The 104,139-nt window shown below is 50.5% G+C and overlaps 1 protein-coding gene across 1 annotated transcript; it reads right to left on the minus strand.

Annotated features, from left to right (window-relative positions):
* Positions 1-13,907: 13,907 nt before the first annotated feature.
* On the minus strand, positions 13,908-79,176 carry hspa12a (heat shock protein 12A; the record flags this gene model as incomplete). The annotated part of the gene is made up of 12 exons (XM_080493906.1): positions 79,063-79,176; positions 51,137-51,213; positions 47,660-47,784; positions 45,109-45,295; positions 41,377-41,481; positions 39,497-39,613; positions 35,549-35,720; positions 30,543-30,629; positions 24,245-24,349; positions 23,916-24,174; positions 19,903-20,006; positions 13,908-14,539 (listed from the first exon to the last, which is right to left on the minus strand). The coding sequence occupies exons 1-12, from the start codon at positions 79,100-79,102 to the stop codon at positions 13,908-13,910; spliced, it is 2,010 nt and encodes a 669-aa protein (XP_080350032.1). The 5' UTR covers positions 79,103-79,176.
* Between the last annotated feature and the right edge of the window lie 24,963 nt (positions 79,177-104,139).

Below are 104,139 nucleotides of genomic sequence, written 5' to 3' on the forward strand. Positions count from 1 at the left end.
ACTTTAATGTGTCGGGTCTGACAGAGGCACGGGTCCAGGCCCACACTGCTGCTCCGCTCAGAACCCTCCCACCGGGTCATTTCTGTTCTAATAATCATTAAGAGTGTCAACATTTGGTGGGAGAGACCAGAGGGTCGGCTAAGACCCAACGACAGACCTCGTCCTCTAGATTCCAGCTCAGTTTAACCGCAGACGGCTGCTCACTCATGTTTACATGCTGCTCTATCAGGAACAGTGCTGAGCTCTTCATATGACTTCTATCACACAGCGCCCCCCACTGGACACACCATGAACTACTGTTCTATAAAATCTTAATGTCTCAGTTATTTCATCCCTTGGGTCGGATGAAAAACCTCGTGTGGGTTGTTTTGGGTCCAGAGGCCAATGAGAGCACGTCCTGATGTTCTATGTTCTGTGTTCACAGTCCTGACCACAAGGTTCCACTTGAGTTCCTCACAGAGAGCTTGGACTGTTCTGAAGAGCCTGGAAGTTCTACGTGTGTGTGTGTGTGTGTGTGTGTGTGTGTGTGAGTGAAGAGTTCCGGGGTACCTTTACACCTGAACACTTCAGAGGTTAAACAAATATTCAATTCAAACAAACAACTTGTAATGAGCTTCATTCAGTGTGTTTGCAGCTTCAGCAGCAGGGAGTGTGTCACGCTCCCTGTTACCACGCCATGATTTGATTGGCTGGCCGTGGCGCTCTGAACCCTGCCATGAAGAGGAAGAGAGCGAGCTGTGGGAGGGCGGCCGAGCTGGAGCCTGAAGGACCACTCCGCCAGTTTGCTTCCCTCCAGATCACCGTGGCAACGATTCTACTTCACATCTATTTGAGGGAAATGGGCCACACATATCTGACCCCCTCACCCCGTCTCCACCGCAGCCATCCCCTGACCCCACACACACACACACACACACACACACACACACACACACACACACACACACACACACACACACACACACACACACACACACACACACACACACACACACACACACACACACACACACACACACACACACACACACACACACACACACACACACACACACACACTCCCTTGGCCTGTGCGGGTGGAGTGGCTCTCTGCCTCCACTCCTGGAGGAATAATACACTCACTGTATAAATGTATTCTGGTGACTGAATGAGTGGCTGTTTAGTTTCATGTCCCACTTGGTGAATCAGTGGCGGGGGTGTTCAGCGGCGGGGTGTTCAGCGGCGGGGTGTTCAGCGGCGGGGGTGTTCAGCGGCGGGGTGTTCAGCGGCGGGGGTGTTCAGCGGCGGGGGTGTTCAGCGGCGGGGGTGTTCAGCGGCGGGGGTGTTCAGCGGCGGGGGTGTTCAGCGGCGGGGGTCTTCAGCGGCGGGGGTGTTCAGCGGCGGGGTGTTCAGCGGCGGGGGTCTTCAGCGGCGGGGGTGTTCAGCGGCGGGGGTGTTCGAGGGGAACCACAAAGAAGAAAGTCTATTTTCTGTCTCTAACTGATTCCGTTAGAAGAGCTCAGATCACAGACGGAGCTGCAGACCCCTCTGACACGGAGACACTGAGGACACAATGCAGACTCACCACACACAGTGACTCATCATTAACACCTTCACACTGCTTCACACACAAACGTCCACACGTCTCCCGCTGAGGGACACATCAGGACACTGGACCTCCTGCTTCACTGGGGATCCTCTGGGTTCTCAGCAGCAGCGAGAACCCAGAGGATTAACCCTGGTTAATCCAGCTTCTGCTCCACAGTTGGACCGAGAGTCTCAGGTTGGACGTCCCGAGATGAAGTCAGTTTATACACATTGTACTGCATTACTTCAAACACAACACGTCTGCTGAAGTTTTTATTCAGAGAATTACTGACGCTTCTTTAAAGGTGGAATTTCATGAAAGAGTAAGACTTCATCCAGAACGACCACTTCACCTTGAGAGGACAGGAAACCGTCCTCTAGACAGAGGACAGGAAACCGTCCTCCAGACAGAGGACAGGAAACCGTCCTCCAGACAGAGGACAGGAAACCGTCCTCCAGACAGAGGACAGGAAACCGTCCTCTAGACAGAGGACAGGAAACCGTCCTCTAGACAGAGGACAGGAAACCGTCCTCCAGACAGAGGACAGGAAACCGTCCTCCAGACAGAGGACAGGAAACCGTCCTCCAGACAGAGGACAGGAAACCGTCCTCCAGACAGAGGACAGGAAACCGTCCTCCAGACAGAGGACAGGAAACCGTCCTCCAGACAGAGGACAGGAAACCGTCCTCTAGACAGACGACAGGAAACCGTCCTCTGTCTTTACAACATTATTATTTTATATAAAGTCTAGATCTACAGCCTGGGGACAATAAAGGATCAGAGCAGTGGGATACAGAGGACACATAGAATGTAAATATTGGGGTGTGATTGCTCTGTCTGTTTATTGTCCGTCGCTCTGTCGCTCTGCCGCTCTGTCGCTCTGTTTTCAGACCAAATGCTGCAGGAGCTTTTCTTGTCCTCGTCCTCACACCGGAGTCCTCGCACCACAGGAGGTCTCCGGGTTGAGAGCTGAGGATTCTCACTGTTCTTCCCCTCCTCTGTTGGCAGGATGTTTCTATTCTTCACAGCCGCTCTGGTTTTAACACTCACAATCATCTCACCATCATCTCACAACCATCTCACAATCATCTCACAATCATCTCACAATCATCTCACAATCATCTCACCATCATCTCACAACCATCTCACAATCATCTCACAACCATCTCACAACCATCTCACAATCATCTCACAATCATCTCACCATGTATACTTAAATATCCTCTCAATGAACACTTTAAAGATTGTATAAATATTCTTAAGAACTGTTGTAGTGAAAAGCAAACTAAACGTGAGTCAATATGACTTGTGGGTATATTTAAAGATAAATACTAGTACTCACTAAGCTTGGCTGCTTGGTAAGATTATCCTGTAAATGATAATCCCAGTGAGATTGTTAGTCTTAATGAGATCAAATAAAAGAGCATCAGTTCGCTGCTCTATCTGGTGCTTTGCTAAAGGAGGGAGGCTTTTACACTTTTATTTCAAATACCACAAAAAGTTACTTTTGCTTTTCGACTGTCCCAGAGCGCCTCACATAATCCATTCACTCACACATCAGTGGAGGCCGCTGCCTTGAGGAGCTCCGTTAATCCAGTGTCTTGCTCAATGACACTTCAGCATTGAGGAGATGAGAATCAAACCTGCAACCTTCCTTTTGGGAGAAAACCACTCGCCCAACCGAGCCACAGCTGCAGTTTGGGAAGAAATATGAAGAACCACAGTGAAGTACTATTCTATTCTATTCTATTCACACACACACACACACACACACACACACACACACACACACACACACACACACACACACACACACACACACACACACACACACACACACACACACACACACACACACACACACACACACACACACACACACACTGGTCTGATGAACTTGCAGGGTGAGTGTCAGTGTGAGTTGCGGCCACTGGGTGGCAGTGTTGCCTCATAGAGATTGAAAGTTATTCTCTACTCATGCTGTGTATTTTCTCGGGAGTTATATTTGAGTGTGCAGTGACGACCTTTGACCTCAGGAAGCGTCCCTGGTGATGTGTGCTGCTCTCCTGGTGACCCTGGTTGTGTAAATGTTGTGGAATGAGACGTGTTGAACAGGTTTGTTTGTTTGTTTTTAAACTTTATATTCATTAGAATTTACTAGTTTTTCATGATCACAGTCAAACACAAATACATGTACCTCCAAAACAACAGGGACAATACTTTTTGCTGGTATTGTTTATATTTTCTAGAGTGGGGGAGCGCTCTTCCTGTCATTGTGAAGCAGAGGTGAAGCACTAGTGTTGGCTTGTTCACCACTAGTAGGGAGCGTGAACTGGGTTAGACGGTGGTGAGGCGGTGGTGAGACGGTGGTGAGACAGTGGTGAGACGGTGGTGAGACAGTGGTGAGACGTTGGTGAGACGGTGGTTAGACGGTGGTGAGACAGTAGTGAGACAGTGGTGAGACGGTAGTGAGGCGGTGGAGAGACAGTGGTGAGACAGTGGTGACATGGTGGTGAGACGGTGGTGAGACAGTGGTGAGACAGTGGTGAGACAGTGGTGAGACGGTGGTGAGACGGTGGTGAGACGGTGGTTAGACGGTGGTGAGACCGTGGTGAGACATTGGTGACACGGTAGTGAGACGGTGGTGAGACAGTGGTGAGACGGTGGTGAGACAGTGGTGAGACAGTATTGAGGCGGTGGTGAGACAGTGGTGAGACGATAGTGAGACGGTGGTGAGACAGTGGTGAGACGGTAGTGAGGCAGTTGTGAGACAGTGGTGACATGGTGGTGAGACGGTGGTGAGACAGTGGTGAGACGGTGGTGAGGCGGTGGTGAGGCGGTGGTGAGACAGTGGTGAGACAGTGGTGAAACGGTGGTGAGACAGTGGTGACACGGTAGTGAGACGGTGTTTAGACGGTGGTGAGGCGGTGGTGAGACAGTATTGAGGCGGTGGTGAGACAGTGGTGAGACAGTGGTGAGACGGTGGTGAGACAGTGGTGAGACAGTGGTGAGACGGTGGTGAGACGATGGTGAGACGGTGGTGAGACAGTGGTGAGACGGTAGTGAGGCGGTGGTGAGACAGTGGTGAGACGGTGGTGAGACGGTGGTTAGACGGTGGTGAGACAGTAGTGAGACAGTGGTGAGACGGTGGAGAGACAATGGTGAGACAGTGGTGACATGGTGGTGAGACGGTGGTGAGACGGTGGTGAGACAGTGGTGAGACGGTGGTGAGACGGTGGTGAGACAGTGGTGAGACGGTAGTGAGGCGGTGGTGAGACGGTGGTGAGACAGTGTTGACATGTGGTGAGACGGTGGTGAGACGGTGGTGAGACGGTGGTGAGGCGGTGGTGAGACAGTGGTGAGACAGTGGTGAGACGGTAGTGAGGCGGTGGTGAGACAGTGTTGACATGTGGTGAGACGGTGGTGAGACGGTAGTGAGGCGGTGGTGAGACAGTGTTGACATGTGGTGAGACGGTGGTGAGACAGTGGTGAGACAGTGGTGAGAGGGTAGTGAGACGGTGGTGAGGCGGTGGTGAGACAGTGGTGAGGCGGTGGTGAGACAGTGGTGAGACGGTGGTGAGACGTGGTGAGACAGTGGTGAGACGGTGGTGAGACGGTGGTGAGACAGGTTAGTTTTACCCTCCTGATGAGGGGTTGTTGCTCTAGTCCTCCTGCTCTAACGTTCTGCTCTCCAGCGTCGGACGGTTCTTCATCCTATGTTCTGTCTTCATGGTTGTAATGCAACAGAAGATATTCTGTTATTAGTGGAACCGTCGGTCCAGAAGCATCAATCCAGTGTTCCTGGAACACGTATACACGCTAAAGTACTGTGTGTATACGTGTTCCTGGAACATGTATACATGCTAAAGTACTGTGTGTATTTATGCAGACATAACAGACATTCTTTATCTGATCGTGTTTTTTTCCGGAGGTTGGTTCAAGGGAAGTCCTCCATTCATGCCAGTGTGAGAACGTTCCCTGTTCCCTGTTCTGTATTCCTGCCACGGTTCTGATCCACTGATCCATTGCTGGGTTCCTGTCGGCGCTCTCCTTCTTATACTTTGGATTTTAGCTGCCAACGCTTTAATGGTGGATGGCATGTGTCTGGGTATCCACTCTGAGCACTACTGGGAGCACTATCGTCAGGTGTGAACGCAGTGGCTGCTCACCTGGATCACACCTGTTCAGAAGGTCACATGGCTTATAAAGGAATCGAACTACAGCAGCTTTTCCATGAGTTCACTACCCAAAGACCAAACTGCTGCTGTTCATGAGATATGAGAGTCAGGGGACGGTGAGACCAGTTGTGGTTGGTTGGTTGGTTGATGGTGGGAGGGTAGGACACACCTGGACAGGAGAGGACCGGACACACCTGGACAGGAGAGGACCGGACACACCTGGACAGGAGAGGATAGGACACACCTGGACAGGAGAGGACCGGACACACCTGGACAGGAGAGGATAGGACACACCTGGACAGGAGAGGACCGGACACACCTGGACCAGAGGGCAGGACACACCTGGACAGGAGAGGATAGGACACACCTGGACGGGAGAGAGCAGGACACACCTGGACGTGAGAGGACAGGACACACCTGGACAGGAGAGGACCGGACACACCTGGACAGGAGAGAGCAGGACACACCTGGACGGGAGAGAACAGGACACACCTGGACGGGAGAGAGCAGGACACACCTGGACAGGAGAGGATAGGACACACCTGGACAGGAGAGAGCAGGACACACCTGGACAGGAGAGAGCAGGACACACCTGGACAGGAGAAGGCAGGACACACCTGGACGGGAGAGAGCAGGACACACCTGGACAGGAGAGGACCGGACACACCTGGACGGGAGAGAGCAGGACCCACCTGGACGTGAGAGGACAGGACACACCTGGACAGGTCGCCAGTCCATCAGCAGTCCTTCACACCTCAGGGCAGTTTAGCACCACCAACTCAGCTGACGTGTTTTTGAACACTGGAGTCCCTGCAGGAAAGCCGGGGGACACGGGGACAACATGCATCCCAGGTGGTGTATGAACTCTTGCTGTGAGGTGAGAGCAGGAAGCACAGCGCCACACTGTGGCCCCACACAGTATGTGCATGCAGATATTAGAGTTAGTTAGTTTGATCTCGTGATGATGAGTCAGCTGACTGAACATCTTCATCATCTGAAGCTGGATGAAGGTTTCTGCCCTATGGAGCTTTCTGTCCCTAAAGTCCTCATGAGTATGAAACTGTTGGTACAGATAGTAATCCCTGAGTCTTTACTAGTTAACTGTACTGATTAATACACATAATCCTTCAAAATAAAATAACATCTCAGATAATCCAACTGTTAATGCTGAAGAATCCTCTTCATCCTGTGTGGCTGCTCAGCACAGGTGAATCCTCCCTGTTACAGTAATGTGATTACTGAGAGGGTTGTCCTCAGTGTTACAGTAATGTGATTACTGAGAGGGTTGTCCTCCCTGTTACAGTAATGTGATTACAGAGAGGGTTGTCCTCCCTGTTACAGTAATGTGATTACTGAGAGGGTTGTCCTCCCTGTTACAGTAATGTGATTACTGAGAGGGTTGTCCTCACTGTTACAGTAATGTGATTACTGAGAGGGTTGTCCTCCCTGTTACAGTAATGTGATTACTGAGAGGGTTGTCCTCAGTGTTACAGTAATGTGATTACTGAGAGGGTTGTCCTCACTGTTACAGTAATGTGATTACTGAGAGGGTTGTCCTCCCTGTTACAGTAATGTGATTACTGAGAGGGTTGTCCTCCCTGTTACAGTAATGTGATTACTGAGAGGGTTGTCCTCAGTGTTACAGTAATGTGATTACTGAGAGGGTTGTCCTCAGTGTTACAGTAATGTGATTACTGAGAGGGTTGTCCTCCCTGTTACAGTAATGTGATTACAGAGAGGGTTGTCCTCACTGTTACAGTAATGTGAGAGAGTTGTCCTCACTGTTACAGTAATGTGATTACTGAGAGGGTTGTCCTCACAGTAATGTGATTACTGAGAGGGTTGTCCTCACAGTTATGTGATTACTGAGAGGGTTGTCCTCCCTGTTACAGTAATGTGATTACAGAGAGGGTTGTCCTCCCTGTTACAGTAATGTGATTACTGAGAGGGTTGTCCTCACTGTTACAGTAATGTGATTACTGAGAGAGTTGTCCTCAGTGTTACAGTAATGTGATTACTGAGAGAGTTGTCCTCAGTGTTACAGTAATGTGATTACTGAGAGGGTTGTCCTCAGTGTTACAGTAATGTGATTACTGAGAGGGTTGTCCTCACTGTTACAGTAATGTGAGAGGGTTGTCCTCAGTGTTACAGTAATGTGATTACTGAGAGGGTTGTCCTCACAGTAATGTGATTACTGAGAGGGTTGTCCTCCCTGTTACAGTAATGTGATTACTGAGAGGGTTGTCCTCAGTGTTACAGTAATGTGATTACTGAGAGAGTTGTCCTCAGTGTTACAGTAATGTGATTACTGAGAGAGTTGTCCTCAGTGTTACAGTAATGTGATTACTGAGAGGGTTGTCCTCAGTGTTACAGTAATGTGATTACTGAGAGGGTTGTCCTCACTGTTACAGTAATGTGAGAGGGTTGTCCTCAGTGTTACAGTAATGTGATTACTGAGAGGGTTGTCCTCACAGTAATGTGATTACTGAGAGGGTTGTCCTCCCTGTTACAGTAATGTGATTACTGAGAGGGTTGTCCTCACAGTAATGTGATTACTGAGAGGGTTGTCCTCACTGTTACAGTAATGTGAGAGGGTTGTCCTCCCTGTTACAGTAATGTGATTACTGAGAGGGTTGTCCTCACTGTTACAGTAATGTGATTACTGAGAGGGTTGTCCTCCCTGTTACAGTAATGTGATTAATGAGAGGGTTGTCCTCAGTGTTACAGTAATGTGATTACTGAGAGGGTTGTCCTCCCTGTTACAGTAATGTGATTACTGAGAGGGTTGTCCTCCCTGTTACAGTAATGTGATTACTGAGAGGGTTGTCCTCACTGTTACAGTAATGTGAGAGGGTTGTCCTCCCTGCCTGTTAGAGAAGAGAGACAGGAGAGACAGGAGAGACAGGAGAGACATCCTGACTCACATGTCTGCAGCTGAATGAACCTTAGAAACACATGGTGGAGACAGAAGGTCAAAGGGAGGACAAAGGGCGCAAAAGACTATTTGAAATACACAGAGTTTTTTTTATTGTGACAGTCTGACAGTGAATACCTGGCATTGATCAAAGTACATCCAGTACTGTGAGAAAACTGCAGTAAAGTAACTAGATATGAAACAAAAAGGCATCAACAATCCAGAACTCATAAGAAGGAGGTGTCCACCGGGTGTCCACCGGGTGTCCACCGGGTGTCCACCGGGGCTGAGGTGAGTAACTACAAGCTCAGTCAGAGTAACTGCTAAATCTTCTGCATTACAGTATTAGATAGTATTAATCAGAAGCTTGTACATGAAGCGAGCTGGCTAGACTGCTGAGTGACTCCAGAGAAACACTCCACATGTCTTCATATTGTTCCTCCAACGCTGGAGATAAGAAGCTGCTACATAACGGCACCCGCTGCATCGTATAATACTGCACAAAATACTTTACAGGTGTCTAACTGAGGACACCAGGAAGTCCCTCCACCCATCGTCCACAGAGCTCAGAGGGTGTGAAAGCAGTCACGAGGCTATTCCTCGGGGCGGAGCGCAGCCCGCCTGTAGCACCACCGATGACCACCGGGGGCTCCCCTCCAAGCTGGTGTTAGTAGCCGTCATCTTGTTTAGTCATTCCTATGTGACACATGCGAGACGTGCATTGCAGAGCGTGCTGAAGACAGACAGAAGCTGTCCAGCTTTGTACAGAGGCGCTGGGACACCAGGACCAAAGTCCACATCAGAGAAAATGTCTTGAAAAGTTTCTTCAACCACACTGCAGCAGAACTGTGACTCATGTTCACTATGGTTCTGACCTGTGGGGGCTGTTCACTATGGTTCTGACCTGTGGGGGCTGTTCACCATGGCTCTGACCTGTGGGGGCTTTTCATCATGGTTCTGGCCTGTGGGGGCTGTTCACCATGGATCTGACCTGTGGGGGCTTTTCATCATGGCTCTGACCTGTGGGGGCTTTTTATCATGGATCTGACCTGTGGGGGCTGTTCACCATGGCTCTGGCCTGTGGGGGCTGTTCACCATGGCTCTGACCTGTGGGAGCTTTTTATCATGGATCTGACCTGTGGGGGCTGTTCACCATGGCTCTGACCTGTGGGGGCTTTTTATCATGGCTCTGGCCTGTGGGGGCTGTTCACCATGGCTCTGACCTGTGGGAGCTTTTTATCATGGCTCTGGCCTGTGGGGGCTGTTCACCATGGCTCTGGCCTGTGGGGGCTGTTCATCATGGATCTGACCTGTGGGGGCTTTTCACCATAGCTCTGACCTGTGGGGGCTTTTCACCATCGCTCTGACCTGTGGGGGCTGTTGACCATGGCTCTGGCCTGTGGGGGCTTTTCATCATGGTTCTGACCTGTGGGGGCTGTTCACCATGGATCTGACCTGTGGGGGCTTTTCATCATGGCTCTGACCTGTGGGGGCTTTTTATCATGGATCTGACCTGTGGGGGCTGTTCACCATGGCTCTGGCCTGTGGGGGCTGTTCACCATGGCTCTGACCTGTGGGGGCTTTTCATCATGGTTCTGGCCTGTGGGGGCTGTTCACCATGGATCTGACCTGTGGGGGCTTTTCATCATGGCTCTGACCTGTGGGGGCTTTTTATCATGGATCTGACCTGTGGGGGCTGTTCACCATGGCTCTGGCCTGTGGGGGCTGTTCACCATGGCTCTGACCTGTGGGAGCTTTTTATCATGGATCTGACCTGTGGGGGCTGTTCACCATGGCTCTGACCTGTGGGGGCTTTTTATCATGGCTCTGGCCTGTGGGGGCTGTTCACCATGGCTCTGACCTGTGGGAGCTTTTTATCATGGCTCTGGCCTGTGGGGGCTGTTCACCATGGCTCTGGCCTGTGGGGGCTGTTCATCATGGATCTGACCTGTGGGGGCTTTTCACCATAGCTCTGACCTGTGGGGGCTTTTCACCATCGCTCTGACCTGTGGGGGCTGTTGACCATGGCTCTGGCCTGTGGGGGCTTTTCATCATGGTTCTGACCTGTGGGGGCTGTTCACCATGGATCTGGCCTGTGGGGGCTTTTCATCATGGTTCTGACCTGTGGGGGCTGTTCACCATGGATCTGGCCTGTGGGGGCTTTTCATCATGTTTCTGACCTGTGGGGGCTGTTCATCATGGCTCTGGCCTGTGGGAGCTTTTTATCATGTTTCTGACCTGTGGGGGCTGTTCACCATGTTTCTGGCCTGTGGGGGCTGTTCATCATGAATCTGACCTGTGGGGGCTGTTCATCATGGTTCTGGCCTGTGGGGGCTGTTCATCATGGATCTGGCCTGTGGGGGCTGTTCATCATGGCTCATGGAAGTGGGGGCACATTGACACTGTGCAGGAATGCAGCCCCCCAGGACCAGGACCAGGACGGCCCAGCCCTGCTTCCCAGAGCAGAGCCACCTCCCCCCTCCCAGCCTAGGGGGACGTACGTCTTTATGTGGGTTTACTTTGCAAACAAAGAGCAGTTCTCCTGGTGGAGCTCCAACAGGAGAACTGCTCTTTGTTTACTGAGGAACCCTGGACTGTGTGATGCCCCTGGTCCAGACCATAGAGGGAGATCTTCATCAGAGCCATAACATTAGGACCACGTGCTTCTCTTCTTCAGCACCAACAGAGACCTGGAGGTCTGCTCTGGGGTGTGACAGATTGTGTTCCTTCCCTGGAGGTGTAGAGGTGGAGCCACCAAGCCCTCATGAGTTCACCACCTTCTGTTCCGAGGACACTGACCACTGCAGAGCGGCAACACCCTAGAGGAGCTGCGGTTTGATCCACGTTGAACTCATTCAAGCCCTGAAACTTCTGCTTCTAACCCACGTTAGAGAAGCCGTCACCTGGTCCTAATGTTATGGCTGACAGGGGCTACTCTGCATTTCTTCATGTGTTGCTGAACGTTGTGTTAAATGGCAGCAGAGGCTGGTGAGTGGGGGTCACTATTAACCCTTCACACACGGGCTTAAAGCTCCGGGTCTCCAAGGTGTTTGACATCAGCTTTAATCCACACGGGGCAGACTGCAGATTATCTCCTGGATTATTATTGCTGATTGGGCCTCATTTCTTCAAGAAACTTCTTTCTTCAGTGGCTCAGGAAGGGAAGGGATGAGGAATGAATAAAAGAAGGGAGACATTCAGGGTCTGCTTCAGTGAAATGCTTCTCAAGGGCGGAGGAAGCAGAGGAAGAGGAGGAAGAGGAGGAAGAGGAGGAAGAGGAGGAAGAGGAGGAAGAGTGAGGCCACGCAGCAGCTGCTGCTCATGCTACAGCTGAAGAAAGATGCAGGAGATGATCTGTGAGGGTCATGTTCGCACACACACACACACACACACACACACACACACACACACACACACACACACACACACACACACACACACACACACACACACACACACACACACACACACACACACACACACACACACACACACACACACACACACACTCTTGGCTAAAGCTGCTGAAACGATACTAAAAATCTGTACAATATTTAAATAGTGTATTTACAGAAACACACACCTCCACTGTATCGAGCACTTTCTCAGACTCCGCCCTCCGCCCCCCCCCCCCCCCCCCCCCCCACCGCTGGACAGGATAAAGCAAAAGGCTAAGAGCAGCCCACTTCATGCCTCTTCTCACTTCTCTGGTTAAGCTTGCAGCATATTTCACATTGGTGGATTGAGAAGTGACTGGATGACATTGAGAGGACCATACCGGGGTTTCACCATCACCCCCCCTCCTCCCCCCCCCCACCACCACCACCACGTATCCCAGAGCTCCAACATCAGCAGTACAAAGTCAACCCGTAGATCAACATGTAGAACAGATCCCCTTCAGATCCTGTTTGTTGCATGCTGAGCTGCGCTGACTGACGTGGGCAGGATTCCAGGGAAGAAAGAAGTGACTGATGAGTCATGATAGAGTCACAACGATGGTGATTAAGTGATTAAATAAAGTGATCGACAGCCTGAATTATTTCATTTGTGATCACTAGACCGAAGTCAGACACAAAAATCAAGAAAGTTCCTTAAACACAACAAACCCTGCTGGAGGAGGAGCAGGAAGAAAAGTCCTGATGGAACTTAGAGGAAGAGGAACTGTTCATCTTCATTTAGTTGATCTCATAAGACCGAGAGCCAAAGAGAAGCCTTGTTACTGATCACAAATCATATTGTTATTAAAACTCCACATTACTGCATGCTTATCTAATGAGTGCAGCCTTAGTTACTTCCTGTTCTCACAGTGAGATTAATGTAGAAACTGTCTAGAACATAAAGTTCCACTCGAGGAGAACAAACTCTCAGAGCTGCAAAGCCAATCAAGAATTCAACCTCATCTATCAGGTCATTCCTGGAATGAAGAGCCCAGCTGGTTAGGGTTAGGTTAGGTTAGGGTTAGGGTTACCCTAACCCAAGCAGAAGTCAGTAAAGGAGGAGTGATGGTCAGGGATGGTCCTCCAGCCGGAGACATGCTGAGCTGGGATGGAGGAACCATGTAACCCTCTCTTCAGACATGTGGGACCCACAACGCCGTGCAGAGCACACCAAGAGTGAATGAAGTGAAACCTGGACGGCCCACGGCGGCCTGCTGCTGAAACATGAAGCCACCAGCGGAGCATGTCTGTCCTGAACTCTGACAGGACCAGACTGAAGCTTTTCCCTTCATAGAGACACGATAGAAGCTGAGGAGTGATGAAGCATGAAGCTGCCAGGAGCTCTGAGCAGAGAGGAACCTTCCTAAGGGGGACTTGGGTTTGAGCTGGGGTCCTGGGGTCCTGGGGTCCTGGAGGTCTGTCCCTGCTGCAACACGCCTGATGACAAGGATGAGGTCCCGGGGGACGTTCCCAGGACATATTGATGACTGATCATCAGATTCAGGTGTGTTGGAGCAGCGAAGAGACATTGGGGACAGGAGACCAGAGGGAGAGCTACAGGACCAGGTCTTTAAAGCACTGGTCTGGACTGAAGACAGGGAGAAGAGACATCAAACTCTCTGAAGGACATTCCTCTTCGTCCTCCCAGAACCTGGTTCTACTGTCAAATGTCTGTTTTCAATGTGAACCGTCACCTTCAATGTCTCCCACCAAATTCTACTAATGTGAAGATTCACTCTCATGTGTGTGTGTGTGTGTGTGTGTGTGTGTGTGTGTGTGTGTGTGTGTGTGTGAGAGACTCTCTCCTCTGTTTAATGGCTCAGGAAGTCGATGCTGGCTTTGACGGTGCGTCCGGTGGACACGTCCACGGCCATGGCGCGGATCTCAGTGTCCCCGAACTGCATGAGCGTCTGGATCTCGCGGCGCGGCGCCGTGCTCTCCGTCCCGCTCACGTCCAGGCGGAGAGTCCCACACTTCCTGACGCTGGCCTCGCTGATGAAGCTGACGCTCTCCTTCTCCGAGCAGTACACGTGGATGACGATGACCTGTTGGGACGGCTTGGCCGGGGTGTAGCTCCGCTTCACCAGCTCGCCCAGCGCCACCGACTTGTCCGCCGCGATGAACACATCGAAGACGTCGGTGCACCAGCGCGTGCCGTCTTTCACCAGCAGCTTGTCAGGGGGGTGCTTGCCCTCCACGAAGCGGTTGAGGACGCCCACCCCGTAGGTGAGGGGCGAGCGGCGGACCTTGATGACGCTGGGGTCCAGGCCGAACAGCACGGCGCCCTTCAGGATGGTCAGGCCCACGTCGTGGGGGATGATGATGCGGCTGCGCCCCTGCAGCATGTTCTGCACGGCGTGCTGCAGCAAAGAAGACTCGGCAAATCCTCCAACCAGGAACAGGAACTTAATGTCACAGACCTCCGGCTTCTCGAAGAGCTCAGCTGGAAGAGGAAACCGAGAATGAAGGGTCAGACTGAAGACTGTGAGGTCTTGGGTTTAAAACCTGTCAATCATTGTGATTGACAGGTGAAAGGTGTTTGGTACAGTAACATCCTGAAATACAACAACTTCAAAGCTCACTTCTCTTTGTAAGTGTGAGATCAAAGACTTAGTGCATTCTGAAAACGTTCTGAGGCTTCGTTTACACGAGAACAAACACGAGTGTAAACACAGAACTTCCTTCACTCTTGGGAGTTCTGTTTTTCTTACGGGTTCCCAGGGTGGAACTTCTCTTTCACGTCACGTTTCCCCCCGCAGAGCCGGCCCGAGGCGACAGAGCGCCGTTACTGCACATGCTCACTTCCACCGTGGTAAATAGTTCCTTCTGCTCATGCACAAGTAACAGACATGGCGACGCCTGCAGTGGCGTGACTCTCAGTCCGTGTTCTTTTCAGTTTTAACGTCCATATTAGGGTTAGGGTTATAGTTAGGGTTAGGGTTATAGTTAGGGTTATAGTTAGGGTTAGGGTTATAGTTAGGGTTATAGTTATAGTTAGGGTTATAGTTAGGGTTATAGTTAGGGTTAGGGTTATAGTTAGGGTTATAGTTATAGTTAGGGTTATAGTTAGGGTTAGGGTTATAGTTAGGGTTATAGTTGGGGTTATCGGTTAAAGTTAGAGTTAGGGTTATAGTTAGGGTTATAGTTGTGGTCATCGGTTAAAGTTAGAGTTAGGGTTATGGTTAGAGTTATAGTTAGGGTTATAGTTAGGGTTATGGTTAGGGTTATAGTTAGGGTTATAGTTGGGGTTAGGGTTATAGTTAGGGTTATAGTTAGGGTTATGGTTAGGGTTATGGTTATAGTTAGGGTTATAGTTGGGGTTATCGGTTAAAGTTAGGGTTATAGTTGGGGTTAGGGTTATAGTTAGGGTTAGGGTTATAGTTAGGGTTATGGTTATAGTTAGGGTTATAGTTAGGGTTATGGTTATAGTTAGGGTTATAGTTGGGGTTATCGGTTAAAGTTAGAGTTAGGGTTATAGTTAGGGTTATGGTTAGGGTTATAGTTAGGGTTATGATTAGGGTTATAGTTAGGGTTATGGTTAGAGTTATAGTTAGGGTTATAGTTTGGGTTATAGTTGGGGTTATAGTTGGGACTGTCCCTTGGTTCTGTCTATACCAGGAGTGTGAAAGTCATTTCCACGAGGGCCACATCAGTATAATACCTGCCCTCATAGGGCCACATGGAACTGTAGGACAGTAAACATGTAACTAAGACAGTAAACATGTAACTAAGACGGTCTAAATGTAACTAAGATGGTATAAAATTAACTAAGACAGTAAACATGTAAATAAGATGGTATAAATGTAACTAAGATGGAATAAATGTAACTAAGACAGTAAACATGTAACTAAGATGGTATAAATGAAACTAAGATGGTATAAATGTAACTAAGACAGTATAATGTAACTAAGATGGTATAAATGTAACTAAGATGGTATAAATGTAACTAAACGTAAACAAATACATGTAAAATAAATGTAACCACTCCTCAGTATTAAATAACTCTTACTTTATTACTTATTCTAATTAGAAATATTACCTAGATATAAAAACTATATTTGCTGGTTGTTCTGGTCCTTCTAACTCTGTCATACTAACTTCCGTACTTGGTGTCAAAATGTGGACTTACATTTTACTCTTTGACAACCGACACGCCTCAGAACACTAAAGACAGACATGTCTAACCCTAACCCTAACCCTAACCCTAAAGACAGACATGTCTAACCCTAACCCTAAAGACAGACATGTCTAACCCTAACCCTACGCCTCAGAACACTAAAGACAGACATGTCTAACCCTAACCCTATCCCTAACCCTAAAGACAGACATGTCTAACCCTAACCCTAACCCTAAAGACAGACATGTCTAACCCTAACCCTAAAGACAGACATGTCTAACCCTAACCCTAACCCAGACATGTCTAACCCTAACCCTAACCCTAAAGACAGACATGTCTAACCCTAACCCTAAAGACAGACATGTCTAACCCTAACCCTAACCCTAACCCTAACCCTAACCCCTAACCCTAACCCTAACCCTAACCCTCCCTTCGTTCATCAAACATCCTTTCATCTAATCAAGTTTCCTCTTCCTGGACATTTTGGGGTCGTTTATATTTCTTTATTCTACTTGTTGAAAACTGCATTGATGTTTATACACTGCAATCTTCAGGGTAATATAATATTCATTTATATATTCATTTGATCGGGACAACACACACACGGCGTGCAGTTTCTCACGGGGAATGTCCTCCGTCAGGTGGAACACGGGTCGGTGCAGAACTACTTGTGTGTCAACAAAGGCACATGTGATTACCGTATTTTATAGAATAGTTGAACCTGTGCTCACATGTTCTAAAGATAGACGCGCACCCTGTGGCTTGCACTCGTGCACTGCGTGTCTATTAGGAACAGTACAGTATTTATTTGAAGGCGATCAGACCTTTAAGAACTCGCAGGCCACATAAAATAAGGTGGCGGGCCACATTTGGCCCACGGGCCTTGAGTTTGACACGTGGTCTATACGAATGTCGGGTTCTCTCTATTTTGTTAACATTTATAGATTATTGTCATCATTTCAAACATGTGAACGTGAAGTTGTTGTGTAGACGGGTCCTAATGCAAATAATCTGAATTGACAAAAGATCAATTTAAAAACCTCTTTGCCTTCTCAGATTGTTGCTTTTAAGACATTTAGCAGAAGCTTTAAATGCTGCCAACTACCAAGCGATACCATGAAAACTACTCAGAAGGATGTAGTACATATGCCAGGCCTGTAGGTGGTGATGTCACTCTGCCACAGAAATAAACCAAAAATGAAGAAATCGTCAAATCCACCATCTGGGCTCATTAAAGCGACTAGCATCAGTAGCTTCTGCAGCTCCACCTGAAGCAGGTGTTAACCCTAACCCTAACCCTTATAGGTTGAGAGGTGGGGCCATGACTTCATCGTTAGGGTTATTGACCCCAACCCTAGGATTGGGGTCAATAACTAACCCTAACCCTAACCCCTAACCTAACCCTAACCCTAACGCTAACCCTAACCCTAACCCCAACCCTAACCCGAACCCTAACTCTAACCCCAACCCTAACTCTAACCCCAACCCCAACCCTAACCCTAACATCATCGTTATGGTTAACAACCCTAACCCTAACCCCTAACCCTAACCCCAACCCTAACCCTAACATCATCGTTATGGTTAACAACCCTAATCCCAACCCTAACCCTAACCCCAACCCCAACCCCAATCCTAACCCCAACCCCAACCCCAACCCCAACCCTAACCCTAACCCTAACCCTCTCCTCTGGAACCCATTTTCAAAACAACCAACAGCTTTCCGGCTCCTACAACGCGGCGCCGTGTGGAGGATGGGACAACGACGATGTGGTTCATGATACGGCGTTCTGGCTTGGACAGGGTCGTAATCTGGAATTAGCAGTAATCAGCAAGTGGTGATATTAAGTTTGACCAGAGGACAGATAGCGGTAGATTATCTACTGTTACTGCAGAACGGGGCTCAATCTACACCTGATAGTACCTTCTTCAGTCTTCACGTATCAACCTGTTGGTTTTTCAGCTTTAAGGGCAGATATGGCAAAAACACATTTTTAAAGGTTGTATACGTGTAGAACGGTGTGTGGCCTCTTAGCTCTGAATATACTGAATATTAAACAATATGAAGTATTTTGTGAGCTTCATAAAGTTCACCTCAGGTTGGAGCCAACTGCTCAGAGAGGATGGAGCAGTTCTTTTAATCATTCATAGAGCTTCTCTGCCTGCAGTGTGAATCAGAAGCTGAAGCTCCAGCAGGAAAAGATCATTTGATATTTAACAGAACATCCTGGAAGTTGGTCTCCTAAGAGTACTGAGGACAAAGTACATGAAACTGGAGAGGAGGATCACATCAACTCTCCACTGGAACTCAGACCTAGTTCTACATTTCATCCAGTCATCCTGGATTTAAACCAGATCTCAAACACTTTTACAAGACAAACAAGCCGAGCTCAGCAAACTGTCGTGACCTACTTTCATCTGCGAGAGGAAACTATGAATTATGGAGGCTGGCTACTTTTATACACCAACGTCAAGTGTCACTGACTGGTGGAGGTGGTGGTGGTGGTGGTGGTGGTGGTGATGGTGATGGTGATGGTGGTAGTGGTGGTGGAGGTTGATGTTGTGGTGGTGATGGTGGTGATAGTGGTGGTGGAGGATGATGTTGTGGTGGTGATGGTGGTGGTGATGGTGGTGGTGATGGTGATGGTGGTGGTGGTGGTGGCGGTGATGATGGTGGTGATGGTGGTGGTAGTGGTGATGATGGTGGTGGTGATGGTGGTGATGGTGATGGTGATGGTGGTAGTGGTGGTGGTGGTGGTGGTGGTGATGGTGGGGGCGATAGTGGTGGTGGAGGTTGATGTGGTGGTGGAAGTTGTGGTGGTGATAGTGATGGTGATGGTGGTGGTGGTGGTGATAGTGATGGTGGTGATGATGGTGATAGTGATGGTGATGGTGGTGGTGATGGTGATGGTGATGATGGTGATAGTGAGGGTGATGGTGGAGGTGGAGGTTGTGGTGGTGATAGTGATGGTGATAGTGATGGTGATGGTGGTGATAGTGAGGGTGATGGTGGAGGTGGAGGTTGTGGTGGTGATAGTGATGGTGATGGTGGTGATAGTGATGGTGATAGTGATGGTGATGGTGGAGGTTGTGGTGGTGATAGTGATGGTGATAGTGATGGTGATGGTGGTGATAGTGATGGTGATGGTGGAGGTTGTGATGATACATTTTAAGACCATGTTCACACGACAACATTCCAAACGTAAACACATGGCCTTTGGGTTTTTGTTTCATTCTGAAATGCTGACACAGCAGAAACACTGTGATGCTATGAAGTTAGCATGCTTGGCCAGGAGTTGGCGCTGTTGTTTGTTTCTGTAATGAAAGGGTTCGGGTTCCACACACATGCAGCAGAGAACAATACGCTAGAACCAAGTGGACTGGGAGTCATGAGATGAGGAGGAAACATCGTTCTGATTGATTCTACTGAGCATGTGCAGAAGTACTAGTTACTAGTTACTAGTTACTACTGCCAGGCGTCATGTGAACAGTGGCAGTGCTTCCGCCTTTCTGCAACCACGCAGTCGAACCATTTCCAAAACGTTCCACGTTGGGAGCAGTTTTGTTAAATGGGTTTTTTCAGAGTCGACAGACTGAAGAGTATGGTATCTAATGAACGGTACTACTGGCAGGCTGGAGAGCAGCAGTTTACTTCTACTGCGCTCCACCCAGCGCAGGTGGAGGTTCCTTACTGAGGTGCTGGATGATGTGGTCGATGGTGGGCTTGAAGAGGGAGTTCATGGCGTCGGGACTCATCCTCAGCATCCCCTGAGACGACCACTTCACAAAGTCCACACTGCAGACACACAGAGGACACACAACTCTCACAAGTGCTTCACAACAGCTCCGCCCTGTTTGATCACGAGGATCCATCACTACATCAATACATCACTACATCAATACATCACTACATCAATACATCACTACATCAATACACCAATACACCAATACATCAATACATCAATACACCAATACATCAATACATCACTACACCGATACATCGATACACCGATACACCGATACACCAATACACCAATACACCAATACATCACTACATCACTACATCAATACATCAATACAAGTTGATTTGACATGAATTAGAACCAAGTCTCTTCTTCACAGCGGTGTTCTGATCATTAAATCCTCCAGGAAGACAGGAAGCAGAGATTTCGGACCTCCGTCAGCCAGATTCAGATCAGCTGCCTGGAGTCATTGCTTTGGTTTGGGGGTCCCAGGATTTAGTCCAGGACTTCCTGGAGACAATCCTGCTACGTCTTCCAGTTTAGCGTCCCAACCAGGGTGGAGAAGATGATTATGGAGTTTCACTCTCTGACCGGAGGCTCCGAAAGCTGATTCTGATGGAGGGGGGAGGGAAGGTGGAGGTGATGGAGGGAAGAGAGAAGGTGGAGGTGATGGAGGGATGAAAGCAGGTGGAGGTGATGGAGGGAAGAGAGAACGTGGAGTGTATGGAGGTTGAAGGAAGGTGGAGTTGATGGAGGGATGAAGGAAGGTGGAGGTGATGGAGGGAGGAGAGAATGTGGAGTGTATGGAGGTTGAAGGAAGGTGGAGTTGATGGAGGGATGAAGGAAGGTGCTGGTGGAGCAGGATTGTGGATGTTGATTCCTCTTTAACACACACTGGATTTAAAGAGACAGGCGCAGCTTGTAAGGGTATAGAGACACATTGTAACGACTAGTGTTGATCTGGATCATCATCATGTTCTGGTTCCTTCCTCTCATCATAACTAATAACTAACTAACTAACTAACTAACTAACTCATTTCTGATTAACAGACACAGCGACAATCAGACGGATGAATGCAGGTGGTTTTATAATCTCCTCGGATTAGATAATCAATAAAAAGCTAGAGGACGAGGAGTTCATTGCTCCCGTCCTTAAGACAGACATTGTTTCTAAGTCTCAGCAGAGACAGAGTCCCCGGTCGCCGGGAGCAACGTCTCATATTGAAAAAGTTATTTATACTTTTACCAGTTCAGGACTGAACTATAGTCCAGATCACGTCTTCAAAATGTCTTCAGGGAGGCCAAAATGAAAGGTCTTTCCTGGACATCGCATGGACGTCCTGTCCAGACATCATATAAATGTCCAAACGTACCTCTGGAGGACATGAAGCAATGAAAGACCAAAGGTAAGACCACCTGGGATTGAACCTGCACCTCGGCCATGCAGGTATGATTCCTAACCATGAGACCAACATCACTTTAAACATGTCTCATATGCAGTAAAACCTCTGATGTAGGGACGCACTAAAATGTCTCCTGAAGACAGGTGTCCTCTCTTCAGAGAGACAGGTTACGAGGACAAATAGTAGGAGCAGTCGATATTGAAGGAACACCAAATATGTTCTGGTTATTTAAAAGCAAATAACTGAACAAATACAAGATGTATACAATATAAATACTTATATATATATATACATGTATATAAGATGTATACAAAATAAATACTTATATACACATGTATACCAGATAATTATTAAATCAGATTTATTGTACTTCGGGGAGCACATACAGTCAGTTCCATCCTGAGTGGACCAGACTGGTAAAATATTACTATAATAACCTTTAAATTGAAGTATTTCTTTGTTGTGGTCACAGTGTACACAATGGAATCGTCTATATTTGGTGAGATCAAACAGTTGGTAGTGAAAGTGATTAATTCACACACATTCAGGTGAAAAGCCGCAGACGGCAGGAAGAGAAAAGTTCACATCGTCTCTTTTATTCTGGAGGGGTTTCTACAGGATGGAGCTGTTTGGTCTTCAAACGTCCGGCTGAAAACAGGAGCTGAGGTGTGATGAAGAATGAAAGATGAAGACGAGTTGGTGTGGAAAGGTTCTCTAGACAGTTAGCATGCAGCAGTATGGAGGTTAAAGGCGTTAATGCTGATTGTCTCCTGAGTCCACTGAGGACTCAGGAGACTGGCTGAGACAACTTTGCTCAACGGTTATGGACGGATTCCAAACTCTGCCAAAGCTCTCTGGTTGCTTCAGGACTTCCAAATAACCGTTACTATTCTCTCCCTGAGGACAACGTTCTACCATCACAGCGTCCTCAAGGGCACTGGACAATAAGGAACTCAGGGCCGCTGTCTCCGGCAGTCTCTGAAGACCTTCGACAGGGTTGAGTCCCGCATCCTGAAGCAAGGCAGCTCAAAGCAGGACTGTCCCAGCAGGGCTGTCCCAGCAGGACTGTCCCAGCAGGACTGTCCCAGCAGTGGAAGTGAGCGTTCTGAGAGAAGCCAATGTGTTTACTAGATAATGTTGTCTCTACTATGAGACATCACATCAGGGGTCCCCCAAGGCTCTGTCCTGCGTCCACTTTTATTTACTAGAACATTCCACATGCAAAGCTACATCATCTGCTGATGATCCCATTGTTTACGGTCTTCTTGCTCAGTGTCTTCAGTCTCTGACGTCCACTCTGTACTGTCAGTGTCTTCAGTCTCTGACGTCCACTCTGTACTGTCAGTGTCTTCAGTCTCTGACGTCCACTCTGTACTGTCAGTGTCTTCAGTCTCTGACGTCCACCCTGTACTGTCAGTGTCTTCAGTCTCTGACGTCCACTCTGTACTGTCAGTGTCTTCAGTCTCTGATGTCCACCCTGTGCTGTCTTCAGTCTCTGAAGTCCACTCTGTACTGTTACCCCCACCCCACCGCCCCGGGGCTGCTGTACCCCCACCCCACCGCCCTGGGGCTGCTGTGTTACCCCAACCCCACCGCCCCGGGGCTGCTGTACCCCCGCCCCACCGCCCTGGGGCTGCTGTGTTACCCCAACCCCACCGCCCCGGGGCTGCTGTACCCCCACCCCACTGCCCTGGGGCTGCTCTACCCCCACCCCACCGCCCCGGGGCTGCTGTACCCCCACCCCACCGCCCTGGGGCTGCTGTACCCCCACCCCACCGCCCCGGGGCTGCTGTGTTACCCCCACCCCACCGCCCTGGGGCTGCTCTACCCCCACCGGTGGGACTGGTGTGAATGAATCATGGTTTCTGAACGCACGTTGAGTCACTTTGAAAGAAGCGCTCTGTAAAAACAAGCCATTAAGATTAGTGAAACCCTGCAGGGCAGTACGATTGTACTACTGACAGGTACTGACAGGTATTTGGGTATTTTAGTAGAGGGGCATGGTGAAGGGCTGTACATACATGCTGCTGCCCAGCGCTGGTGTGGCTTCGACACAGAACCGTGGCTGTTCCAGGTTCATGACAGGCTGCAGAGCTGCTCTGGATCCTCCACCATGTGCACTCACACACTGGATCTATCTAGGGTTGCTCTATAAAGCCACTGCTGGCCTCCTCCCGTTTCCTTTGTGTGCATGAGGAACTAGAATGAAGAACCTTTGATCAGTTTGGACCTGTTGAGAACCTTTGATCAGTTTGGACCTGTTGAGAACCTTTGATCAGTTTGGACCTGTTTCATCACCTCCAGTGATTCACAGCTTCTCACATCTTTATGATCCAGTTCTGATCCGTTTGATCTTATTTTGACTGTGAAGAACTCAACATAACGTTTTATCTGCTGGTTCCTTCACATCAAACCACCATGAACCAGCATCAGAGGCACCGAGAACCCTTTTTATCTGAGTCTTAATGCAACTAGATAAACTGGCCTCCTCTTGTGACATCACAGGGGGCTCCATCTGAGCCCGGCGCTCCTGGTTCTGCTGTGTGGGTGTGGACCTACTTGCTCTTCCGCAGGGCGTGTTCCACACTGTGGCCTCGGAACTTCTTGTAGTAGTCGATGAAGGAGAAGGGCAGGTTGATGTTGAGCGGGTTGGTTCTGTCCGGAGCCGCGGCCCTCTTCCGGGACTCGAAGGCGATCATCAGGTCCACCCAGGCAGCCGGTCTCTTTATCTTGAACTGGTCGATGAAGTCCTGGCCAAAGATCTTACACAGGAGCTTCTCGAACTCGTAGTCGATCCCGATGGAGCCGTACGGGCCGCCTGGCGGAGGACCAGGATGTGAGTGGAGGTACAAAGCAGTTGAAGCAGGTTCTGCTGGAGGCTCTGTTACCTGAAGCCTTGTGCAGCTCCTTTAAATGTCCCTCTGGAAGACGGATCTGATGCACAGTCAGGTCTACGGTTCCTCCTCCACAGTCCACAACCACATAGCGGTCTCCTGCACAGAGGACACAGGAATGAACTGGTACATCAGAGCTTCAGTCTGGGTCTGCAGTGTCTCTACCTGACCTGAGGCCTGTACTAGGAACCCTGAGGCCTGTACTAGGAACCCAGAGGCCTGTACTAGGAACCCAGATGCCTGTACTAGGAACCTAGTACCATGAGGCCTGTACTAGGAACACAGAGGCCTGTACTAGGAAACCAGAGGCCTGTACTAGGAACCCAGAGGCCTGTATTAGGAACCCAGAGGCCTGCACTAGGAACCCAGAGGCCTGTACTAGGAACCCAGAGGCCTGTACTAGGAACCTAGTACCATGAGGCCTGTACTAGGAACCCAGAGGCCTGTACTAGGAACCCAGAGGCCTGTACTAGGAAACCAGAGGCCTGTACTAGGAACCCAGAGGCCTGTACAAAGAACCCAGAGGCCTGTACTAGGAACCCAGAGGCCTGCACTAGGAACCCAGAGGCCTGTACTAGGAACCTAGTACCATGAGGCCTGTACTAGGAACCCAGAGGCCTGTACTAGGAAACCAGAGGCCAGTACTAGGAACCCAGAGGCCAGTACTAGGTACCCAGAGGCCTGTACTAAGAACCCAGAGGCCTGTACTAGGAACCCAGAGACCTGCACTAGGAACCCAGAGGCCTGTACTAGGAACCTAGTACCATGAGGCCTGTACTAGGAACCCAGAGGCCTGTACTAGGAAACCAGAGGCCAGTACTAGGAACCCAGAGGCCTGTACTAGGAACCCAGAGACCTGTACTAGGAACCCAGAGGCCTGTACTAGGAACCCAGAGACCTGTACTAGGAACCCAGAGGCCTGTACTAGGAAACCAGAGGCCTGTGGTAGGAACCAAGAGGCCTGTACTAGGAACACAGAGGCCTGTAGTAGGAAACCAGAGGCCCATACTAGGAACCTAGTACCATGCGGCCTGTACTAGGAACCCAGAGACCTGTACTAGGAACCCAGAGGCCTGTACTAGGAACCCAGAGGCCTGTACTAGGAACCTAGTACCATGAGGCCTGCACTAGGAACCCAGAGACCTGTACTAGGAACCCAGAGAAATGTACTAGGAACCCATAGGCCTGTACTAGGAACCCAGAGGCCTGTACTAGGAACCCAGAGGCCTGTACTAGGAACCTAGTACCCAGAGGCCTGTACTAGCAACCTGAGGCCTGTACTAATACCCAGAGACCTGTACTAGGAACCCAGAGGACTATACTAGGAACCTGATCAACATATCCAGGTTCTCTGTTTCCTGGTTAACTGATCCAGACACACGATCCTGATCACCGTTCCTACCAAGCAGGTTCTCAACTCTCTGGTTCTACCCAGACCAGGTGTGAGCGTTCACATGAAAGGGGCGGAGCTTGCAGCGTCTGACCAATCACACACAGAGACACTCTGCAGAGCAGTTTCCAGATTACTGAAGGAGCAGTAAATCTCTGAGATTATGAAGAATTCCAACCCTAACCCAGCAGCTCAAAGCAACACTGCTGCTGCAGCCAGAACCAGAACCTTCCTGACTTGGTGAGATTAGAGCAGATTAATGGATCAGTGATATAAAGGAACAGCACTGTGATCACTCAGTTCCACTTTATTCCAGCAGAACGGTTCCAGGCAGAACTTCCTCACTGCTCTTCTTTTACTTTAGGTTCTCCATCACTGGTTCTGAGGCGGAGGTTCTCTTGTGTTTCCTGTTGGAATATTAATTCATCACCATGACGACAGGAGGAGTTCTGCTTCCATAAATTCATGGTTCTGCAGTTCTGTCAGGTGTGATCATGAACCTCATTATTCCAGATCAACCCTCGTGGAGATAAACAGACCTGGAACAAGTCCAGAACCAGAACCAGAACCTCCTTCAGAGCCTCAGAGACCAGGATTTATTTTACTATGTCTAAAGATTGTTCTAGATTAATTTCTCCTCTCCTCTCTGCTGCAGCTCAGAGCTGAACCTGCCCACCAATCACCATCATTTAAGAATGGGCGGGGCATTTCCCAAGAGATCTGATTGGTCAGGAGGCGGAGCTCTGACCTCTTATCTAGAACATAACCTGCTCTGGAGCAGGTTAGACTTTCAGTTACCAGGTGATTTATCCTGGTGAGAAGTGAGCGAGAGTCGTAGTACAGAAAACCAGAGTTAATCCTGAAGTTATCTGGATAAGAGAAACCCAGAGTTAATCCTGAAGTTATCTAGATAAGAGAAACCCAGAGTTAATCCTGAAGTTACCTAGATAAGAGAAACCCAGAGTTAATCCTGAAGTTATCTAGATAAGAGAAACCCAGAGTTAATCCCGAAGTTATCTAGATGAGAGAAACCCAGAGTTAATCCCGAAATTATCTAGATGAGAGAAACCCAGAGTTAATCCTGAAGTTATCTAGATAAGAGAAACCCAGAGTTAATCCTGAAGTTATCTAGATAAGAGAAACCCAGAGTTAATCCTGAAATTATCTAGATGAGAGAAACCCAGAGTTAATCCCGAAGTTATCTAGATGAGAGAAACCCAGAGTTAATCCTGAAGTTATCTAGATAAGAGAAACCCAGAGTTAATCCTGAAGTTATCTAGATAAGAGAAACCCAGAGTTAATCCCGAAATTATCTAGATGAGAGAAACCCAGAGTTAATCCTGAAGTTATCTAGATAAGAGAAACCCAGAGTTAATCCTGAAGTTATCTAGATAAGAGAAAAGAGTCATAGTACAGGCCACAGAACACCTACAGGAACGTCTGGGAGCTGAAGTCACACTGACCCCCACAGTGCTCAGTCTGGCCTCATACCAGCGCAGTACGCTCAGCTGGTTCTCTTTAGCACTCATTACTGGTTCCAGATGATATTATTGTTATTAATCTGAAATCCTCATTTAATAAAGCTCTGGTTCTACGACGCTCTGGTCCTCTATGAAGCTCTGCTCCTCTATGAAGCTCTGGTCCTCTATGAAGCTCTGGTCCTCTATGAAGCTCTGGTTCTCTATGAAGCTCTGGTTCTACGACGCTCTGGTCCTCTATGAAGCTCTGCTTCTATGAAGCTCTGGTCCTCTATGAAGCTCTGGTTCTCTATGAAGCTCTGGTTCTACGACGCTCTGGTCCTCTATGAAGCTCTGCTTCTATGAAGCCCCTGTTCTCTATGAAGCTCTGGTTCTATGAAGCTCTGGTCCTCTATGAAGCTCTGGTTCTATGAAGCTCTGGTTCTATGAAGCCCCTGTTCTCTATGAAGCTCTGGTTCTATGAAGCTCTGGCCCTCTTTGAAGCTCTGGTTCTATGAAGCTCTGGTTCTATGAAGCCCCTGTTCTCTATGAAGCTCTGGTTCTATGAAGCTCTGGCCCTCTTTGAAGCTCTGGTTCTATGAAGCCCCTGTTCTCTATGAAGCTCTGGTTCTATGAAGCTCTGGTTCTATGAAGCTCTGGCCCTCTTTGAAGCTCTGGTTCTATGAAACCCCTGTTCTCTATGAAGCTCTGGTTCTATAAAGCTCTGGTTCTCTATGACGCTCTGATTCTATATGAAGCTCTCTGGTTCTATGAAACTCTGGTTCTATATGAAGCTCTCTGGTTCTATAAAACTCTGGTTCTATATGAAGCTCTCTGGTTCTATGAAGCTCTGGTTCTCTATGATGCTCTGATTCTATATGAAGCTCTCTGGTTCTATGAAGCTCTGGTTCTATGAAGCTCTGGTTCTATATGAAGCTATATGGTTCTATGAAGCTATGGTTCTATATGAAGCTCTCTGGTTCTATGAAGCTCTGGTTCTATGAAGCTCTGGTTCTATATTCAGCTCTCTGATTCTATGAAGCTCTCATTCCATATGAAGCTCTGGTGCTATGACGCTCTCTGGTTCTATGAAGCTCTGGTTCTACATGCAGCTCTCTGTTTCTATGAAGCTCTGGTTCTATATGAAGCTCTGGTTTTATATGAAGCTCTGGTGCTACGAAGCTCTCTGGTTCTATGAAGCTCTGGTTTTATATGAAGCTCTGGTGCTACGAAGCTCTCTGGTTCTATGAAGCTCTGGTTCCATATGAAGCTCTGGTGCTATGAAGCTCTGGTTCTATATGAAGCTCTGGTTCCATATGAAGCTCTGGTGCTATGAAGCTCTGGTTCTATATGAATCTTTTTCTTCTATGAAGGTCTCTGGTTCTATATGAAGCTCTCTGGTTCTATGAAGCTCTCTGGGTTCTCCTACACTGTGTGATCCATGTTTTCAGCTAAACTGAATGGAGTTTCAAACCTCATGTTTTGGACTCACTTCTGGTTTCTTGTGTTTTTTAGAACAGAAGGTTCTTCTGTAGGTTTATAAAAGTGTTCTGTCACTCTTACATGGGCTGGAACAGTGAAACAGGAACTAAAACTATGACCTGCAGTGAGAAACCTGGTGGGTTCTGAAATACATACACAATACACAATAATATACATCTTCAATAAAGGTTCTAACCTGAGAGGTTCTCCTGATCCTCTCACACGTCTGTGATTCTCTATAAGTCTTGTTTAGAACAAGTCCAGTTGTAAACATCTTTCAGATCCAAAGAGTCCCGCTTTACCTGCCTGGAGAACATCTCTGACTAAAGCTGCTTCACATGGAATAAACAGGACTGGTTCTACTGGACAGGACTGGTTCTGCTGGACTGGTTCTATTGTACAGGACTGGTTCTACTGGACAGGACTGGTTCTACTGGACAGGACTGATTCTACTGAACAGGACTGGTTCTACTGGACAGGACTGATTCTACTGAACAGGACTGGTTCTACTGGACAGGACTGGTTATACTGGACAAGACTGGTTCTGCTGGACTGGTTCTATTGTACAGGACTGGTTCTACTGGACAGGATTGGTTCTGCTGGACAGCATTGGTTCTACTGGACAGGACTGGTTCTGCTGGACAGGATTGGTTCTGCTGGACAGGATTGGTTCTACTAGACAGACACTGTCTCAGCTGCTTTCATTCACACACACGACTTAAAAGACTGGAAGTGAGTTCATCCTGGTATCACAGGCGCTTTGCTCTGGAACCTTCAGGCGCTTTGCTCAGAAACCTTCAGGCGCTTTGCTCAGAAACCTTCAGGCGCTTTGCTCAGGAACCTTCAGGCGCTTTGCTCAGGAACCTTCAGGCGCTTTGCTCAGGAACCTTCAGGCGCTTTGCTCAGAAACCTTCAGGCGCTTTGCTCAGAAACCTTCAGGCGCTTTGCTCAGGAACCTTCAGGCGCTTTGCTCAGGAACCTTCAGTTCTTGGTTCCATAAAGTTCTTTGTGTTTTTCGTGATCGATGATGTGACATTAACTCCAGCTGTTTGAGGTGTGAAGTGACCAACCCAAACGTCTTTCTAGGTGGTAGTACCACAGTAGTACCACAGTAGTACCACAGTACTGGAGTCAGCAGGCTGCTCATGGGGGGACAGAGACCACCCAGAGCGACTCCCCCTCTACTAACAGACGTGTGTTCTAGATAAGAACATACCAGTATATCCTGACTCAGCGAGAGGAGGTTCATTAGATGTTGCTGCTCTCTGTCATCAGGATTCACAATCCAGAGTGGATGAACACAGACTGAGAAGAGTTCTGTTAACAAGCAAGAACCACCAGAACCACCAGAACCACCAGAGCCACCAGAACCACCAGAGCTAACAGACCTGGATGTAGATATTTACTCTTCATACAACATCTCCTCCTTTACCACTGTTAATAATGTATTAGTAAGTACTTTATATTATAGTGTCATGTGCTTGGTTTGTGACCCGGATCAGAACCGGGAACTCTTCCCTGGTGAGACAAAGTGCTTGCTTTGTGACCCGGATCAGAACCTGGACTCTTCCCTGGTGAGACAAAGTGCTTGTGATGTGTGAAAACTGTGGAGGAGGAGGAGAATCACTACGTTTCACCAGATGTTAGAGGAGGAAGCAGACCTTGTTAGTGTGCTCAGAGGTGAGACGTCACTCTCACTCACACTCAAACAGGTAGAAGTGCTCTGTGTTTAGGGGCCTTGAGGCTTGGTGCTCTAAACTGAGCTCATAGTGCACCTCGCACTAACACCAGGGTTCACGCCCAGAGTCTCGTGATGAAACATCAACTAGAAGACTAGTCACACATTTTGTACTGGATAGTAGTGAGAACCAGAGTGAACCTGTGTGTGTGTGTGTGAGGCGGCAGCAGAGCAAACATTAGTGAGTAAAGGAGAATTAGTGAGTAAAGAGGAGACAGACTCTACCTTCTTCCAGCTCCGCCCAGAGCTCCCCTACGACATTTTCCACCAAAAAGGTGCGGCTCTGCCGGTTGCGTCGAACATTCTCCTTCGCTGCTTGTTAACAGAGAGAGAATGGGTGAGTGAGGTGGAGGAAGCAGCAGCTGCTCTACATGGGAGCTCTACATGTGATCTCTACATACCTCTACATGTGATCTCTACATGCCTCTACATGTGATCTCTACATACCTCTACATGTGATCTCTACATGCCTCTACATGGGATATCTACATACCTCTACATGGGATCTCTACATGTGACCTCTACATGCTTCTACATGGGAGCTCTACATACCTCTACATGTGATCTCTACATGTGACCTCTACATGCTTCTACATGTGACCTCTACATACCTCAACATGTGATCTCTACATGTGACCTCTACATACCTCAACATGTGATCTCTACCTACCTCTACATACCTCTACATGGGATGTCTACATGCCTCTACATGTGATCTCTACATACCTCTACATGGGAGCTCTACATACCTCAACATGTGATCTCTACATGCCTCTACATGGGACCTCTACATACCTCTACATGTGATCTCTACATGTGACCTCTACATGTGATCTCTACATGCCTCTACATGTGATCTCTACATGCCTCTACATGTGACCTCCACATGTGTCTCACAAAGACAAGCACAGCGGCACTGGTCGTACCATACCTGCCTGGTCGTACCACACCTGCCTGGTCGTACCACACCTGCCTGGTCGTACCACACCTGCCTGGTCGTACCACACCTGCCTGGTCGTACCACACCTGCCTGGTCGTACCACACCTGCCTGGTCGTACCACACCTGCCTGGTCGTACCACACCTGCCTGGTCGTACCATACCTGGCTGGTTGTACCATACCTGCCTGGTCGTACCACACCTGCCTGGTCGTACCATACCTGCCTGGTCGTACCACACCTGTCTGGTCGTACCATACCTGCCTGGTCGTACCACACCTGCCTGGTCGTACCACACCTGGCTGGTCGTACCACACCTGCCTGGTCGTACCACACCTGCCTGGTCGTACCATACCTGCCTGGTCGTACCACACCTGCCTGGTCGTACCACACCTGTCTGGTCGTACCACACCTGCCTGGTCGTACCACACCTGCCTGGTCGTACCACACCTGCCTGGTCGTACCACACCTGCCTGGTCGTACCATACCTGCAGACCACCACAGTCCAACAGCTCGACAAACACATCAGCAGCAACTCCTGACAAACTTTCATTTATATCACAACATCTGTGAGTTCACCGCTCAGCTTTCTGTGGTGGAGTTAGGTGGTGTTGGGTGGGGTTAGGTGGTGTTGGGTGGGGTTTGGTGGTGTTGGGTGGGGTTTGGTGGTGTTGGGTTAAGACTTGATGTGTTACTTGGTGAAACCTTGGTGATCAACAGCAACAACTCACCCTCACCCTTCCTCCAATCAGCCGCTACAAGCTGTTCCCCGACCTGGAGCAGGAACTGATCACCAGGCAGTCTTCAAACAAAACCAGCTGCTACACCCACAGCTGGAAACACCTCAGACACACAAACCCTCCACCCGTTCTCACATCCTCCACCCGTTCTCACATCCTCCACCTGTTTTCACATCCTCCACCTGTTTTCACATCCTCCACCTGTTGTCACATCCTCCACCTGTTTTCACATCCTCCACCTGTTTTCACATCCTCCACCTGTTTTCACATCATCCACCTGTTTTCACATCATCCACCTGTTCTCACATCCTCCACCTGTTCTCACATCCTCAATCCATTCACACATCCTCCACCCGTTCTCACATCCTCCACCTGTTCTCACATCCTTGATCCGTTCTCACATCCTCCACCTCTTCTCACAACCTCCACACGTTCTCACATCCTCCACCTGTTCTCACATCCTCCACCTGCTCTCACATCATCCACCCGTTCACACATCCTCCACCTGTTCTCACATCCTCCACCTGCTCTCACATCATCCACCCGTTCACACATCCTCCACCTGTTCTCACATCCTCCACCCGTTCTCACATTCTCCACCTGTTCTCACATCCTCCACCTGTTCTCACATCATCTACCTGTTCTCACATCTTCTACCTGTTCTCACATTCTCCACCTGTTCTCACATCCTCCACCTGCTGTCACATCCTCCACCCGTTCACACATCCTCCACCTGTTCTCACATCATCCACCTGTTCTCACATCCTCCACCCGTTCACACATCCTCCACCTGTTCTCACATCATCCACTTGTTCTCACATCCTCCACCTGTTCTCACATCCTCCACCTGCTGTCACATCCTCCACCCGTTCACACATCCTCCACCTGTTCTCACATCATCCACTTGTTCTCACATCCTCCACCTGTTCTCTGAAGGTTCCTGCTCACCTGAGGAGACCTAACATGACTTTGACCTCTGACCCCACCCTGGTTTGCTTGTGTTCTGCCTGATTCCTTTGGAGAAGGTGGGCGGAGTATCGTGGTGCAGACCATCGTGGGGCAGGGTATCCTGGTGGCAGGGTATTGTGGAGCAGGGTATCGTGGAGCGGGGCATCGTGGAGCGGGGTATCATGGGGCAGGGCATCGTAGGGAAGGGCATCGTGGAGCAGGGCATCGTGGGGCAGGGTATCGTTGAGCAGGGCATCATGGGGCAGGGTATCGTGGAGCAGGGCATCGTGGAGCAGGGTATCGTGGAGCAGGGTATCGTGGAGCAGGGTATCGTGGTGGCAGGGTATCGTTGAGCAGGGCATCATGGGGCAGGGCATCGTGGAGCAGGGTATCGTGGAGCAGATTATCCTGGTGGCAGGGTATCGTGGAGCAGGGCATCGTGGAGCAGGGCATCGTGGAGCGGGGGGGTATCGTGGAGCGGGGTATCGTGGGGCAGGGTATCGTGGGGCAGGGTATCGTGGGGCAGGGTATCATGGGGCAGGGCATCATGGGGCAGGGTATCGTGGAGCAGGGCATCGTGGAGCAGGGTATCGTGGAGCAGGGTATCGTGGAGCAGATTATCCTGGTGGCAGGGTATCGTGGAGCGGGGCATCGTGGAGCAGGGCATCGTGGAGCAGGGCATCGTGGAGCGGGGGGGTATCGTGGAGCAGGGTATCGTGGGGCAGGGTATCGTGGGGCAGGGTATCGTGGGGCAGGGTATCATGGAGCGGGGTATCGTGGAGCAGGGTATCGTGGAGCGGGGCATCGTGGAGCGGGGCATCGTGGAGCGGGGTATCATGGGGCAGGGCATCGTGGGGCAGGGCATCATGGGGCAGGGCCACCACACACAGGAGACCAGGAGACCAGGAGTCCAATTGCCAGTTCCTTATTCTTTATTGCCCCAGTAAACACACAGTGTCCTGCTTCTGCCCCTCCCCTAACGGTACCTGTCTGGGTGGCTCCTCCCCTTTATGGAGGTGATGGACCCTCATCGACCTGCAGCCATGAAGACTACCTCCTCAGACCCTTTTAGACCTGACCTCATGAGGTTGGTCCTGATCTGGTGGGTCTGGGTCTGGGTTCGGTGGGTCTGGGTCTGGAGGGTCTGGGTTCGGTGGGTCTGGGTTCGGTGGGTCTGGGTTCGGTGGGTCTGGATCTGGTGGGTCTGGGTCTGGTGGGTCTGGATCTGGTGGGTCTGGGTCTGGTGGGTCTAGGTTTGGTGGGTGTGGGTTAGTGTTGGTGTTAGCCTAACCCTAACCCTCTATCTAACCCACCACCACAGTTCCTCCACCACAGTTCACCTCCACCCTGACACCATCAGAGTTCCTCCACCACAGTTCGCCTCCACCCTGACACCACCAGAGTTCACCTCCACCCTGACACCATCAGAGTTCCTCCACCACAGTTCGCCTCCACCCTGACACCACCACAGTTCGCCTCCACCCTGACACCATCAGAGTTCCTCCACCACAGTTCACCTCCACCCTGACACCATCAGAGTTCCTCCACCACAGTTTGCCTCCACCCTGACACCACCACAGTTCACCTCCACCCTGACACCACCACAGTTCACCTCCACCCTGACACCATCAGAGTTCCTCCACCACAGTTCGCCTCCACCCTGACACCACCACAGTTCACCTCCACCCTGACACCATCAGAGTTCCTCCACCACAGTTCGCCTCCACCCTGACACCATCAGAGTTCCTCCACCACAGTTCACTTCCACCCTGACACCATCAGAGTTCATCCACCACAGTTTGCCTCCACCCTGACACCATCAGAGTTCCTCCACCCTGACACCACCACAGTTCACCTCCACCCTGACACCATCAGAGTTCCTCCACCACAGTTCCCCTCCACCCTGACACCATCAGAGTTCCTCCACCCTGACATGAGAGCTGCTGGTTCTTACACCACCAGATAGAGTTCTAAACTGTGGTTCTGAATAGAAACGGTTCCTTCTGCCAAGAACAATTAAACACGCCAGTGACTGAAGGCTCGATAGAAAGATAACTGACGTAGGTAACTGACGTAGAATTAAGAGGTTTGTGTTTTCAGAATCAAATCACTGAAACACAGAAACAGAAACAAGCAGGACATTGACAGATTGAGCTTGATTTGCTCTCTGGCGCCCCCCCATGCTGGGAACCAGCATAACAACATGGACTCAGTGTGGCTGCAGGCAGGAGGAGGACGAGTGAGAGACAGACTGAGGACAGTCCTGTTAATGGACACATTCATGATGGAATGAGACAAAGTTTTGCTGCTGCTGCTTCAGGTGTCTGATCAACCATCAGTGAAGGAAGAAGACCTGACGGAGGTTCAGTCTCCGTCTTCGTCTTCAAGCTGATCCCAACACACAATCAGTCACACTGATTCATGCAGTGAGAGGAAAGAGGACAGACAGGGGACAAGCAGCCAAAGCAGGGTGTCCTTCATGCATGTGCTACTGGTATGGACGACATGTTTACCATGTCCCGGAGACGCTATGGACAGAAAAGACATTGACCCATGAGCAGAGCGGCGTGGCAGCGTGCCAGCTGACTGCTCGGACTGTGTGGTACCTTGAGTCATTCCACTGCCCAGGTTCTCGGTGGGGCTGAAGCCGTTCTGGGTGGGTGGGGTTCCCAGGTCCACCATCTGATGGAGGCGGAGCTTGCGGCAGTAGATGGAGGCGGCCTCCGGCTCCAAGGCGATGATCAGCTGCTCGGGGACGTCCCGAGACACCAGACCAGACTGCAGGAGGACAGACAGCAGACCTTAATGACCTCCTGCAGAACCTTGACCTGTTCTGAAGGACAAGTTCTCCACCTGCATGTTCCTGGACGGAGGTCACAGAGGGACACATGTGGAACCACAGGCCCCAGACCTCCGCCTTTATCTGGACAACTTCTAGTTTCTCTTCTGCTTTCATGTCTTTGTGTCCTACAGTGTGTTCAGTGGAATGCTCCTTCTCTTCATGCAGTGGAGCTCTGTCTTCACCTGGACAGTGGTTCCTGATAGTTCATGGTTCCACCAATCAAAGTATTGATCAACAGTGGTTCCCGATAGTTCAGGGTTCTACTAATTAAAGTATTGATCAACAGTGGTTCCTGATAGTTCATGGTTCTACTAATTAAAGTATTGATCAACAGTGGTTCCTGATAGTTCATGGTTCTACCAATTAAAGTATTGATCAACAGTGGTTCCTGATAGTTCAGGGTTCTACTAATTAAAGTATTGATCAACAGTGGTTCCTGATAGTTCAGGGTTCTACTAATTAAAGTAGTGATCAACAGTGGTTCCTGATAGTTCATGGTTCTACCAATTAAAGTATTGATCAACAGTGGTTCCTGATAGTTCATGGTTCTACCAATTAAAGTATTGATCAACAGTGGTTCCTGATAGTTCAGGGTTCTACTAATTAAAGTATTGATCAACAGTGGTTCCTGATAGTTCATGGTTCTACCAATTAAAGTATTGATCAACAGTGGTTGATGGTTTCAAACTTCCTCTGCTGTTCAAGATGCTGAGGAAAGAAAACCCGAAGCCGCGGTTCCACCGCACCGTCTGTCCCCGAGCGTCGTGAGGCGGGGCGGGTTTCATGTGGTCCTACTGAAACGTTCTGGAAGGTCCAGAAAAAACCCGCGACCGCCGGCTACGATGTTCCACTACCCCTCCGTTGAGGTTCCTAGCACCGAGGAACCGGTCTGTGAGGAGGAGGAGCTACAACGCAGCCGTCTGCTGATTGGTCGTGAGGATCTGGACTGACCCTCAATATTTACATATTTCATCACCATAAACCTCCGGTGGTGTTTACATCCACCGCCCTGCTCACTGGTTATTAGTGAACTGGTTTAGTGAAACGTCAGCGTGTAACGAGGAGGAGGAGCTCCAGCACCACCTGGTGTGTGAGCGGTGGTGTGAACGGTGGTGTGAACTGTGGTGTGAACTGTGGTGTGAACTGTGGTGTGAACTGTGGTGTGTGAGCGGTGGTGTGAACGGTGGTGTGTGAGCGGTGGTGTGTGAGCGGTGGTGTGAACGGTGGTGTGAACGGTGGTGTGAACGGTGGTGTAAACGTTGCTGTGTGAGCGGGGGTGTGTTTGAGCGGTGGTGTGAACGGTGGTGTGTGAGCGGTGGTGTGTGAGCGGTGGTGTGTTAACGGTGGTAATGAACGGTGGTGTGTGAGCGGTGGTGTGTGAACGGTGGTGTGTGAGCGGTGGTGTGTGAGCGGTGGTGTGTGAGCGGTGGTGTGAGCGGTGGTGTGTGAGCGGTGGTGTGTGAGCGGTGGTGTGAACGGTGGTAATGAACGGTGGTGTGTGAGCGGTGGTGTGTGAACGGTGGTGTGTGAGCGGTGGTGTGTGAGCGGTGGTGTGTGAGCGGTGGTGTGAGCGGTGGTGTGTGAGCGGTGGTGTGTGAGCGGTGGTGTGAACGGTGGTGTGTGAGCGGTGCTGTGTGAGCAGTGGTGTGTGAGCAGTGGTGTGTGAGCAGTGGTGTGTGAGCAGTGGTGTGTGAGCGGTGGTGTAAACGTTGCTGTGTGAGCGGGGGTGTGTTTGAGCGGTGGTGTGAACGGTGGTGTGTGAGCGGTGGTGTGTGAGCGGTGGTGTGTGAACGGTGGTAATGAACGGTGGTGTGTGAGCGGTGGTGTGTGAACGGTGGTGTGTGAGCGGTGGTGTGTGAGCAGTGGTGTGTGAGCGGTGGTGTGAACGGTGGTGTGTGAGCGGTGGTGTGTGAGCGGTGGTGTGAACGCTGGTGTGTGAGCGGTGGTGTGTGAGCGGTGGTGTGAACGGTGGTGTGTGAGCGGTGGTGTGTGAGCAGTGGTGTGTGAGCAGTGGTGTGTGAGCAGTGGTGTGTGAGCAGTGGTGTGAACGGTGGTGTGTGAGCGGTGGTGTGTGAGCGGTGGTATGTGAGCGGTGGTGTGTGAGCAGTGGTGTGTGAGCGGTGGTGTGTGAGCAGTGGTGTGTGAGCGGTGGTGTGTGAGCGGTGGTGTGTGAGCGGTGGTGTGTGAGCGGTGGTGTGAACGGTGGTGTGTGAGCGGTGGTGTGTGAGCAGTGGTGTGTGAGCGGTGGTGTGAGCGGTGGTGTGTGAGCGGTGGTGTGTGAGCGGTGGTGTGTGAGCAGTGGTGTGTGAGCGGTGGTGTGTGAGCAGTGGTGTGTGAGCCGTGGTGTGTGAGCGGTGGTGTGTGAGCAGTGGTGTGTGAGCGGTGGTGTGTGAGCAGTGGTGTGTGAGCAGTGGTGTGTGAGCAGTGGTGTGTGAGCGGTGGTGTGTGAGCGGTGGTGTGTGAGCGGTGGTGTGTGAGCAGTGGTGTGTGAGCAGTGGTGTGTGAGCGGTGGTGTGTGAGCGGTGGTGTGTGAGCGGTGGTGTGTGAGCAGTGGTGTGTGAGCAGTGGTGTGTGAGCGGTGGTGTGTGAGCGGTGGTGTGTGAGCAGTGGTGTGTGAGCAGTGGTGTGTGAGCAGTGGTGTGTGAGCGGTGGTGTGTGAGCAGTGGTGTGTGAGCTCCGCCGCCTACGTCATCAACATGTGAAGCATCACGACTAAAACAAGTAGAAGACAGCAGTACTACCTCAGACTCTGTCTCACCATTAGTACTTCTTGGTATGGTCACAGTACTTTCTGGACGACAGGCCACTACTCTTATCTTTACTCTGAACCCTGTGGAGGACGACTCGGCTTTAAGGGTTAACAAGCTTCATGCTGCTGATACTGGGTGATGCGTTCAGGGGCATCACGTAACTCCAAACCTCGCAGCAACATAGTGAAACACTACTTCATTTTTGGAACTATGAATGTAGAACTATGAATGTAGAACTATGAATGTAGAACTATGAATGTAGAACTATGAATGTAGAACTATGACCTGAACTGGTTCATGTAGAAACTGAACTTTCCCAACACTGCCTGTCAATCACTCTTGTGTGTGTGTGTGTGTGTGTGTGTGTGTGTGTGTGTGTGTGTGTGTGTGTGTGTGTGTGGGGGGGGGGGGGGGGCACCTGGTACACCTGAGAGCACCATGAGACCCCCTGAGGAGGAGAGGGGGGGACATGAGGTGGTTTTGATTCTTTATTTAGGAGATTTACAATCTCTTTCTTCCTGATACAGTTTTAAATATTAAGAAATAAAAGTTTATGTATCTTTAAAAGGGAATACTTGTATTATTATACGATTATTAATATATTAGTGGAAAAATGGTATCGAAGCAGAAATATTATCGTTTATCGTAATAATTTCTGGGACAATTTCTGTTCCAGCAGGATTCTGTTCTAGGTTCTGGATGTCTCCTATTAGAGCTGGATGTTCTTGGAGCTGCCTCCTCCACCCTCCACCCCTCCACCCTCACAGTATTAATACAATAACAACAGAAAACACATGGTTCCATCGTTCTCCTGGAGGACTCCAGATGAGGGGGGGCTCTGTGGCTCTGGACTAAATGAGTTTGATCCCTGCAGGCTCCTGTACTTCACTCAGTGCAGCAGAATGTGTGGGGAAGGTGGAGCTGCTGTGTGGAGACACGTGGGTGGAGCTTTGCTTCCCCACCTTGTAGGCAGCTTCCCTCATGAACTGCTTGGCAGGCATTTTCCAGATGGCAGGAACAGTGATGACCCACCGCACGTCGCTGTTGAGGAACTCCCCGCCGGTCTGGTCGCTCAGCTCCTGCAGTCAACATGGAGGCGCTCACACTTAGTGACACACTGGGGCTCACACTGGGGGCTCACACTGGGGGCTCACACTGGGGCTCACACTGGGGCTCACACTGCAGGGCTCACACTGGGGGCTCACACTGGGGGCTCACACTGCAGGGCTCACACTGGGGCTCACACTGCAGGGCTCACACTGGGGGCTCACACTGGGGGCTCACACTGGGGCTCACACTGGGGGCTCACACTGGGGGCTCACACTGGGGGCTCACACTTAGTGACACACTGGGGCTCACACTGGGGCTCACACTGGGGCTCACACTGCAGGGCTCACACTGCAGGGCTCACACTGGGGCTCACACTGGGGGCTCACACTGGGGGCTCACACTTAGTGACACACTGGGGCTCACACTGGGGCTCACACTGGGGGCTCACACTGGGGGCTCACACTGCGGGGCTCACACTGGGGCTCACACTGGGGCTCACACTGAGGCTCACACTGGGGGCTCACAATGGGGGCTCACAATGGGGCTCACACTGGGGGCTCACACTGCAGGGCTCACACTGGGGCTCACACTGGGGCTCACACTGGGGGCTCACACTGGGGGCTCACACTGCAGGGCTCACACTGGGGGCTCAGACTGGGGGCTCACACTTAGTGACACACTGGGGCTCACACTGTGGGCTCACACTGGGGGCTCACACTGGGGGCTCACACTGCAGGGCTCACACTGGGGGCTCAGACTGGGGGCTCACACTTAGTGACACACTGGGGCTCACACTGGGGGCTCACACTGGGGCTCACACTGGGGGCTCAGACTGGGGGCTCACACTTAGTGACACACTGGGGCTCACACTGTGGGCTCACACTGGGGGCTCACACTGGGGCTCACACTGGGGGCTCAGACTGGGGGCTCACACTGGGGCTCACACTGTGGGCTCACACTGGGGGCTCACACTGGGGCTCAGACTGGGGGCTCACACTTAGTGACACACTGGGGGCTCACACTGGGGGCTCAGACTGGGGGCTCACACTTAGTGACACACTGGGGCTCACACTGGGGCTCACACTGGGGGCTCAGACTGGGGGCTCACACTTAGTGACACACTGGGGGCTCACACTGGGGCTCACACTGGGGGCTCAGACTGTGGGCTCACACTTAGTGACACACTGGGGGCTCACACTGGGGCTCACACTGGGGGCTCACACTGGGGCTCACACTGGGGGCTCAGACTGTGGGCTCACACTTAGTGACACACTGGGGGCTCACACTGGGGCTCACACTGGGGCTCACACTGGGGCTCACACTGGGGGCTCACACTGGGGGCTCACACTTAGTGACACACTGGGGGCTCACACTGGGGCTCACACTGGGGGCTCAGACTGTGGGCTCACACTTAGTGACACACTGGGGGCTCACACTGGGGCTCACACTGGGGCTCACACTGGGGGCTCACACTGGGGGCTCACACTGGGGCTCACACTGGGGCTCACACTGCAGGGCTCACACTGGGGGCTCACACTGGGGGCTCAGACTGTGGGCTCACACTTAGTGACACACTGGGGGCTCACACTGGGGCTCACACTGGGGGCTCACACTGGGGGCTCACACTTAGTGACACACTGGGGGCTCACACTGGGGCTCACACTGGGGGCTCAGACTGGGGGTTCACACTTAGTGACACACTGGGGCTCACACTGGGGACTCACACTACCGGGCTCACGTGCTTCCTACGTCATGTTTTAATGGACACGAGTATGGAGCGGGTGGAGGGTACCTTCAGTGCCTGCTCCTTGAAGAAAGCCAGCGCATATGCAAATATGTCCAAAGCTTTGACCCTCTTCCCATTGGCTGCGTGCAGGTCGGTGTTAATGGACAGATTCTGAAGGAGGACAAGAAGACTTAGTTAGTGATACTAGAGTCCAGAAGACGTACGTCTCCCTCTTCATCTTCCCATCAACAAACACTGTCCCTGATCAGGGACACCAGCATCTGTGTCTACGCTACGTCACCCCCACCGGCATCTGTGTCTACGCTACGTCACCCCGCCAGCATCTGTGTCTACCCTACGTCACCCCGCCAGCATCTGTGTCTACCCTACGTCACCCCGCCAGCATCTGTGTCTACGCTACGTCACCTTCACTGGCATCTGTGTCTACGCTACGTCACAACCACCAGCATCTGTGTCTACGCTACGTCACCCTGCCAGCATCTGTGTCTACCCTACGTCACCCCGCCAGCATCTGTGTCTACCCTACGTCACCCCGCCAGCATCTGTGTCTACGCTACGTCACCTTCACTGGCATCTGTGTCTACGCTACGTCACAACCACCAGCATCTGTGTCTACGCTACGTCACCCTGCCAGCATCTGTGTCTACCCTACGTCACCCCGCCAGCATCTGTGTCTACGCTACGTCACCTTCACTGGCATCTGTGTCTACGCTACGTCACCCCCACCGGCATCTGTGTCTACGCTACGTCACCCCGCCAGCATCTGTGTCTACCCTACGTCACCCCGCCAGCATCTGTGTCTACGCTACGTCACCTTCACTGGCATCTGTGTCTACGCTACGTCACCCCCACCGGCATCTGTGTCTACGCTACGTCACCCCGCCAGCATCTGTGTCTACCCTACGTCACCCCGCCAGCATCTGTGTCTACGCTATGTCACCTTCACTAGCCTCTGTGTCTACGCTACGTCACCTTCACCAGCATCTGTGTCTACGCTACATCACCCCCACTGGCATCTGTGTCTATGCTACGTCACCTTCACTAGCCTCTGTGTCTACGCTACGTCACCTTCACCATATCTGTGTCTACACTACATGACCTCCACCAGCCTCTGTTGTGAGGCTACATCATCTCCACCAGCCTTTGTGTCTACGCTACGTAACCGCCACCAGCATCTGTGTCTACGCTACGTCACCTCCACCAGCCTCTGTTGTGAGGCTATGTCATCTCCACTAGTCTCTGTGTCTACGCTACGTCACCCCCACAAGCCTATGTGTTGGGGCTATGTCACCTCCACCAGCCTCTATGTCCAGGCTACGTCACCTCCACCAGTCTCTGTGTCTATGCTACATCACCTCCACGATTCTGTGTCAACACTGTCACCTTCACCAACCTCCATTTAGATGCTACGTCACCTCCACCAGCATCTGTGTCTACACTACGTCACCTCCAGCCTGTTTCGAGGCTACGTCACCTCCGCCAGCCTCTTTGTCGACCCTACGTCACCTCCACCATTCTCTATGTCGAGGCTACGTCACCTCCACCATTCTCTATGTCGAGGCTACTTCACCTCCACCATTCTGTGCCGATGCTACATCACCTCCACCATTCTGTGTCGATGCTACGTCACCTCCACCAGCCTCCCAGGCTACAGTAGCGTAGCATAGCATAGCATAGCGTAGCATCTCTCTCCGCTCAGCGCTATGCTACTGCAGACCGAGGGACTGAGGATCAGTCAGACTTTAACCATGTTTAGCATGTACATTGCTGGTGTGTGAACCCTGAAACGTTTTAGCATGTAGCATGTAGCGTGTCGCATTAGCATGTAGCATTAACATGTAGCATGGCTCGAAGTTTTATGCTGAACAGTTAAACTATTGATCGATGTCGCCCAAACTCTGCTGGTCCAAATGTCTCTGCTGATGAAGGTTCAGGAGAACGTAGTTTACAGGGCGTAGTAAGAAGTATTTTCTCCTCTGGATATTTCAGGAGAACGTAGTTTACAGGGTGTAGTAAGAAGTATTTTCTCCTCTGGATATTTCAGGAGAACGTAGTTTACAGGGTGTAGTAAGAAGTATTTTCTCCTCTGGATATTTCAGGAGAACGTAGTTTACAGGGTGTAGTAAGAAGTATTTTCTCCTCTGGATATTTCAGGAGAACGTAGTTTACAGGGTGTAGTAAGAAGTATTTTCTCCTCTGGATATTTCAGGAGAACGTAGTTTACAGGGTGTAGTAAGAAGTATTTTCTCCTCTGGATATTTCAGGAGAACGTAGTTTACAGGGTGTAGTAAGAAGTATTTTCTCCTCTGGATATTTCAGGAGAACGTAGTTTACAGGGCGTAGTAAGAAGTATTTTCTCCTCTGGATATTTCAGGAGAACGTAGTTTACAGGGTGTAGTAAGAAGTATATTCTCCTCTGGATATTTCAGGAGAACGTAGTTTACAGGGTGTAGTAAGAAGTATTTTCTCCTCTGGATATTTCAGGAGAACGTAGTTTACAGGGTGTAGTAAGAAGTATTTTCTCCTCTGGATATTTCAGGAGAACGTAGTTTACAGGGTGTAGTAAGAAGTATTTTCTCCTCTGGATATTTCAGGAGAACGTAGTTTACAGGGTGTAGTAAGAAGTATTTTCTCCTCTGGATATTTCAGGAGAACGTAGTTTACAGGGTGTAGTAAGAAGTATTTTCTCCTCTGGATATTTCAGGAGAACGTAGTTTACAGGGTGTAGTAAGAAGTATTTTCTCCTCTGGATATTTCAGGAGAACGTAGTTTACAGGGCGTAGTAAGAAGTATTTTCTCCTCTGGATATTTCAGGAGAACGTAGTTTACAGGGTGTAGTAAGAAGTATATTCTCCTCTGGATATTTCAGGAGAACGTAGTTTACAGGGCGTAGTAAGAAGTATATTCTCCTCTGGATATTTCAGGAGAAGGTAGTTTACAGGGCGTAGTAAGAAGTATATTCTCCTCTGGATATTTCAGGAGAACGTAGTTTACAGGGTGTAGTAAGAAGTATATTCTCCTCTGGATATTTCAGGAGAACGTAGTTTACAGGGTGTAGTAAGAAGTATTTTCTCCTCTGGATATTTCAGGAGAACGTAGTTTACAGGGTGTAGTAAGAAGTATTTTCTCCTCTGGATATTTCAGGAGAACGTAGTTTACAGGGCGTAGTAAGAAGTATATTCTCCTCTGGATATTTCAGGAGAAGGTAGTTTACAGGGTGTAGTAAGAAGTATATTCTCCTCTGGATATTTCAGGAGAAGGTAGTTTACAGGGTGTAGTAAGAAGTATATTCTCCTCTGGATATTTCAGGAGAAGGTAGTTTACAGGGTGTCGTACGAAGTACGACGTCACGTAGTACTCGCAGGGATGTTTTGGGGTTGGAGTACTCCGTGTGGTATCGGACATGACACCTAATACTGGTGTGGGTATGGGTGCATCCCTACGAACAAGCAATGACACTGAGACCTTGAACCATGAATGAAACGACTGAGCCTTAATCTTAAACTGGATTATATTCTCAGTCCAGCCCTTCTGGAGATTAGAAATACTCCAGGTGATTCTTTTTCTCAGTAAAGAGAAGCTGTGTTGTGGTTGGTGCTCGCTAGATAAAGTACAACCGAGTTCAAGTGTGTACTTGTGTCAAAAGGTTTCTATTACAATCTTGTAATGTGACGCAGCGCCCCGGCAGGTGGGGGTGATGGCGGCAGAGCGGCGGCGGCAGAGCGGCGGCGGCAGAGCGGCGGCGGCAGAGCGGCGGCGGCGGCAGAGCGGCCTCACCGCCGTGGTGTGGAGCTTCATCTTGAACTTCTCCAGGTACAGCCACTGCTTGGACTCGCTGGGATCCAGGTCGTGGTAGAAGTCCCGAGCAGCGTAACCAAAGCTGTGGAACTTCCTGTCTGGAGTCAGCAGGATGGTGGTGGGGGTCTTCTGATTGGACACTCCCGGGTCTCCACCCTCCCAACGCCTGGTCAGACAGGAAGAAGGAGCAAAAGGAGGACATTGACATGAAAAGGAAACGTCGGTATCGTCGGCTAATGATACCTGCCCTGCTCTCCTTTAGTCTAGAGAGAGCTACGTCACACAAGCTAATGATACCTGCCCTGCTCTCCTTTAGTCTAGAGAGAGCTACGTCACACAAGCTAATGATACCTGCCCTGCTCTCCATTAGTCTAGAGAGAGCTACGTCACACAAGCTAATGATACCTGCTCTCCATTAGTCTAGAGAGAGCTACGTCACACAAGCTAATGATACCTGCTCTCCTTTAGTCTAGAGAGAGCTACGTCACACAAGCTAATGATACCTGCTCTCCATTAGTCTAGAGAGAGCTACGTCACACAAGCTAATGATACCTGCCCTGCTCTCCATTAGTCTAGAGAGAGCTACGTCACACAAGCTAATGATACCTGCCCTGCTCTCCATTAGTCTAGAGAGAGCTACGTCACACAAGCTAATGATACCTGCCCTGCTCTCCTTTAGTCTAGAGAGAGCTACGTCACACAAGCTAATGATACCTGCCCTGCTCTCCATTAGTCTAGAGAGAGCTACGTCACACAAGCTAATGATACCTGCTCTCCATTAGTCTAGAGAGAGCTACGTCACACAAGCTAATGATACCTGCCCTGCTCTCCTTTAGTCTAGAGAGAGCTACGTCACACAAGCTAATGATACCTGCCCTGCTCTCCATTAGTCTAGAGAGAGCTACGTCACACAAGCTAATGATACCTGCTCTCCATTAGTCTAGAGAGAGCTACGTCACACAAGCTAATGATACCTGCTCTCCTTTAGTCTAGAGAGAGCTACGTCACACAAGCTAATGATACCTGCTCTCCATTAGTCTAGAGAGAGCTACGTCACACAAGCTAATGATACCTGCCCTGCTCTCCATTAGTCTAGAGAGAGCTACGTCACACAAGCTAATGATACCTGCCCTGCTCTCCATTAGTCTAGAGAGAGCTACGTCACACAAGCTAATGATACCTGCCCTGCTCTCCTTTAGTCTAGAGAGAGCTACGTCACACAAGCTAATGATACCTGCCCTGCTCTCCATTAGTCTAGAGAGAGCTACGTCACACAAGCTAATGATACCTGCCCTGCTCTCCATTAGTCTAGAGAGAGCTACGTCACACAAGCTAATGATACCTGCTCTCCATTAGTCTAGAGAGAGCTACGTCACACAAGCTAATGATACCTGCCCTGCTCTCCATTAGTCTATAGAGAGCTACGTCACACAAGCTAATGATACCTGCCCTGCTCTCCTTTAGTCTAGAGAGAGCTACGTCACACAAGTTAATGATACCTGCCCTGCTCTCCTTTAGTCTAGAGAGAGCTACGTCACACAAGCTAATGATACCTGCTCTCCATTAGTCTAGAGAGAGCTACGTCACACAAGCTAATGATACCTGCTCTCCATTAGTCTAGAGAGAGCTACGTCACATAAGCTAATGATACCTGCCCTGCTCTCCATTAGTCTAGAGAGAGCTACGTCACACAAGCTAATGATACCTGCCCTGCTCTCCATTAGTCTAGAGAGAGCTACGTCACACAAGCTAATGATACCTGCCCTGCTCTCCATTAGTCTAGAGAGAGCTACGTCACACAAGCTAATGATACCTGCTCTCCATTAGTCTAGAGAGAGCTACGTCACACAAGCTAATGATACCTGCTCTCCATTAGTCTATAGAGAGCTACGTCACACAAGCTAATGATACCTGCCCTGCTCTCCTTTAGTCTAGAGAGAGCTACGTCACACATGCCAGTGTTCCAGTCAGTGTTCCAGTCAGTGTTCCTGTCAGTGTTCCAGTCAGTGTTCCAGTCAGTGTTCCTGTCAGTGTTCCTGTCAGTGTTCCAGTCAGTGTTCCAGTCAGTGTTCCAGTCAGTGTTCCAGTCAGTGTTCCAGTCAGTGTTCCAGTCAGACGTTGTTCTTAGAACATTACAGTGTAAATGTGAAACTTTTCTGAAACGAAAATGCAAATCTGCTGAGTTTTCACTAGAGAGGTAGTGTAAAGGGAGACAAGGTGATGAAGCGTCATGCGGTGGTTCTGTGAGTGGAGTCCATCCAGATGTGATGAGAGACCAGATGTGATGAGAGACCAGATGTGATGAGAGACCAGATGTGATGAGAGACACCCTGCTCACGCTCACAGAGTCAGTAAACAATCAACTCGTGCCATGAAGTGAGCGGCTGGTGAAGAAGTGAAGATTATTGAAATCCTGGATTCATTCCAGGTTTTCATTCTGCTCCTGGAACATCATTCAAGGTGTGTGAGGAGTGCTGTGCTGTTTCCAGCTGCCACACACTCCTCAGCGTCTGCACTAGTGTCAACACACCTCATGGTGTGAATGCACTCCGGCTCCTTGGTGAAGGCGTAAGCGTAACCGCTGGACGTGGTCCCGAAGTCGATGGCGACCACCACCACATAGGAGGGTCCGGGGGGGACCTGGTCCGAGTCCTCCTGAGGGCCAAGCAGAAGACAGTGTGAGGACTCGTCTCATACCACTGCCTGCTCCAGTCCTGGAGGATCACCATCCCTCACCACCACGCATCACCACCACGCACCACCACACACTACCACACACCACCACACACCACCACTCACCACCACACACTACCACACACCACCACGCACCACCACTCACCACCACGCACCACCACACACTACCACACACCACCACGCACCACCACTCACCACCACGCACCACCACACACTACCACACATCACCACGCACCACCACTCACCACCACGCACCACCACACACTACCGCACACCACCACTCCTCACCACCACTCACCACCACGCACCACCACTCACCACCCCTCACCACCACGCACCACCCCTCACCACCACGTACCACCACACACCACCACTCACGACCACTCACCACCACTCACAACCACCACTCACCACCGCTCACCACCACTCACCACCACGCACCACCACATACTACCGCACACCACCACTCCTCACCACTCCTCACCACCACTCACCACCACTCACCACCACGCACCACCACTCCTCACCACGCACCACCACTCCTCACCACTACTCACCACCGCTCACCACCACTCACCACCACTCACCACCGCTCACCACCACCACTTACCATCACCACTCACCACCCCTCACCACCACGCACCACCACACACCACCACCACTTACCATCACCACTCACCACCCCTCACCACCACGCACCACCCCTCACCACCACGTACCACCACACACCACCGCTCACCACCACCACTTACCATCACCACTCACCACCCCTCACCACCACGCACCACCCCTCACCACCACACACCACCACTCACGACCACTCACCACCCCTCACCACCACGCACCACCCCTCACCACCACACACCACCACTCACGACCCCTCACCACCACGCACCACCCCTCACCACCACACACCACCACTCACGACCACTCACCACCACGCACCACCACATACTACCGCACACCACCACTCCTCACCACTCCTCACCACCACTCACCACCACTCCTCACCACGCACCACCACTCCTCACCACTACTCACCACCGCTCACCACCACTCACCACCACTCACCACCGCTCACCACCACCACTTACCATCACCACTCACCACCCCTCACCACCACGCACCACCACACACCACCACCACTTACCATCACCACTCACCACCACTCACCACCACCACTCACCACCGCTCACCACCACACCCAACCACTCCTCACCACCACGCACCACCACCACTCACCACTCCTCACCACCACTTACCATCACCACTCACCACCGCTCACTACCACTCACCACCACTCACCAACACTCCTCACCACCACTCACCACCGCTCACCACCACACCCAACCACTCCTCACCACCACCACTCACCACCACACACCACCACCACTCACCATCACACACCACCGCTCACCACCACTCCTCACCACTCCTCACCACCACTCACCACCACTCACCACCACGCACCACCACTCCTCACCACGCACCACCACTCCTCACCACTACTCACCACCGCTCACCACCACTCACCACCACTCACCACCGCTCACCACCACCACTTACCATCACCACTCACCACCCCTCACCACCACGCACCACCACACACCACCACCACTTACCATCACCACTCACCACCCCTCACCACCACGCACCACCCCTCACCACCACGTACCACCACACACCACCGCTCACCACCACCACTTACCATCACCACTCACCACCCCTCACCACCACGCACCACCCCTCACCACCACACACCACCACTCACGACCACTCACCACCACTCACCACCACACACCACCCCTCACCACCACTCACCACCACTCACCACCACACACCACCACTCCTCACCACCACTTACCATCACCACTCACCACCGCTCACTACCACTCACCACCACTCACCACCACTCCTCACCACCACTCACCACCGCTCACCACCACACCCAACCACTCCTCACCACCACTCACCACCACACACCACCACTCCTCACCACCACTTACCATCACCACTCACTACCACTCACCACCACTCACCACCACCACTCACCACCGCTCACCACCACACCCAACCACTCCTCACCACCACGCACCACCACCACTCACCACTCCTCACCACCACTTACCATCACCACTCACCACCGCTCACTACCACTCACCACCACTCACCAACACTCCTCACCACCACTCACCACCGCTCACCACCACACCCAACCACTCCTCACCACCACCACTCACCACCACACACCACCACCACTCACCATCACACACCACCGCTCACCACCGCTCACCACCACTCACCACCACCACCACGCCCCACAAATGAACCCATGTGGTGGAAGTAGTGAGTTTCCTCTGCAGACTGAAGTGAAGCAGCTCTAGAAGTGAGACTGATCCTGATTCCCTCCTGAACATGGAGCAGCTCCGATCAGCCGCTCCAGGGAGAAGTGGCTCAGGTTCTTCATGGAGCGGCTCCTATCAGCCGCTCCAGGAAGAAGTGGCTCAGGTTCTTCATGGAGCGGCTCCTATCAGCTGCTCCAGGAAGAAGTGGCTCAGGTTCTTCATGGAGCGGCTCCTATCAGCCGCTCCAGGAAGAAGTGGCTCAGGTTCTTCATGGAGCGGCTCCTATCAGCCGCTCCAGGAAGAAGTGGCTCAGGTTCTTCATGGAGCGGCTCCTATCAGCTGCTCCAGGAAGAAGTGGCTCAGGTTCTTCATGGAGCGGCTGATCGGAGTGGCTCAGGTTCTTCATGGAGCGGCTCCTATCAGCTGCTCCAGGAAGAAGTGGCTCAGGTTCTTCATGGAGCGGCTGATCGGAGTGGCTCAGGTTCTTCATGGAGCGGCTGATCGGAGTGGCTCAGGTTCTTCATGGAGCGGCTGATCGGAGTGGCTCAGGTGTAACTCACTATTCACGCCAGGCTTCACTTCACCTGTCCAGCAGCACTAAGAAGCTTTACTGGTTTGACTGAATCACGACAGAAGACCAGCAGAAGGGGACAGACGACGGAATATTTCTACTTGTGTTGATATACTAAATGTATTTAAGTTATAACTGTTAAAGTACAGTAAATGTTTCTGTTGTGTGCATATAGATACTAACTGTAGTGTACAATAGTAGTGCTTCCTGCTGCAGTCTCATTAAGCTGCTGTTCCACTGCACGCCTCCTGAACACACTCTGTGTTCTGAGAGCCACGGCACAGACATGAGTGTGATTTGACGTCAAGCAGCAGGACATTAGTGTGAGCGGGACACTATTGGACGCAGGTCCTTTGAAAGGTGAAAGACAAGGGAGACACAATGAGCAGGAAGTGACCTGTGTGTGGGAAGGAGACAGCGGGGTGATGCCGGGGTCCCCCAGGCTCTTGGCTGGAGACGGGTTCGCCATCGCATCTGTAGAGGGAGACAGGAGCACAGACAGGACCAGGCTGCTTCATCATCATCATCATCATCATCATCATCATCATCACCAAAGGTAAGGAAGAAGAACAAAGTGAAAGACATGATTTTACATCCATCCTGTCCTCTGTCCCGTCCTGGACCAGCTGCCAGCCAATGACAGAGCACCATTACCAGGAACCATGGACGAGCTTCCATAGAGCTGCAGCTGCAGCTCTGCCTCATCCCAACAATCCTTCAATGGACAAGTTCTTCACCATCAAGGACCCGGAGAACAATGGACGCTAATTCAACCAAAAGGACTAATTGTCCCTAATTATAAATAATGTCCATCACAGCCAGTGATGGACGGTGTGGGGACAGTCATTGTACCATGACCCTGAAACCAGGGAGGAAATCACATCTCTCATCAGATTTCATTTCTGTGTAATCCTCTTGTTTTAGATCAATGTCTCTTTATTGTTTTAAAACATATAAAACACAATATAAACCTCCGCTATACCAACATTTAGTAATCAGAGTACACAGCTTGTGTAACTGTCAGCACACACCCTTTCAAAGTAAGAAATAAATGGCAGCCATTGATGGTAAATTGTCTGGCCGATCCTTTCAGTGTAAAGCTAATCTCATAGACCCATAACCTCTGAGCCAATGGACGCGTCTCGGGGGACATGAGTCCTTATAATGTAAACAGGATTAGTCTTCGAACTCGCAACCAACAAAAAGCACTCATGTTTGTCTGACGCATGCTGAAGGGGGCATCAGCAGAGACCCCCCCCTGAACAAAGCAGTGACAGCACGGGGGGGAAACCCGGGGGGACACCTGGGAGGACACCCGGCGGGGACACCCGGGGGGACACCCGGGAGGACACACTCAGCCAAACTGAGTCTCCCATTTCCACTGAAGATCATTCAAGTTGGTCTCATGATAGGACGCGAGCAAGGCAGAGATCCTTAAAACCTTTTAACGTCTGTCCAAGAGTCCAAGAGTTCGTCCACCAGGGTCCGAGGGGGACATAAAGGAAAACAGTCTGAATCAGCCCCAACAAAGTTCTCCATTACTGATATCAAAAAGTGTGACTGGTGAACAGACTGGTGAACAGACTGGTGAACTGACTGGTGAACTGACTGGTGAACAGACTGGTGAACAGACTGGTGAACAGACTGGTGAACTGACTGGTGAACTGACTGGTGAACAGACTGGTGAACAGACTGGTGAACTGACTGGTGAACTGACTGGTGAACTGACTGGTGAACAGACTGGTGAACTGACTGGTGAACTGACTGGTGAACAGACTGGTTAACAGACTGGTGAACTGACTGGTGAACTGACTGGTGAACTGACTGGTGAACAGACTGGTGAACTGACTGGTGAACTGACTGGTGAACAGACTGGTGAACTGACTGGTGAACTGACTGGTGAACAGACTGGTTAACAGACTGGTGAACAGACTGGTGAACTGGGCTGAACCACTGATTGCATTTGCAATAATATCGTGATATGATAAGACGGGACTTTCTAATCACAACTGCTGCGATTTAACTTCTCACTGATATTTGATACCAACGGAACTCACTGATCAGAGGTTCCTGATCAGAGGTTCCTGATCAGAGGTTCCTGATCAGAGGTTCCTGATCAGAGGTGTCTGCTTCATGATCCTGGTCTGCTTCATGATCCTGGTCTGATCCATGATCCTGGTCTGCTTCATGATCCTGGTCTGATCCATGATCCTGGTCTGATCCATGATCCTGGTCTGCTTCATGATCCTGGTCTGATCCATGATCCTGGTCTGCTTCATGGTGCTGAAATGATCCCCAGTGTTTCCCTGCTGCTGCTCTGCTCGCTGGCTGCAAACTGTGGACTGGATTTCCTGAAGGGAGGCGGGTCTCAATGAGACCAGGAGGAATGAGGCAGGAAATCCAGTCCACAGTTTGCAGCCAGCGAGCAGGCTAGGGAAGTAGCACTGTGCTATCCAACTTTTCATGGCAACATGTTGCTGTTTGGAGGGATTTTAGTCTCACAACACCACAAAGCAACACAGCAACGTGGATGTTAGCAAAGCAACGCAGCAACGTGAATGTTAGCTAAGCAACACAGCAACATTGATGTTAGCAAAGCAACACAGCAATGTGGATGTTAGCAAAGCAACGCAGCAACGAACAATGTTAGCTAAGCAATGATGCATTCAAGGATTCTGTAAAAACCAGCAGTAATACTGGAGAAAGCAGGTCAGAACATCTCTTGAAACAATCAGCTGGAACCCGGAGATTTGTCGCTTTGCATGTCCTTTATTGGCAGGCCGCTGTGATGTCCCCCTCCAAGCCCGTGATCCAATCAGAGTTTACAGCAGGGAGATTAAGGCCTTAAAAAAGCTCGACTTGCTGCACATTGAGAGGAGGAGGGTGATCGGTGAAACTCACTAAAGCACAGTGTTGTTCCTGAACGGCTTTAATGAACGCTCCGTTTGTGTAGCGTTTGTACTTCTGCCTGATGAACGTTAACGTGAGCGCGCTCACTACAGCGTTTGTGAACGGCTCTCACAGTCCAACGTTGTTTTCCAGAGTTGCCAGATTTCCATAGAGCCTTCCAGTGAAAACCCAGATAAAGCTCAGATAAACAGGCTTATCATGTAGGAGGAAAACAGCCAATCAGGCAACAGCAGCCACCAGAGTGGCTCCACCGCCTACGTCATCAACATGCGAAGCATCACGGCAAAAACAAATGGAAGACAGCAGCTCTACCTCGGACTCTGCCTCAGCCCCATATGGTTACTTAACAGAATTTTATAAAAAGGTCAATGAAGACTCAGATGGGAAGAACCTGACCTTTTCATGTAAACTTTGCCCGCCGACGTCAACATCAAACCTGAGGCGGCACATCGACCCAAAGCCCCCGGCCAGCCTTTCAAGGTATGTGCAAGTTACTATAGATCAATAGACACGGCAACGGCGAGCCAAAACAGATTCTAAACCAGCCAAACCCCGTTAAGGGAAACAGCAGCGGGGGGGTGCTGAGTGCACAGCAGCTGATTGCTGGTCAGCTGTGAACAAAGCACTTGTGGGGATCACGGTCCACTACATCCAGTACTGGCATGCCGGCGGATTTAAGGTCGTGTGTTCAGTAACAGACAATGCTGCCAGTGTTGTCAAGGCGTCCAACTGTTTTGGGATGGATGAATAGTGATAGTGACTGATAGTGAAGAGCCAGAGACAGTGATCCACTTTGACGAAGAGAGCCTGAGCCTCTCTCAGGTCGGGATCATCCCTCTCTCCCACCTCAGAGGAGGTGCATCTAGTGACCAAAGATAAGAAAGGGTCACTGAACCATGTCTGCTCTGTGGAACCGGGTCAAGCCAAGTCCGAAGGCTTCTGATACTGTGGAGGAAAAGCTTTGGCTTTGTTGTGCTAAATGACACAAGAGGGAACTCTGGATTTCTTGCCATAGAGCAAAGCTAACTACCAAGGCAGAAACGAATGTGGCTGAGGTCACCCCTGCAATGATGCCCCTCCCCTCCCCCACCAGCTGATTGTGAACACTGGGAGTGATGACTTTCTCCACATGGAGTCAACTTCATCCACGAGTTCCTGGAGGTGATGAGGCCTTCAGCACTTGTCCTAAACCTCCTCCGAGCAGAGAAGAACATCTGTCGTGGCTGCCTGCCTCCAACCATTGTGCTACTGCCTTGTCTTATTAATGAGCTGTTGGATGCCAGCATGAAGACCACTGCAGCAGAGGCTCTCATTACACGCCGGCCCCTCATAGAGAGCATCTTGCATGGCTGGCAGGTCTTCTGGACAAGAGGGAGGACATTCTCTCCGCTATGCTGGTGCCAAGAGTCAAGCTGGACGGGGTCCAAGCTGGACGGGGTCCAAGCTGGACGGGGTCCAAGATGGACGGGGTCCAAGCTGGACGGGGTCCAAGATGGACAGGGTCCAAGATGGACAGGGTCCAAGATGAGGAGAAACATGTGCAGTACAGACTGACGCTGAAAAGACAATTTCAAACCCTCAACTCTGCCGACTCAGCTGAAAGAGACTCGGGTTAGAGCTGCAGGAGAGAGCTGCAGGAGAGAGGTGCTGCAGGAGAGAGGTGCTGCAGGAGAGAGGCGCTGCAGGAGAGAGGTGCTGCAGGAGAGAGGCACAGCAGGAGAGAGGTGCTGCAGGAGAGAGGCACAGCAGGAGAGAGGTGCTGCAGGAGAGAGGCGCTGCAGGAGAGAGGCGCTGCAGGAGAGAGCTGCAGGAGAGAGGCACTGCAGGAGAGAGGTACTGCAGGAGAGAGGCACAGCAGGAGAGAGGCGCTGCAGGAGAGAGCTGCAGGAGAGAGGCGCTGCAGGAGAGAGGCGCTGCAGGAGAGAGGCGCTGCAGGAGAGAGCTGCAGGAGAGAGGCACAGCAGGAGAGAGGTGCTGCAGGAGAGAGGCACTGCAGGAGAGAGGCGCTGCAGGAGAGAGGCGCTGCAGGAGAGAGCTGCAGGAGAGAGGCACAGCAGGAGAGAGGTGCTGCAGGAGAGAGGCGCTGCAGGAGAGAGGCGCTGCAGGAGAGAGCTGCAGGAGAGAGGCACTGCAGGAGAGAGGTACTGCAGGAGAGAGGCACAGCAGGAGAGAGGCGCTGCAGGAGAGAGCTGCAGGAGAGAGGCGCTGCAGGAGAGAGGCGCTGCAGGAGAGAGGCGCTGCAGGAGAGAGGCGCTGCAGGAGAGAGCTGCAGGAGAGAGGCACAGCAGGAGAGAGGTGCTGCAGGAGAGAGGCACTGCAGGAGAGAGGCGCTGCAGGAGAGAGGCGCTGCAGGAGAGAGCTGCAGGAGAGAGGCACAGCAGGAGAGAGGTGCTGCAGGAGAGAGGCGCTGCAGGAGAGAGGCGCTGCAGGAGAGAGCTGCAGGAGAGAGGCACAGCAGGAGAGAGGCGCAGCAGGAGAGAGGCACTGCAGGAGAGAGGCACAGCAGGAGAGAGGCGCTGCAGGAGAGATGCGCTGCAGGAGAGAGCTGCAGCAGGAGAGAGGTGCTGCAGGAGAGAGGCGCTGCAGGAGAGAGCTGCAGGAGAGAGCTGCAGCAGGAGAGAGGCGCAGCAGGAGAGAGGCGCTGCAGGAGAGAGGCGCAGCAGGAGAGAGGCACAGCAGGAGAGAGGTGCTGCAGGAGAGAGGCACTGCAGGAGAGAGGCGCTGCAGGAGAGAGACGCAGCAGGAGAGAGGCACAGCAGGAGAGAGGCACAGCAGGAGAGAGGTGCTGCAGGAGAGAGGCACTGCAGGAGAGAGGCACTGCAGGAGAGAGGCACAGCAGGAGAGAGGTGCTGCAGGAGAGAGGCGCTGCAGGAGAGAGGCGCTGCAGCAGCCGTGGTCTAATATTCAGGTAGGGATGAACTGGGATTATCTTCCATCAGTAAGATGCTGTGGTAATAAGTACAGTAAATACCCAGCCTCAATCCTAGTTCTGTCTCGGTGAGATTATTCTAATGCTTGTGCAGCTAATAGTAATTGTGCTTTTCAAAATAAAAATTTGGTCAAATTATTTCAGTGTTTGCCTCAGTACACAATTCCTTTAATACAGAGTACTGTTAGTATTTTTGCCACAATAATCCTGATGTTAAAATGTCTTGTTTCATGTCATTCAGGCCCGGCTGGGAGAAGCAGGGATCCACCGGGGATCCACCGGGGATCCACCAGGGATCCACCGGGGATCCACCGGGGATCCACCGGGGATCCACCAGGGAGAGAGCACTGTGACCAGTCACAGATCTTCAGTCACCTTGGACTGTGACGGACTCTTTCTAAGTTATTGGGTTTTTGTTGTTTTGTTGTTTTGTTGTGTTTTGGGTTTTTTCGTTTGGGCTGTATTTTGCTCTTTCATGATCAAAGTTCCAGAACTTTTCTTTGGACAAACAAGTCAGGAACAAAAATCGATTCAGGAAAAACTGAAAAGTGAGCTCGATAAATCAAGTTGAAATGTTTTGCACTTTGAGGTACATGTTAAGTTTCTCACCTCACATTGGGTTTGTGTAAGTCCTGTTGACACATCTTCTGGACTCTGTAGTACTGTATAACAGAATACTGCAGTTCAGAATGGTCTCCTTGACTATTTTCAATTAGAACCCGCCTGGTATTTTTCCCTCTGCGCCTTCAGGACGACTGTCCGTTTGTTTAGAGTCACTAAGTCCTCCTTCATAGAGACCATTGAAGCAGCTCATGGTTCTGAGAATATCCTGTGGGGGGGGGGGGGGGGGGGGGGGGGGGGGGGGGGGGGGGGGGGGGGGGGGGCTGCAGCTGCCCCTAGTGAGGACTGGCTGGGGGGTAACAATGGAGAAATACCAGCATTCTGAGGGGAACAGCTCACAGCAACATGTTGGAAAAAAAAGAATTATGAAGTAGTTTATTTTTGAAACTGTGAATTTAGAACTATGAACTGAACGAGTTAATTTTAAAATTTGTGAACTTTGAAGTAGTTCATGTAAAACTGGACTTTCCCAGTACTGCTAAAGCCCATAGTCACACTCCTTCACCAAATGGAAAATTCTATTGTCCATGAAAGAATTATCGATTGTTGAATATGTCCCGTGGACCACAGGGTAGAATAAATATGTCCCGTGGACCACAGGGTAGAATAAATATGTCCCGTGGACCACAGGGTAGAATAAATATGTCCCGTGGACCACAGGGTAGAATAAATATGTCCCGTGGACCACAGGGTAGAATGAATATGTCCTGTGGACCACAGGGTAGAATAAATATGTCCCGTGGACCACAGGGTAGAATGAATATGTCCCGTGGACCGCAGGGTAGAATGAATCTGTCCTGTGGACCACAGGGTAGAATGAATATGTCCCGTGGACCACAGGGTAGAATGAATATGTCCCTGCAGGGGGGGTCCGGCCGTACCACACATCAGCCACATAATCCTGAATCTTCATCAAATGACTGAAGGAAATGCTCAGTTTAACAAGGTTCTACACCTCTTACTCCGTCACCGCCATAGCCCCGCCCCCATTCTGTGTAATCTAAAAGCATTCATGAGATTCACAACATGGCCTCCAGTTTGAATAGTCAGGAGAGATGAGGACAGCGTGTCATACTTATACATTTAGTTTTTACTAATAAAGAGTAGAAACAAGACAGAGATGGACGGGTGTTCAACAAGGACCTCCCACTAGGTTCCACTTTGGAACCATTGATTTGCTACAGAAGGAAAACATCAAGAGTCCGTTCTTCTGGTTCCTCCAGGTGAGCAGCTCGGCTGAGGAACACTTCCAGTTCCCCCGTTTACCACCGAGCAACGTCCTGGAAACCCCCGACAGGAAGTCCAGTTTGACCTGGGGGGGTAACAGGAAGTCCAGTTTGACCTGAGGGGGTAACAGGAAGTCCAGTTTGACCTGGGGGGGTAACAGGAAGTCCAGTTTGACCTGAGGGGGTAACAGGAAGTCCAGTTTGACCTGGGGGGGTAACAGGAAGTCCAGTTTGACCTGGGGGGGTAACAGGAAGTCCAGTTTGACCTGAGCAGGTAACAGGAAGTCCAGTTTGACCTGAGCGGGTAACAGGAAGTCCAGTTTGACCTCAGCAGGTAACAGGAAGTCCAGTTTGACCTGAGCAGGTAACAGGAAGTCCAGTTTGACCTGAGGGGGTAACAGGAAGTCCAGTTTGACCTGGGGGGGTAACAGGAAGTCCAGTTTGACCTGAGGGGGTAACAGGAAGTCCAGTTTGACCTGAGCAGGTAACAGGAAGTCCAGTTTGACCTGGGGGGGTAACAGGAAGTCCAGTTTGACCTGAGCAGGTAACAGGAAGTCCAGTTTGACCTGGGGGGGGGGGGGGGTAACAGGAAGTCCAGTTTGACCTGGGGGGGGGGGGGGTAACAGGAAGTCAAGGAGAGGAGCTTCACTCTCCATGAAGCTTAGAGACTGTGGTGACAAGAAACAGCTGCTTTCAGGGGGGTTCACTACAGACCACACTAGGTTCACTACATACCACACTAGGTTCACTACAGACCACACTAGGTTCACTACAGACCACACTAGGTTCACTCCAGACCACACTAGGTTCACTACAGACCACACTAGGTTCACTCCAGACCACACTAGGTTCACTACATACCACACTAGGTTCACTCCAGACACACTGGATTCAGAAGAGACAACACTGGGTTATCTACACACACACTAGGTTCACTACAGACCTCACTGAGTTCACTACAGACACACTGGGTTCACTACAGATACAGTAGGTTTACTACAGACATGCTGGGTTAACTGCAGACACACTAGGTTCATTAGAAACCACACTGGGTTCACTACAGACACACTAGGTTCACTACAGACATGCTGGGTTCAGTAGAGACCACACTGGGTTAACTACACACACACTAGGTTCACTACAGACCACACTGAGTTCACTACAGACACACTAGGTCCACTACAGACCACACTAGGTTCACTACAGACACACTAGGTCCACTACAGACCACACTAGGTTCACTAAAGACACACTAGGTTCACTACAGACCACACTGAGTTCACTACAGACACACTGGGTTCACTACAGACCATGTTGGTTCACTACAGACACACTAGGTCCACTACAGACCACACTAGGTTCACTAAAGACACACTAGGTCCACTACAGACCACACTGGGTTCACTACAGACACACTAGGGTTCACTACAGACACACTGGGTCCACTACAGACCACAGTGGGTTCACTACAGACACACTGGGTCCACTACAGACCACATTGGTTCACTACAGACCACAGTGGGTTCACTACAGACCACATTGGTTCACTACAGACACACTGGGTCCACTACAGACCACAGTGGGTCCACTACAGACCACAGTGGGTTCACTACAGACACACTGGGTCCACTACAGACCACATTGGTTCACTACAGACACACTGGGTTCACTACAGACCACAGTGGGTCCACTACAGACCACACTGGGTGCACTACAGACACACTGGGTTCACTACAGACACACTAGGGTTCACTACAGACACACTAGGGTGGGTTTGTACCCCCGTCCCTGTTGGCTGTGATACGTCTGGAGCTGAGAGAACTCAGCAGGTTCAGGGTCCGGAGCTGCAGCAGCGAGGTTTGTATTGATCTGTGAGATGGATTCTGGTGACGTGCAGGTCACTGCTGCTCACACAGTTTCGTCTGTGATGAGCTTTTACCCCGAGTGAAGTGAAGTGTAGAGCGGTTGTGAGGAGGAGCTGTCACAGTGGGAGCCGGCAGCTCCGGGCTCCGTCCTGACCCCGAAGCTCCCGAAGCGTCTGCAGACCTGCACACTGACGACTTCCCCGCTCTGAGAGCACCTGGCTTTAAAACACAATGACATTTCACTAGAATTGGTGATTGTCTCCCCATTGGTGACCATCATTTTCATTAGTGTGGCTTAATAGCCTTCACTGAAAGTGTTCTTTGAAAACATCATAATAATACTCCCTGGACGTACTGTAAGTGTCTGGCAGAATTGTCTCACAACGGGACATCATGTTATCCATCCTATTCTCCTGCCTGGCTCACCCTTTTCTCTTGTCCACCCCTACAGAGTGGATGAGTGGTCTGAAGACCCATAATACACTTTGCCAGGCAATTACAGTGCAGAATTACAGACCACCTGTGGCTAGACTCCATCTCGCCGCCTCTCTGCCGCCCCCCTAGCCCACTCCCAAAATCACCTCCGCACCCCGGACTTTCATTCTCAACAATAAAAACCCAATCACCAGTGAAAGGTAGAGGGATTGTAATCCTGTAATCACTAATCTCTCAAGTGACGCTGGATTGACTCAGCCTCTCTCTCCATTGTGCAGATTGTTTTCCTGTGTGCAAAAAGAAAAGTCTTCAGTCTCTCTGAACAGCAGCGGTGTGTGGCCTCAGACAGCGAGAGATAAAGGCTGAAGTCCCACCGAGCATCAGAACCTGCAGCTCTACGAACCAGAGGGGCTTTACTCTGCAGCTTAGAGAGGAAAGGTCCATTCAGAACCCCCGAATGGGCTCAGAGTCTTCTTCAGCTCATGTAGTGAGTGTGTGTGTGTGTGTGTGTGTGTGTGTGTGTGTGTGTGTGTGTGTGTGTGTGTGTGTGTGTGTGTGTGTGTGTGTGTGTGTGTGTGTGTGTGTGTGTGTGTGTGTGTGTGTGTGTGTGTGTGTGTGTGTGTGTGTGTGTGTGTGTGTGTGTGTGTGTGTGTGTGTGTGTGTGTGTGTGTGTGTGTGTGTGTGTGTGTGTGTGTGTGTGGTGGAGCCAACCGGCCTTGTGTTCCTCAGAATGCAAAGCAAAGATGTGAAAATGGGAACATTCTGAAAATGCGACCTTGAGTGGTTCATTCTAAAGCATTCCTGACGACGCCGCTCTACATTGTGACGTGTGATCAGACTTCACTGCTCAACAGGAGCAGCTTCCTGTTTCCTTTCTTGCTTTCTTTAAATGTTCCTTCTTTTTGGGAAAAAACGTAACGGCTTCTTTTCACTGGTGATGGTTTCCACCCGTCCCCGTCCCCATACCATACCTATACCTATACCTGTACCTGTACCTGTACCTGTACCTGTCCCTGTCCCTGTCCCTGTCCCTGTACCTGTACCTGTACCTGTCCCTGTCCCTGTACGTGTACGTGTACCTGTACCTGTACCTGTCCCTGTCCCTGTCCCTGTACGTGTACCTGTACCTGTACCTGTCCCTGTACCTATACCTGTACCTGTACCTGTACCTGTACCTGTACGTGTACCTGTCCCTGTCCCTGTACCTGTACCTGTAAAGCCGCAGTTCAACTGTGCAGTCTGTGGCGGAGCGGGAGGATACAGTGCTGTAAAGCCACCCCAGGCCCAACTCTGTGGCTCGGTCCCACCACAGAAAGTACGGTTCAAATGTAGGGGGGGTTGTGAACGACGAGGGGAAGAACTTGGAGGCCGGGTGGCGGCCGGGTGGCGGCCGGGTGGCGGCCGGCTTGCCGCGGAGTTGTGGCTGGGTGAAGCACAAAAAAGCGGTGGAACTGCAGCCTAACTGACTCACTCACTCCAAACTTCACTGCGTCAGTACTTTAAGTGGGCCGGTACGAACCGGTACGCAGTACTGGCACTTTTATATTTGACCCCTCAGCGTACCGGGACTTTGCTCTAGCGTACGGTGCGTACCAGAACTTTCCCTGATGTCCAGACGGTCAGCCGCTACTAGTTTCACACTTTGGACCCGGCGGCTGAAACAATGAGGCTGATTGGAGGATCTTTACTGGTGAACCAGCTTCAGACCAACAATACATGGTGATGCGTTCAGGTGCATCACGTAACTCTGCACTCCGGGGCCGACCAGTCGTCCTCAGAGGAAAATCTCTCCTCACAATCACAATCAGTAAATACTTTATGACCAGAGATTAAACCCTCAGTGTTTGAGTACTTTTGCAGTAATTCACTTTCTCTCTCTCTCTCTCTCTCTCTCTCTCTCTCTCTCTCTCTCTCTCTCTCTCTCTCTCTCTCTCTCTCTCTCTCTCTCTCTCTCTCTCTCTCTCTCTCTCTCTCTCTCTCTCTCTCTCTCTCTCTCTCTCTCTCTCTCTCTCTCTCTCTCTCTCTCTCTCTCTCTCTCTCTCTCTCTCTCTCTCTCTCTCTCTCTCTCGAAGGTCAGGTGAAGGTCAGGTGAAGGTCAGGTGGAGGTCATGGTTAGGTATGGTGAAGCTCATGGTGAAGGTCAGGTGAAGGTCAGGTTGAGGTCATGGTGAAGGTCAGGTGAAGGTCAGGTGGAGGTCAGGTGGAGGTCATGGTGAAGGTCAGGTGAAGGTCAGGTGGAGGTCAGGTGGAGGTCATGGTGAAGGTCAGGTGGAGGTCAGGTGAAGGTCATGGTGGAGGTCATGGTGAAGGTCAGGTGGAGGTCAGGTGGAGGTCAGGTGAAGGTCAGGTGGAGGTCATGGTGAAGGTCAGGTGAAGGTCAGGTGGAGGTCAGGTGGAGGTCATGGTGAAGGTCAGGTGGAGGTCAGGTGGAGGTCAGGTGAAGGTCAGGTGGAGGTCAGGTGGAGGTCAGGTGGAGGTCATGGTGAAGGTCAGGTGAAGGTCAGGTGGAGGTCAGGTGGAGGTCAGGTGGAGGTCATGGTTAGGTCAGGTGAAGGTCAGGTGGAGGTCAGGTGGAGGTCAGGTGGAGGTCATGGTGAAGGTCAGGTGGAGGTCAGGTGGAGGTCAGGTGAAGGTCAGGTGAAGGTCAGGGTGAAGGTCAGGTGGAGGTCAGGTGAAGGTCAGGTGAAGGTCATGGTGAAGGTCAGGTGAAGGTCAGGTGGAGGTCAGGGTGAAGGTCAGGTGGAGGTCAGGTGAAGGTCAGGTGAAGGTCAGGGTGAAGGTCAGGTGGAGGTCAGGTGAAGGTCAGGTGAAGGTCATGGTGAAGGTCAGGTGAAGGTCAGGTGGAGGTCAGGGTGAAGGTCAGGTGGAGGTCAGGTGGAGGTCATGGTGAAGGTCAGGTGAAGGTCAGGTTGAGGTCAGGGTGAAGGTCAGGTGAAGGTCAGGTGGAGGTCATGGTTAGGTACATAGTTCCTGGTTGTCTGTGGAAAGCCTGATGTTTGCTGAATACTGGTTTGTACCAGTATTACTTAAAAACTTCATATCGTGTGAAACAAAGGGAGTTCTCTTGCTTCCCTGAAGTTTAATCCAGATTAATCTGCTGTGTTTAGCCTGGCCTCCTGCTGAATTGACATTAGGGAACCAAACATTCCTCTTCCAAACTGCCTCCGTCCACCGCCGGGCCTCAGGCCTCACAGACCCTGCTGGTTCAGAATTCTGGAACCTTCACCTCTAGAACGGACCTTTGATCCACTTTACTGCAGATCCAATCCTCCTGGAACCACAAACCACACAGAACCTCTCAGAACACGTAGCTTCACAAGAGTTAATCACAGTGAGGAGCCGCAGTCACTGTTCTCCTGTTTAGAACCGTTCCAGCTGCTCTAGCTGCTGATCACTACCATGTCTACACTTCCTCCACTCTTTAAACAGTTCAAGCTTTTAACTTCTTTCAGTAATTTAAGTCCTTTTTTTCTACTTCTGCAGTTTCACTTCTTTCTTTTTTACATTTCGTTGACATGTTTTAGTTGTTTTAGTCACGTTTTCACATATTTAATTCCTATTTTGTTGAGTGTATAAAGCCTTATCCTGCGTACCTTGTAATGGTTTCTGAACCTTTGGTTCTGCCTGGTTCTGTGCGGTTCTGCTATGTTTGACCAAAGCCACAGTTGGATCCACCACAGCCAGAGTGCTGCGGGGTTTGCTGGTGTTGGAACAGCACCCATCGAACCAGCAGGGGATGTGTTCCTGAGCTGTGGTTCACGACAATGGTTCGAGTGGAAACGCAGCAGCATTTTCAGAATGATGTCATTTTCTGTCTTGTCTGTTTCCTGTTTAGTTTGAAGTCTGACTGTGTCTCTTGTTTCAGGTCCCTTCACTTCCCTTCCTCCTGTCTGGTTGCTGGTCTCTGTGTGATTGTCTGCACCTGGTGGAAGTCGGGTTTCAGGCCACGTTTACACGTACCTGGATTTTTACAAAAACACATATTTCCCCTCTGCGTTTACAAAAGAATCCACCTGCTTCACAGCTGCTATCAGCAGCCAAACCTGTAGGGGGCAGTGTAACAGGAAGCAGGAAGCCATGATAGCCAATCAGAATCCTTGAAAAAAAAACACAACGTCACTATTTAAATCTCTGCCTCCCGTCTTTAGATGTGTATGTGTGTGTGTGTATGTATGTACGTATGTACGTACGTACGTACGTACGTACGTACGTACGTACGTATGTATGTATGTATGTATGTATGTACGTACGTACGTACGTACGTACGTACGTACGTACGTACGTACGTACGTACGTACGTACGTATGTATGTATGTATGTATGTATGTACGTACGTACGTATGTATGTATGTACGTATGTACGTATTGTATGTATGTATGTATGTACGTATGTACGTACGTACGTATGTATGTATGTATGTACGTATGTACGTACGTATGTATGTATGTACATATGTACGTACGTATGTACGTACGTACGTATGTACGTATGTATGTATGTACGTACGTACGTACGTACGTATGTATGTATGTATGTATGTATGTACGTACGTATGTATGTATGTATGTATGTATGCGTGCATGTGTATGTATGTATGTATGTACGTATGTACGTACGTACGTATGTATGTATGTATGTACGTATGTACGTACGTATGTATGTATGTATGTATGTATGTATGTATGTACGTATGTATGTATGTATGTACGTATGTACGTATGTACGTATGTATGTACGTATGTACGTACGTATGTATGTATGTATGTATGTATGTACGTACGTACGTACGTACGTACGTATGTATGTATGTATGTATGTATGTATGTATGTACGTATGTACGTACGTACGTATGTATGTATGTACGTATGTACGTACGTACGTATGTATGTATGTATGTACGTATGTACGTACGTATGTATGTATGTACATATGTACGTACGTATGTACGTACGTACGTATGTACGTATGTATGTATGTACGTACGTTACGTACGTACGTATGTATGTATGTATGTATGTATGTACGTACGTATGTATGTATGTATGTATGTATGCGTGCATGTGTATGTATGTATGTATGTACGTATGTACGTACGTACGTATGTATGTATGTATGTACGTATGTACGTACGTATGTATGTATGTATGTATGTATGTATGTACGTATGTATGTATGTATGTACGTATGTACGTATGTATGTATGTATGTATGTACGTATGTACGTATGTATGTATGTATGTATGTACGTATGTACGTATGTATGTATGTATGTACGTACGTATGTATGTATGTATGTATGTACGTACGTATGTATGTATGTATGTACGTATGTATGTATGTATGTATGTATGTATGTACGTATGTACGTATGTATGTATGTATGTACGTACGTATGTATGTATGTATGTATGTATGTACGTATGTACGTACGTATGTATGTATGTACGTACGTATGTATGTATGTATGTATGTATGTATGTATGTATGTACGTACGTATGTATGTATGTATGTATGTATGTATGTATGTACGTATGTACGTATGTACGTATGTATGTACGTATGTACGTACGTATGTATGTATGTATGTATGTACGTACGTATGTACGTATGTAAATTTGCTCAGAAAGCTGCTGATAGAACAGCCTGATGGCGTCATGAGAAAGATTCCCAGCAGAGGGACGGAGACAAAGCAGAGCAGCCACTGTTCCCCACCAGAGCTCCACCGCAGCCTCATTAAAGCCACCGCAGGACACTGAGGAGCACAAACACTAAACAAAAACACTAAACAAATCAGCCATCAAAGAGCAGCATTCACTGGAGCCAGAAGAGGGATGGAAGAGAAAGAAGTGTTTCTTCTTCCATCTGAGGGCTCACTGAGAGGGGGGGGGGGGGGGGGGGGGGTAGAGAGAGAGAGAGAGAGAGAGAGAGAGAGAGAGAGCGAGAGAGAGAGAGAGAGAGTCTCTCACTCGCTTCATCCACTTGGCTGCCAGCCCAGACTCACCATGCAGGAAAAAAGCCTGACAACAGCTGCAGTCACTACACACACACACACACACACACACACACACACACACACACACACACACACACACACACACACACACACACACAGACACAGACACAGACACAGACACAGACACAGACACAGACACACAGACACAGACACACACACACACAAACAGAAAAACAGACACACACACACACACGTACACACACACAAACAGAAAAACAGACACACACACAGACACACACAGACACACACACACACACACACACACACACAAACAGAAAAACAGACACACACACACACACACACACACACATACACACACTCACAGAAAAACAGACACACACACACACACACACAGACACAGACACACACACACACACATACACTCACACACACACAGACACACACTCACACACACAGACACACACACACACTCACACACACAGACACACAAACACACACGTCACACACACTCACACACACACAAGACTAAACTGATTCATGCAGGTTGTGATAGGAAGCTGTCAGAAGTGTCCACGCTGGACGGCTCAGAGACAGGGCTGTGGTGGGACGAGGGGGACATACCCAGCATGAGACAGGGCTGTGGTGGGACGAGGGGGACATACCCAGTATGAGACAGGGCTGTGGTGGGGCGAGGGGGACATACGCAGTATGAGACAGGGCTGTGGTGGTGGGAAGAGGGGGACATACCCAGTATGAGACAGGGCTGGTGGTGGGGACGAGGGGGACATACCCAGTATGAGACAGGGCTGTGGTGGGGCGAGGGGGGACATACCCAGTATGAGACAGGGCTGTGGTGGTGGGAAGAGGGGGACATACCCAGTATGAGACAGGGCTGGTGGTGGGACGAGGGGGACATACCCAGTATGAGACAGGGCTGTGGTGGGACGAGGGGGACATACCCAGTATGAGACAGGGCTGTGGTGGGACGAGGGGGACATACCCAGTATGAGACAGGGCTGTGGTGGGACGAGGGGGACATACCCAGTATGAGACAGGGCTGTGGTGGGACGAGGGGGACATACCCAGTATGAGACAGGGCTGTGGTGGGACGAGGGGGACATACCCATATGAGACAGGGCTGTGGTGGGACGAGGGGGACATACCCAGTATGAGACAGGGCTGTGGTGGGACGAGGGGGACATACCCATATGAGACAGGGCTGTGGTGGGACGAGGGGGACATACCCAGTATGAGACAGGTCAGCTCACCTCTACAAGCGGCACTAAATTCTTTACTTCCATCTCCAGTAAACGATCCAGACAGAGTGAGACTTTCTGATCAGAAGGTCTAAAGGACACCAGTGCTGCATTGTCCACAGCAAAGACAGAGACGTAACCACGGGACAATACACATGATGTGTGACCGATGGGAGGAAACTCTCCCCTGAACAATGGATTTCCTTCCTGCATGTCAGTACTGGAAGAGCTGATAACAGCAAACACTCTGGGCCGGATCAGCAGGACAGACCAGAGGACAGACCAGAGGACATCACTATTGTGTCCACGTCTCCGTCAAAACATCGTCATCGTGAGCAGCAGCATATCTGGCTCTTCTTACCGTGGGGGTGTAAATCTAAAGAGCCAATGAATTATAATGAGTCGGGAGGATTCACAGCTCAGTGCAACAGATAGTTCTACTTCCTGTTGAATAGTACCTCACTTCCTGCTGCCTCACCTCCACCCTCAGAGCCTCACCACACCTGAGGTCATGCTGGACCTCTGGAGTCCCTGGTATTGATGGTATTGATACAGAAATACTTCAATGCAACTGATTTAAAGATTTATTAATAAAGTATGGATATTATTTATCAAACACAAAATACAGGCCCCTCCCCCTCTCATAGGTTAACATACTCCAAGGTTTAGTGTGGGTTAACAAGTTAACTTGTTACTACCTGGAGGGTAAAGTTACTACCTGGAGGGTAAAGTTACTACCTGGAGAGTAAAGTTACTACCTGGAGAGTAAAGTTACTACCTGGAGGGTCAAGTTACTACCTGGAGGGTAAAGTTACTACCTGGAGGGTAAAGTTACTACCTGGAGAGTAAAGTTACTACCTGGAGAGTAAAGTTACTACCTGGAGAGTAAAGTTACTACCTGGAGGGTAAAGTTACTACCTGGAGAGTAAAGTTACTACCTGGAGGGTAAAGTTACTACCTGGAGGGTAAAGTTACTACCTGGAGAGTAAAGTTACTACCTGGAGGGTAAAGTTACTACCTGGAGAGTAAAGTTACTACCTGGAGGGTAAAGTTACTACCTGGAGGGTAAAGTTACTACCTGGAGAGTAAAGTTACTACCTGGAGGGTAAAGTTACTACCTGGAGAGTAAAGTTACTACCTGGAGGGTAAAGTTACTACCTGGAGAGTAAAGTTACTACCTGGAGGGTAAAGTTACTACCTGGAGAGTAAAGTTACTACCTGGAGGGTAAAGTTACTACCTGGAGAGTAAAGTTACTACCTGGAGGGTAAAGTTACTACCTGGAGAGTAAAGTTACTACCTGGAGGGTAAAGTTACTACCCGGAGAGTAAAGTTACTACCTGGAGAATAAAGTTTCTACCCGGAGAGTAAAGTTACTACCTGGAGGGTAAAGTTACTACCTGGAGAGTAAAGTTACTACCTGGAGGGTAAAGTTACTACCTGGAGAGTAATGTTACTACCTGGAGAATAAAGTTACTACCTGGAGGGTCAAGTTACTACCTGGAGGGTAATGTTACTACCTGGAGAGTAAAGTTACTACCTGGAGGGTAATGTTACTACCTGGAGGGTAAAGTTACTACCTGGAGGGTAAAGTTACTATCTGGAGGGTAAAGTTACTACCTGGAGAGTAAAGTTACTACCTGGAGGGTAAAGTTACTACCTGGAGAGTAAAGTTACTACCTGGAGGGTAAAGTTACTACCTGGAGGGTAAAGTTACTATCTGGAGGGTAAAGTTACTACCTGGAGAGTAAAGTTACTACCTGGAGGGTAAAGTTACTACCTGGAGGGTAAAGTTACTACCTGGAGAGTAAAGTTACTACCTGGAGGGTAAAGTTACTACCTGGAGGGTAATGTTACTACCTGGAGGGTAAAGTTACTACCTGGAGGGTAAAGTTACTACCTGGAGAGTAAAGTTACTACCTGGAGGGTAAAGTTACTACCTGGAGAGTAAAGTTACTACCTGGAGGGTAATGTTACTACCTGGAGAATAAAGTTACTACCTGGAGGGTAAAGTTACTACCTGGAGAGTAAAGTTACTACCTGGAGGGTAAAGTTACTACCTGGAGGGTAAAGTTACTATCTGGAGGGTAAAGTTACTACCTGGAGAGTAAAGTTACTATCTGGAGGGTAAAGTTACTACCTGGAGAGTAAAGTTACTACCTGGAGGGTAATGTTACTACCTGGAGAGTAAAGTTACTACCTGGAGGTTAAAGTTACTACCTGGAGGGTAATGTTTATACCTGGAGGGTAAAGTTACTACCTGGAGAGTAAAGTTACTACCTGGAGGTTAAAGTTACTACCTGGAGGGTAATGTTTATACCTGGAGGGTAATGTTTATACCTGGAGAGTAAAGTTACTACCTGGAGAGTAAAGTTACTACCTGGAGAGTAATGGAACTACCTGGAGGGTAAAGTTACTACCTGGAGGGTAAAGTTACTATCTGGAGGGTAAAGTTACTACCTGGAGAGTAAAGTTACTACCTGGAGGGTAAAGTTACTACCTGGAGAGTAAAGTTACTACCTGGAGGGTAATGTTACTACCTGGAGATTAAAGTTACTACCTGGAGGGTAATGTTTATACCTGGAGGGTAAAGTTACTACCTGGAGAGTAAAGTTACTACCTGGAGAGTAAAGTTACTACCTGGAGGGTAAAGTTACTACCTGGAGGGTAAAGTTACTACCTGGAGAGTAAAGTTACTACCTGGAGGGTAAAGTTACTACCTGGAGGGTAATGTTACTACCTGGAGGGTAAAGTTACTACCTGGAGGGTAAAGTTACTACCTGGAGAGTAAAGTTACTACCTGGAGGGTAAAGTTACTACCTGGAGAGTAAAGTTACTACCTGGAGGGTAATGTTACTACCTGGAGAATAAAGTTACTACCTGGAGGGTAAAGTTACTACCTGGAGGGTAAAGTTACTACCTGGAGGGTAAAGTTACTACCTGGAGGGTAAAGTTACTATCTGGAGGGTAAAGTTACTACCTGGAGAGTAAAGTTACTATCTGGAGGGTAAAGTTACTACCTGGAGAGTAAAGTTACTACCTGGAGGGTAATGTTACTACCTGGAGAGTAAAGTTACTACCTGGAGGTTAAAGTTACTACCTGGAGGGTAATGTTTATACCTGGAGGGTAAAGTTACTACCTGGAGAGTAAAGTTACTACCTGGAGGTTAAAGTTACTACCTGGAGGGTAATGTTTATACCTGGAGGGTAATGTTTATACCTGGAGAGTAAAGTTACTACCTGGAGAGTAAAGTTACTACCTGGAGAGTAATGGAACTACCTGGAGGGTAAAGTTACTACCTGGAGGGTAAAGTTACTATCTGGAGGGTAAAGTTACTACCTGGAGAGTAAAGTTACTACCTGGAGGGTAAAGTTACTACCTGGAGAGTAAAGTTACTACCTGGAGGGTAATGTTACTACCTGGAGATTAAAGTTACTACCTGGAGGGTAATGTTTATACCTGGAGGGTAAAGTTACTACCTGGAGAGTAAAGTTACTACCTGGAGAGTAATGGAACTACCTGGAGGGTAAAGTTACTACCTGGAGAGTAAAGTTACTACCTGGAGGGTAAAGTTACTACCTGGAGGTTAAAGTTACTACCTGGAGGGTAATGTTTATACCTGGAGGGTAAAGTTACTACCTGGAGAGTAAAGTTACTCCCTGGAGAGTAAAGTTACTACCTGGAGAGTAAAGTTACTACCTGGACAGTAAAGTTACTACCTAGAGAGTAAAGTTACTACCTGGAGAGTAATGTTTATACCTGGAGAGTAAAGTTACTACCTGGAGAGTAAAGTTACTACCTAGAGAGTAATGTTACTACCTGGAGAGTAATGTTACTACCTGGAGAGTAAAGTTACTACCTGGACAGTAAAGTTACTCCCTGGAGAGTAAAGTTACTACCTGGATAGTAAAGTTACTACCTGGAGAGTAAAGTTACTACCTGGACAGTAAAGTTACTACCTGGAGAGTAAAGTTACTACCTGGATAGTAAAGTTACTACCTGGAGAGTAAAGTTACTACCTGGACAGTAAAGTTACTACCTGGACAGTAAAGTTACTACCTGGAGAGTAAAGTTACTACCTGGATAGTAAAGTTACTACCTGGAGAGTAAAGTTACTACCTGGACAGTAAAGTTACTACCTGGACAGTAAAGTTACTACCTGGACAGTAAAGTTACTACCTGGAGAGTAAAGTTACTACCTGGACAGTAAAGTTACTACCTGGAGAGTAAAGTTACTACCTGGACAGTAAAGTTACTACCTGGACAGTAAAGTTACTACCTGGACAGTAAAGTTACTACCTGGAGAGTAAAGTTACTACCTGGACAGTAAAGTTACTACCTGGACAGTAAAGTTACTACCTGGAGAGTAAAGTTACTCCCTGGAGAGTAAAGTTACTACCTAGAGAGTAAAGTTACTCCATAGAGATGGAACACTCTGTTTGGACAGCTGATGGAAAGTATAGGATGGATTACTTCTGCGTCTCTCGGCTTCATTCTCTTGACTCAGGCTGCCCAAACTGTTGCTCCCCACTGCGTATCAATAAAGTTGAATTGAATTGAAAATTGAATTAGTGTTGAGACTGAAGTTTAAGACTATGCTCATGTAATTCCATTAGGTGATGTACACCTTTGTTTTATGTTATAGATCAGAGAAGATCGAAATGTTCAGACATGGAGGTACTCACTAAAACTCATAAACACAATTAATACACACATACATACTCTGAAACACACAAGTTATTTCATATTGTTCTCAGACGCAGTGGACTGTAAGTTAGCACCTGCTTTCAGCCTGTTTCTGTCTGTGCAGTGGATATCTGTCTGTGCAGTGGAGTGGATTTCTGTCTGTGCAGTGGATTTCTGTCTGTGTAGTGGTGGTTTCTGTCTGTGCAGTGGTGGTTTCTGTCTGTGCAGTGGATTTCTGGCTGTGCAGTGGATATCTGTCTGTGCAGTGGAGTGGATTTCTGTCTGTGCAGTGGATTTCTGGCTGTGCAGTGTATGTTTCTGTCGGTGCAGTGGATTTCTGTCTGTGCAGTGGAGTGGATTTCTGTCTGTGCAGTGGATGTTTCTGTCTGTGCAGTGGATTTCTGTCTGTGCAGTGGAGTGGATTCCTGTCTGTGCAGTGGATTCCTGTCTGTGCAGTGGATTCCTGTCTGTGCAGTGGATGTTTCTGTCTGTGCAGTGGATTCCTGTCTGTGCAGTGGATTTCTTCTGGAGCTGCATGTCCCATTAACTGGTGCCTCCACATTGTCTTCCACAGTCCTGAGTCCTGAGTCCTGAGTCCTGTGTCCTGAGTCCTGAGTCCTGAGTCCTGTGTCCTGTGTCCTGAGTCCTGAGTCCTGGTCCATCTCAAGCTTCCATGTTTCCTCTGGAGAAAAGCAGCTCAGAATATAGAAGGTTGAGTGTGATTAGTGAGCGGAGCCATGAGCACTAGTACAGCTGCAGTGTACCCACAGCCCAGACCATGGACAACCAGGGCCCGCTTGTTCCACTAGCTGTTTACCAGTGGTTAACTCTCACCATGGCGTTCATGATAGCAGTTCAACGAAGGAAGGACAGGGTGGAGGACTGGACTTTGATAGAGTCGCTACTGGAATGAACAGTTACCCCTCTACGGAGCCCTACACATACATACATACATATATATACATATATATATATATATATATATACCAGGGACAATGAAGAGGACATAAAACAGCAGGGAGCAAGACAAAGACCCCCGGAGGTCTCCCCCCCTCAATGGGGATGGTCCAACCCGACCCGGACACCACAGGGGTCCAAAAGTCAGCTTGGTGAGACTCCCTTCCTACCAACTGTCCCCTGCTTGTCATCCCAGCCACCGAGAGGGACACACGTCTCTGCTGCCTCGGGACGGCACCAAGTAGGTCCAAGGGACGGCACCAAGTAGGTCCAAGGGACGGAACCAACGCCAGCCTGCTGGACCAGCAGGACACAGTTTGGACTACTTCTATTTCCTTTTTCCTTTCTTGGGGGGGATTCTGGAGACCAGAGCCTGCCCCCCCCCCCCCCCCCACACACCTGGTTCTGTGCTTGGGGAACCTTGGCACCTGGTTCCTGTGCTTGGGGAGACATTTCAAAGAGTGATGCTTGACTGTGTGGTGCTACTCGCCCTGCAGAACTTTGAGGTTTGATTGGGTTCTAGTTCTCACAGACCAGAACCCACTGGTGTTTCTCTGCCAAATGAAGAACTCTAACCAGAGAACCAGGCGTTGGGAACCTTCTTCTGCAAGACTTCAATATGCAGATTAGACATAAAAAGGGTGGAGAAGCGTGTTGGCTGGTACTCTGCCTCCACCCTCTTTAAATTAAAAACCCTGGGAGGGTATCTAATCCTTGGGAAAGGGGGTGTTACGACTGTGGTGGTGTCTGTGTTTTCTGTGTCCCGGGTCATTCTCCAGGTCAATCTAACATGTAAATAGGGCTGCAGCGTCCCAACGACCTGATTGGCCGAACTCAGGAAGTACCCTGGTTCAAAAGGAGGAAGGATGTGTTGCCAGGGGGCGGGGCTTGGATCAGGGGGGCGGAGCCAGCGTGTGTGTGTGTGTGTGTGTGTGTGTGTGTGTGTGTGTGTGTGTGTGTGTGTGTGTGTGTGTGTGTGTGTGTGTGTGTGTGTGTGTGTGTGTGTGTGTGTGTGTGTGTGTGTGTGTGTGTGTGTTTTCCTCTTCTTTCTTTTAGACGGATGTTTGTGTTTGTGTGTTGGTCAGTTTAACTGTGACAGAACAGGATGAGGTTCTAATAGTAGAGCTCACGCTTGGATTCATTTAAGGATTCCTCATGTCCTTGCTGTGCACTAGAGCACCTTGTGAACTCACTACTGCACTGGGAAGTAGTGCAGTGGCTGTTTGGACCACAGCAGTGGCGGCCATGTTACGTTGTGCCCCAGGAGCTCGGAGGCTGGGGCCTTCTCATTTAGTACTTCTCATTCAGTACTTCTCATTTAGTACTTCTCATTGGATGTATTAATGTTCACATGTGTTGATGTGACTCTTAAAGGAGTACTGACGTCTGTGACCCTGTACTCAGAACTGTGTGGACGACAGCGTTCTGTGTATGGAACCCTGCTGATTGGAGGGTTCTGTTTGGGTTTTAGTTTGTGCTGAGTCAGCTCCTCTCTGAGGGTCACCATGGGGGAGCAGTCAGGTCCATTACATAATCCTGAGGAGCTGCCAAGCCCACAGAGCGGTCAGCTCCTCACACAGAGGAAGAACCGCAGAACCCGGTCAGTGCAGCAGCAGAGGCGCCGCACAATGTGAAACCCACTCTCAACCATCAGGTGTGAACGGCTGGACAGAGCAACCTCATGCTTCATACTGGAGCAATAGAGCAACCTCATGCTTCATACTGGAGCAACCGACCAACCTCATGCTTCATACTGGAGCAATAGAGCAACCTGATGCTTCATACTGGAGCAATAGAGCAACCTCATGCTTCATACTGGAGCAATAGAGCAACCTCATGCTTCATACTGGAGCAACCGACCAACCTCATGCTTCATACTGGAGCAATAGAGCAACCTCATGATTCATACTGGACCAACCTCATGCTTCATACTGGAGCAATAGAGCAACCTGATGCTTCATACTGGAGCAATAGAGCAACCTCATGCTTCATACTGGAGCAATAGAGCAACCTGATGCTTCATACTGGACCAACCTCATGCTTCCTACTGGACCAACCTCATGCTTCCTACTGGACCAACCTCATGCTTCATACTGGACCAACCTCATGCTTCATACTGGACCAACCTCATGCTTCATACTGGACCAACCTCATGCTCCATACTGGACCAACCTCATGCTCCATACTGGACCAACCTCATGCTTCATACTGGACCAACCTCATGCTTCATACTGGACCAACCTCATGCTTCATACTGGACCAACCTCATGCTTCATACTGGACCAACCTCATGCTTCATACTGGACCAACCGCATGCTTCATACTGGACCAACCTCATGCTTCATACTGGACCAACCTCATGCTTCATACTGGACCAACCTCATGCTTCATACTGGACCAACCTGATGCTTCATACTGGACCAACCTCATGCTTCATACTGGACCAACCTCATGCTTCATACTGGACCAACCGCATGCTTCATACTGGACCAACCTCATGCTTCATACTGGACCAACCGCATGCTTCATACTGGACCAACCTCATGCTTCATACTGGACCAACCTCATGCTTCTTACTGGACCAACCGCATGCTTCATACTGGACCAACCTGATGCTTCATACTGGACCAACCTGATGCTTCATACTGGACCAACCTCATGCTTCATACTGGACCAACCTCATGCTTCATACTGGACCAACCGCATGCTTCATACTGGACCAACCTCATGCTTCATACTGGACCAACCTCATGCTTCATACTGGACCAACCGCATGCTTCATACTGGACCAACCTCATGCTTCATACTGGACCAACCTGATGCTTCATACTGGACCAACCTCATGCTTCATACTGGACCAACCTCATGCTTCATACTGGACCAACCTCATGCTTCATACTGGACCAACCTCATGCTCCATACTGGACCAACCGCATGCTTCATACTGGACCAACCTCATGCTTCATACTGGACCAACCTCATGCTTCATACTGGACCAACCTCATGCTTCATACTGGACCAACCTCATGCTTCATACTGGACCAACCTCATGCTTCATACTGGACCAACCTCATGCTTCATACTGGACCAACCGCATGCTTCATACTGGACCAACCGCATGCTTCATACTGGACCAACCTGATGCTTCATACTGGACCAACCTCATGCTTCATACTGGACCAACCTCATGCTTCATACTGGACCAACCGCATGCTTCATACTGGACCAACCTCATGCTTCATACTGGACCAACCTCATGCTTCATACTGGACCAACCGCATGCTTCATACTGGACCAACCTCATGCTTCATACTGGACCAACCTCATGCTTCATACTGGACCAACGTGTTTGAATAACAGAGACTTTGTGATCGTGTCTTCAAACAACTAGAGCAGATTAAACCTCACATACTGAGTCCTTTTTCCCAGCATGCATTGCAGTCCTGATGGAGGATAAATGTTAGCACCATGTAGCAACCCTCTTTACCGCCACTCCTTCAATGCTAATTAGCCACTGCTAGCCGCGTCCTCCCTCACCAGGTTCACTGATGGAGGACAGCATCTCCGTCTCCATGGTAACCAGCATGTTAGTGTGAGAGAATCACAGCATCTCCGTCTCCAGTCTGACCCTCTGTCTGTGGACAGTTTGATCCTCTGTCTGTGGACAGTGTGACCCTCTGTCTGTGGACAGTTTGACCCTCTGTCTGTGGACAGTGTGACCCTCTGTCTGTGGACAGTTTGATCCTTCTGTCTGTGGATAGTTTGATCCTCTGTCTGTGGACAGTTTGATCCTTCTGTCTGTGGATAGTTTGATCCTCTGTCTGTGGACAGTGTGATCCTTCTGTCTGTGGATAGTTTGATCCTCTGTCTGTGGACAGTTTGATCCTTCTGTCTGTGGATAGTTTGATCCTCTGTCTGTGGACAGTTTGATCCTCTGTCTGTGGACAGTTTGATCCTTCTGTCTGTGGATAGTTTGATCCTCTGTCTGTGGACAGTTTGATCCTTCTGTCTGTGGATAGTTTGATCCTCTGTCTGTGGACAGTTTGATCCTTCTGTCTGTGGATAGTTTGATCCTCTGTCTGTGGACAGTTTGATCCTTCTGTCTGTGGATAGTTTGATCCTCTGTCTGTGGACAGTTTGATCCTTCTGTCTGTGGATAGTTTGATCCTCTGTCTGTGGACAGTTTGATCCTTCTGTCTGTGGATAGTTTGATCCTCTGTCTGTGGACAGTTTGATCCTTCTGTCTGTGGATAGTTTGATCCTCTGTCTGTGGACAGTTTGATCCTCTGTCTGTGGATAGTTTGATCCTCTGTCTGTGGACAGTGTGACCCTCTGTCTGTGGACAGTTTGATCCTCTGTCTGTGGATAGTTTGATCCTCTGTCTGTGGACAGTTTGATCCTCTGTCTGTGGACAGTGTGATCCTCTGTCTGTGGACAGTGTGATCCTCTGTCTGTGGACAGTTTGATCCTCTGTCTGTGGACACTCTGATCTGAGTCGTTGTGCTCACTGTGATACCTGTGCACAGTTTCTCAGTGTGCTCACAGACTGTGGAGGTCGGCTGCTCCTCCTGCCTGACCTGCTGAGTGTTTGTCTTCAGGTCAAATATCAATCTGAGCTTTTCCACTGCAGCACAACATGAAGACCATTATTCATGAGCAGCGATGGAGCTGAGTCATGGAGGCTACAGGAGGAGCAGGAGGAGGAGGAGGAGGAGGAGCAGGAGGAAGATAAGAAAGAGGAGGAGGTGGAGGAGGAGGAGGTGGAGGAGGAGGAGGAGCAGGAGGAGGAAGATAAGAAAGAGGAGGAGGTGGAGGAGGAGGAGGAGAAGCAGGGGGAAGAGGAGGAGCAGGAGGAGGAAGAGGAGGAAGAGGAGGAGGAGCAGAAGGAAGAAGAGGAGGACGAGGAGCAGGAAGAAGAGGAGGAGGAGCAGGGGGAAGAGGAAGCGGAGGGGGAAGAGGAGGAGCAGGAGGAGGAAGAGGAGGAGGAGCAGGAGGAGGAAGAGGAGGACGTGGAGGGGGGCACTGCGCCGCGCCGCGGCGGTCAGACGTTTTGCTGCAGTGACTCAGGGCTCCGGGGGGGTCGGGGGGGGCCGGGGGGGGCCTTGTGGCTCCACAGTCCGCTCACAGCGCAGCTGAGGAATAAAACTTGTGGTCGCCATGTTCCGGAGGGGCGCGCCGCGCCGCCCCGTGCAGGCCGGCCGGCCCGGCCCGGCCCGGCCCGGCCCGGCTGGGAGCTCTGCACTGCGGCTCCGTTCTGTCGTGCAGACGAGCTGCACACTTATTTACACCCAAAACCACCATCATGCCACAAATGTGGAGCCGCAGACTCACTTCAATCCGACCTCTCCTGCCGTCCTGAGCGCGGCGCGGCGCGGCGCGGCGCTCAGGACGCGGCGCGGCGCGGCGGCGTCCCACCCGAGGACACTGCGACAAGTCGAACTCAGAAGTACAGCAGGACCCACCTGTGATGAGATTGTCCGTGGCCGTGTCCTTCTCAGTCATCCTGTCTCGCAGTCTCACCTCCTCCCGAGCCTTCTCTCCGATACAGCCACACCAAGCAATCTTTACGGGGAACCGCGAGCGGAGGGGGGGGGGAAGAAACATCCAGGAGCAGCCGCTCTCCGCGCCGCCGTACGCCTCACTGTGCCTCTGCTTCCAGGGAGGAGGCGCCAGGACAACACGTGGGGAATGGAGGTTAGTGCAGGAGGAAGAGGAGGAGGAGGAGGAGGAAGATGTGGAGCCCCGCATTGACTGCTGCTGCTGCTGCGGCTGCGTCCCGACCCCTCCCTGCACCGCTCACACTGTAGGAGGAGGAAGAGGAGGAGGAGGAGGAGGAGGAGGAAGAGGAAGAGGAGGAGTAAGAGGAGGAGGAGGAGGAGGAAGAGGAGGAGGAGGAGGAGGAGGAGGAAGAGGAGGAGGAAGAGGAGGAGGACGAGGAAGAGGAGGAGGAGTATGGTGGTGATGATGATGATGAAGAGGAGGGGATGATGATGATGATGAAGAGGAGGAGGAGGGTGGTAATGATGAGGATGAAGATGAAGAAGAGGAGGGTGATGATGAAGAGGAGGAGGGTGGTGATGATGATGATCCACCCTCTGGCTCCACCCTCCTGAACACTGCCTCGACCTCCACCCTCTGACTTGACTCTATCCCGTCGAGGCCACGCCATTCTCCATGGAGCCGGGACTGGAGCCGGGACTGGAGCCGGGACTGGAGCCGGGTCTGGAGCCAGACCCGGCTCCAGTCCCGGCTCCCCTCCCCCCGGAGACGGTCTGCCGTTACACCGACGTCCGTCATACCGACGGTCCTGCCTCTCCTTCTGCAGCAGGAGCGACTCCATCAGCTGCTGGTGCTGCTGGTGCTTCTGGTGCTGCTGGTACTTCTGGTACTTCTGGTGCTGCTTGGTACTTCTGGTGCTTCTGGTGCTGCTGGTGCTTCTGGTGCTGCTTGGTACTTCTGGTGCTGCTTGGTACTTCTGGTACTTCTGGTGCTGCTTGGTACTTCTGGTGCTTCTGGTGCTGCTGGTACTTCTGGTACTTCTGGTGCTTCTGGTGCTGCTGGTACTTCTGGTACTTCTGGTACTTCTGGTGCTGCTTGGTACTTCTGGTGCTTCTGGTGCTGCTGCTACTTCTGGTACTTCTGGTGCTGCTTGGTACTTCTGGTGCTTCTGGTGCTGCTGGTGCTTCTGGTGCTGCTTGGTACTTCTGGTGCTGCTTGGTACTTCTGGTACTTCTGGTGCTGCTTGGTACTTCTGGTGCTTCTGGTGCTGCTGGTACTTCTGGTACTTCTGGTGCTTCTGGTGCTGCTGGTACTTCTGGTACTTCTGGTACTTCTGGTGCTGCTTGGTACTTCTGGTGCTTCTGGTGCTGCTGCTACTTCTGGTACTTCTGGTGCTGCTTGGTACTTCTGGTGCTTCTGGTGCTGCTGGTGCTTCTGGTGCTGCTTGGTACTTCTGGTGCTGCTTGGTACTTCTGGTACTTCTGGTACTTCTGGTGCTGCTTGGTACTTCTGGTGCTTCTGGTGCTGCTGGTACTTCTGGTGCTTCTGGTGCTGCTGGTACTTCTGGTACTTCTGGTACTTCTGGTGCTGCTTGGTACTTCTGGTACTTCTGGTGCTGCTGCTACTTCTGGTGCTTCTGGTGCTGCTTGGTACTTCTGGTACTTCTGGTGCTGCTGGTACTTCTGGTGCTGCTGGTGCTGCTGGTACTTCTGGTACTTCTGGTGCTGCTGGTACTTCTGGTGCTACTGGTGCTCTCCCCCTGCAACCAGGTGAAGTGAACCAGCAGCCGAGCGAACGCCTCCTCCGCTGTCTTCTCTGGAGGTGCAGGGCTGCTCCTCCCCCTCTGTAGGCCTGATGAGGAGCCATACTAGCAGGTAAACTTGCCAGCCTGGTCCAGCCTCGGGTCCAGCCTCGGGTCCAGCCTGAGGTCCAGCCTCGGGTCCAGCCTCGGGTCCAGCCTGAGGTCCACCCTCCGGTCCAGCCTCCGGTCCACCCTGAGGTCCAGCCTTGGGTCCAGCCTGAGGTCCAGCCTCCGGTCCACCCTCCGGTCCAGCCTCCGGTCCACCCTGAGGTCCAGCCTCCGGTCCACCCTCCGGTCCAGCCCGAGGTCCAGCCTGAGGTCCAGCCTCCGGTCCAGCCTGAGGTCCAGCCTCGGGTCCAGCCTCCGGTCCAGCCTCCGGTCCAGCCTCCGGTCCATTCTCCGGTCCAGCCTCCGGTCCAGCCTCCGGTCCAGCCTCCGGTCCAGCCTCCGGTCCAGCCTCCGGTCCAGCTCCTGCCAGCGGTGTGACTGCTTCTCCAGAATGATGGCAGGTTGGATGAAGCGGTGGAAAGCTTCAGGACACAGTCAGTCCTCAGTATCAGGATGAGAAGACAGAGCAGCCTGCTGTCTTGGTCCATCCAGTACCGAGGACAAAGACAGGGATCCTCGGCTGCTTATTTAAATGTTCTTATTAATCAAGGACATCCAGTGTAAAATCAGGTCCATCAGCAGGCAGCAACACGACTGTATATAGTCACAATTCAGTGATTTAATGTGAATTCACAAGATGAGGGACGGACAGACGTCTCTGGAAAAAACTTCTGGACTTTGATTTTTGACTTTTTGTGAAGCTCATGAAGGTTGTTGCTTTTTGCAGAATGTGATTTATTATTTTCTTCAGTGTCTCTAATCCCCAGAGAGACGCAACGCAGTAACAGCCTTCTTTTATTAAGGTAAAGCAAAACAAACTGAAACGCACAGTACACTGGTACCTGTCTCCAGGTGAGCTGCAGTACACTGGTACCTGTCTCCAGGTGAGCTGCAGTACACTGGTACCTGTCTCCAGGTGAGCTGCAGCACACTGGTACCTGTCTCCAGGTGAGCTGCAGTACACTGGTACCTGTCTCCAGGTGAGCTGCAGCAGTACACTGGTACCTGTCTCCAGGTGAGCTGCAGTACACTGGTACCTGTCTCCAGGTGAGCTGCAGCACACTGGTACCTGTCTCCAGGTGAGCTGCAGCACACTGGTACCTGTCTCCAGGTGAGCTGCAGTACACTGGTACCTGTCTCCAGGTGAGCTGCAGTACACTGGTACCTGTCTCCAGGTGAGCTGCAGTACACTGGTACCTGTCTCCAGGTGAGCTGCAGCACACTGGTACCTGTCTCCAGGTGAGCTGCAGCACACTGGTACCTGTCTCTACATACTGAGCTGGCCGGGGGACATGAACCCTCTACCTTGAGACTGTGAGTCTGACACTCTACATACTGAGCTGGCCGGGGGACATGAACCCTCTACCTTGAGACTGAGAGTCTGACACTCTACATACTGAGCTGGCCGGGGGACATGAACCCTCTACCTTGAGATGGGACATGAACCCTCTACCTTGAGACTGAGAGTCTGACGCTCTACCTACAGAGCTGGCCGGCACAGCCCCGCCCTTCTCAGCTAAAAGAGAGACAGACGAAGCGTCCCTGGACAGAAAAGGTTTTAACATGTTGATGTGACACATTCTACTCTGCCCTCTACATTCTACTCTGCCCTCTACATTCTACTCTGCCCTCTACATTCTACTCTGCCCTCTACGTGTGCTCACTATGTAATCCATCTTATTAACCCTCTTTAGAATGACATCGAGCCCCTATAGCGGGCCTGGAGAGCAGAACCGGGCCCCGGTGAATCTTCTGGTTTTAGCGTCTGTATCGTCCCACTTAGTTTGACTTCTGGACACGTTCTGTTTTGCCAATTCACAAGTCCTGAGGAGTTCAAAGTGAAACCTGCTGACGTCACGTAGTCCAGCAGGTTCTGGGACTCACTATCATCCAAGCACCTTTCCTGCAGGAGTTGAAGAGGACCCCCCACTGTGTGAGCAAACACCCACTCTCCTTCACAGCCGGTGCTGGACACGGGGGACAGGGACAGGTAGACTGGACAGACACGACAGGTCTTACAGTTTCGCCTCACATCTTTAACCCCTTAGTGACCAGCCAAAGGGCCGGCACGCGCCAACTCCAGGACTTCAGTCCGAAAAGGAAGTGGGACTACAACCTGCGTCAAAACACTCATCCTGAGAGGACGCGTGAGGTGGCGTCCATTTGTCCATGAGCACGTCGTCCTGCAGAAAGTATGCGGTGGACATGCTCTGAACCTCGTCCCCTGAGACAACAGAATCAAAACACGGAGCTGCTCCCATGACGCAAACTTTCAAACAAAGCTGGAGCTGCAGGAGGCCCGTCGGGCGGAGGAACCATGACAGGTGGAGGACCAACAGGAGGGGGAGTCAGGATCCAGCTGTCTCCCATGAAACTGTCCCGCTCCACCTCACCCAGGTCCACCAGCTCCACCTCACCCAGGTCCACCAGCTCCACCTCACCCTCGTCATCGTCAGCTCATCCAGATGCTCAAAGGCCCAGCAGTTCCCTCCGGATTCAGCAGAACCTTACCCAAATGGTTCTGTAGTATCAGCGCCACTGAGTCCCAATACAACGTGTCCCTCTACCAGGTCAGAATGGGGGGACACAGCATGTAAAGGTAACCCCCCCCCCCCTCTAAGATCACTGATTGAGGCAGTGTCATGCAGAATTGGTACCGGGACCTTGGGACATTCAATTCAATTCAATTCAATTTTATTTGTAAAGCGCTAAATCACATCAACAAACATCTCAAAGCCTCTTACAATGATAGAGTACAACAGGACCCAACTAAACCTTCCAGAACCTCTTACAATGATAGAGTACAACAGGACCCAACTAAACCTTCCAGAACCTCTTACAATGATAGAGAACAACAGGACCCAACTAAACCCTTCCAAAGCAGCAGGTGTAACAAGCAACAGTGGAAACCAGGAAAAACTCCCTCGCATGGAGAGAAGTTCAAGAACTCCCTCTTCAGGAAGAAACCGTGGGGCGGAGCCTAGACTCTGGAAGGACGGCCATCCGCCTTGACCGGTTGGGGGGAGAAGTACATGGGATAGGCCAGGGAGAGAGAGGAATAGAAGAGGGAGAGAGAGAGAGGAATAGAAGAGAGAGAGAGAGGAATAGAAGAGGGAGAGAGAGAGGAATAGAAGAGAGAGAGAGAGAGGAATAGAAGAGAGAGAGAGAGAGAGGCAGACAGGCCAGAGAAGTACAAATACTAAGAAAAGTCTATGATGAGCGTTGGTCTGATGATGAACCAATCTCAGTCTGGAGTTTAAGGGCCGTGCCGTTGCGGTGGGGTCCCGGTGCTGTGGTGGGGTCCCGGTGCTGTGGGGGGGTCCCGGTGCTGTGGTGGGGTCTCGGTGCTGTGGGGGGGTCCCGGTGCTGTGGGGGGGGGGGTCCCGGTGCTGTGGGGGGGTCCCGGTGCTGTGGGGGGGTCCCGGTGCTGTGGTGGGGTCGGGTAGTAGGACCGTGGTAACTCCACTCTGGGAGTCTTGGGTCTGATCCCCTGGATCCTGCTCCCCTCCTGTCAGGATCTGGTGGCTCCAGTAATGTTGTTACACAGAGAGAAAGAAAGAAAGACAAGAAACAGAAGCTCCAAATGTAGAGTTCCTCCCTTTAACGGGAGAGAGGAAATCCCCTCAGCAGTCTAGGCCTAGAGCAGCTCAACTTAGTGCTCCTATTTTATTCCTAATGAGAAGCTCTATCAAAGAGGAAGCTTTTTAGTCTCCTCTTAAATAAACTAATGGTGTGGGCCCTTCGGACCGAGGCTGCTAGTTGATTCCAGAGTAAAGGAGCCATATGGCTGAAACTCCTGCCTCCTCTTTTACTTTGAAGGACTTTAGGGATTACCAACAGTCCTGCATCCTCAGAGCCAAGGGCTCGTGGAGGGTGAGACCCTTCTAGAAGTTTCTCCATATAGGACGGAGCCTGGTGATGAAGAGTTTTAGATGTGATCAGAAGGATGTTGAATTCTATTCTAGATTTGATGTGAAGCCAGTGTAAGGATGCTAAGACTGGGGAGATGTGCTCTCTTCTTCCAGTTCTGGTTAGTAAACCTGCAGCAGCGTTCTGCTCTAGCTGGAAGATCCTAACAGAGGAGTTTGGACATCCTGACATTAGGGAGTTACAATCATCTCATCTTGAAGTCACAAAGGCAGGAAGCATTTGTTCTGCATCTTTGAAGGACAAGAAGTTTCTCATTTTTACAATATTCCTTAGATGGAAGAAGGCTGTCCTGGAGACATGTTTAACATGGGACATAAAGGACAGATCCTGATCAGAAATAACACCCAGGTTCCTAATATCACTGTTAGAGGTTAAGGTAATATTATCTAAGGTAATCAGACTATCTGAAAAGTAATCCCTGAGCTTTTTAGGACCTAGGATTAGAACCTCAGTCTTGGATGTGTTGAGCATTAAGAAGTTGATAGACATCCAGGACTTAACGTCCCTGAGGCAGGACTCTAGTTTAACAAGTTGGTCGGCCTGATTGGCTTTAACTGATAAATAGAGCTGAGTATCATCTGCATAACAATGAAAGTTAATGTTGTGTTTCCTAATAATATTTCCGAGTGGTAACATCTAGAGATTAAACAATCTGGGTCCGAGGACGGAGCCTTGTGGTACTCCACACAGGACCCCTTCATGTATTGAAGATTTGTTATTTACATGAACAAATTGAAAGCGGTCAGATTAATATGATTTAAACCAGTTTAAGGCTAAGTTTTTAATGCCGACGGCATCTTCTAATCTCCTTAAGAGTATATTATGATGGACAGTATCAAATGCAGTACTAAGGTCCAGAAGAAGTAAAGCAGATAGAAGAGCTCTATCTGAGGCCGTTAGAAGGTCATTAGTAACTTTTAGCAGAGCAGTCTCTGTACTGTGGTTCATTCTGAAGCTGGACTGAAGGTCCTCTAACAGATTATTCTCCTGCAGATAATCCTGGAGTTGTTTAGCCACTACTTGCTCCAGAACCTTTGACAGGAAAGGAAGGTTGGAGATGGGCCTGTAGTTTGAGAGAAGGCTTGTGTCTAAGTTTGGCTTCTTAATGAGAGGTTTAATAACTGCTAGTTTAAAGGATTGGGGCACATAGCCTATTGTTAGAGACTGGTTAATAATTGCCAGTATAGAATTATTAATTAGTGGCAGTGCCTCTTTCAGAATTCTAGTAGGAATTGGGTCCAACAGGCTAGTAGTTGGTTTAGCAGAAGAAATAAGGGAGTTTAGTTGGACTAGTTGTATTTGCTGAAAGCATTCCAGATGACTGTTAGGTTTAACCAGTTCCTCTGTTATGGGGCTAACGGACGGTAGGGTTTGATGGATGTTATCCCTAAGCCTTGTCATTTTATTTTGAAAGAACTTCATGAAGTCCTCACTACATATATTGATAGGAATGGTGGGCTCAACGCTATTTTGGTTCTTGGTCAGTTTGGCTACAGTACTGAAAAGAAACCGAGGGTTGTTTTTGTTTTCCTCTATTAAGGATGAGTAGTAATTAGTTCTACTTCTACTCAGAGCTTTCTTATAAGTTTTGAAGGTATCCTTCCAGGCTATATAATCTAGCTCTGTTTTTGTTGAACGCCAAGTTCTTTCTAATCTACGGGAGCGTTGTTTAAGCTGGCGGGTTGATGAGTTAAACCATGGGGAGGACTTTTCCTGTTTTTTCAGTTTCATTTTTTGAGGAGCTATGTCGTCTAGCGTTGTTTTTAGCATATCTGTCAGACTGTTTGTTAGGTATTCAATGTCTGAGCTAGCAACAGTATACGGGTCAGGAAGATCCACTACTGATTCTATAGCAGAGGGAATTCTTTCCTTGAATTTAGTTACTATGTTATCAGAGAGAGACCTGGTTAACACGGCTTTAACCGGAGGGGTAGAACTATTTAGAACAAAGTCAAAGGTTATTAAGAAGTGATCTGACAGGAAATCATAGTGAGGAGAGATGGTCAGATGCTCTATATTCAAACCATAAGTTAGAATAAGGTCTAGGGTGTGGAGATGTTTCTGGGTAGGCCCGTCTACTACCTGAGAGAAACCTAGAGAGTCAAGTGTAGATCTAAAGCTGCACTGAAACTATCATTTTCTAGGTCAACATGAACATTGAAGTCTCCTACCATGATAACCTTATCTTTAGTCAGGGCTACATCTGACAACAATTCAGAGAATTCAGTTAAAAAAGTTGAAGAAGGTCCAGGAGGACGATAAATGATTACAAATTCTACAGAATTTACTATTTTATTTGACGGGTGTCGCATGGTCATGCTCAGACTCTCAAAAGAACTAAAGTTGGGTTTTGGGTTCATGTTAATTAGTAACTGAGAGTTAAAGATGGCTGCCTCCACCCTCCTCCACCACCTCCACCAGCTATTTGAGTGTTAGTATGACTTGGAGGGGAGGCTTCATTTAGACTAACATACTCATCTTTACGTAGCAGGTTTCTGTTCATCCAAAGAGATCAATGTTGTGTTCACTTATCAGATCATTGACTAGAAGAGCTTTGGATGATAAAGATCTCATGTTTAGGAAACCACATCTCATTTGTTTGTCTTGATTTTGTCTAGTTTCACACTTGATACGGATGAAGTTTTTGTAGTCATTAGAAGTAGTTTTCCTAGGTTTAGATAGTTTTATACTTGTGGTGGTCCGAGGGATAGACACAGTCTCTATGGGATGTTTAACTAAGTTAGCTATGGTTGGTGACTGCCCAGAGGGAAACTCAGAGAGGCATGTAGGACTGCCACTCTGTTGCCTGGTCCCCACTCTGCTACGTCAGGATGGAGGAGCTAAGCTTTTAACTCTGTTTCTAGATAAGAGGTACGCTCCATCCAACGTGGGATGGATGCCGTCCCTCCTGATGAGACCAGGCTTGTCCCAGAAGGACTTCCAGTTATTAATGAAGCCTACCGAGTTACTGGGACACCACCCTGACAGCCAGCGGTTAAAAGATGACGTGCGGCTAAACATCTGGTCACTGATGAGGTTTGGGGGGGGGCCAGAGAAAACTACTTCGTCTGAAATGGTCCGCGCGTATGTGCACACTGACTCTCCGTTAGCTTTGAGGACCTCAGACTTCTTCAGGCGAACGTCGTTTCCACCGCAGTGGATTACAATCCGTTTAAATCTCCGTTTACTCTTGGTCATTAGCTTTAGCTGGGACTCTATGTCGCCTGCTCTGGCCCCAGGCAGGCAGCTAACTGTGGCCGCTGGTTGTCCTAGGTTAACGTGTCTCACTATAGAGGAGCCAATAACCAGCGTGTCCTTCTCAGCCAGCGTGCTGCTGAGTGGGGCAAACATATTGGAGACACTGACGGAGGCCTGCGGGGTGTAGCGGGGGTGTCCGGTAGACTTCTTGCTGCTACGTTTACCCCTGGCAGTCACCCAACCGCCCTGTTCCCCCGGCTGCTCGGGGGCCACTGAGGGGGGGTTAAAGTTAGCAGCTACCTGCGCTGCTAAGCTAGAACGCTCCGCTCCAGCTAAACCTGGCGGCTGTTTACTAGCTACAGGGCTAGCCCTAAGCTGGACAGAGAGGAGACGTTCCTCAAGCTGACTCAGCCTCGCCTCAAGTGCTACAATAAAGCTCCAGGTCACAGGTCCCTGAGTCAGTAACTGAGGTGGAGGTGGAGCTAAACATCTGACATTAGGAGGAGAGGAGGGGGAAGCCATGACGAGACAGGAGCTAATAGGAGCTAAAACAGAGAGAAACTGGAAGGCAATCACCTTTTGGGTTTAGGAATCCGGTTCTTTCCGTGCGGTTCTTTTCGTCCAGTAGTTGGGTTAAGCAGCTCTCCTGCTCTGAGCTCACCTGCTCTGAGCTCACCTGCTCTGAGCTCACCTGCTCTGAGCTCACCTGCTCTGAGCTCACCTGCTCTGAGCTCACCCTCCCGCATTGCCGCAGAACCTTTCATAACGAAAATCATAAACACATCAAGATTGGATGTAGCTGACGGAGGCTGACGGAGGCTGACGGAGGCTGAGCAGGCGAGGGCCGCTTGGAGGTAATTTTTCACTTTTCAAGAGATTAACAGCTTTAGTGATTTAGCTGACGAATCAGCTCTGCAGTCTCTCTGGAAACCACTCTGGCGGCACCAGACCACCTCAAGCAAGACGAAGCTCTGGATTTACAATTTACGAATCTAGAAAAGCATGTTAGTGTCTAGATAGAGCTGCTCAGGCTGGTTAATCTAGAAAATCATGTTGCTGTCTAGATAGAGCTGCTCAGTCTGTTTTAATCTAGAAAATCATCTTACTGTCTAGATAGAGCTGCTCAGGCTGGTTAATCTAGAAAATCATGTTACTGTCTAGATAGAGCTGCTCAGGCTGGTTAATCTAGAACATCATGTTACTGTCTAGATAGAGCTGCCCAGGCTGGTTAATCTAGAAAATCATGTTTCTGTCTAGATAGAGCTGCTCAGTCTGTTTTAATCTAGAAAATCATCTTACTGTCTAGATAGAGCTGCTCAGGCTGGTTAATCTAGAAAATCATGTTACTGTCTAGATAGAGCTGCTCAGGCTGGTTAATCTAGAAAATCATGTTTCTGTCTAGATAGAGCTGCTCAGTCGGTTTTAATCTAGAAAATCATCTTACTGTCTAGATAGAGCTGCTCAGGCTGATCAATCTAGAAAAGCATGTTAGTGTCTAGATGGAACTGCTCAGGCTGGTTAATCTAGAAAATCATGTTGCTGTCTAGATAGAGCTGCTCAGGCTGGTTAATCTAGAAAATCATGTTAGTGTCTAGATAGAGCTGCTCAGGCTGGTTAATCTAGAAAATCATGTTGCTGTCTAGATAGAGCTGCTCAGTCTGTTTTAATCTAGAAAATCATCTTACTGTCTAGATAGAGCTGCTCAGGCTGGTTAATCTAGAAAATCATGTTACTGTCTAGATAGAGCTGCTCAGGCTGATCAATCTAGAAAATCATGTTAGTGTCTAGATAGAGCTGCTCAGGCTGGTTAATCTAGAAAATCATGTTACTGTCTAGATAGAGCTGCTCAGGCTGGTCAATCTAGAAAATCATGTTAGTGTCTAGATAGAGCTGCTCAGGCTGGTTAATCTAGAAAATCATGTTAGTGTCTAGATAGAGCTGCTCAGGCTGATCAATCTAGAAAATCATGTTACTGTCTAGATAGAGCTGCTCAGGCTGGTTAATCTAGGAAATCATCTTACTGTCTAGATAGAGCTGCTCAGGCTGGTTAATCTAGAACATCATGTTACTGTCTAGATAGAGCTGCTCAGGCTGGTTAATCTAGAAAATCATGTTACTGTCTAGATAGAGCTGCTCAGGCTGGTTAATCTAGAACATCATGTTACTGTCTAGATAGAGCTGCTCAGGCTGGTTAATCTAGAAAATCATCTTACTGTCTAGATAGAGCTGCTCAGGCTGGTTAATCTAATAACAGTTGTAAAGTATTTGGATCAGTGTGAGAACTGCAAATATTATATGTAGCACAACAAGGGTATTGTATGTTATCCCCTTCCACCTCTCCTCTCCCCTCCTCTCCTCTCCTCTCCTCTCCTCTCCTCTCCTGTCCTCTCCTCTCCTCTCCCCTCCTCTCCTCTCCTCTCCTCCTCTCCTGTCCTCTCCTGTCCTCTCTTGTCCTCTCTTCCTCTCCTCTCCTCCTCTGCTCTCCTCTCCTCCCCTCCTCTCCTCTCCTCTCCTCTCTTGTCCTCTCTTCCTCTCCTCTCCTCCTCTGCTCTCCTCTCCTCTCCTCCCCTCCTGTCCTCTCCTGTCCTCTCCTGTCCTCTCCCCTCCTCTCCCCTCCTCTCCTGTCCTCTCCCCTCCCCTCCTCTCCTCTCCTCTCCTCTCCTCTCCTCTTCTCTCCTCTCCTCTCCTCTCCTCTCCTCTCCTCTCCTCTCCTCTCCTCTCCTCTCCTCTCCTCTCCTCCTCTCCCCTCCTCTCCTCTCCTCTCCTCTCCTCCTCTCCTCTCCTGTCCTCTCCAGTCCTCTCCTCTCCTCTCCTCTCCTCTCCTCTCCTCTCCTCTCCTCTCCTCTCCTCCCCTCCTGTCCTCTCCTCTCCTCTCTCCTCTCCCCTCCTCTCCTCTCCTCTCCTCCCCTCCTGTCCTCTCCTCTCCTCTCCTCTCCTCTCCTCCCCTCCTGTCCTCTCCTCTCCTCTCCTCTCCTCCCCTCCTGTCCTCTCCTCTCCTCTCCTCCCTGTACCAGCTGGCGGTTGAAAAGAGGACAGCAGACCTCCAGTGGAGAGTCGTACATGGTGCGATAGCAGCCACCAGGTACGGTGCACCCCTGGATCCAGGTACGGTGCACCCCTGGATTCAGGTACGGTGCACACCTGGATCCAGGTACAATGCACACCTGGATCCAGGTACGGTGCACCCCTGGATCCAGGTACGGTGCACCCCTGGATCCAGGTACGGTGCACACCTGGATCCAGGTACGGTGCACCCCTGGATCCAGGTACGGTGCACCCCTGGATCCAGGTACGGTGCACACCTGGATCCAGGTACAATGCACACCTGGATCCAGGTACGGTGCACCCCTGGATCCAGGTACGGTGCACACCTGGATCCAGGTACGGTGCACACCTGGATCCAGGTACGGTGCACCCCTGGATCCAGGTACGGTGCACACCTGGATCCAGGTACGGTGCACCCCTGGATCCAGGTACGGTGCACACCTGGATCCAGGTACGGTGCACACCTGGATCCAGGTACGGTGCACACCTGGATCCAGGGGTGGGGGAGGAGCGTCTTTTTTGCACTGAGACAGAAACTTTATTTCATTTGTTTTCACAATGTCCACGACTGTCTGCACTGGTTGATCTTGTATAAAAGTGGTTTCAGGGGTTTGGAGAGGCGTTTTCTCTCATTTTATTTATATTTGGTCCAAAATACTGAATAAAGAAGAAAAGTGTTCAAACGATGATTAACTTCCTGTCTGCCACTGCTCAGGCGGCCATTTGGTTGACCCGCAAGAACAAAACTCAAGGTGTGGGCAGTGTGGAGGTGGTCCCGGTTCTGCAGGGTCTGCTGAAAGCCAGACTGAGGGTGGTCCCGGTTCTGCAGGGTCTGCTGAAAGCCAGACTGAGGGTGGTCCCGGTTCTGCAGGGTCTGCTGAAAGCCAGACTGAGGGTGGTCCCGGTTCTGCAGGGTCTGCTGAAAGCCAGACTGAGGGTGGTCCTGGTTCTGCAGGGTCTGCTGAAAGCCAGACTGAGGGTGGTCCCGGTTCTGCAGGGTCTGCTGAAAGCCAGACTGAGGGTGGTCCCGGTTCTGCAGGGTCTGCTGAAAGCCAGACTGAGGGTGGTCCTGGTTCTGCAGGGTCTGCTGAAAGCCAGACTGAGGGTGGTCCCGGTTCTGCAGGGTCTGCTGAAAGCCAGACTGAGGGTGGTCCTGGTTCTGCAGGGTCTGCTGAAAGCCAGACTGAGGGTAGAACACACTTATTACAGGATGAGGGACAATGTGAAGCCTTTCAGGAGATTTGGGCTGTGGGGGGGTTTTGTGTTCGGTGGAGGACGACGAGGATTTAAATATTAGTTTTTGATTAAGGAAACTCTTTTGATGAGTCGGTTGGTGACGGTTGTTCAGTAAATGTTCTAATAAAGGGACTTTTAAAACCAGGACCTCTCCTCTCCTCTCCTCTCCTCTCCTCTCCTCTCCTCTCCTCTCCTCTCCTCTCCTCTCCTCTCCTCTCCTCTCTCTCTGAGCAGCAGAGTACTGTGATCCACAGTGTCAGAGTACTGTGACCCACAGTGTCAGCAGCAGAGTACTGTGACCCACAGTGTCAGCAGCAGAGTACTGTGACCCACAGTGTCAGAGTACTGTGACCCACAGTGTCAGCAGCAGAGTACTGTGATCCACAGTGTCAGAGTACTGTGACCCACAGTGTCAACAGCAGAGTACTGTGATCCACAGTGTCAGCAGCAGAGTACTGTGATCCACAGTGTCAGAGTACTGTGACCCACAGTGTCAGCAGCAGAGTACTGTGATCCACAGTGTCAGAATACTGTGACCCACAGTGTCAGCAGCAGAGTACTGTGATCCACAGTGTCAGAATACTGTGACCCACAGTGTCAGCAGCAGAATACTGTGACCCACAGTGTCAACAGCAGAGTACTGTGATCCACAGTGTCAGCAGCAGAGTACTGTGATCCACAGTGTCAGAGTACTGTGACCCACAGTGTCAGAGTACTGTGACCCACAGTGTCAGAGTACTGTGACCCACAGTGTCAGCAGCAGAGTACTGTGACCCACAGTGTCAGAGTACTGTGACCCACAGTGTCAACAGCAGAGTACTGTGATCCACAGTGTCAGCAGCAGAATACTGTGATCCACAGTGTCAGAGTACTGTGACCCACAGTGTCAGCAGCAGAGTACTGTGACCCACAGTGTCAGAGTACTGTGACCCACAGTGTCAGCAGCAGAGTACTGTGATCCACAGTGTCAGCAGCAGAATACTGTGATTCACAGTGTCAGAGTACTGTGACCCACAGTGTCAGCAGCAGAGTACTGTGACCCACAGTGTCAGAGTACTGTGACCCACAGTGTCAGAGTACTGTGACCCACAGTGTCAGCAGCAGAGTACTGCGACCCACAGTGTCAGCAGCAGAATACTGTGACCCACAGTGTCAGAGTACTGTGACCCACAGTGTCAGAGTACTGTGACCCACAGTGTCAGCAGCAGAGTACTGCGACCCACAGTGTCAGCAGCAGAGTACTGTGACCCACAGTGTCAGAGTACTGTGACCCACAGTGTCAACAGCAGAGTACTGTGATCCACAGTGTCAGCAGCAGAATACTGTGATTCACAGTGTCAGAGTACTGTGACCCACAGTGTCAGCAGCAGAGTACTGTGACCCACAGTGTCAGAGTACTGTGACCCACAGTGTCAGAGTACTGTGACCCACAGTGTCAGCAGCAGAGTACTGCGACCCACAGTGTCAGAGTACTGTGACCCACAGTGTCAGAGTACTGTGACCCACAGTGTCAGAGTACTGTGACCCACAGTGTCAGCAGCAGAGTACTGTGACCCACAGTGTCAGAGTACTGTGACCCACAGCGTCAACAGCAGAGTACTGTGATCCACAGTGTCAGCAGCAGAATACTGTGATCCACAGTGTCAGAGTACTGTGACCCACAGTGTCAACAGCAGAGTACTGTGATCCACAGTGTCAGAGTACTGTGACCCACAGTGTCAACAGCAGAGTACTGTGATCCACAGTGTCAGAGTACTGTGATCCACAGTGTCAGCAGCAGAGTACTGTGATCCACAGTGTCAGCAGCAGAATACTGTGATCCACAGTGTCAGCAGCAGAGTACTGTGATCCACAGTGTCAGCAGCAGAGTACTGTGATCCACAGTGTCAGCAGCAGAGCTGAGGTCCAGAAGTACCAGTACACAGTATTTCCCATCATCTGCTGCCCTCAGAAGTTCCTCAGTGACTTTAGTCAGAACAGATTCAGAGGAATGAAGTTTATAGAAGCCAGATTGGAACGGCTCTAACGTACCAAGTACCTGTAGAGCAGATGGAAGCTGCTCTACTACCTGTTCTAGTATTTTAGAGACAAAGGACAGTTTGGAGTTTTGGCCTATCGTTCATATGAAGGTCCAGATTAAGTTTGTTCAGCAGAGGCTGGATTAGAGCTGCTTAACCAGAGCAGGGACAGAGCGGCTGATAGGGAGAGATTTATTCTATGAACAATGGAGGGACCAGTTGATTTAAAAACATTAATAAACAAAGATGGAGGGAGAAAATGAAAGGAGCCATAGGAAGACTTCAGTTTGGTCATCAGGCCTGTAACGTCCTCCAGGGAGACGGAGACGAGTTGAAACGGAGCTGTTGGAGCAGCTGCAGGGAGAGGACAGACGACGGAGGATCCTGGTTTCACTCACTTTATTGACAGAATATTTTAATAAGTATTTGCACTCAGTGTGAGAGGACACGGGGACTGGTGGACTGGAAGGACAGACTATCACATTTATGGTCTTAAAGAACTTTGGAATTTCTTTTGTTCACAGAAATGAGGTTGGTGAAGTTTGATGTTCTTACAACTGTCCTCCTCTCATTGAGTTCCAGTAATACGTCTTTAAGGACCTGGAGTTCAGTCTGTCCTCCTACACTGAGACCTGAGACAGACAACTGACTGGTTAGTCCAAGGGGAGGGTTTACTGAGGGATGAGGGGAACAAACACGTCTACACCAGCTCCACCAGGGTCTAACACCATCACAGTCTGACAGGACATGTCCACATCTTTCAATGTCTTCAGTTATGATGGACTTAGACTGAGACATGGAGTTACTTGGTTCCATAACGGGAATACTGGGAATTCCAAAAAGGACACATTTATGATCAGTGACCTGTAAATCCCCAATGTCAATGTTTTCCATAGTGAGTCCCTCCATCCCTCCATCCATCCCTCCATCCCTCCATCCATCCATCCATCCATCCATCCATCCCTCCATCCATCCATCCATCCATCCATCCCTCCATCCATCCATCCATCCATCCATCCATCCATCCATCCCTCCATCCCTCCATCCATCCATCCATCCATCCATCCATCCATCCATCCCTCCACCCATCCATCCATTCATCCATCCCTCCACCCATCCATCCCTCCATCCTCCATCCATCCATCCATCCATCCATCCATCCATCCATCCATCCATCCATCCATCCATCCCTCCATCCCTCCATCCATCCATCCATTGTCCACCTCTTGTCCGGGGCCGGGTCGTGGGGACAGCAGTCTCAGCAGGGATGTCCAGACGTCCCTCACGCCAGACACGTCCTCCAGTTCTTCCAGTGGGACCCCAAGGCCTTCCCAGGCCAGCCGAGAGACATAGTCCCTCCAGCGTGTCCTAGGTCTGTCCCGAAGCCTCCTACCGGAGGGACATGCCCGGAACACCTCCCCAGGGAGGCGTCCGGGGGGGCATCCCAAACAGATGCCCGAGCCTCAGCTGGCTCCTCTGGATGTGGAGGAGCAGCGGCTCTACTCCGAGCTCCTCCCTGGTGACGGAGCTCCTCACCCTATCTCTAAGAGGGCGCCCAGCCACTCTACGGAGGAAACTCACTTCAGCCTCTTGGATCCAGGATCTCCTTCTTTCAGTCACGACCCAAAGCTCATGATCATAGGTGAGGGGAGGAAGGAAGGTGGACTGGCTCATGACCATAGGTGAGGGGAGGAAGGAAGATCAACTGGCTCATGACCATAGGTGAGGGGAGGAAGGAAGATCTACTGGCTCATGACCATAGGTGAGGGGAGGAAGATCTACTGGCTCATGACCATAGGTGAGGGGAGGAAGGAAGATCAACTGGCTCATGACCATAGGTGAGGGGAGGAAGGAAGATCAACTGGCTCATGACCATAGGTGAGGGGAGGAAGGAAGATGGACTGGCTCATGACCATAGGTGAGGGGAGGAAGGAAGATGGACTAGCCCATGACCATAGGTGAGGGGAGGAAGGAAGATCAACTGGCTCATGACCATAGGTGAGGGGAGGAAGGAAGATCAACTGGCTCATGACCATAGGTGAGGGGAGGAAGGAAGATCAACTGGCTCATGACCATAGGTGAGGGGAGGAAGGAAGATGGACTGGCTCATGATCATAGGTGAGGGGAGGAAGGAAGATGGACTGGCTCATGACCATAGGTGAGGGGAGGAAGGAAGATCTACTGGCTCATGACCATAGGTGAGGGGAGGAAGGAAGATCAACTGGCTCATGACCATAGGTGAGGGTAGGAAGAAAGATCTACTGGCTCATGACCATAGGTGAGGGTAGGAAGGAAGATGGACTGGCTCATGACCATAGGTGAGGGGAGGAAGGAAGATGGACTGGCTCATGACCATAGGTGAGGGGAGGAAGGAAGATCTACTGGCTCATGACCATAGGTGAGGGGAGGAAGGAAGATCAACTGGCTCATGACCATAGGTGAGGGTAGGAAGAAAGATCTACTGGCTCATGACCATAGGTGAGGGGAGGAAGGAAGATCTACTGGCTCATGACCATAGGTGAGGGGAGGAAGGAAGATCTACTGGCTCATGACCATAGGTGAGGGGAGGAAGGAAGGTGGACTGGCTCATGACCATAGGTGAGGGGAGGAAGGAAGGTGGAGCGGTAAATCTAGTCTGGCTTTCAGCAGACCCTCCTGTGGTCCCCAAACCAGACCCCCTCCGGTCCCTGGCTGTGCCTAGAAATTCTGTCCATAAAAGTTCTGAACAGAACCGGGGACAAAGGACAGCCCTGCTGGAGGCCAGCGTGCACTGGGAACAGGTCTGACTTACTGCCGGCAATGTGAACCAGACTCCTGCTCCGGGCGTCCAGGGACCGGACAGTCCTTAGCAAAGGGTCCTGGACTCCATACTCCCCCACAGGACGTCCTGAGGGACACGGTCGAACGCCTTCTCCAGGTCCACAAAACACATGTGGACTGGGTGGGCGAACTCCCATGAGCCCTCGCGTACCCGGTGGAGAGTATAGAGCTGGTCCAGTGTTCCACGACCTGGACGAAAACCGCATTGTTCCTCTTGGATCCGAGGTTCTGCTAACGGCCGGATCGTCCTCTCCAGTACTCTGGAATAGACTTTCCTGGGGAGGCTGAGGAGTGTGATCCCCCTGTAGCTGGAACACACCCTCTGGTCCCCCTTCTTAAAAAGAGGGACCACCACCCTGGTCTGCCACTCCAGAGGAACTGTCCCCGACCGCCACGCCATGGTGCAGAGACGTGTCCACCAGGACAGTCCCTGCACATCCAGAGACTTAAGGAACTCAGGGCGGTTCTCATCCAGTCCCGGTGCCTTGAGGTCAGCAGCCCCCCCCCCCCCCCCCCCACCGTGAAAAACTGCTTCCCCTTCCTGAGGCGCCGGACGGTTTGCCAGAATTTCCTCTGGGCGGACCGGTAGTCCTCCTCCATGGCCTCCCCGAACTCCTCCCAGACCAGAGGTTCTGCCTCCACCACGGCCCGGGCTGCGGCCCGCCTGGCCTGCCGGTACCTCCTAGTAAAGGAGTAAAGGTAAAGGAGCGTGCATTTGGCAGAGCCATTTCTACAGAACGCTCAGTAGGGGGCGCTGCAGCAGAAGCCAGTGGCAGTGTGAGCAGGTGACAGGTGTTCACTCCCTGGTGATCCCTGCTCCTGTGTGACTGCTGTGTAGTGACACTACGACTGATGATCACAGTAGGTAGTGAAGTGTAGGGCCAGTCTGCCCTGGGGGGGCAGGAGGGGCACACACTGTCCTGGGGGGGCAGGAGGGGGAGACACTGTCCTGAAGGGGGCAGGAGGGGCACACACTGTCCTGAAGGGGGCAGGAGGGGGAGACACTGTCCTGGGGGGGCAGGAGGGGCACACACTGTCCTGGGGGGGCAGGAGGGGGAGACACTGTCCTGAAGGGGGCAGGAGGGGCACACACTGTCCTGAAGGGGGCAGGAGGGGGAGACACTGTCCTGGGGGGGCAGGAGGGGGACACACTGTCCTGAAGGGGGCAGGAGGGGCAGACACTGTCCTGGGGGGGCAGGAGGGGCTGTGCAGGAGGGGCCCTGCAATCTGTCCTGGGGAGGCAGGAGGGGGAGACACTGTCCTGAAGGGGGCAGGAGGGGCAGACACTGTCCTGGGGGGGCAGGAGGGGGAGACACTGTCCTGAAGGGGGCAGGAGGGGCAGACACTGTCCTGGGGGGGGCAGGAGGGGCTGACACTGTCCTGAAGGGGGCAGAAGGGGGAGACGCTTCCTGGGGGAGCAGGAGGGGGGAACTCTGTCCTGAAGGGGGCAGGACGGCGATAAACTGTCCTGGGGGGACAGGAGGGGGAGACACTGTCCTCAAAGGGGAGGGAGGGGCAGACACTGTCCTGAAGGGGGAAGGAGGGGGAGACACTGTCCTGGGGGGGCTGGAGGGGGAGACGCTGCCCTGGGGGGGCAGGAGGGGCCCTGCAGGAGGGGCCCTGCAATCTGTCCTGGGGAGGCAGGAGGGGGAGACGCTGTCCTGGGGGGGCAGGTGTGCAGGTAGACTGGAGCCAGGTGTACAGGTAGAGACTGGAGCCAGGTGTACAGGTAGAGACTGGAGCCAGGTGTGCAGGTAGAGACTGGAGCCAGGTGTACAGGTAGAGACTGGAGCCAGGTGTACAGGTAGAGACTGGAGCCAGGTGTGCAGGTAGAGACTGGAGCCAGGTGTACAGGTAGAGACGGGAGCCAGGTGTACAGGTAGACTGGAGCCAGGTGTACATGAAGACTGGAGCCAGGTGTACAGGTAGAGACGGGAGCCAGGTGTACAGGTAGAGACGGGAGCCAGGTGCACAGGTAGTGACTGGAGCCAGGTGTACAGGTAGACTGGAGCCAGTTGTGCAGGTACAGACCGTAGCCAGGTGTACAGGTAGAGACGGGAGCCAGGTGTACAGGTAGACTGGAGCCAGGTGTACATGAAGACTGGAGCCAGGTGTACAGGTACACTGGAGCCAGGTGTACATGAAGACTGGAGCCAGGTGTACATGAAGACTGGAGCCAGGTGTACAGGTACACTGGAGCCAGGTGTACATGAAGACTGGAGCAAGGTGTACAGGTAGACTGGAGCCAGGTGTACATGAAGACTGGAGCCAGGTGTACAGGTAGACTGGAGCCAGGTGTACATGAAGACTGGAGCCAGGTGTACAGGTAGACTGGAGCCAGGTGTACATGAAGACTGGAGCCAGGTGTACATGAAGACTGGAGCCAGGTGTACAGGTAGAGACTGGAGCCAGGTGTGCAGGTAGAGACTGTAGCCAGGTGTACAGGTAGACTGGAGCCAGGTGTACATGAAGACTGGAGCCAGGTGTACATGAAGACTGGGGCCAGGTGTACAGGTAGAGAGTGTAGCCAGGTGTACATGAAGACTGGAGCCAGGTGTACAGGTAGACTGGAGCCAGGTGTACATGAAGACTGGGGCCAGGTGTACAGGTAGAGACTGGAGCCAGGTGTGCAGGTAGAGACTGGATCCAGGTAGAGACTGGAGCCAGGTGTACAGGTAGAGACTGGAGCCAGGTGTGCAGGTAGAGACTGGATCCAGGTAGAGACTGGAGCCAGGTGTGCAGGTAGACTTGAGCCAGGTGTACAGGTAGAGACTGTAGCCAGGTGTACAGGTCGAGACTGGAGCCAGGTGTACAGGTAGACTGGAGCCAGGTGTGCAGGTAGAGACTGGAGCCAGGTGTACATGAAGACTGGAGCCAGGTGTACAGGTAGAGACGGGAGCCAGGTGTACAGGTAGAGACTGGAGCCAGGTGTACAGGTAGAGACGGGAGCCAGGTGCACAGGTAGAGACTGGAGCCAGGTGTACAGGTAGACTGGAGCCAGGTGTACATGAAGACTGGAGCCAGGTGTACATGAAGACTGGAGCCAGGTGTACATGAAGACTGGAGCCAGGTGTACAGGTAGAGACTGGCGCCAGGTGTGCAGGTAGAGACTGGAGCCAGGTGTACAGGTAGAGACTGGAGCCAGGTGTACATGAAGACTGGAGCCAGGTGTACAGGTAGACTGGAGCCAGGTGTACATGAAGACTGGAGCCAGGTGTACAGGTAGAGACTGGCGCCAGGTGTGCAGGTAGAGACTGGCGCCAGGTGTACAGGTAGAGACTGGAGCCAGGTGTGCAGGTAGAGACTGGAGCCAGGTGTACAGGTAGACTGGAGCCAGGTGTGCAGGTAGAGACTGTAGCCAGGTGTACAGGTAGGGACTGGAGCCAAGTGTACATGTAGAGACTGGAGCCAGGTGTGCAGGTAGACTGGAGCCAGGTGTGCAGGTAGAGACTGTAGCCAGGTGCACAGGTAGAGACTGGAGCCAGGTGTACAGGTAGAGACTGGAGCCAGGTGTGCATATAGAGACTGGAGCCAGGTGTACATGAAGACTGGAGCCAGGTGTGCAGGTAGAGACTGGAGCCAGGTCTACATGAAGACTGGAGCCAGGTGTACAGATAGACTGGAGCCAGGTGTACATGAAGACTGGGGCCAGGTGTACAGGTAGAGACTGGAGCCAGGTGTGCAGGTAGAGACTGGATCCAGGTAGAGACTGGAGCCAGGTGTGCAGGTAGACTGGAGCCAGGTGTACATGAAGACTGGAGCCAGGTGTACATGAAGACTGGAGCCAGGTCTACAGGTAGAGACTGGCGCCAGGTGTGCAGGTAGAGACTGGAGCCAGGTGTACAGGTAGACTGGAGCCAGGTGTACATGAAGACTGGAGCCAGGTGTACAGGTAGAGACTGGCGCCAGGTGTGCAGGTAGAGACTGGAGCCAGGTGTACAGGTAGAGACTGGAGCCAGGTGTACATGAAGACTGGAGCCAGGTGTACAGGTAGACTGGAGCCAGGTGTACATGAAGACTGGAGCCAGGTGTACAGGTAGAGACTGGCGCCAGGTGTGCAGGTAGAGACTGGAGCCAGGTGTACAGGTAGAGACTGGAGCCAGGTGTGCAGGTAGAGACTGGAGTCAGGTGTACAGGTAGACTGGAGCCAGGTGTGCAGGTAGAGACTGTAGCCAAGTGTACAAGTAGAGACTGGAGCCAGGTGTGCAGGTAGACTGGAGCCAGGTGTGCAGGTAGAGACTGTAGCCAGGTGTACAGGTAGAGACTGGAGCCAGGTGTACAGGTAGAGACTGGAGCCAGGTGTGCATATAGAGACTGGAGCCAGGTGTACATGAAGACTGGAGCCAGGTGTACAGGTAGACTGGAGCCAGGTGTACATGAAGACTGGAGCCAGGTGTACAGATAGACTGGAGCCAGGTGTACATGAAGACTGGGGCCAGGTGTACAGGTAGAGACTGGAGCCAGGTGTACAGGTAGACTTGAGCCAGGTGTACAGGTAGAGACTATAGCCAGGTGTACAGGTAGGGACTGGAGCCAAGTGTACAAGTAGAGACTGGAGCCAGGTGTACAGGTAGAGACTGGAGCCAGGTGTGCAGGTAGAGACTGGAGCCAGGTGTACATGAAGACTGGAGCCAGGTGTACAGGTCGAGACTGGAGCCAGGTGTACAGGTAGACTGGAGCCAGGTGTGCAGGTAGAGACTGGAGCCAGGTGTACATGAAGACTGGAGCCAGGTGTGCAGGTAGAGACTGGAGCCAGGTGTACAGGTAGAGCCTGGAGCCAGGTGTACAGGTAGAGACTGTAGCAAGGTGTGCAGGTAGAGACTGGAGCCAGGTGTACAGGTAGACTGGAGCCAGGTGTACAGGTAGAGACTGTAGCAAGGTGTGCAGGTAGAGACTGGAGCCAGGTGTACAGGTAGAGCCTGGAGCCAGGTGTGCAGGTAGAGACTGGAGCCAGGTGTGCAGGTAGAGACTCGAGCCAGGTGTGCAGGTAGAGGACACGACTAAAACGTTCTGAACCTCGGCCGATCCAGGGAATCGGACCAGAGACCAGAACAGATGTTCCTCACTCTTTGAGGACATTAAAAAGGTTAAAATGACCTGGTGAGCTCAGATTCACGACTAGAAGTGCTCTTCACTCCAACATGGACCAGAGTCCTCTGAATGAAGCTGGTGGAGCGGGCAGGTGGAGGAGGGGGGGGGGGGGGGGGGGCATGGAGGTGGAGGACCATCAGGACAGGCTCGGTGATGGTTGTCCCCCTGTCTCCCCCTGAACCGAGGACGGAGGATCACACTGGAGAGTCTGCACAGGTGTGATACGAGAGGAGAGAGACGAGAGACGAGAGGGGAGAGACGAGAGACGAGAGGGGAGAGACGAGAGAGACGAGAGGAGAGAGACGAGAGGAGAGAGGGGAGAGACGAGAGGGGAGAGACGAGAGAGACGAGAGGAGAGAGACGAGAGAGACGAGAGACGAGAGACGAGAGAGACGAGAGGAGAGAGACGAGAGGAGAGAGACGAGAGGAAAGAGACGAGAGGAGAGAGACGAGAGGAGAGAGACGAGAGGAGAGAGACGAGAGGAGAGAGACGAGAGACGAGAGAGACGAGAGGAGAGAGACGAGAGGAGAGAGACGAGAGGAAAGAGACGAGAGGAGAGAGACGAGAGGAGAGAGACGAGAGGAGAGAGACGAGAGGAGAGAGACGAGAGACGAGAGAGACGAGAGGAGAGAGACGAGAGAAGGAAGAAGAGAGAAGTGTTGAAATGTCAAACTAAATGAGGTTTTATTGAATCATTGATCTATTTTTATAGGTGTTTATCTACCTGTATCTACCTGTAAATACCTGTATCTACCTGTATCTACCTGTATCTACCTGTAAATACCTGTATCTACCTGTAAATACCTGTATCTACCTGTATCTACCTGTAAATACCTGTATCTACCTGTATCTACCTGTATCTACCTGTAAATACCTGTATCTACCTGTAAATACCTGTATCTACCTGTAAATACCTGTAAATACCTGTATCTACCTGTAAATACCTGTATCTACCTGTAAATACCTGTATCTACCTGTATCTACCTGTATCTACCTGTAAATACCTGTATCTACCTGTAAATACCTGTAAATACCTGTATCTACCTGTATCTACCTGTAAATACCTGCATCTACCTGTATCTACCTGTATCTACCTGTAAATACCTGTATCTACCTGTATCTACCTGTAAATACCTGCATCTACCTGTATCTACCTATATCTACCTGTAAATACCTGTATCTACCTGTATCTACCTGTAAATACCTGTATCTACCTGTAAATACCTGCATCTACCTGTATCTACCTGTATCTACCTGTATCTCCCTGTAAATACCTGCATCTACCTGTATCTACCTGTATCTCCCTGTAAATACCTGTATCTACCTGTATCTACCTGTAAATACCTGTATCTACCTGTAAATACCTGCATCTACCTGTATCTACCTGTATCTATCTGTAAATACCTGCATCTACCTGTATCTACCTGTAAATACCTGCATCTACCTGTATCTACCTGTATCTACCTGTAAATACCTGTATCTACCTGTAAATACCTGTATCCACCTGTATCTACCTGTAAATACCTGTATCTACCTGTAAATACCTGCATCTACCTGTATCTACCTGTATCTCCCTTTAAATACCTGTATCTACCTGTATCTACCTGTATCTACCTGTAAATACCTGTATCTACCTGTATCTACCTGTAAATACCTGTAAATACCTGTATCTACCTGTAAATACCTGTATCTACCTGTATCTCCCTGTAAATACCTGCATCTACCTGTATCTACCTGTATCTCCCTGTAAATACCTGCATCTACCTGTATCTACCTGTATCTACCTGTAAAT

The sequence above is a fragment of the Lipophrys pholis genome (genome assembly GCF_963383615.2).
Source record: "Lipophrys pholis genome assembly, contig: SCAFFOLD_28, whole genome shotgun sequence".
Taxonomy (NCBI): Eukaryota; Metazoa; Chordata; class Actinopteri; order Blenniiformes; family Blenniidae; genus Lipophrys; species Lipophrys pholis.